We start from the raw sequence: 113,696 nt of genomic DNA on the forward strand, positions 1-113,696 counted from the left end.
CAACTGACAACATGATGCTCCTTTGTTGAAGTCGAATATCGAGCCCTTGCATTTGCAATGGTCGATTTGTGTTGGCTAAAGTCTCTCTATGATATTAGTCTACTCTTCAGATGACCTCCAATTAATCATGCTCTGTGTTGTTCTTCTTGCAAGGATGAGACACATTGAAGTTGATTGCCACTTCGTCCATGACCCCAAGCTTGAGAGCTCTTTAGGTTCTTTTCCTCAATCAACTTGCCGATGTTTTCACTAAAGGATCACCTATCAACCAATTTCCTTCATTACACGACAAATTGAACATACCAACAGTATTTATTTGGTTGGAAATACTGTTCTTCACGCAGGGACGGAATCACATCGAAGTTGATTGTCACTTCGTTCCTGACCGCCATATTTGAGAGCTCTTCGGGTTCTTTTCATCAACAGTGCCAATCAACTTAAATGAATGTTGTCTGCAGTACACTCAGATTGAGAGAGATTGATAACTCACCACATGGAGTGTCATCATTTACTACGACTCCTCACCAATCTAGCATATTATCTCCTCTAATTCATGATAACAACGAATCCGTCCGAGGAAATCACTTCTAGGGGTGCAAGTTGGGTCAGGTTGGGTTGAGCTTTTGCTAAAAAGTGAACTAGAATCAACCTAAGCCCTGTGGGAGATCAATTTACACCCATGATTAAAACTATTATCATTTTCATTAAGTTTTGTAAATTAAAGTAAAAATGTTAATAAAGGTACGTGTAGATTTCTAGTCATAGCAAGTCTCACTTAAGTTTCATTTTCTAGTAACTTACACCTAACCTCTTCAATTTGTCGTGTCAAATTCACCAAACTTAACTTAGGGAGATTTCCGTAATTTCACACAAGTCAATGCACGTCGCTAAAACGCACCTTGTGGCGAAACCTTGGGGTCTTGTCCCCACCCACCCTCCAGTACACAGGTGGAGAGAGAGAGAGAGAGAGATTGTTGTCCTGTCTTGAAGTCTCGTGCATGCATTTTGATGCATTTGCATGCCCACGCATCCCTTCTCCCCAACCAGATCGATTTTCCGATACAAATATCCGAAACCCAACTGGTAAAAGTCTCCCTGTATCGGATCCTTGAATTACTTTGGTGTAATTCCCACCAGGTAATGAAAGTTTGCAAGACAGAGGAAAACAGAACATGGGTTTTCTTCTCAGGGTTTGAAAATGAAAGAAAAAACCCAATAAAAAGGTTCCATCTCAAAATAATCAAACAGTAATCTCTCCTTCTCTCTCTCTCTCTCTATATGACTTTTCATTTGTTTGTGTTTTGGGTTTTTATTTTTTGGATTTGGATAATGAGTGTAATGGGTTTTATTTTGTTTGTTTGATTTGTAGGTTTGAGAGAGATTAATTCATTAATGGCTTCTAAAGTTTGCATGAATGTTAAATGCGGTGCCGCGTCAGCAACAGAATGGAGAAAGGGTTGGGGTTTACGATCTGGTGGATTTGCGAATCTCTGCGATCAGTGCGGGTAATTCTTTTGTTTTTGTGTTGAAATTCAATTCAAATTATTTGTTTTTTTTGTCTTATTAATTTTGAGTGTTTTACGTGGGTTTTTGTTTCTTATTAATATTTAGGTGGTGATTTGTTTGTTTGTTCTCTTATTCATTTCCGATTTATTTGGGATGTGGTTTTTAGTTGTTATGCTTTTTTTGTATTCCTCGCACTTTTGTGGGCTTATGTTTAGAGATTCAGTTTTTATATACTTTCCATTTTTCATTTTTCTATTTATGGCATGTTAGTTTAAATTTAGTTCGTAATTTTTCATGTTTGTATTTATTGGGTCATTAGAGGTGGTGATATGGTTTCTAATTTTTTTCCTTTTATTGTCATGTATCATCATTATTTTTTTGCAGGTTATGGGTTTTCATCTTCTTGTTTGTTGAAGTAGTGACTAGGGGTTTTCTCCTTTTTGAGACATGGTTTCAATTTACCAAATTTTGCTTGATTTAAAGGGTATAATCCAGTGAGTCCTATTTGTATTTATTTTCTTGGTTATGAGTTTGCTGAATTCTAAAACTTTAGGGGCAGAATATACTACACATTCTATGATAGTTTGACTTCTCTAGAGAAAGGACAAATTCTCTCAAGAACAATTCATGAACGGATTGCTAGTAATTATGCGCAAAAGATACCATTAAAAAAAAAAATTATGCGCAAAAGATAGACATGGGACTAGGCACATTTCAGAAGAAGATGTATCAAATGTAGGACTTATTGAACAAGTATTGTTAGAAGGAAGTGAGCAAGGTTTTAAATTTTGGTTTCGGTTAGCACGGAAACGGAAACAATTCGGTTTTGATTGGAAATTTGGGTGGAAATCTTGTAAAATCAAGGAAACATCTCGGAACATATGCAAATGATGTAATTTTCAGATGAAACTCTGAGAAATGTTAGAATAAGAACAAATACATACTTAGAGTCCATCACATAAGCAAAATAACTATCCATAATGGCCTAATCACATCGAACACCTAGTGACGTGTTATTGCGCATGCCTGGAACAATAAAGTTGATAAAAAAAAATATAATGAAGTATAAGAAAATACATCGACCAATCATCCGTCCAAGGACCCCAACTCTATGTCAATACTGCATAGAGTTACAAGATGGTATTTGTTCCATGCCGATCTGACATCCAATGCATAAGATACATTTACTTAGTTGTTCAATCCAATGATGTTGCGTGCCAAATATCATTCTCTACTAATGAAATGAAATGAAATGCAAAGTACAATGGCTTACCGAAAAAACATTTTTCCTTTTTGTGCTTCGTCAAAGACTCGTCATTTGTATGATGCTAAGGGTTTGAAATTTGAAATTCCTGTGACCTCACATTGAAATGAAAAGTGGGCCCACCTTCGATTCAATTATGATGGACCCACAAAGCATTTTGACAAGGGTAAAAAATCTTAAATGTCTTTGTACCTCTGCAATTGGTATTGACACCACTATATGTATCATTTACATTCGAATGTCAATTTATTTATAAATACAACAAGTCAAAAGTTGAAAAACAGGGCCAAAACTAAAAAGATTAAACTGAAAAATAGGGCCTTAGAAAAAATAAATCTAAGAAACACATTTTAAGGAAAAAATTCCAAAATTGTAGGGTTTTCCTTCCAACAATGGTTTTTGAGAAAAAAATTCTTAAGGTCTTAGGGTTTTCCGAAAAAAAAATTCTATGGAAAAGCAGTAAAAGTTTTGTCTTCTCTAAAATTTTCCAAAAAATCCTAACAAGGCCATAGTAAAGAGTAAAAACTATTGAAAAATTCTAGTAAATATTTTCCATAGAAAAGGTTTTCCGTGGAAAAAACGAATGACATCTTTTCATTTTTTTGTCGGAACATCTTTAGACTGTTAGGTCGGAAAAAACTATAGAAAAATAGTTTTATACACGGTAAATCGGAACATTTTTCGTTTTTTTGTCGTTTTGACCATTTCGGTCGAATTTCAGTCGAAATTTAGTCGAATTTCGGTCGAAATTTTGGCCGAAATAATGAAGTGGAACGAATCCATTGAGATTTTGTTTCAGTGGAGATGAAAACATAAACTAATGGGGGACCATCGAAGATGCCGTGAAGAATGAAGGAATTAAGAAGATGTGGCCCAAATACGGCTTATTTTCATGCTATGGCCAGTGCCAGAAGACGGAGAAATAGGATCGAGTCTTTGGTTGACAATGGAATCAGAGTGTCAGGGAAGGATGAGGTTACTAGAGTGATCTTGGATTTTTATTCGTCCCTGTACTCGTCTGAGGGTATCTTGAGACCTCTTACAGAAGATCTGGAGTTTAGTGGGCTGAGTATGGCTCAGAGGGTTGCATTAGAGAGACCCTTTGAAGAAGAGGAGGTTGAAAAAGGTGTTTTCTCTATTAGTAAGGATAAGGCCCCTGGTCCTGATGGTTTTTGTTTAGCTTTCTTCCAATCCTGTTGGTCGTATGTAAAAGGGGATATCTTGAAATTTTTTGAGGAGTTCTATCATGGGTTGGCATTGGATAAAGGCACTGGGGCTACTTTCATTGCCCTTATCCCTAAGGTTCCTGGTGCCTCTAAAATTTCGGAGTACCGTCCAATAAGCTTAGTGGGATGTTTATACAAAGTTTTGGCAAAGGTTCTAGCGGATAGGTTAAAGAGGGTGCTTCCATCCATTATCTCAGATTGCCAAAGTGCTTTTGTGGCTAATAGGCAGATTCTTGACTGCTCATTAGTTGCGAATGAGGCCATTGACTTTTATCTTAGAAATGGCATGGGAGGTTTTATGTGCAAATTGGATATGGAGAAGGTTTATGATAGGGTGGAATGGGATTGCTTAGATTACTTGCTTGGAAGAATGGGGTTTGGAAGTAAATGGAGAGAATGGATGAGGGGTTGTGTCTCTTCGGCTTGGTTTTCCATTCTGATTAATGGGTCCCCTAAAGGATTTTTTAAGTCATCTTGAGGACTTAGGCAGGGTGACCCCTTATCCCCTTTTCTTTTTATCATCGTGGCGGAGACTCTTAGCAGATTGATGAATAAAGGGAGTGGGTTGGGCTTATTCAATGGTTTTAAGATTGGAAGCCAGCAGGTAGAAGTATCTCATCTTCAATTTGCTGATGATACGCTCCTGTTTTGTGAACCCAACATGATCCAAGCGATGAATTTAAAATCTTCCCTTAGATGTTATGAGTTGATTACGGGGCAGAGATCCAATTTTCATAAATCTAGATTATATACCCTAAACATCCCGCAGAATGAGGCGCTTGAATTGGCTAAGACTCTGGGTTGTCAGCTTGATCAATTGCCTTCCTCATACCTGGGACTCCCATTGGGGGTGGGGAGACCAAAAAAATCTTTGTGGGATCCTGTTGTAGAGAGAATTGAAAGGAGGTTGGAATCATGGAAAAGAAATCTTGTTTCTAGAGGGGGAAGGCTTGTGTTGGTTAAGGCGGTGTTGGCCAATATTCCCATATATTTTTTGTCTTTGTTTAAATGCTCGGTCAGTGTTGTATCGCGTATTGAACAAATCCAACGTAGATTTTTATGGGGAGGCAATGAAAGGAAAAAGGGTATTTCTTTGGTCAGTTGGAAGAGTGTGTGCTTACCTGTTAAGAATGGTGGTTTGGGTATTAGGAGAGTGAAAGAATTTAATCATGCCTTGTTAGGAAAATGGTTATGGAGGTTCGGGGAGGAAAATTCTCAGCTGTGGGTTAGGGTAATTGGGAGTAAATATGGGTGCAAGCTGGGAAAGTGGGAATCTAAAAACCATTTCAAGAAACAAGGTTTGACTGTGTGGCGTGACATTTTGAAAATGTCATTTGCTTTTCTTTTGAGGGTTAGATTTAGAGTGTATTCGGGGGATCGAATACAATTTTGGAGGGATGTGTGGTGTGCTGATGAGCCTCTTATGAGTTTATTCCCAAATTTATATCGTGTAGCCGCTGAGAAAGAGAGTTTTGTTTCTGAATGCTTTGCTCGAGATGGGGGTAGTTTAGTTTGGTCCCCTAGGTTTAGAAGGATCTTCTTTGATCGGGAGCTAGAGTCGGTTGCCCATTTTCTTAAACTTTTAGATGGTTGCTACATTAAGAGAAGCGGTATGGATAAAAGAGTATGGACTGCGGAATCGTCTGGTTTTTTCTCTGTCAAATCTTTCTATTTCAGCTTGTTGCCTTGCAGTGTATCCTCCATTTCAGCCGAGGTATGGAAATTTCATTGCCCGCCTAGAGTTGGTTTCTTCGGATGGGCGGTATGTCGTGATCGGATTCAAACGATTAACTTCCTCCGGAAGCGCGGTATGATGCTTGTTGACCATTGCCCCCTCTGCTTGAAAGATGGTGAATCTGTGGATCATCTCTTCATGCATTGCTCCTTTACGCGTCAGGTATGGATTTTGATATTTCTGAGATTTGGCATATGTTGGATTTTTCCATTTTCTATTCCAGAGTTGATTCTTCTTTGGACCTTTGTGCCATGGAAGAAGAAGGGCAAAGTATTGTGAAATTTGTGTCTTCTTGCAACATGGTGGGTGATATGGAAAGAGAGAAACTCCCGTGTCTTTGAAGGGGTTGCAAAATCTCCGTATTGGATATATATGAAAATTATTGCGCTCACTATTTCATGAGCGAGAAGTTTACCCGCTTTCCGTTTTGTATCGGCCTTTGACTTATGGGAGGGTTGGAGGATTGTTTGCTTTAGTAGGAAGATCCGGCATCCGATTGTTCAGAGATGGGAGGCTCCGCCTATTGAAATGTTCAAAATTAACTTTGATGGGTCGAGTATTGGGAACCCGGGCCCGGCCGGTGTTGGTGGGTTGTGTCGGGATGCTTGTGGTGAAGTTATTTGGGCTTTTGCCGGCCCTCTTGGAGTTTGTGATGCCTCGGAGGCCGAGGTGAGGGCGGTTTATCATGGCATAAAAAGGCTTGAGAGAGATAGCATGGATATCACTATTGTGGAGGGAGATTCTTTGAATGTGATTAAATGGTTGAAGGGGTTGGTGTCGCCTCCTTGGAGATTTTCTTCTATTTTTGATGAAATAGATGATTTAATTGCGGGCTCATCTATTGTTTTCAATCATGTTCGGCGATCTGCTAATGGGGAGGCGGTCTCCTTGGCTAGAAGTGGGGTTAGGGGGTTGGAGTTGGAGTGGTTTGACTTCCTTCCTCCCTGAGATTTGTCTTTCTTGTTATTGTTGTTTTATTTTCTTGTAATTTTGGTTGAGGCCCACCTCGGTCCCCTTCCTTTTTAATGAATTCATCTTGCCATTTAAAAAAAAAAAAAGAAGATGTGGCCCATCGATGATGTTAAAAGTGTTTTATTTGGTTTTTAGAGTGTTATTTAAGCCTTTTTAAGTGATAGGGACTACTAGAGTCTTTTTCCATCAAAATCACTGAGGCTCTTTGAGTTGTATGTGTTTTAAATAGGCCCCACACATGTATTTCGAGAATTTTAAGTGGGGAGAGTTTTTTAGGCATTAGAGGGTATTTTTGTCCAAACATGTTAGGTTTTTTAGGGTTTGTTGGGGGCAAGGTTTTAAATTTCGGTTTTGGTAGATAGGGACTGAAACCGAAATGACCAAATTTCGGCCGAAATCAAACCCAAGCGGCTAGCTTTTAAGGACTTGGGCACCCTCCCCTTAATGGCTAGCTTTTAAGGGTGAGTTCTACCTAGGTCCCAACAAGTGGTATCAGAGATAGGGCGGTGTACCCTCGAGGATGGAGAAAATCCCTCGGGGAAGATGCCGGTAACCCTGGTGTACCCTCAAGGTCAGAGAAAATCCCTCGGGCAAGATCTTGTAGTTCCCAGTTGCTCCCGTGTGGAGGGATGAGATTCTCCACATTGCTTCTGCGTGGAGGGGGAGATTGTTGGGGGTTCCATGCAAAAACAAAGGATCCCACATCGAAAAGTTAATGGATGTGGATGGGCTTATAAGGACTTGGGCACCCTCCACGCTACGGCTAGCTTTTAAGGATGAGTTCTACCTGTCCCCACTCCCGCCCCCGCCCTCGCACCTGCTTCGTGCTTCTAAGCTGGCAGCCAAGAGAGACAGATCGTAGAGAATGCGTATTGAAAATTAAGCTATTAGTAAGATCACTGTTAAATAGTGGTTTTTAGTTTCATGACTCGATGATATCTGGACATGATGTCAGTCTTTTGTTTTCGTAAGGATTGATTTGCAAAGTAGTTACCATCCGACTCACACGAAGCTAGGGGATGAATGGAAAACCGCCTTCAAAATGAAAGATGAATTTCCGAGTGGTCAATGATGCTCTTAGGTCTTATTAATGCGCCTAATACATTTATGCACATGATGATCCAAGTCTTTCGTCCATTCATAGGCTACTTCCTTGTGGTATATTTAGACGAGATTCTCATCTATAGTAAGATGGAAAAGCAGCACCTTTCACATATCCGGTAAGTAATGAGAGTTTTGCAATGAGAGATGCTATATGTAAATCTGAGGAAATGTTCATCATTAGCTCTATTGTTGTTTTTCTTAGATTCTCCGTCCCAATCAAAGGAATTGAAGCAGATCCAGATAAGGTGAAGATGATACTTGACTATTAATTCCGAAGAATATTCATGAAGTCGGAAGCTTTCAATGACTAGCAACTTTTTATATGAGGCTTATCATAAATTTCAGCACTATCATGGCTCCGATTACTAACTGCAGAAGAAAGGATAATTCTTATGAACTATGACATCCAGTAAAGGCGTAGGAAATCACGAAACGGATGGCCAAAACACCAGTCCTAGCGTAAGAATTGGAAGGGTTTTGAGTAGGGGTGGCAATTAAACCCGCTAAAAAGGGGATCCGCCCCGCCCCGTCCCGCTCTGAATAGGGCGGAGATTCCCCGATTTAAGCGGGGACGGGGATGGGGATTGCTCCCTCCCCGCCCCACGAGCAATCCCCATACAAAATTGAATTTTTCGCTAATAAATTTGGGTAGCCGCACTTATCATAGAACAATTTTTTTTTGTTATTCCTAAATTTTCCCTAATATCTTTATCGAATGCATTTTTAGTAGAATTTTCCACTAAAAAATCCATTAAACGCGTTTCCCAGTGGTGTGCGGGGCGGGGACGGGGATCCCCCTCCATCACCGAAGCAGGGACGGGGAAAATTCCGAGGCGCGAACGGGGACGGGGAATGCAACATCCGGCCCGCCCTGCCTCGTTGCCACCCCTAATTTTGAGCCAAGAGGGTCATCTTGTGGCATTTTTCAGTGAAAGTTGAACAAGGCAAAGCAGGTATACTTGATGCCTGCTAAGGAGTTCTGATGTTGTTTGTGTGGTGTTTGATTCTTTTCTTTTCTAAAGTGCTCTCAATTCTGCATGAAATGCCTTAAATATTTCAGAAACTCAACATTTTGCTTCTTAATGTGTAGATACATAATCCAATGTTAGTAGCAATACTGCTGAAATTAATACGTCATATTTTATAAGGAAACATTTTTATAAGTTGCACGTAGCCTTTCTAAATGTCGATGTTGAAATCTTGAAAACTTGACATGCCAGTCAAGTCCTGCATGCATGTATTCAGCATTCTACAGGGAAAAATTGTATTTGACACTAGTTCTTTTTCATGAAAAATGTTGAATAAAGAATAAGGCAAGTCATTTACAAAAGGAAAGTTTATTGTTTATTATCAAGAGTGGATGAAGCAAGAAACTTTGTTTTTTTTATCATCCATAAAGCACTTGAAGGATCGAATAGGAGATTCTATTGCCTTCTTATAATTTTAACTCCTATCATGTATTTTAACTCCTATAATTTTTACTCCAGGTCTGCATATGAGCAATTAATTTTCTGTGACACTTTTCACTTCAATGATTCTGGTTGGAGGAAATGCAATTCTTGTGACAAGGTAAACTCGTCACAACACAATTTCTGATCTGATTTTTTTTTAGTATTTTTTCTGTTTTTTTGTCCATTAGATTTAATCGAAACTGGTATGGCAGAGGCTGCATTGTGGATGCATCGCTTCAAAATCTTCAATTGAGCTACTTGATTGTGGGGGTGTAGCATGTGTTTGCTGTGTTAAGATATCAGAATTTTCTTCGGTAAGCTGGATGTTTCTTAAAGCCACAGCTCCACACTAAAAACACTGGGTTGAATTAGTTGTGGATTCAGCTTATTTTGAAACACTATTTGAGTGTTCAAGTATTGATTTAGGTATTCATATAAGCCTGTTTCCACCTCACATCTGTAACATAGAGCGTGTTTCCATGATGCTTATGAGTTCCCTATCTTCAATTTACAGCACCATTATAGTTTGTAATAATGGGCCTTTGGTGTTTTCTCTATCTATAACAATGATTCTATTTTAATGATTTTCTGTCATTTTCAAGATCTTTTAAAAATGATTTGTTACTTAGTTTCCAGTTTAGAAGAAAACTTAATACTCCTTTTTTTTTGTCTTAGAAAAAAAAAAACTTGAGTTGTCTGCTGTGATTTTTATGAGTTCTGTTCACACCACACCATAGTTTCAAAATTCTCCCGCATCATTGTGGACTCCCCTGAGTCGACTCCCATTTAGCTTGGCCGCGTTCTGGCCCGAGTTCGCATTTTGCCCTACAAAGTTAGTCAAAATTCCTTTGACTCTCCCGAGCTATGATTGCGTCAACCGAGTACTTGACCGCATCATGCCTAGTCAACTAGGATTTGCTTTGTCTGCGTTTCGACCCGCATCCACATTTTAAAACATTAGTTCACACATGTAGCCTTTTGTAGACATTTTTTTCGCAAATATTCTATAGTGATCATATCTCTGTTGAATTGTCAGCTAAGTCATATTGGTTCTTTTCATGCATTTTTTTGATTGTTTTTAGGCATACTCAAGAATGCATTTTCTGTCAAGCTCATATGTTTCTGAATCCTCTGAAAATTCTACATGCAGATCCCAGGTGATATCCGCCAAGAATCTACTTTGCAATCTTATCAAATGGTCCTTGGTCTAAGTGCAAAAAGTTTAAAAGATGAGAAAATAAGTGAACTCAGTACAACAAAAGTAGGTAATGTTGGTGAACGACGATCCACTTCTGTCGACAGTAGAACAGATGATGATGCCGCTGAGGCTAATGGACGGAACAACATGTTTCTAACTCCGAACAATAAGATGAATGAATCTCTTGAGCATATCAAAAGAGAGCAAATTGTGCCACCTGTAGGTGTAGGAATGGGATTTCCAAATGTAAAGCAAGCACCTGGTTCAACTTCTCACGCCGTGAAACATGTTGATGGTAAAGAAATTGTGGCAGATAAAGAGATATATGAATCTCTGGCTCATGCATGCTTGAGTATCACCTTAGGGACTTCTAACCCGGGCAACCTTTCTGAAGGTAGGGAACAGAGCAAAGTACTATCTTCTTTTCAACAAGGGCAAAGGTCCCGGCATCTATTGCCGAAGCCCCTCAAAACTAGCCCTAGCACAGGTTCTGAGACATCTAAGGACACACTTCCACAGATACGCATTGCAAGGCCACCTGGTGAAGGTAGGGGGCGGAACCAGTTGCTTCCTCGTTATTGGCCTAGGATTACAGACCAGGAACTACAGCAAATATCTGGAGAGTATCCATGATTGTTTTAGTTTTTCTATCAAGTTACTTGCTGTCAAATTTATTTGATATTGTACTACCCTTTTGACTTATGGGACCTACTATAATTTACAAGTGTCTTTTCTTTTTCCCAAATATTATGATACCCTTGACTCTTCTTCAAGCTCAAACTCTACGATTGTGCCATTATTTGAGAAGGTTCTGAGTGCCAGTGATGCAGGTCGAATTGGCCGTTTGGTTCTGCCTAAAGCATGCGCTGAAGTAAGGTTTCCATGTTTTTTTCCCTAAAAAAAAAAGTCCATTTTTTTTTAAGAGGTGAAAAAAGTTTCCATGTTTTTCATGTATCTGTCTCTGATGAATTTCAGTTCTTTATTTAAATTTCATGCTATTCAGTGGTCAATTAAATACAGTTTCCATTTAGCTTAACTGAATGAATGATATAGAAACTTGAGATGAAATAAACTTGATATGTAAGATGTAATATGTTAAAAGACTCAATCTTCAATTACAATATTGTCACGAGAAATAAAACCCACTTTACCTTTAAAAAAGATGCCAGATAATGGAAGGTAAAATGCCGTGACGGCATCTTAATACAGACATACACAAATTTTCCTTATTGACATTTAAGTCTACCCCATTTTATTGCTGATCTTTACCCACAACAAATGGTTATCTCCTGCTATAAGGCCATATCTTGTGGGATTTTGTCTATAATAAGTAGGGTGGTGGTGGTGGTCACATAAACTCTACATTTTGCTTCCCCATTGACAATAATAGTTCAAAAGTTTTCTGAGCAGGGATAGTGTGATGTTGTCTTTGTTCTGTTGTATATCTGTTTAACTTGGAGACTATTTGCAGGCATATTTTCCTCCAATTTCCCAACCAGAAGGTCTTCCGTTAAAGATTCAAGATGCAAAGGGCAAGGACTGGGTTTTTCAGTTCAGATTTTGGCCTAATAACAACAGCAGAATGTACGTCCTAGAGGGTGTAACACCATGCATACAATCTATGCAATTACAAGCTGGTGATACAGGTGATTTGCTTGCTTTCCTCATCTGGGCTATTGTATTTAATCTCATCGTTTATTTGAAAGAAGTATATGCCTTTGTGAAAGATGTCACATTTGATCATATTATTTGAAACAGGAAATCTACAGTTCAAATCCATCTAGTGCATCTTGAATAATGCACAGAATTTTGTAGGGGCAAATAAATTTTAAATATAAATCATTTCAAAAAAATAAAAAAATAAATTTTTTTTAGTATAAGCTGTGGCTCGATTCCTTTGCAAGAAGTTTAAGTATTTACGAAATATAGGTTCTTTTCTGGTCCATCAAATCTTCACTTCAAATTCATCTTGTGCATCCTGAATAATGCACAGAATTTTTTAGGGGTAAATAAATCTTTAATATAACCTGTGGATTGATTCCTTTGCAAGAAGTTTGAGTATTTTGTGTTAGACGTAGTGGTGTAATTACATACCCATTCTGGGGGTATTTTTGTCAATGTACCGGTAACCCTTGGTACCTTGGTGGTCTAACTCTCTCATCTCTTTCTTCTCCATCTCCTCTCTCTTCTCTTTCATACATAATATATATATATATATATATATATATATATATATATATATATATAGAGAGAGAGAGAGAGAGAGAGAGAGAGAGAGAGAGAGAGAGAGAGAGAGAGAATAGAGTTCCTAAGGTGTCACCTCATATAGCTTATATGAGGTGGCGCTTAAAAACATAAGGGGCCCACTTTGTTTGGATGATCCAAAGCATTCATATGATAGGCCCTCACATAGATAGGGTGTGCCCAAAAAATCAACTTCATAGGATCATCCGAACCCTTCCATTTGTGGAGGTTGAAATGGATGGGTATAAACCTCCATAAATCTGCCCATTTTTAACCTCCATAAATGGAAGGGTTAGGATGATCCTATGGACCTGATTTTTTGTAGGCACCATATCCATCTAAGGGCCTTTCAAATGAGTGGTTTCGATCACCCAAAAAATGTGGGACCCTTATGTTTTGTGAGCGCCACCTCATATAAGCTATATGAGGTGACACCTTAGGAACTCTATTCTCATATATATATATATATATATATATATATATATATATATATATATATATATATATATATATATATATATATATTATGAGAGGAAGAGAACTCTAACTGTCTCATCTCTTTCTTCTCCATCTCTTCTCTCTCTTCTCATTCATTCATTCATGGGGATTAGGATCCTGCGAACATGGTATCAGAGCTTCAGGATCTGACCTCATATCTCTTGGTGGAGCTGCCACACCCCCCATCATTCTCTATCGCATCAATCCCTCTTGGTGGAGCCGTTGCACCCCCATCCTTCTCTCATTTTGTCGCCACCCCTCCCACACCAAATCTGTCACCGACTCACCGCCCCAACCCCACACCCCATATCTGTTTTTCCCCTCACCCCTAACGCCCCTACCTCTGCCGCCCAACCCCATACCCCAAATCTGTTACCGCCTTACCTGATGTAGAACCGGGAAGGGAAATAGAAGAAAGAGGAGGAAGAGAAGAAGAAGAGGATGAATAGAGGAGAAAAAGAAGAAGAGAAGAGGAGAAGAATAGGGGGAGAAGAGAACTAGAAGTAGTAGAAGAGAAGAATTAGAGGGGAGAAAACTCAATCAATATTATTCATCAAAACTTAAAAATCCCTAATACATGTGGCATATTTATAGGCAATTGAAATAAAATTCCATGGAAAATAAATAAAAGCCCTAAATCTAAATAACATGGAAAATAAAATTCTAATGGGCAAATATGTCACTTATTGGCCTACTATATGCATCAGTTAGACATATCATATCAGTGTAATTACATACCTAGTTTTGGGGTATTTTTGTCATTGTACATGAACCCTATATATATATATATATATGAGAGGGAGAGACGGCTAACTCTCTCATCTCTTCTTCTCCATCTCTCTTCTCTTCTCTTTTTTCTTTCATGAATGGAGATTAGGATTCCACAAACAGAGTGTAAAAGTTATCGACTTTGAGCAATTGAAGAAGCACTACTCAACTTGCAAAGATTTCTGCACTCTTTATGATGATCTTAATGACGGAAAGAGTGACGACACAGAGAGTTATTCCATCCATGATGGGTATCTCTTCAAGGATACTTGTCTTTGCCTACTCATCCATGATGGCATTGTGTTGCTGGACACTTTGGGCGAGATAAGACCATTGCGATTGTCGAGGATCGTTTCTATTGGCCCAGTTTGAAGAATGATGTCGCTAGTTACCCAGTTAGCTAAGGGATGAAAACAGAATACGGGGTTATACACGCCACTACCTGTCCCACATGAGCCATGGCAAGACTTTAGTATGGACTTTGTCCTCAGCTCGTCTTTATGACCAGAGGCCATAATTCCATATACACAGTAGTGGACTGTTTTTTTAAAATGACTCATTTCATACCATGTAGCAAGACTTTAGATGCCGTGGACAGAACCCGGTTCGTTTTTAAAGAGGTAGTTTGTCTTCATGGCGTACCCAAGACGATCGTCTCTGATCATGATGTGAAGTTCACTAGTTATTTTTGGCACATGTTATGGAAGATGCTCAACACAAAGCTACAATTTTTGTTAGCCTTCCCCAGACAGAGGGACAAACTGAAGTCGTCAACTGTAGTTTGGGTGACTTTCTGAGATTCCTAGTCAGTGATCATGTGGCAAGATTGGATTTGATTCTACCAATGGCAGATTTTGCCTACAATTCTTCTGCTAATAGATCCACTGGGCAAAGTCCTTTTGAAGTCGTCATGGGAATACAACAAGTCATCCAATCGATCTAATTCCCCTGCCGCCAGAAGCACGAATGAGTTTGGAAGCCGAGCATTTTGCTAGTCATATGCGTAAGCTTCATGATGAAGTACGTAAGAAAATAATTCTAAGCAATGAGTCGTACAAGACGAGCATACATGTATTGTCGATTAGTTGAATTTCAGAAAAAAGTAGATTTAGTCATGGTGCGATTACGACCAAAAAGCTACCCTAGAGGCACTTATAAGAAGTTGAATTCTAGAAGCACTAGGCCATATAAAGTTCTTAAGAAGGACCAGTTCTGATGCTTATGTTTTAGATCTTCCACAATATTTGGCTATCTCTTCGATTTTCAATGTGGAGGACCTCACGGCATATCATGGTCACCATGTTGATGCACAGACCGCACCACCTGTTCATGACTGCCGACAGCTCCAAAGATTCAAGACATCATTGAAGACATACTAGATGAGCAAATCATTTTGACGACTCGTGGTGGATGTCAGAAGTTCTTAGTCAAGTGGAGAAGTCGAACATTATCAGATTGTACCTGGATCTCGGTCGAAGAATTTCATAGTCTCCACCCTGATCTCTACGATGATTTCGATGCCGTTAACTCTACGGGGTCGAGTTCTTCTCAGCTGGGAGAGATGATGGGAGTCAAAAGGCTCTAAAGACTTACTGGAGGAGATTAAAAATAACTTGAGGGTCATGTTCTAGAAAGATCTTGTATGTTTGGAACGAAGATGAATGCAAAGGAACTTTATGTTGAAGTAGGGGTGTCATTATCAAGCTTACTAAATATAGTAAGTTCGTCCTTACTAATATAGTAATCTTGTATTTACGTAAATATGTAAGTTTGGTTTTACTAAAAATAGTAAACATGGGTTGCTAAAACTAGTAGGAGTTTTAATTATTGTTGAGTTGTTATTTAGTCAGAATAGGACTGGAAGTTCTAGTCATTATCATAATAAAATTAGAACTTTAGTCACAATAGGACTAGGAGTTCTAGTCATTATAGATTTATAGGATTAACAGTCCTTTTTTCCTCTAAATATGCAGGCCTATGACCCTTTTCCATTTTTGTTTTTTGAGGAATAACATTCAAGTTGCACACTCCAAGGCTTGGAATATCTTAGCCTAGGAGAAAACTCCCTTGAAGGTGTATCTCTCTCTCTCTCTCTCCTTTTTTTATTTTATTTGCTTATTCTTTATTTCCTGCAAACCTGCAATTAGTCTCCTGTAACCTGCAGACATTTTAAATTCATTTCCCTTTTGAACCCGCAATCTTCCTTTACCCATGACCAGTCCTTGAAACCCTCTTTCCTGGATTGTTCCTACCTACTATTTGACCCAAACCCTGAATTGGCTAATTCCAGTTGGCTGTCCTACGTCAATTATAGTCTGTCTCCTTGAAGAATTTGGCTTGAGAATAAAATTTTCATCACTTCCAGTTGTCGGTCTTGGGTATTCTTTGCAGCAAATTGTGCATTTCGAGTTGTCTGACGTTCCCAACATGTTGCTACCTTATTTGTGGGAAATGATAAACACGCCCTGTTTCATCACTTGGGACACCCAGCTACCTTTGCAGTCATAGATACACTGTAGCTGGGCGTCCCAAGTAATGAAAATTTATCATTTCCCCTTATTTGTCTCTGCTGTAATATGTAATCTTTTTCGTGAGAGTCGAGTCATGCTCTATACGTAGGACTGGCATACGTCAATGGACTATTTGAATATGTTATATTGCATAATTATTTCACTTATATATTTTGAAATGAAACCATAATCCCATGGTTTTTCATAATGGCGGTGAGTGGAATTTTTCTCATCAAGATCTGAATCACATTTTGAGATATTTGATTATTGATTTGGCATATTTAAATATTCTTTTGTTCAAATTTTGGAGAGGAGAACAAGATGTCCAGTTGTCTTGCTATGATATTTTGAGTTTTTCAGTATCTATTGAGAAATATGTATATTTTTAATTGATCTGCATATTTGTGAACCTTTGGGTTTCTCTTAGGTAAAATTTGTTAGAGGAATGCTAAACTCAGGGGCGCCCTTGCAAAAATGGGTTGAAAGGGCGCCCCCATTGGCTGCACGTCACCAACATGCATTTATGATGGCTGCAGGTCAAAGAGTATTAAATGCACTTTGGTGACTTATAGCCTTAGGGGGCGCCCTTTCAGCCTATTTTTGCAAGGGTGCCCTTGAGTTTAGCATACCGCAATTTGTTAATTATCAATTAAATGAAAAAAATCTGCTCCAAAATTTGAACTGTTGTTCTTTTCTCCTCCCACTTCTCTTCTTTTAAAGGGGATAGAATATAGATCTTACATAATTGCATTAGCTGATTGGTTAGCTGGGGCAAATATATGGGAAGAAGGTTAGAGATGGTTGGATGCTTTTAAACTTCGACTAGCAGGATGGTCGATTCAAACTAACCCAATGTGAAAATGCGAGTGTTTTGTTGTGTTTAATTCATTTTGACCGAAATGTTACTGAGTCATTATAGAAATTACACGACCTAGGTGGACTTGACTGGTCAAATCAAAATCGAGTAGATTTTTCTCAGCAAGAAAGAGGTAAGTGCTTTCCTTTTCAAAAAAAGAAAGAAAGAGGTAAGTGCTTAAATTTTGTTTTTATTGTTAAATATATGCATCATTGTGTAAATGCATCAACAAAAACATGTATAGGTGCATTTTCACACTCATTTGTTTGAACATCTGTGGTTTGAATATTTTGGGGTTTGCAAATTGGGCAAAGTATGATTCATGCATCTTTTCGATCTTTTATATTGGAAGTTTTTGGCCAAAGAGTTTGGGCTTTTTTTAGTCTAGGATAGCTATAGTCTTTTCTTTTCTCTATTCATTCATGTCATGTAGGAGGATTTATGTGTTGAGGGGCATTCAATGTAAATAAGACCCCAAGAGAGGGCAATAGCATGTAGTTAGTGATTTTAGAGTGTTTACATGATGCAAACAAGCAAGAAAGGGAAAAGATAGTTGGTCCAGAAAGTAAATGTGGGAGCTGCCACCTCATCAGCTGCTTGCTGCCACCGGACCTAGCAGCAGATGGGCCGGGCCTGAATTCTGACTGGACCAGACTCTTCTTTGCGCTGCTCCCACGCACGTAGACTTAAATGTGGGAGATGCCTCCTTATCAGCTGCTTGCTGCCACATCAGCATGAGGGCTAAGAACCAGCTGGCTTTCTAGAATCTTCAGCTCCAGCCTATAAAAAGGAAAGAGGCCTGCTGAGATGGGAGATTTTTTAGAATGAATTAGAGAAAGGTTTCAGACATGGGGCTTCTTGGAGGAGTTTGAGGAGTTTTCTACTCCAGGTTACAGTTCCTATCTTCCCTTATTCTTTCATCTTGCTAATCCAAGATTTACGTTTTTGTCTTGTTTGATTCTTTTTTTTTTTTGAAGTTTAGTCTTGTTTGATTCTGCTTGGAAACTTTTTCCGCAACTGCTTCTAAGGCTCATTATCAATTCTATCTCTGTCAGTACAGTTTCCATTCCTTGTCCTATGCTTAGAATTTATTGTATCTTTTAAATTTCTGCCAGTACCTAGAACTGTTTTTCCCCTTTCTGATTTTAATTTCTGTTGCTCTGTGGAACTGGAATCCCGAAAGATTACACAGTTTCTATTCGAGGTGGAGATGTTAGTGCTGAAAATACTTCCTGATTCTTATTTGCGCTGTTTGGATACATGAATTTTATAATCCTGGATTGTAAAATCAAGCTAAAATCTTGATTTTACATGCTAAAACCTAGATTTTATAAGCCAAAACCTGGATTTTATAATCTAAAAGTTGGATTTTACAATCCTAGATGATCAGAATTTAGCATATAAGATCCAGGTTTTAGCTTGTAAAATCGGGGATTTTATGATCCTAGATTATAAAATCCCCGTATCCAAACGGTTTCATTGAGTTTAAACATTGATTTTAGCTTATCTTTTTCACTGTTTACAAAGCCAAGTTTCTATAACCTAAAGTGCTCTAACAATGAGTCCCACATGTTGAATATATATCTGATCTTTGAATCAGATCTGGAATTTTGTAATCTGAACGCCGATGGAAGTCACAGTCCTTTCCTAACCTATTGCCATAACTACATGGCTGGCGACCTCTGCCCTACCATTTGACCGAAATTCGTCAGATCCTCTTTCTAAATTTCTTCGGAAATAGCCTCTCATTTAGATTCCTCGGATTTGAAGGAGTTTTATGGATTTGTGTTAGATCCACTGATCTAAGGCATATAACTTTGAGTTCTTGAACTTAATAATGGCTTTCTATCTAAAGTTTTAATCTTTAGTCCATATGCATTAGGAATTCCTTTATTAATTGAGATTTAACGATTACTAAATGTTGTTTGGTCCAAGAACAAATCCAACTGCTTCTCCTCCAGTGCATGCAAGCTTCCTCTGATCCTGATGCACATCAGATTAGCTCTTCCATTTTGAAGTTATTTATTTAATTTATTTTTGTTACAAAATGCTGTAGAATAGGGAATATAATTATATATTACTGATATTTGACACAAGACCATCTAAAAATACATATTAAACTATGAATATTTGATCTATGAAGAGAAGTTGCGCAATCTAGATATTGATATGATTCATTGATTTGATGCGTACTCATTTTCTTTATTGTCCATATTCCTTGCTACTTCTTGCCTCAATATATATTAATTATGGTGTGTTTGTGACTTTTATGTTTTTGTTTATTTTCTTATTTGCTTTATCATTTTCTAGGTTGATTTAATAGTTATTTATAATTTCTGTTGCTCAAATTTTCCATGATAACTATTTTTTTAATTTTAATTTATTTAATAAAAATTACTGAATCCACAAATCCTACAATTTTGGGTTTGCTAAATTTGACACCTCGATTTGGATTCCACCATGCATGCCCATCTCAATGTAACTCAGCTTTTCTCTAGATCTCTTGCTTGTCATTTATGTATATGCTATGTTTTTTTAATCAATAAAGTGAAAAATATCTATTATTTTCATAAGAAAGCCATCCATGTTTTCTGACTGTTAGCTCTGAACTTTTCATGTCTTTTCAACATTTTGCGTACTGCACTATTTCAGTAGTTCATGCCATGTTAATGGTTGTATTGTACCACTCATTGAGTTAATTTTGCTTGTCATCAATTAAGGTTGTTTATCTAAAGTCTATTAGATATTATTTACTTCTAGAAACCATTGGTTTACTTTTAATCGCCTTTAAGGCAACTAAAGCTGGTACTCAATTTTTTTCCTCCTGTTTTGTAGTAACATTCAGCCGAATGGATCCCGAAGGAAAACTTGTTATGGGATTTCGAAAGGCATCAAACTCTCAGCCTACGCAGGTAGCTAACTTCTTAGGCATCTTCTTTAACAACCGATAATTCTGCATTTACACAATTGGGAACCATGTAATCATACATTTTTGTTAAATGGACATTTTAACATTTAATTAATATATCCAAGCTTGATTTTCTGGTGAGTATTTGCACACTTTATCACATACTGATGCCTGTGAATCTTGAACATAAGCAAAATTTTTCTTCCTGACATTGATTTATATGTTTTGTAATCGATGTTTGAAGCAGGATAATCAAGTTCCTCCCACTGCTAATGTTGCATTTGCCAAAGAACCTTTTTTTTCTGGTGTTATTGAGAACCTACCCATTATAAGTGGTTACTCTGGCCTTCTTCAATCGCTAAAGGGAAGTGCGGATCCTCACTTAAGTGCTTTGTCCGAACATCTGACATCAACAGAGGGGGATATTAACTGGATTAAACCTGAGAAACATAGAGGCAGGCCAAATGAGGGGCTGCTATTGCCACCTATGCTTGGTCCCGAGAAGAGAAAAAGTCGTAATATTGGTTCGAAAAGCAAGAGGCTGCACATAGATAATGAGGATGCTTTGGAGCTGAAAATTACATGGGAAGAGGCACAGGACTTGCTTAGGCCGCCTCCAAGTAGCAAACCTAGTATTGTTGTGATTGATGACCATGTATTTGAAGAATATGAAGTAAGTATTATTCCTCTGCTTTTCTTATTTGGTATTTCTGTATGCTGTTGTAAGTTTCGATAGTGTCTTGTACACTTGCTATTGTACTATTGGAATGCCCTATTTATTTTCTTTTGTTCACGTGTCACGGCTAAATTATGATCTGTGCATGTATTTTGTGGTCTGACCAAAAATACCTCAAGTAGTGTAATTGGAAAATGCATGCTCCTATCTGATTCTTCATTAAAGCATACATTTAGTATTATGCAAGGTTTTAAATTTCAGTTTTGGCATGAATTTCTGTCCTAACTGAAACCGAAAATTCCACTGAAATCCCGAAATTTGGTAGAAAGGTGTGAAATGTCGGTAATTTAGGATGAAATTATGTAAACAAATAAAAAATAATATTTTAACTAAAATTTCGCCCATTTCGGTTTCGGACTTGGTACTATCCTCTGTTTTCCTGCAATTAGTAACAAGGATTTTTTTTTTTTTTGGGGGGGGTGTGAATCAAGTCCAAGCGGATGTATCATACAAGCAATTGGGACAGTCATTGGACTGTGTACTGGGACAAGGCCGAGCTTTATTTTTTCCTTTTTTACTATTATTTATGCAGTAAAGGTCCTGAAATCGGTATCACACTCTCCACACTCAAATAGGCAGTAAATTCTCATTTGTGATATAGATTATCGGATCCAGAGCTTTACCACAGATATCTGAATTACTTAAGGTTTAAGATGAAGCTTTTGTTCGATTTTTTTTGCTATTATTGTTTGGTTTTCTCATAAAATGCATGCTTTTCAAGGTTTGGTTTTCTGGTGAATTACATAAGGGACATGATGACTTCACCAAATCCTCTGCTTCCTGGTTTTCTCTGGCAGTCTGTTCAGGCCATGATGGCAACTAAAAATGAATAGGCTCCTGAAATGCATTGTTTTAGAGGTGTAGTTGTAGATGATGGAGTTTTATTCTGTTCTTAAAGTGGAGATTTCATACAACGTGGTAGTGGTTGTCATGTCTGCTTCTTTTACTTGAATTTTCCATGGGAACTTTTTTTTGGGTGAGGTTTGGTGAAGGAAACTGAGACATTTGGGGTGCGTTCTTTAACCATCTTTGAGAGTGATTTTTCATTTTTTTAGCCTTAAAAAAATCAGAATGGTGTTCTTTTGCAATTTCAACCACTCTTCTAAGAATTAATCCTAATTTTTAGGCATTATTTTATGGAGCGAAAGTTTCTCGCTCCAGAGAATCTGGCACTATTGCACCATCTCCCTCTCACTATACTCTCAACTTTTTAGCGCAAACAGGTCCACTCTCCAACTTTTTAGGGCGAAACCGTGTTTCCAACGTCACCAAAATTGAGAATTTGTAAAAGTTAAAAAAACACAATCCTAATCTGGAAGGACTCTAGAGGATAGAAATTAATCCTAATTTTTTGAATGGATATCTAGAGACTGGTTAAAGAACGCACCCTTGGAGTTCCTAAAATGGATTCTACTCTTGCGTTCGTTGCATTCTTTCGCAAGACACCACATGTTCTTTCTCACCTACGGTTGCCTGATTTGTGATGGCCATAACCGTCCTCTTCAACTGCTACTACTTCTGTGATCCACATCCTTATACTCTTCCCCACTGCTTTGGTCCATCATGGACAACCTGACACTAACCACAGCTTTAGAAGCTTTGTCAATAGTGGATATTGGTGCCACTCACCATATAATTGATGGTGTAGGCAACATACCCTCCCTTCTTTCATATTTCGGCTCATTATGTATTACCATGGGAAATCAATCTTCCCATCATTCGTGTCAGTAGTCTCTTTTTGTTCGTCTTTAGGTTCCTTTTAGGCCGGAAACTTTTTCCTGTTTCCAATTTCTTCCCAATTTATCTGCTACATGATCATTACCCCTTTTTTGTTAGTGTAAAGCTTTGCAATTAGGGAAGCTCCTGGCTAGGGATACAATTTTTAGCAACCTCTATTTCTTGACAGATTCTTCATCTTCATCGCCTTCATAATCTTCTTTTGACATTGTGGTCTTTATGAAGCAGTCTCTATCTTCTACTTGCAGCTGCCCCTCTCTTCTTCGTAAGGTATATGGGCTGAAGCAGCCTCCACGAGCCTGGTTTGGTAGATTCAACGAGCCCATTCGGTGGTTTGGTATGAGGCAGTGTGTAGTCGACCACTCGGTATTGAATGCCTATTATAATGTTGGCTATATCCTCTTGATTGTGTATGTGGATGACATTGTGATCACTGGAGATGATGACACAAGTATACAAGACGTTCCTTCAGATGGAGTTTTGCACCAAAGATCTAGGACGTCTTTGGTATTTTTTGGGTATAGAGGTGGCATATTCTCGAGCTGGTCTTTCCTTGTCAGAGAGAAATTACGTTTTGGACATGTTAGAGGAGATGGGCTCCTTAGGAACAAAACCGGATGATGTTCCTATGGATCCCAACATGAAGCTTTATCCAGATCAGGGGGAGTTGCTGGAGGACCCTAGAAGATATATGAGGCTTATTGGTAAATTGATTTATTTGAATATGACTTGTATTGATATATTATAAGCAATGTAAGTAGTTACTCAATTTATGAGTTATTGTACTTCGCACTAGGGAGCAGCCCTGCAGACAGTGAAGTACTTGAAAAATGCTCCTAGAAAAAGCTTGATCTTTAGGAAACACAATCATTTGAGATTAGAAGAGTTTATAGATGCAGATTGGGCAGGATCTCGAGCAGATAAGAGATCAACTACAGATCAACTACAGGTTGCTATACCTTTGTTGGCAGAAATCTAGTGTCTCGAGGGAGTAAGAAATAAGATGTAGTGAATAGATTGAGCGCAAAGGTAGAGTATCGAGCTATGGCTCATACGTGTGGAGAACTGGTTGAGGTCCCTTTTGATGCAGATTGGTATTCCTTCTTCATCTTTAGGATCTTTGCATTATGACAATCGGGCAACACTTCATATCGCTTCCAATATAGTGTTCCATGAGAGAACGAAGCATATTGAAGTAGATCGTCACTTCATTCGTGAGAAGCTTGAAAGAGTAGAAATTAGTACCATCTTCACTCGATCTGGAGATCAATTGGCAGATGTATTTACTAAACCATTGGGGAAGTCCAAATTGAGAGATATTTGTAACAAGCAAGGGTTGTATGATGTATACACTCCAGCTTCAGGAGGAATGTTGGAAGGGTATTTTGGTCTTTACATATGTAACCCTAGTAGTCACAGACATATATCATATTATGTTAGAGGTCGTTGATTGACTCTCACTTTCTCCCTCTCTTCTCTTCCACTTCATCTTCTTCCATGGAAACTAGATTACATCGAATAGTTAAGAATAAGCACAAATACACACATAGAAACCATCATATAACCATACAATAATCAATAATGGTTTTAGGGGTGAAAATTGGGTCGAGTATACTCGGCTAGGGCTATATATTAATAAAGCCCACTTATAAAATTTTAAACCCAAGCCTTGACCGAACACCCTGCGCACTCAAGAGGCTCTACCCAAACCCAACCCATGTCAGAATTCAAAAGTTCATTCGTGTTCCCAACCAGCCTAGTCAAGCCAAGCTGTCTTTTCAGTGCAGATAAAAAATACTGCAATCCATTTACATTAGGTCTTGCATTCAACATCAACAGCACACAAGACTTGTGTGCTCCAGGTTGAAATTCTCATCCTCAAATTTCAGTCCATTACCCCTTGCAAAATCCCCATCATTGCGGATTATGAAGTAGAAGATAGAGGCCTTGTAGTGTGAGGGCTTTATGGATCCTTTGATACCTTTTTCACTAGTGCAGAGGCTTCGATAATCGAATGATTTAACTACTTTTAGTGCGATGTGGGTACCCAAATGTCCAAAATATGGGTACCTAAATAAGCAAATATGGGTATCCGAATGATTTAATTATGATTCAATACAGGTATCCAGACCAGCTGGTTTTCGATAACTATAGTGTTCAGGCAATGGAAAAGGTGGGATCAGATACCGGATCGATGAATTTAGCTGTGGTAATCGAAGGTTGTGATCAAATACCATCGAGTGTTGAGTGGGTTTTTGCAGGGTTCTCGCTGCGAATGATATTTCCACCTTCCTTGGGTTGTGCAAGCAAACCAATAGAAGGAAATTTTAGTCATTAAAAAAAATAGAAACTAGATTAAATAAGAAAATGGGGTGGATAGCTATATTTAGGGATGTGATTATTATCTCTCTTTGCTTGAATATATACGAATGTTTACAATTGATATTTCTCAATAATCATACACTGGACAGATCTTTCTGCTTGTCCGGGTTTCTTGGGTGATGACTTGTGTGAAAATATTGGAGTGTAATAGGAAGATGAAGAAGAAAATTAATATTCTATTCATGTTACAAGGAGCTAAATGCCTTGACTTCTAATTGAAATTATTATTCTATTTTATTTTTGTTGATTGCAGTACATAGCTCCACAGTCCACCAAAAATTCATGAATCTACAGAAATTCTGAAATTGTACCATGTGGGATGGCCTTGCGTTAATCATGATTATATGTTAGTGTGGTTTTTTTTACTGTGGCCCATCTACAGTAGGGCCCACCATAAATAGACTTCCCAGATCATCTTACTTGCATCCATGCTAAGGTCTTGGTTGGTTATTAACACACAGTTATTTGTGATTGACCCAAGACAGCCTCTGTCGTGTATATATAGTTCTATGGCATGGCACCAAGATAAAGCTTGATCTGTTGACTTTACTGAGAATCTTTTGTTCTTTTTTATTTTTGTGGATATACCGAGTTCAATGTTGAGTTTGATTTTACAGGTCCTTGCATTATTATCTTAGTGGTTTGTATTCATATCTGGTCCTTTGTTGCCTCATACTTCCTGATTGTGATCGTCTTATGAATAATATTGGTGGCCTTGCGTACGAGTTACGACGACTGTTGTTAGAAACAGAAAACCGAACCATGATGCCAGCAAAAGTCTCTTGAAGTTTTGCATCATGATAAGATTTTCTTGGCTACAAAAATTATATATATATATATATATCAGTTTGGTTATGATGCTTTAACCACTTGATATAGAACTTCTTGAAACACATAAAATTGTAGGCAAGACACGCGAAATACTTCATGTAGTTGCCCCAAACACTGCAAAATCATCATTTAAAGCCTGGTGCATATAACTCCATTATCGAGATTGTAAGAGACAGTTGCATGTGCTTTTATTTTTCTCTTATGAGTTCAGAATCTCAATGCCATGTAACTCCAAGGGGCCTAATCCATCTTCCTTCTTTGTTATTGTGATTTCCTTTGTACAATATTCGGACTTTGCATTCGTTTTTCCTTCAATTAAGTTCCTTAAGGTCTTTGAAAAACACTAACCACCAGCATGATTTTGATGCATTTTGAAGTTGCTAATCTTTTTAGATTTGATGAGCTCCAAGATATATGGATTACTTAGAGAGAAAATTTGGTGTGAGAAGTTTATCTTACAGATCTATGCTGTTGCTTTCTTACAGGAACCTCCAGTTTTTGGAAAGAAAACTATGTTCACGGCCCGACCATCTGGGTAAGAATATATATGCATATCTGTATGGAAAATTCTAAATTCTTAGCTTGACATACATTAACACTTCTTTAAAAGCATGTTTTGCAAATATATTGGTTATGGGTATGATTTGTGGAGGTTTTGAAATGGATGGCTAGAAATTATGCTCCTATAGATCGAATCGTTAGGGTTATGGTATGGAGATGGTTTCTTAGGAACACCCTATCTATGTGAGGTCCTATAGAATGAATGGGTAGGATGAGTTACACAACATGGGAGATGGAGTTTTATAGTGGCTTGCTCAGGCTGCGCGATACCTCAGAAACCTCGCCCCCTATATATATATGTATATATGTTGAGGAAGAGAATGAGAGAAAGAAATTGTGAGTTAGGGAGTCTCCCCTTTACTCATGTATTTATATATAATGAGATGTACAAAAGACGGAATGTCCATAGGCATAGGCATATACATACACTAACACTCCCCCTCAAGCTGGAATGTATATGTCGAACATTCCTAGCTTGCTACATTATCACTCAATTTAGCTTTGTTCAATGGCTTGGTAAACATATCCGCTAATTGGTCCACCGATCTAGTGAACACTGTGCATATTTCTCCTTTTTGAATCCGGTGCCGAATGAAGTGGCAATCAACCTCGATATGTTTAGTTGTCTCATGAAAGACTAGATTTGTGGGAATGTGAATCATTGACTTGTTGTCGCAATATAACTGAGTAGGAGATGATGGGAGAAACCGATCTCTGACAAGAGAGAACGTAACCAAATGAGCTCTCCACTTGTGTGTGCCATAGCTCTATACTCTGCCTCTGCACTAAATTTGGAGATATCATCTTGTTTATTACTCCGCCATGACACAAGGTTACCTCCCACAAATGTGCAGTATCCTGTGGTAGATCTCCTATCAGCTGGAGATCCTGCCCAATCTGCATCTGTGTACCCTTCTATCTTTTGATGCCCATGTTTCTTGAATAGCAACCCTCTACCTGGAGCACTTTTTAAATACCGAAGAATCGGAAGAACTGTTGCCCAGTGTGAAGTACGAGGTGAACTCATATGTTGGCTGACAGCACCAACAACAAAGAAGATATCTGGGCGTGTGACTGTAAGGTAGATAAGTTTACCAACTGGGTAGATAAGTTTACCAACTGGCCTCCTGTATCTGCCTGGGTCATCTAACAAGGCTCCCTCTTCAGTTAGTAACTTCACATTTGCGTCCATGGGAACTGAGGCAGGTTTCACTCGAAGACAACTTGTCTCCTCAAGTAGGTCTAAGACATATTTCATCTGTGAGAGAGAAATCCCCTTTGTCGAATATGCAACTTCAATACCCAAGAAGTATCTAAGACGACACAAATCCTTGGTAGAGAACTCATTTTGCAAGAATGTCTTCAATTTATGGATCCCAGCTGTATCACTGCCAGTGATGATGGTGCCATCGAAATGGTTTGTGAGCAGCTGCTCAGATAAGCTTACCTGAGCAGAGCTCACAAACGCGGGGGGGGTTGCACATTATTTGGATGATCCAAAGCATTCATTTGATAGGCCCTCATATAGATAGGGTGTGCCCAAAAAATCAGCTCCACGGGATCATCACAACCCTACGATTTGTGGAGTTAAAAATGGATGTGTAGAAACCTTCACATATTTGTCCATATTTTGCCTCCACAGTTTGAAGGGTTAGGATGATCCCATGGAGCTATTTTTTGGGCACACCCTATCTATATGAGGGCCTATCAAATGAATACTTTGGATCATCCAAATAATGTGGCCCCCCTATGTTTGTAAGCTCTACTCAGATAAGCTTATATGAGTGTGTGTCTCACTAGGGTAGCATGTACAATGTCTAAAATACCCCTAATCGGGTATGTAATGGCACCACCTTGTCTAATAGTATATAGGGAAATGCAAATATAATTATTATTGCATTTTCTTTATATATATATATATATATATTTATATTTATATTTATATATGCACATATCTCTTTTATGGTGGCATTTTACTAGTGAGACATTCATTATGCTTGACAATTATAGGGTGTCATTATCCAACAATTGGATAGAGTATATTTCATGCTTTTCATATGAAAATATTCTCCATTGGAATTTTTGTTACAATTGATGTTGTGAACTTCCTATTTGAAGCTTCCCTACTATATGTCATATTAAATTCTATTTATGCTTCATGGTTTGTTTAGAATGGCCTCAAAAGGTTAAAAAGGGAAGCTACAATTGTTCCGGTTTCATTAGATGCTATGCTCAAATTCACCTTTCAAGATATGGTGGCATTTTATTAAGAAAACATCCGTTATTGTTTGAAAAATCTGCTGCTCCATGAGCTGAATATTTGGAAAGAGTATATTGCACACTATTTAAATGAACATATATTCATTGAATTTTTTCTAACAATATATCCTTTGAACTTTTTGAAGTTTCCAACCTTCTCGACTATATATTGTATTAAATTTTATTAACGATTTAGAATGTGACTAGAATGACCACAACTTGAAAATTAACTTCTACTCCCAACCGACTTTATATACTACTTTATATCGAGAGCTTGTTTGTATGAGCAGAGTTGCAGAAACTACTATGGTTTTGTAGTTTGAATCTATTGTGCTTGCTCGCATTCACTTAATCACACATGATTTATCATGAAACTTTTAATAGTATTTCCCCTCAAATATGGTATCTAAATGAGTAATGAAAGGTGAATAGTTCTTACTGTTTGTTCTCTTTTCGAGTATGTAAGAACGCTTATATGTTCACCTAATACTGGATTAGATGAACTTGGTTTTCCAGGGAACAGGATCAATGGGCTCAATGTGATAATTGCCATAGATGGCGCAGGTTGCCTGTAGATGTTCTTCTTCCACCAAAGTGGACGTGTGCAGATAATAGATCGGACCCAATGCGGTTAGTATTAAAATTTTTACTTCAACATGGTATTATCAAATTTACTTTTGATCCATAATAGATGGAAAGAGATTTCGTATTTTTTGTGAAAAACATTGATAACTAGACTTTCGGAAGACAAAACATATTGAGTATTCATTCATGATGAGCATGCATGAACATAGTTGAAGTAGTTTAAACCATTACTACCGTTTTCAAAAAACACGAGTCACATGAATAAATAAATGAAGAGTATTCTTAGAACCAAGCTTGTTTGGTTTGCTTAAAAAGTTCGGAGAAATGTGAAAATGAATCTTTTTTCCCACAATTTGCACATTTTCTGGTATCTTGTAACGCTTGGAAAAGAAAAAGTTGATGGAATTTTTTTCCAGGTGAAAAATAGATTTTTTTTCTAATTCTCTCATTTTCTTCTCCATGAATCACTGCCATTCCATGAATCACTACCATTCTTTCCATGAGTGGGACAGTCTCCCACCTACCCAAAGTTGACAGCTCTCTCCCCTCTGGCACATATTCCCGCCCCCTAGCTAGTAGCTATTTCAAATTCCTCCAAAGCTTCCTGCTCTGCAAACTCTAACAAGAATCCTGGGGATGGAAATCTCCCCACGACTATTGAAGTAGAGGACTGACCCAAGATCAGCCAAACGATCCTAAGGAAAATGGAGTCATCTCTTTGCCCAACCTCAAGAGTCAGATATATCAACTGAGTTGGAATTCATGGAACCAGTCATCTCTTCTGAGGGAGAATCAAGAGCCAAATTCTTCAGTGGAGATATTTCGGAAACAACAGACATATGGAAGTATAGTTTGGTTGGTTATTTCACGGGAAGATGACCATATTTTGTTGCTCTAAAGGAGTTCCTCCTGCAAAAATGGAAAACCAAAGGAGAGTTCCAACTCTTTGCTCTACATGGAGGCTTCTTTCTTTTCAAATTCTCAAATGACGAAGACTTTTCTCATGTGTTGGAGGCCCCTACTCTTACCTATGGTGGTAGAGTCCTCATTCTCAAACGGTTGAAACCTGGCACGGAACTGGAAAGACTAAAGCTTACCTCTATCCCTATATGGGTTCGCTTCCCTGGGCTTCACCTTGAGTTCTGATCAGCAAAAGGGCTCAGTAAACTTGCATGTCATAGGCAAGCCAATGTACATGGACTCTCAAACTGCCGAGGCATCTAAATTGAGTGATGCAAGAGTTTGTGTGGAGGTGAGTGCTGGGAAGATTCTCCCAGAGGTTATTCATGCTGATACTCTGACGGGAACTTACTCTCAGCAAGTGGAATATGATTGGAAACCAAGCTCTTGCCAAAGCTGTGTAGATTTCAGTCACTCTACTGATAGATGTCCTCTGAAGGAAAGTACTCAAAGAAGGTTTCATGCTCCCCCAAAACAGATCTGGAAGGGAAAAAAACAAGATAGCAGCAAAGAGGAAGAAGTTCTTCTGAAGGAAAATGTAAAACTGAATGAGGAACCCCCGAAAACTTATCCAAAAGTTTCTCAAATCCCCTCAGCCCTCCTAGCATTGTCTAATCCATTCAGCTTACTGGATATGCCTGAACCTGAAGGTCCAATCCTAGTTGAGGATTCCATTGCCGCCGCGCAAAGCTTAAAGAAAGGAAAGTCTGCCGAAATTGATCGGGACGATGTATCCTTAACTCCTCAGAGCAATGTCTTGAAAACAATGGGAGGATGACTCAGCCCATTACAAACCCCCCAGTAAGGGAATGCATAAGTATTGTACACCAGCCCATCAATTTGATTCCCGATGGAACCTTTTCTTTAAATCCTGATGAAATCAGGGAGTTGAAAGGAGCAGAGGACCTCGATGAGGCAAGGAGCGATGATACTGAAAACTGATTTTCTGATGAAGAAGCAGAGAATGAAGAGAAGAAACAAGGAGATGGTGAAGAAGATCACCTCCAACAGAAGAAAAAAGAAATCCCCCATCAAAGGATTTCTAAACCCTCAAAGGTTGAGAAGTTGAGGAAGAGCATGAGAGCAAGGAAATTTAGCTAGAAGATGAAAGAAGTCTTTGATCACTAGGGGCTAAAATGGGGCCCGGCTCTAGAGTTCACGTGTATTCTCTCTTGTTGTGCTTGTTTTAAGTTTTGATATCAAGGGTATCATGTCCTTGTTTGTTCTGCCTCCTTCCTTAGCCATTGTTCAAAGGATTGGGGCATCGTCTTCTTCCTTTTATTGTCATATCTTTCTTTAATCAATATGCTGGTAGGGGTCCGCCTAACCCCAGTTTACCGATTAAAAAAAAAAACATTTCCTATTTTATTATTTTGTCACGTAAATATCATTACAGGTTTTTGATTAACTATTTCTTGTCATGGTTTTATGACATATCTCCAGGTCTTCGTGTTCTGCACCAGATGAAATGAGACTGGAAACTCTTTTAAGGTTGCATTTAGGTATGCAGCCTCTAAGTTTCCTTTTAACATTTACATATTCATATTGCAGTATTAGTTCAGAAGTCATCACACAATAGAAACACCATGGCTGATACTACATCTTTGTTTGAACATGTTTTTTTTAATCATTGGGTATCGTACTAGCTTTTTATGTTTCATGCTCGACATGTGTTGAATATACTCTACACTCCAAATCAGATAATGAAAACCTGTGCTTTTCCTCTCGTAATTGCTTTTCCTCTCATAATTCCTCGTATGTTTTCAGATAATGAAAACATTTGTTGGATATACTCTACATATGTAATCTAAGTCATGATGGTTTGTTAGTGCCTGTTGTTTTACCCTTTTGCATTTGTATTTACGCATGCAGATTTCCACACATACATATACAGACCCATTATATATACCAGCAGGCAGTGCTGACATGGTTATTGGTACAAAGCTTAATTTATTATATGGTTTGTTTTTGGTATACTTGTGTATATACTGACTGTTGTATTCTCAATGCTTTTATATTTATCTAGATGTTTTTTTATGTATTTTATACTTAAATGAAGTGATGTTTGAATCGGGGAAGGAGGTCAGTGCTCTTTGGTTGCTGAAACGATGGGACTGACCTGGCATAATACCTCCGAGGGTCAGTTGATCACACCAGCCTAAAGCTTGGGAGGTCCCTAAGTTGTCCTCCCGTGGAAGACTGAAGCTGTGGTTCCTTTATTATTGGTTCTTTTATTTTAATATAATTCAAGGACGGTGATATTTTCAACCCTAAAAGCAACAACTCCACCCCTTACAGATTTAAAATAGTACCCATAGTACTCAAGTATTTAAAATTATAAATGCAAATATGCCACAATAACAAAAAAAACATGATACTTAATTTGAAGATATTAACTTATCTTTGAAACATGACAGTGATTTTGACCAATTGAAGTATTCATGAAGGCATGAAGTATACTGTATGAGTATCTTTTGTATCGTTGTGTACACGTCGTGTTGGGTCTTCACAAACATCGGGTAATCACAGGACACCATACCTTACACTTTGTGTCTAGCAGACTAACACCGACAATATATACGTACAGTCGTACACACATTTATTGCTCTATTGAACAGATATGCCCACATGTTTAAATGCATGTATGTGCATATGTATGTACACATTTTGATGGTTCCCACAAGCATATATGTAGAGGCATGTACATGGTTATGCATAGCATCTGAATACAAGTCAGCGTATATGTCTACTTAACAATACTCCCTCATGCCCACTTGTGTAGCAGATTTGAAAAGACGAAAAACTGCCAGAAATTACAAACCAGTTCCAGAGCCTGAACCATCTGGTCTTGACGCTCTCGCCTTAGCTGCAGTCGGAGATGATGGGAACTCTGCCCCACCAACCATTGCAACCACCACAAAACACCCTCGTCACCGCCCCGGTTGCATGTGTATCGTGTGCATTCAACCTCCTAGTGGCAAGGGTCCCAAACACAAGCCCACGTGCACCTGCAACGTCTGCTTGACTGTGAAGCGCCGCTTCAAAACCCTCATGATGCGGAAGAGGAAACGCCAGTTAGAGAAGGAAGCTGAAACTTCCCATAAAAAACAAGAATGGACTAAAGATGAAGTTGAAATGGACAATGATTCGAGACGGGTGCTGTCTCAAGACCCATTGGAATGCAATACCATGCAGGTGAATGACTCAGAGCCTGGTCCTAGCAAAGTTCTGAAGGAATGGGTCGACACTAGCAAGAGCCCGATAGACTTGAATTGCCACCCTGAGCACGAAGAAGACCCGAATGGTGGATCATCGCGAATGAGTATGATGAGTCTTCTTCAGGAGGCAACCCTTCCTTTGGAGACATATCTGAAACAAAACGGGCTTACGAGCTTGCTATGCAAGCAGCAGGCGAGCTCGAGCCCCTGCACATTGCCACAGGCTACTGGAGAGAGCGAGGCAAGGCTGCTGGATGAGAGCAATGTTGTTTCTACCATACAAGAGCCAGATAGCGTTGGTGATGAAGGGTTTGGTGTACCCGATGAAGCCCGAAATGATCCCGAGTGAGTTTCCTTTCTTCTTGCTTTTAACTTTAAATATGGGTTTGTCAGTTTTTTTTAAATTTGAGACTTTTTGTGTTTGAATATTTGTTCATGGATGTGTGCATTCAGAACTAAATCATATACATGCATTCAATAGAAGTCTCCATGTTCTTTTTATGAAAATTATTATGGATGGCCAAAGACAGGACCTTGGTGTGAAGTTTCAGAATCTTCTGTAGAATGTTGTTTGTGTAAATTAGAGATGCAATGGCAGCAGAGGCCTTGATTCAAAGATTGAGTAGGCCCCACTATAGATGGTTACCTCAATTCTCGGACGATGCTAGCCATCCTATCAATGGCAAATGGTTCCCATTCAACCGTTGATATCAAATGCCTAAAATTATGCAATTGCTGTGAATTTTAAACAGGGGCCCATATATGGTGGAACCCATCAACTTGTGGGGTTCAGGTTCTAAACATGATAAATTATATAATAAAAAAAAAGCCATTTAAACTCCCAAAATGCCAATTTTCTTATGTTATAAATCGACTCAGCGCATCAGATCGTTGTTCATCTGGTTCTATTACATGTAGGGAATTGGATTTTCTTCCAATTAGAAAATCAAGAGCCCGTGCTTTATTGGCATGCGATTATCTGTTCCTAACAGGGGTTTTCTGTTTGTTTTTCGATCAATAATCATCGATGAAAAGGAGGGTTGTTCTTATAGAAAAGCAGAGCTAGTTATGGTCTTCCTGTAATTTGGGCTTGGGGCCACTCATTATTGACTGCTACATCGAACATGTAGTTAGTTAAAACCCAGCTGAAATACAAAGAACTTGGACATTTCTGTCCAAAAACTGCCTCTTCACAGCTGGTTTAACTGAGGGGCATTCCTGTCCTCTCAGCTGTACCTGGTAGTATAAGACCTAATGAAATTTGGAATTTGAAGAGACTTTTCAATCTGAGATTTTAATTTGGGTTTTTTCTAGAATTTTCAAGAAATCTGTTGCCAGTAGCAGGGATAGCAGCTGATAATTCAGGAACAACTATTGCAAGTATCATTGGTTTTTTGTACTTTCGTCTACCTTCTTCCTTGTTGTAAGCAAGGCAAACTTTCTATTCAGTGTCATTTTCATTTCGTCCACCTGGATTGGAGTTTTAGCATTGAATTACTATCCTATTGCTTGCAATTTCTATATTGAAAATTATTAAGGCCCAAGCATCACAGAAGTTTTCTCTATTCTAGTATCATTAGTAGATAACATACATGACATAAATTTGTGTAAATTGCTGTTCTAATTAAGTAATGTTGGAATAGCCTATATGTTTCTACTGAGAATTTGCATCTAGTTGAAATTCCTTGTGTAGAAAATCGACGGACAAAGGTTCAATCAAAGTCCGCGATCAAAAGCAAGATAAAACAAAACACAATGGCAACCCACAAAGAACACACACGATTTACGTAGTTCGGCACAAAGGCCTACATCCACGGGGGATCCAGAGAAATATTCCACTAATTAAGAATTAAAGATTACAATAGGCTTTTCAATCGATCCAGCACTTGATCGATTCCCAAATCCTTCCCTTGCAACTCTTTACATAACCCCTTATTGACTACCTCGCTTGTTGAAAATGCAAGAGAATACAAAGCTTTCTCTTTCCTCTCTTCAACGTGAGATATCCGACGCAGTCGAAGAACTACGAGAACCCCTTTGAGGATGCCTTCACCAAGCTCTTTCCTATCTCTCCTTCCAAAAGGAGATACAAAATATATGGTTTTTTCTTCTTTTCTTTTTCCCCTTTTCCTCCATTTCTTTCGAGGTAAACATGGATGTAAAATTTGTTTTATGTTGTAAAAATGAACATGGAACAAATTTTATGTCCATTTTTACATCGAAATAAACAAAGCCTTTTCCAAAGAGGCACAAAACCCTAAAATGGTGGCCCCCACCCATGCTATGATGGGGTGTAAAATGTTGGGCTCCACACTATCAAAACAATGTGTTTTAAAGAAGAGGTTTTCCATTAAAAAAATTTCTTAGAAAAAAAAGGGGATGAAAGGTGGAAAGAAACATGCTTAGTATATATTATAGATAGATAGATAGATCATAGATGGATAGATTATAGATTGATAATTGCAATCATAGTACAGAAATTACATATGTCTAGAGAAAAACCCTAGACCCAGTCATAAAAACAGAAAGCAACACTCCTCACATATATGACTACCCTTTAGCAAACATCCTTACGTAGACTCATCCCATATATGACTACCCTTCAGCAAACATCCTTACTTAGGCGATAAGATGGAATTGCCTTGAGATGGTTGGCTCTACCTACTATTAAACTGAACATCTCGCTCATCTCGCTTGGCTTCACCCCATCGGGCAGTTCCCAGTCGAAGCAATGCACCAGCTGAGATATAGTAAGTCACGCCACAACGAGCCCCTGCAAGATGCCGGGGCAACTCCGGCGCCCCGTCCCAAACGGTAGGAACGAGCAATCGCTCCCCCTCATGTCGACATTGTTTCCGATGAACCTCTCGGGGTTGAATTCTTCTGGGTTGGCCCATGCGGTGGGGTCCCGTGAGATGGCCCATGCGTTGATGATCACCCGGCTCTTCTTGGGAATGTGGAAGCCGTCGATCATGATGTCCTCCATTGCCTCGTGGGGGATGAGTAGTGGGACCACATGGTGCAGCCTCATGCTTTCTTTGAGGACCACGTCGAAGTAGTCAAGGTTGCGCAGGTCAGGCTCTTCTACCATCCGGTCCATGCCCACTACTCTGGCTAGCTCTTCTTAGACCTTTTTCATTACTCCAGGGTTCTTGATGAGCTCACAGAGGGCCCATTCTATTGTTGCTGCCGCAGTATGTACACTAGCAGCGAGCATGTCCTGCAAAAGAGGAAACGTTCTTACGTGCCTTCTGTGTTGAAGTATAAATGTTTCTTTGAATTGATCACATGTAGCCCCTCTTTTTTGGCTTGGGCCTTGGCCGGTGGTACACATGTCACATTTTTTATTCTTGTATGTTTTAGATGTTGAGGACATTCTTAACAGCCTCGTTCAAAACGGCGTTCTTAAAACCCACTTTCTCTCTATTTGTTGTCAGTTTTGCTTTGATGATTTCAAGATATCGGCTTAGGGATTTGTAAATCAAAATTAATGTTCTTGGTGTCAGGGTCAAAGGTAAAAAAGTGGAATAAGAGCTTGAACTAAGAAGCCTATCTAAATCTAGGGGTGCAACTCTGGTCGGGTTGGGTCGGGTTCTGGCCAACCCAACCCGACCCAAGGAACCCATTTTTCCAACCCGAACTTGACCCCACCCGATTTCCAACTCGATGAGGTTCAACCCGACTCGACCTGACCAGAGGAACCCTTAATTTTTTTCCAACCCGAACCCGACCCGACACTACTTCAATCCGACCCTACCCGAGTTTTTAAGCCTAAAAAATTATAAAAAATGTAGGGTTACACTCGGGTTGGGTTGCCAAACCCTCAACCCGAACCCGACCCGTCCTGTTTTCAGGTTGAACCTGACCCGAGTTGCACCCCTATCTAAATCTGTTTTTAATAGTTATAGTCTTATGACAAATGTTGCTGATTTGGACTCACAAGTACAGGTGCAACTCCAGCATGCATGGATCCGGTTGAGGCCAACCATAGCCCAACCTGAGATAGCATTCCCTAAACCCGAACCCAACCCAATCCGAGACTTGGGTCGAGGATGGTCACCCCTATCCCAACCCAACCCAACCTATTTCAACCTGCCTTTAAATCTCTCTACCCTAACCCACCTAAGTCAGGTTGGGTTCGGGTTAGCCTAGGCAAAAAACAAAAATATAGAAAAACACAACCATAATATTTTGAAAGTCACGATAAAATTAGTTGACGAAGGTCGGGTTCGAGTAGAGTTGGGTTGCCCAAACCCTTAAACCAAACAAAATTAAATCGGTTAACACAACCCAACCTGAGGAAATTCCAGCCCAAGCTGAGCCAAAATCGTGTTGTACCTGACCCAAGTTGCACCCCTACTCACATGGCTCTCCATAACAATCGTGATGTTGCCAGAGAGATCTAATTTACAAACCTTTCTATGTGGTGTAACTTTTATGAACCTGCATAGAGCATGTTTTGGCTTTTGTGAAAACCGGATTTTAGAGAATGTTTGATTATAGTAAAGAGTAATCCAGATCGGCTCATAGATGGTTAATGATCAATGAGGTTTTAGCTGGGAGCACCTTAGCCACATGTTGACGTTGGAAGGGGTATAATAATCGGTTTATAATATGTGTGAGCCCATTGTAAGCCCAATAAGGTTAGTAAGCCTATTTGAGGAAAACGAGTCCATAATGGGTGGACTCTAGGATTTTCTTTTGAATTATTATAAATATGAGATTGGTCCCTGCTCTCACACATAAGGTTGCTATTTATTCCCATTGGAATACACATAATGAAGTGGAGAGTAGAAGGCCCCCTTCTTCGTTTTGCAGAGGATCAGAATCATCTCCGGATCGTTAAATCATAATTGCCAATGGATCAAAAGTCATGGACGGAGGTATTTACGCTAAATCTCATGTATTTAGTTTCTTGAATCATATGCTTATGGTTAAATCTCATGTATTTAGTTTCTTGAATCATATGCTTATGGTTTCGATTCGATCACACGATCTTAGTTTTACATCGGGATCCTGTGAGCTTTTATTTGTTGTAAGTAAAGGAAAATTTAAACTAGAAATAGAAGAGGAATAAGGTAGAGCCTAAATACGAATTCACAAGTCAGTAGAAACTGTTCTTTTTCTCTTTGCCATCGATAGGATTTAGCAATTTGTGTGAATTTTGTTTCAGGCCATTACCTATGTTGGAAGCAACAAAACCCAAATACACATCTTGGGTCCCACCTCTTTCCACCAATGAGAGCAGACAGATGACCAAAACTCAAAGTTTATTGTGTTTCCTTACCAGGAGGATCCCTTTGATGCAGCTGTATTCTACTTGAAATTCACTGTTCTTGGACTCCATGAAAGCCAGCATTGCGTCAACGAAGTCCCTCGGAGCCCCTTTCCCTTTCCTGTTAATGTGTTCATCGATTATTTTTTTGAAGAAATCATCGTAAACCTTGCTGAGCTTCTTCATCCTTGTCCCCAACCCTTGAAGATCCAATGCACTCACAAATGGTATGTAATCACCCACATTGAAAGGCCCCTCTAATTTCATGGTCTCATCAACCACAGCTTTAAATCCCCTGCCATCCAAGCTCTGGTCCATGTACTTCCTTCCAAACAACATCCGGCATGATATGTCGAGGATCAGCTGTCCCACCTGAGAAACAATGAACCGGAAGTGATAACCCTCTTGATTATTAGATTACAACACTAATATCTCAGTACTCTAAGGCCATATGTTGGCAGTCATGAAAGTTTTTTCCACATAATATTGGATTATCAAGAGAGGGCATGAGTGAGGAGAGGCTGAGAAGTTGCTTAAAAAATAGGAAAAAGAAAAACTTTATTCAAAATATAGTTTTATTTTCCCCCAGTTCATATCATCCCCTCAATCATGCCCTCTCAAATCTCTCCCTGTCCCACTCCCTTTACCCCTCTCTCAAGTCTAACAGCTTAAGCTTTTGGGGTAATTGGTTGTTTCACAGAGTAATCCAAAGAAACCGTACAAAACTTAATACCATCAGGGTAAGGTCGGCGACATCATGCGTCCCTTTCAGCGATCGCACCAAGAGACCCAACTCTTCTCTCCGCAAGGATTTGAACGAGTCGATCTTGGTATTGCTAAGCATTTCCAAGGTGCAGAATTTACGAGAATTGCGCCAGTAAGGTCCGTATTCCCAGAATCCAAGCCCCTTTCGCTCGTAGAAGAGATACTTTCCTACCTCGGTGATGGGCCGAGTTGGGAAGACCGAGTCGTGAGTCTTGAGAAATTGTATGGCAGCTCGAGGGGTTGAGACGACAATGGTGGGGACGAAGCCCAACTGCATGTGCATGATGGGTCCGTATTGTTGGGCTAGCTGTTGAAGGCTACGATGAGGGAGGTCACCCAACATGTGGAGATTACCTAAGATTGGTAGCCGTCGCGGGGCAGGAGGAAGAGGGGCCTTTCCTCTCCTTCTCACGGCACGAAGGAAATATGTGAAGGATAAGATTCCTACTACTAGTAGGAGAAGAGAAGGCCACTGGAACATTGTATCCATATTTTTACAACCCACCAAAGCAAAACTATACACTGCAGACATTTTTTCTTTCTTCCATGTTTCCTCTTTTGTACTGTCAATTGAAGAGTGGAAGAAGCCTATTTATAGGGCAGTCTCCACTGTGGACATAGTTTTCGTTGATGTAGAATAGAGAAAGAAAATGAACCATTCCATTTTATTTTCAGCACGTTTTATTAATGTTCTCACTCACTCATTCCTTTTCTTCAACCAATTGAAGTGTGGAGGAAGCCTATTCAAAGGGCAGGGCATGGTTAGGCATCCCTAGTATTCACTTCATGTGATTTTTTGGGTTTGAGGTTTGGCCGCATGCCCCTACCCGTATGTTTTCCCTCTATTATTAATAAAATTCAAGGTGCCAACTCAACTCAGGTCACTAGATAAATTCTAGGTTATAAAAAGCCCAACAACACATGGCTACCCTTTGGGATGAAGTAACCCGCTACGATGGCGTCACAACTTGATACATGGGGGAGGTTAAAGGGGACAATCGGGTGGAGCCGAAATGCTTCCCTAATACATGCCTTGACATAATTCAACTGCGAAAAATCGGATTCTTGAACGAGTCTCTCCTTTCCCACCACTCTATCCAATTCGTCAATTGCTTTTTGAAGAATTTCAGGTTGATTCACCATCTCTGCCATTGCCCATTCAACTGCATTTGCTGGGTTGTCCACTGATGCATAGATCAAATCCTGCAATTTTAGAATTAAATAGACGAAAAATGGTTATGGATTGCCCCTTCTTATTTAAGCCCTGTTCAATTTAGATTGTGACAATCGATTGTGATCCCACAGCCCATAATTGAGTCCAATAATCCGTTTAGGACCCACAATCAGTTGTCACAATCTAATACGAGCAGGACCTTAGTTTTTCTGCTTCCTGAAGAAAAAAAGCTGGTTTTGTTCTATCTATTTTCAAATTGAGCTGCATAATTTAAAAGGTTAGTCACAACAAAAATAAAAGGGAGATGATATTTTCACTCCCCTTGCATTACACATGTGCTCCCCTTATAACGTGATTTGACTTGACGTGAAAAGTGGCAACTTTAACGCTTTTCGACATCAAATCACGTTATCATCGCTTACATTTGAGATGAAATACCCTCCACACTTATTTAAAAGTTCATAGGTACTGATACATGGTGAATATATCTTAATCATCACCAACATCATCGTCATCATCAAGGGCGCATTATATAATCCTGCTTGTTTTAGATGTTGCCAATATATTTTCAGCAGAAAACCAATCCATGTCAAATTGGGTATTTGGTTTGTTTGCAGGGTGGAATTGATTTTGTACCCAATTAGATTCTACATATCCCAGCAAAATATGCATTTTTGATGGAATTTTGGATCAATTTAAGTCCAACATCAATTCTACAATTGCGAATCAATTGCCCAATTTTGCCACGAATCGGTTTGGGCTCAGAATCCATTATCAAAATCCAAAACAAGGGAAATCAAAATCCAAAACAAAATGACCTTAAAGTGTTAGAAACCGTCCAGAAGAGAATGGAAAGGGGCGAAATAAATATAGAAAGGTTGGAGGAAATGAATGTAGGATGTAAGAGGGAGAAAATGGAATGATTGTTGGAAGGGTGTGAGATGGATGGAGGATGGTGAGGAGAGGAGGAAGAGATGTAATGTATTAAAGGAGGGAGGAGAGGAGAGAAAGGAAAGGAGAGACGGTATAGAGTTTTGTCACCTTTTTCAAATTTAGCTTATTCTCAATCATAGGTTTAGAGTCCGTTTTATATTTAGGTCTTTTTAAAATTTAAGACTCTATGCTCACTCGCCGTTGTTTGGTTTTAACATAGAGCCCCGGACAACTTTTCTAGTTTAAGTATACAAAGACAGCTCACCTGAGGTGAGAAGTAAGCCACGTATCGCAACATATCCAACATTGCCAATTCCTACTAGGGCCTGAATGGCCTATTCACAAAAGTCAATGCATTGTGGCTCTCTTTGAATGAGACACTCACCTCACATTTTCAAATTGCATATTACAAAAATGTAACGGTTCAATGTCAACTTTAATGATTCAGTTTTCAAATATAGTAACAAATGTTCATAGCCCATTTGCTGATTAGTGCCATATTTAGATGAGATTAAAGCAGAAAAGATGATTAGGGAAGTGATAATCTTACCGCGGTTAATGCCTTCAGCTCTTCGATAGTTAACAATGGGTTCCCTTCACCATTCTTAACCGATATTAAGACGTCGAGGAGGTCCTTCGGCTCCTTTTTGAGGCTCCAATCATCACTAACCCTCCATTGCCTAATACGTTCGTCAATAATTGGATCATGATACTTATTAATGACCTTGACAGCTTTCCTCATGATCCTCTCATGGCCATTTAAATCAAACCATCTCAGGCAAGGAATGTAGTCGGAGACGCAGAAGGCATAGAGAAGAGATAGAACAGTAAAGATAGCCTCGACGTATTCTTCTTCTTCGAAGCCTGGGCCTCCATCCGCCCGACCCTCTCCAAAGTACCTCCTTCCGAACATCAACTCCCTAATGACATTGCCACTGTATTGTCTAGTGGCAACTCTAAGATTGACAATGGTACCACCCGTAAGGTTCCTACATTGGTCATAGATGTACTGAACAAGGTTGTCTGCTTCCTCGATTCTTTTACCAAGGAGCCACCGGAGTCTCACTGGAGATAAAAGCTCCGATACCACCACCCTTCTCATCTTCTTCCATTGATCTCCCCAAGGTGTGTCGACGATGGCTAAGAAACCCCTGCTCGCATACTCAGTGCCCATGGTCAGTGGCCTAGATGCGAAGAGTGCATCATGTTTCTTTAAGAACTCACACGCAATCTCGGGGCAATTGACAGGAATCACATGAACGTTGCCCAATCGGATAGATGCGATATCGGTGTTCATCTCCTCCATGAGGTGAAAGATCCATCGGAAAACTGGCTTGTTCATGAGCATCTCCGGAAGGTTTCCAACAATCGGCCATGGTGATGGGCCCGGGGGCAGTTGGGGCCCTTTCTTGTTCTTAACCCTTTTGTTGGATTGGAAAAATTGGATGAGAAAGAAGATGAAGGATGGAAACAAGATGAATGCATAGGTGGGCCATAGGGGGACCCCAGTTAGGCCATTAGGGGCTACATCGGCGGCCACGGTCCGCCGACATAAGTTGAGGAAGGAGGAGGTGGTGATGGTATTGGTGTTTTTCATGGATAATGGTGGTTGTGTAGTCTGTATTGATAAGGTATAGGCGTAGAGAAGTAGTGGGGGATTGCTCTAGGTAAGAAGATGGCATTGTATGTTGCTTTAAATATAAGAAAAATGTGTTGTGGATGAGGACAAATTTGTGACAGGTATGTCAAATCAGTAACGGAAGTGAGAATTAAAGACGAATTCCTTGTTTAAAAATACTAGTCGTTCACCTTTTGTTCATGCTTCGTACCCTTCTTTGTTGTTCTTCGTTGATTCTTAATAACAAAATTAAAATACATAATCGAGAGAAGAAGAGAAGAAGCTTTTCTTGGAGGAACACCACAAATTTCTTGATTTCTTCATTCATTTCATTCAAAATAACTAATTAAAAACCAGCCCTTTACATAGACTAATTTCAAACTTCCAATCAAACCACACAAAACACGTTTTTTTTTTTAATTTAAAACTTCTAATCAAACCCATCTTCCCATGACTTGATAATAACCAATGAACAACAGTAAGAATAAACAAACAAAATGACTCTCATACGTTTTCTAGATGACTAAAAGATGGACTTGGCTCAGGTGGGCCCTACTAGTTTGCATTAATAACCGTGACCATCTTTGCAAGTTGTTTGAAGCACTTAAAGATAGTAAATGAAAAAGATGGGCTGCAACGAGGCAACGACTGAAAATAAATGGATAGCTATGTCAAGTCTAATGGCCCACATTTTTGGGGTGATCCGAACCGGTCATTTGATAGGCCCTGACATAGATACAGGGTGCCCAAAAAATCAGCTCCATAGGATAATCCCAACCCTTCGCACTGTGGAGGTGAAAGAGGGGAAATTGGACGGGTAAGTGGGCAAATTTATACCCGCCCATTTTCCCCTCTTTCACCTCCATAGTATATTCATTCGGATTTGAGTGTATCTGATTGAATTTATCAAAAAATAATTTCAATTCATTTTTTTGTTATTTTCTTGTGGAAAATTTTAAAGCATCTCCCAAAGCTATTTTCTACCTATTTTGAAATATCTTATAAATTGAACCATTATAGAAAATATAATTGAAAAATGTTCTAATGAAATATTTCGAAAAATAATTAAAAAAAAACAGTTTTTAAATGGTTTTTACACACATGTATTTTTACTTAAAATTTTATTTCCAATCACTAGGCCAATTCATTGTTACCAAGATATTCATCATCACTTGAGCAAACTCTTGATATCATGTTATGTTCATGGTTTTAAATTTCGACCGAAATCCAAAATTTCGGATTGAAATTTCGGATTTCGGTGGGGACCGAAACCCAAATACGCCGAAATTCATTATGTCGCCATTTACCAAATTTCGGTCCAAAATTTCGATTATATGCATTTTTTAATTAAAAAAAAAGTGTTACAAAATTTCGGAATTTCGGTCCGGAATTTCGAACCAAATTACCAAATTTCGGACCGAAATTTCGGTTTTCGGTGGGGTCCGAAACGGTTACCGAAACCGAAAATTTAAACCATGGTTATGTTAGAACAAAATGAGCTCCGATCACCACAAATATCAGGAAACACCGTGAAAATGATGAAATGGTGGTCATTTTCACTTTCGTCTTTATTTTCTAAATGCGAGTTGTGTTTTGGAAAGTGTTTTCCTAAAAAGAATGAAATGAACACCTTCGTGGGGCCTATGTTGTAGACTCAAGCACTTAAAGCCGATGAAAATAACCAAATTGTGGTAATTTTCACTTTCGATTTTATTTTCCAAATAGAGTTGCGTTTTCGGAGAGTGTTTTCCTAAAAAAGAATGGAATCAAACTTCGTGGGGCCTATGTTACACACTCAAACACTCAGAGCCCCGACCCGCATGACCCAACTCATATGGGTGTGCTGTGAGTCTTTGACTTTCTTAAATATGTGACTTTCTTAAATATCTGTTGAATAACATAGAAAATTATTTTCCAATATATTGAGACAATTGTTTTCATTGAGGGGATAGTGTCTGTTATGTGAAAATAATGTCCTTAAAATTATATACTTGATAACATAAATTTTGAGATTTTTGATGTGAAGATTGTTTTGTTTTTTTCTTACAATCTTTAAAATTAGTCACTATCCTACGCTAAAAAATGAAAACCCGACCTGCCCAACCCGAGAAACTATCTTGGGTATGGTCGGCAGGGGCAGAGCCACATATAGCGGAACAAAATTTGGCCGCGCAACGTTGCGCAGGAACTTCCTGCGCAACGCCCTAAAATAAAGAGGAAACAGGTGTGGGCCCCGATCCGAGGATGGTGAGGAAACGAGTCCCTACATCCTCAAAGATCTCCACATAAAAGGAGAGCTCTACCAAGGAACTCTCGAAACGGATGTCACCCTCATGGCATAGTACGAGTGGCGATAAATGAGATACCTCTTGATCCAATGATAAATCCCTAAACCAAGAGGTACCTAAAATAAACTTAGAGTCGCCATCCATGCATAGGCCATGGAACCCCAAAATCAAATCCTCTGTGCAATGGATAACCAGAAATATATATGGGCTCGTGCCTGATTACGAATGGAGAAGATCCGAAGAGCACCCCCAATTCGTCCGAGTGCAAGCACTTGGTCTCTTATGCCATTTATTATTAACCTCGAAGAGTTTTGGGCAAAAATCATGTGAAATGGGAACAATCATCAGGAGTCGTCTATCTAAGTATGCATTTCCTGAGAATAGAAATAATAAGCATACAAAAAATAAATGAAAAAGGTTTCACCTAAACATTGCTAGGTTATGAGTGACATACCTAATTGGTGTCTAAGTTCTGATGGACAAACACATGCATGCTACAGCTAAAGGTATAAAGTCTGAATATGAAAATAAGAAAACATAACAAAATACACAACAATGACAACACAACAAATCCTAGGACTCTAAACGATTTAACCTGAGTCCTTGGATGATTTGATGTTCATCCAAAAAAGCCTACGTATCCCCGCTTCCACAAGAATCAGACTCACGTAGTTCTTCGCACCTATTCTAAACTATGATGCCTAAGACACCTAGACCTCTATCCTAGACTCGATCTAAAAGACCGGACTAGTTATTAAAGTTTCTTGTGCGATTATTTAAATTCTAGTAAATTGTGGATTTTAGGACACCCTATATGCCCTAACTAAATGCAGGTTAGCCCTAAGCTAATGCAGGTGGTTCCTATAACCTATGTGTAACTAGGCTATATTTCCTAAGAAAAACAAAAGGCGGACTAGCGCATCCTATTTTAGTCATCAGTCGGTGATGTGGATCGCCAACTGACCGGACGGAGGCGTTCCTATAACTCTAGGATAAACCCCTAGCTCTAAAACAAGCACACGACAAATCAAAGAAGAAGAAAAACCTAACTCTAAAAACTCTCTATCTAGGACAAAGTCCTAACTCTATAGGAAGATCTTTTTGAAAATAAGGTTTTAAAGTCGTTCGAATGTTTTTTTAAAGATTTATAAAATTTATTTACAAAGTTTGGCTGGACTTGGAATGATGATCCCAAGCTGTACTACGTACCTCATGAAAGAGGATCAAGCCAACGTAGTACGAAACGAACTCTCTCTAAAACTTTAAAGCATTTCAAATGACTTAAGGCTTTTGATATTTTTAATTGCTTTTGAATTTTAAAATATTTCGATGTTTTTGGGATTTTAAAGCTTTTCCAATATTTTTGGATTTTTAAAATGTTTCAAGTGTTTTTGGATTTTAAATTTCCGATTTCACCCTTTTGGTCAAAGACCTAAGGGAACACACAAAGCAACACCCTGGGCCAAACCCTAGGGCTAACAGGGGAAACCCCTAAGCCAGGAAAACTAGTGTCCCAATAACACCGGAAATAATCTAAGATCTCAAGCAATCAAAGCTCCATTAGACTGAGATAATCCCTAACAAAGAAGAGTGACGACAATACTAAGGAGAAACTCCTAATTAATAACACTATCAAAAGCGAAGGTAGATGAGTCAAAGAATCTAATAATATCAGCAAAAGAACAAACGAGTCAAAAACTCTTTAATAATATCACTAAAAGGACAAATGAGTCAAAGACTCTCTAAGAATATTGCTAAAGAAGACAACTGAGTCAAAGACTCCCTAATAAGAACAAATGAGTCAAATACTCTCTAATAATACTGCTAAACAAGACAAATGAGTGAAAGACCCTCTAATAAGGACCAAATGAGTCCAAGACTCTCTAATAAAATCGCTAAACGGACAAATGAGTCAAAGGCTCTCTAATAACTCTACCAAAAGGGAAAATGAGTCAAAGACTCTCTAATAATGCCTCCAAAAGGATGAATGAGTCAAAGACTCGCTCCAGAAGAAGGGGGACTCTAACATGAGGTTGGATAAACCTCCTAAAAGGGGAACTCCCTAAATGAGACAAGGCTTGTCTCCAAATAGGGGCTCTACCAATGAGGCAAGGCATGCCTCCTATGAGCACTCTCCACTAAGACCAAAGTAAATTCCCTAAGGAAAGGCTCTAATGACAAGGCTTGTCTCCTTAAGAGAATTGCCTAATGAGACGGAGTGTGTTTCCTATTGGGGCTCCAGATGACTCTCTCATTGCCCCTGCAATGAGGAAGAGAAGCTACCATCTAATGGTTTCTAAAAGACTGTGCATGCACAACATTTGATTCATGTCCTTACCTTTTCCTGATATAAAATTATAGAAGAGTACATTCAAATGAGAGTCCCTAATTAATGAACGGATGGTAGCAAAAGCTAGAATTAATATCTATTCGTGAATTCACATCATCAGTAAACTAAGGTAGGACAGATGTCCGTCCTCTACAGCTAGCTTAGAGAAAATGACCCTACAAAATATATATCTTGACAATCATACAACCCTTATTATTAACAACCATCAAAGGTCATAAGAAAACTAAGAAGTCAATTCGAATGAGAAGAAGAAATTGGTTTTTAACAGTTGTTCACATTCATCACTCTTCTTTTTTTTTTTTCTAAAAAATCTTGATTAAAACGAACATAAACAAAGTATACTATTTATCATAAAAGAATAACATTGAACCAGCATAATACCACAAGGGACTGTCACCTGATTCCAATTAGAGGTCCTACTTCTCCACAACATTATTATCAAATTATTAGAATGCAAATGATCCAATCATATCATTCATTAGATTAGCCCAATGAAAATCACAGCTAACCCATCTCAACTTTCCATACCCTGAAACTTTATCATCATCTAATCAGCACTAAGCTATCTATAAGTGTTAAACAAGATAGCAGCAGACATGAGCACATGCTATACCAACTTTAAGGCCAGATAGTATCACACAGCAAGAGATGAGTGACTTTGATATCTTAATATAAGCTTTGTTATTTTATTTTATTTTTAAAAATGAAAACGTTTCATGTGAGTCCCACTGAAATCTTCATCATGCTATATGGGACAGGATAAACAGATCCATTGTTTCTAATCAAAATCCGGGCACTATTGATCAGCACAAAAACACCATGCCCAGATTTTCATTTAGGCTTCTTTAAAGCATACAGACTTTGTAAAAAAAAAGAAATTCAACCAAAGATACTATTAACCCCAAAGGGAGAAATAAAACCGAACTTATGTAGTCATTAAAAGGTGACTGTCTCATATTCAAGAAATCATAACATCATTGTCATCATAGCTTTAAACTGATACTTTAGTATGAACTATGAAAATCATGAGCTAAACAATGCATGCATTTGAGATAATCATCATTTTCAACAGAATAAAAAAGTTACCAGTTCATTTTGGTACTTAATGAAATAATCTCTTCTATCTAAAGTTCTACACTCAGATATAAATTTGAGTGGTGAAACTTGACCCCTTTCGCTTCAGGCATATGATTAAAACCCAATATTACTAACAGTACTTTCAAAACAAACAACTTCAATCATGTAACCTCCATTATATGCCCCAACTTTGTTAATCAACATGACATAGCCAATACTTGCATGATCAGTCCACAAAGAAAAGTAGTATTTCAACTATAAATTGGAAATTCTGTATAATGATGACAAATGCACACAAGGAAGAACAACAAAACGCAAGATGAGCATTTTAAAGAGAATCGACATTTAAATATAAGAAAAATGTGTCGTGGATGAGGACAAATTTGTGACAGGTATGTCGAATCAGTAACGGAAGTGAGAATTAAAGACGAATTCCTTGTTTAAATATACTAGTCGTTCACCTTTTGTTCATGCTTCGTACCCTTCTTTGTTGTTCTTCGTTGATTCTTAATAACCAAAATTAAAATACATAATCGAGAGAAGAATAGAAGAAGCTTTTCTTGGAGGAACACCACAAATTTCTTGATTTCTTCATTCATTTCATTCAAAATAACTAATTAAAAACCAGCCCTTTACATAGACTAATTTCAAACTTCCAATCAAAGCACACAAAACACGTTTTTTTTTTTTAAATTTAAAACTTCTAATCAAACCCATCTTCCCATGACTTGATAATAACCAATGAATTAACAACGGTAAGAATAAACAAACAAAATGACTCTCATACGTTTTCTAGATGACTAAAAGATGGAGTTGGCTCAGGTGGGCCCTACTAGTTTGCATTAATAACCGTGACCATCTTTGCAAGTTGTTTGAAGCACTTAAAGATAGTAAATAAAAAAGATGGGCTGCAACGAGGCAACGACTGAAAATAAATGGATAGCTATGTCAAGTCTAATGGGCAACATATTAATCAACATAGTATGATTAAATATATGATATATATGTTGTTGAAAGAAGAAAATATAAAAATTTATGAGGAAATTTATTGGATGAATCCATTGTGGGTCCTACCATGAATTGGCCATAGCTCCAAAAAATGAACCAATGTTTGTTCAATTAATAACCCAGTCAAGGTAAGGGGTTGCTAATCTAATGGTTGGGTCTAATTGCTCAACTCTTAACTGATTATTTTACTAGGAAAATTATCTTGTGGACCGATGGGAGGGCCCAACAATGAGAATGTGCCATGTCTGCGAAACATCTACATTTTCCCCATAAACCTAGAGGCTGGCTTATGTCCCTTGTGATGTTGTGGTCAGAACCCATTTGTTCGGTCCCTGATCAGTCTTACTCTCAGTTTCTCTAGCATTACTCATTATAATCGGCCTTTGGATTGGTGGATAAAGATTGCAGGCAGATGTGTGATCAATAATTCACTCGATGACACCCAAATTGACTACACTCCCTTGGGTGATAAACAATTATTGCAGGGTTGGCAAGAGAAACAGAAATAAATGTACCCTTTAACATTGTGTGTAGATCCATCAATCCACGTCCCCTTCTCATGTGAGGACTTTAAGCCAAAAAAATAAATAAAATTGAAGTGATCTTGTTTTTAGTAGTTGATTCTCAGTAAGTTTAGAAATGGAGTCTCTGTAGATTTACAAATTTAGTAGTTAGATGTTAGTGGGAGAAGGGAGTTTGGATTTTTTTTTTTAATACAAGCAAAGGTGTCAGAACTTTGCTACGTTCCATGGTTTCTCACAGAGGATGAGAAAATCAAGCAACCTGCATGACGATAGAGATGTTCAATGCTCTCCAAGCCGCAGTTAACTAAATAGCGGAGCAATTGGCACGGCTGAATTCCCTTTAGCGCGAGCAACCCTATATTACTATAGTGAAGAACAACTCGACAATATCTTCCACTCAGGCATGCCAAAACCCGCGTTCTGCTAGTAATGGCTAATTATCGCAACTACGATATTAAGGTGGATTTGCCCGAGTTCAATGGTCAACTCCACATTGAAGATTTTCTTAATGGATTGTGGTGGTTGACAAAATTTTCAACTACATAAAAAAGCCTGAGGAGAAGAAAACAAAATTCATAGCTATCAAGCTTAAGGGAGGAGCTTCCTCATGGTAGGAGGAACTCCAACCCTCTCGTAAAAGGATTGAAAAGAAACCATTTGGAACATAGGTACGGAAGCGTCAAATCCTTCGTGAGAGTTTTTACCCATTGATTATGATAAGGTACTCTTCCAATAGTACGAAAATTGTGGATAGGTAACAGATTAGTGCGACAATTTAAAGAAGAGTTCTACTGGCTATTTTCCAAACAATGAAATTTCGAAGACCGAGACATGATGAGCAGCATGCTGCATCGGAGGTCTTTATCAAGTAGTCTATGATCATATAACTCTCCACCCGGTTTGGACACTATCTGAGGTAGTGAAGATGGCAGAACAAGTTGAGATCATGCTCAACCAGTCCACCTCTCCTAGAGGACTCCTTGTGGGATTCGTGGCTTGATTGAGCTAACACAGGTAGCAATTCTAGTAAAGAAAGGGAAGGTGATTCTGAATCCTCCTTTTGGGATGAACAAGCCTGCCCAAGCGTTCTCGACGTGAGGAAGAGACGTGGAGATGTTATTTCTACTTGTACTTCAACAATGACTTTTGTTCCAAGACTTGATTTGTACCATTCACAGTTCGAGTAGCAGATCATATTCTAATACAAGTGCAACCAATTGGGCCACAAATCCAACCGGTATCCCCAAGGTAGCTGACATAACTACCAATCTAACCATTGGTAATGAGCATGAAGAGGATGATTTGAAGCACTGTGATGAAGAGGAACACAATACAAAAGAAGATCTTATCCCTTCTAGTTATGCTCCTGAGCGATCTCTAGTGATTCGACGCACGATTTTCATACTAAAAGTAGAGGAGTTTACGCGGCATAACCATCTCTTCATGTACAGGTGCAAGTTAAAGAAAGAATCTGCAACATTATTGATGGAGGTAGAATGGAGAACCTCGTGTTAAAGTACATGGTGGAAAAACTCAAGTTAATACACAGAAGTACCTTGCCCCCTATGCTTGGATATTTCAAAACAGAATCTATAGAGGGTTAGGATCAACCCTCAAACATTCAGATCGGAGGGTTAGAATCGACCTATGGAAATGATTTTTGGGGCACAACCTATTTAGGCTGTGGCCCATCTAATGGACGGTTTGGATAATCCTACGGTGCGGGCCATACAGTTCTTTTAATAAAGTGAGGAGTGTGATCATCAAAATACAATAGTGCTGATGACGTTATATATATGGGGAAAGTGATTGTGAGCGGCCCCTCATATAAGCTTATATGAGGTGACCGCTAAAAACATGGTGGGCCCACATTTTTGGGGTGATCCAAACCGGTCATTTGATAGGCCCTGACATAGATAGGGGGTGCCCAAAAAATCAGCTCCATAGGATCATCCCAACCCTTCGCACTGTGGAGGTGAAAGAGGGGAAATCGGATGGGTAAGTGGGCAAATTTATACCCGCCCATTTTCCCCTCTTTCACCTCCATAGTATATTCATTCGGATTTGAGTGTATCTGATTGAATTTATCAAAAAATAATTTCAAGTAATTTTTTTGTTATTTTCTTGTGGAAAATTTTAAAGCATCTCCCAAAGCTATTTTCTACCTATTTTGAAATATCTTATAAATTGAACCATTATAGAAAATATAATTGAAAAATGTTCTAATGAAATATTTCGAAAAAAAAAAAAAAAAACAGTTTTTAAGTGGTTTTTACACACATGTATTTTTACTTAAAATTTTATTTCCAATCACTAGGCCAATTCATTGTTACCAAGATATTCATCATCACTTGAGCAAACTCTTGATATCATGTTATGTTTATGGTTTTAAATTTCGACCGAAATCCAAAATTTCGGATCGAAATTTCAGATTTCGGTGGGGACCGAAACCCAAATACGCTGAAATTCATTATGTCGCCATTTACCAAATTTCGGTCCGAAATTTCGATTATATGCCCTTTTTAATTAAAAAAAAAGTGTTACAAAATTTTGGAATTTGGGTCCGAAATGTTGAAAATTCGGTCCGGAATTTCGAACCAAATTACCAAATTTCGGACCGAAATTTTGGTTTCCGGTGGGGTCCGAAACGGTTACCGAAACCGAAATTTTAAACCATGCTTATGTTAGAACAAAATGAGCTCCGATCACCACAAATATTAGGAAACACCGTGAAAATGATGAAATGGTGGTCATTTTCACTTTCGTCTTTATTTTCTAAATGCGAGTTGTGTTTTGGCAAGTGTTTTCCTAAAAAGAATGAAATGAACAGCTTCGTGGGGCCTATGTTGTAGACTCAAGCACTTAAAGCCGATGAAAATAACCAAATTGTGGTAATTTTCACTTTCGTTTTTATTTTCCAAATAGAGTTGCGTTTTCGGAGAGTGTTTTCCTAAAAAAGAATGGAATCAAACTTCATGGGGCCTATGTTACACACTCAAACACTCAGAGCCCCGACCCGCATGACCCAACTCATATGGGTGTGCTATGAGTCTTTGACTTTCTTAAATATGTGACTTTCTTAAATATCTGTTGAATAACATAGAAAATTATTTTCCAATATATTGAGACAATTGTTTTCATTGAGGGGATAATGTCTGTTATGTGAAAATAATGTCCTTGAAATTATATACTTGATAACATAAAATTTGAGATTTTTGATGTGAAGATTTGTTTTGTTTTTTCCTACAATCTTTAAAATTAGTCACTATCCTACGCTAAAAAATGAAAACCCGACCTGCCCAACCCGAGAAACTATCTTGGGTATGGTCGGCAGGGGCGGAGCCACATATAGCGGAGCAAAATTTGGCTGCGCAACGTTGCGCAGGAACTTCCTGCGCAACGCCCTAAAATAAAGAGGAAACAGGTGTGGGCCCCTATCCGAGGATGGTGAGGAAACGAGTCCCTACATCCTCAAAGATCTCCACATAAAAGGAGAACTCTACCAAGGAACTCTCGAAATGGATGCCACCCTCATGGCATAGCACGAGTGGCGATAAATGAGATACATCTTGATCCAAGGATAAATCCCTAAACCAAGATGTACCTAAAATAAACTCAGAGTCGCCATCCATGGATAGGTCATGGAACCCCAAAATCAAATCCTCTGTGCAATGGATAACCAGAAAAGATGATTAGGAAAGTGATAATCTTACCGCGGTTAATGCCTTGATCTCTTCTATAGTTAACAATGGGCCCCCTTCACCATTCTTAACCGATATTAGGACGTCGAGGAGGTCCTTCGGCTCCTTTTTGAGGCTCCAATCATCACTAACCCTCCATTGCCTAATACGTTCGTCAATAATTGGATCATGATACTTATTAATCACCTCGACAGCTTTCCTCACAATCCTCTCATGGCCATTTAAATCAAACCATCTCAGGCAAGGAATGTAGTCGGAGACGCAGAAGGCATAGAGAAGAGATAGAACAGTAAAGACAGCCTCGACGTATTCTTCTTCTTCGAAGCCTGGGCCTCCATCCGCCCGGCCCTCTCCAAAGTACCTCCTTCCGAACATCAACTTCCTAATGACATTGCCACTGTATTGTCTAGTGGCAACTCTAAGATTGGCAACTCATATGGGTGTAATGTGAGTTTCTTAAATATCTCTTGAATAATATAGCAAATTATTTTCAATATATTGATACAATTGTTTTCATTGAGGCGATCATGTATGTTATGTGAAAATAGTGTCCTCAAGTTTATACACTTGACGACATAAATTTAGAAAATTTTGGTGTGAAGATTTGTTTTTTTTTTCCTGCAACCTTTAAAATTAGCCACTATCCTACGTTAAAAACTAACCTGACCTGAGATAGTTCTCGGGTAGGGTAGGGTTTTGGAAAACCCGACCCGCCGGACCCGTGTTGCACCCCTAGTAAAAATAATGAAATCAAGGTCATTTTCAGTTTCGTCTTTATTTTCCTATCAAAGTTGCGTTTTGGGAAGTCTTTTCCTAAAAGAAGAATGAAATCAACACTTCATGGAGCCTATGTTGCATGCTCAACAGTTCGTATGGACGCCCGAAGAGGCATTGGAAAGGGAAAATAATACATGTGGCCGACAGGGAGATGGAAGGGAAAGAAAAGGATCGGCAATAATCGGAATAGAAAAATTTTCCGATTCCAAGGGCTGTTTTGCCGAAACAGGAATGGGCTTCTTCTTCGTCAAGGTGGTTGTAAGGGGAAATGATGACATCCCCTGCAACTGAAGTTTTTGGTTTTAATCCCTGCATATGAGAAATGGTGAAATCGCCAAAAAATAGGGCAAAAATTACTGAAAATCAGTGGTTTAAGACGTGGTTTCATGGTTCCAATATTGGACGATCACTTGTACTGCTTTTGCTCTATGATACTGTTCCCTACAACTGAAGTGGGTCCCAGGAATGCGCGATCCTCTTCAACTGAAGTGAGTTGAAAGCTAGCATAAAGAGCGATGAGATGAGAGAGGGAGAGAGGGAGAGAGGGAGAGATGGAGAGTTTATATGTTGGACGGCCGTGTATGTATGAATGGTGGGTGATCCAAACCATTCATTTGTCGAGCTCTATCATAGATATTTCGTGCCCAGAAAATCTTCTCCATACAATGGTCCTAACCCTTTGATTCGTAGAGGTTTAAAATGGATGAATCGGTATGGAATCTCCATGGATCATAGGGTTAGGATCATCCTGTGGTGATGATTTTCGGAAAATACTATGGGGCCCACATTATTTGGGTGATTGAAACTAGGGCTGCAACTCGAGCCGGGTAAAACCCGACCCGCATCGACCCGACCCGAAAATAGCCTGGGTCGGGTTCAGGTTTCATGGGTTTCGGGTCGAGCCGGGTTCAGCTTTCAAAAGCCCGCATGAATCTCGGGTCGAGCCGGGTTTGAAGGGGCCCGACCCGACCCGACCCGAGTTACATAAGTTATAGTATGTAAATTTTTTTCTATTGTTAGTTAAAAGTTAAAGGGATAATTACATTTACACCCCCTCTAGTTTCTGACACATCCACTTCCACCCCTATAGTTTAAAACATGACAAATACACCCCTGTAGTTTCAATTTGTTTAAGGTGGGCCCCCTCAGCTGAAGGTTCGTCCATAGATTGAAGGGTTAGGATGATCCGATGGAGCTGATTTTTTGGGCACACCCTATCTATGTCAAGACCCATCAAATGAACGCTTTGGATCACCCAAACAATGTGGGCCCACATTATTTGGATGATTTTTTGGTAGTGTTTGGATTCGGGTAGGGGCCCACATTATTTGGATGATCCAAAGCATTCATTTGATGGGTCCTGACATAGATATGGTGTGCCCAAAAAATCAGCTCAATCGGATCATCCTAACCCTTCAATCTATGGACGAACCTTCAGCTGAGGGGGCAAACCTTAAACAAATTGAAACTACAGGGGTGTATTTGTCATGTTTTAAACTATAGGGGTGGAAGTGGATGTGTCAGAAACTAGAGGGGGTGTAAATGTAATTATCCCAAAGTTAAAAGTGAAAACCCACGCACCCACTCTTACTGTATGTGAGTGTAATTTCTGCTTCTATGAGTTGAGTTGATTCAAGTGTTTGATTCAGCATTGTTTGATTGTAATTACAACATTGTTTGATTACAGCATTGTTTGATTCAAGTGTGATGTGAGTGTAATTACATCATTGTTTGATTCAAGTGTAATGTGAGTGTAATTTCTGCTTCTATGAGTTGAGTTGCCTTGCCAAACAAGAATTTTCCTTAAAAATTTGCGTCAACGTGAAAAAACCCGACCCGACCCGAACCGACCCGAGATTTATCATGGGTAGGGCCGGGTTTGGGAATCGTGGGTTTTCCGAAAAAAAACCCGACCCGACCCGACCCGAGATATTTCTCGGGTAGGGTTGGGTTCTCCAAAACCCGACCCGCCCGACCCGAGTTGCAGCCCTAATTGAAACCATTCATTTGTTGGGACCTAACATATATAGGTTGTGCCCAATAACTGTTCTCCATAGAACGGTCCTAACCCTCTGATTTTTAGAGGTTTAAAATGGACGACACAATATGAAAACCTCCATGGATCATAGGGTTATGATCATCTTGTGGTGAAGATTTTCCAAAAATACTATGAAGCCCACATTATTTTGGGTGATCCAAACCATTCATTTGTTGGGCCCTAACGTAGATAGGTTATGCCGAAAAAATCTTCACCGATTTGTAGAGATATAAAATGGACGGAGGATTAGGATCATTCTGGGGGAAGATTTTCTAGACAAACCATCTGTATGTCAATGGCCAACAAATTAATGGTTTGGATCACCCAAACAATGTGTGGGCCCACTGTACTTTTGTGTTCCATGCACAGCCGTCCACCATATAATTTCTCGGGAGATATGATGAGAGAGAAAATTTTACGCCTTTTTCACCCCCAATACATATGAGAAATAATTGTGGTAATAAAGACTCCCACATGTAGACCTGGACCTGCGGGTCCACCCAGCCTGCCCGTAATTTACATGTCTGGGTCACTAAATTAGTGTGACATCCATTGAAATTTAACCTGCTCCAACTTAACCCATCAAAACTGGGCCGGGCTTGGTAAACCCTGGGGTGCCCGTATAATGGGAATAAAACAGCAAAAAAAATATCCACGTAAAAAACCAACATTTCTTACTTAATTGCCCATATATTTCCTCTAATTAAACCCACTAAATAGTCAAAAACAGTAAAATACTTTTTTTTTAAAAAATTTAAGAGACCATCCTAGTCATTTGGACTAGGGGTGTAAACGAGCCAAGCCGAGGCTCGGCTCGTTAAGCTCAAAAGCTCGGCTCGGGCTCGAACCAGGCTCGCGAGCCTGACCGAGCTCGGGTTATATTCAGTTCACACCCCTCATCTTCCCTGGATAGCCCTATCTAGTGTAATTTGACTACTTTTTTTACACTATGGTGGGTGGTCCAAGTAACAAATGGGGTTCCAAAAATGAAGTGACATATTTTGCCTCCCCCTTTCACTCTATGGACAACCCTTTTAGTGTATATATTAATATGTAATATATATATTTAAATATATTAAATTCTTAACGAGCCGAGCTGAGTCGAGCCTGGCCTAAATCGGGCTCGGCTCGTTAAGGATTCGAGCCGAGCTTTTTTCGAGCCGAGCTCGAGCGAGCTTCCGAGCCCGAGCCAAAATTGACACCCTTAATTTTAGGGGTGGCAATGGTTCGGTTTGACCCTCAAACCGAACCGAACCGAAATTTGAATCGGTTTGGTTTTACCAAACCGAAACCGAACCAAAATCGAATTTTCGGTTCGGTTTCGGTTCGGTTCTGCCAATTTTACCACCCCTTACTCATAATTATTGGAGATATTCGGTTTCGGTTCGGTTTCATCCCCAAACCAAACCAAACAGAAATTTGAATCGGTTTGGTTTAACCAAACCAAAACTGAATTTTCGGTTCGGTGTCGGCTCGGTTCCGGTTCGGTTCGGCCAATTTTGCCACCCCTACTTAATTTGGACTGAAATAGACAAAAAAGAAAAAGAAAAAGTGGGTGACCCACGGGTTCAGCTAGCCCATATATAGGTGGGGTATGGGTTTACATAATAGTGACCTAAGATTCCAGGTCATTTGTGACCGGGCCCATACCACATGGACAGTACCTGGCCCACCCATTTGCCGTGTAAGAAGCCAATTTCCTTTTTCGATAATGGAACGGTCTTGGAATGAAAATTTTGGACCGTTTAGTTTTACTTTCAAGGTTTTGCCGGGTTATTTCTGGCATCCAGACACAGCCTTTTAAAGCCCCAATCTCCACAAAACGGAACGTAATCGCTCTCTTTCTTCCTCTCGTCTTTATTTTCCAAACAGAGTTGCGTTTTGGGAAGTGTTTTCCTAAAGACGAGAGAAATCAAAACGTTATGGGGCCTAGTTGCACACTCAAGCACTAACACCCCTCGAAATTTGTTTTTGAGCACCCTCGTGATTCTCGTGCTCACCGTCTCTCGTGCATCCCGTGTGCATTGTAATTCCCTCCACATATAATAGAGAGAGATGATGTTGGCACTAGCATATTTTAATAATTGCACAACCTCGGCTTGCCGGCTTGCCTTGTCTGTTTTATTTGGCTTTGAGAGCATTTTGAAACCATAATAACTTTGACAGGCACTACCATATTTTAATAACTGCACAAACTCAGCCTGTCTTGTCTTTCTTTTTTCTTTTTCTTTTTTGGCTTTGAGAGCTTTTTGGAACCGTAACATTGACAGCTCTTTAAATAATAAAAGACAAGATTATTTGGTGCAATTAATAAAACCTGGTAGTGTCAATATCAGTAGCCATGTCAAAATCATTCCCTTTAAATAGGCTTCTCCCTCTCTTCATTCCATATAAGAAGAGGAAGGAGGAAACAGAGAAGAAAAAAAATAGTGTGCGTGTAGAGTTTGTCTTTGCTTGGTTGTTAAACCATGGATACAATATTTCAGTGGCCCTCTCTTCTTCTCCTAGCTTTAGGGCTCTTATCCTTTACCTATCTTCTTCGTGCCATTAGAAGGAGAGGAAAGACCCCTCTTCCTCCGGGTCCTCGAGGGATACCATTGTTAGGCAATCTACTAATGTTGGGTGACCTCCCTCATCGTAACCTTCAAAAGCTAGCCCAACAATACGGGCCCATCATGTACATGCAGTTTGGTTTCGTTCCAACCGTGGTGGTCTCGACCTCTAAAGCAGGCATACAATTTCTCAAGACTCATGACTCAGTCTTCGCGACTCGACCTATTACTGAGTTTGGGAAGTACCTCTTCTATGATAGGAAGGGACTCGGTTTCTCTGAGTTTGGCCCATATTGGAGAAATGCAAGGAAATTTTGTACACTTGAATTGCTTAGTAATAGCAAAATTGAGTCCTTCAAATCTATGCGAGGAGAAGAGTTGGGTCTCTTGGTCCAATCTCTCAAAGAAAAGCATGATATCGTTGACCTTACTGCCAAGGTATTGAGTAATGAGTTAATGAGTTTTAGCACTTAGCCCTTGTTTATTTTGGATTTTGATAATAGCTAGATTGTGTAATTAGAACTGATTATTGGGATCAAAATTAGAGGTTAATTTGAGTCCAATAATCTGTTACTCAGAATCGGTTCTAAAATTCCAAAACAAAGAGCCTTAGGGCCTCTTTGGATTCCTCCTAAAGTTATTTGCATTTGATCTTAAATGGAAAATATGGTTAGTTGCATCCAATGGTTCTGATAGTTTTAGATGAAATAGTTAGGCTAGTGATATTGGCACTATCATGTTTTGATAAATGTACAAACTCAGCTTATCTTGTCTTTTTTTAGTGTCTTCTGAGAGCTTTTTGGGGAACCCTAATAACCTTTGACCGATGCTTAGCCACAATCATGTGTTTTACCAAACTTTTCCAGAAAAGTCCTGCAAACCAAAGTTATTTGCATAGATTCTTCTGTGCAAATGGTATAGTAAATGGCTTTCAAAGAGGCCCCCCTTAATGTCCCATGTGCAAGATTAGTCTAAAATAATCTTATATGCAAACAAGAACCAAATTTCATGGCCCATAAACTAATACAAATGTAAGATTTAGGCCCCCTTTTTGTTTGAATTTTGAGAACCGATTGTGAGTACAAAACTGATTATCGGACTCAAATTTATCTTAGAGAGTCGTAATCTAATAATAATCAAGAGGGTCATCACAATATTTCCATGTTTCATTGTTTTTCAGGTGTCACAATTGATTGTCGACATGTCATGCCGAATGCTATTTGGGAGGAAGTACATGGACGAGACCATAGATAAGAGGGGTTTCAAAGCTGTGGTTGATGAAACAATGAATTTGGCTGGATCATTCAATGTGGCGGATTATATACCTTTTGTGAGTGGATTGGATCTTCAAGGATTGGGGACTAGAATGAAGAAACTTAGCAAGGTTTATGATAATTTCTTTGAGAAGATCATTGATGAACACATTAAGACCAAGGGGAATGGGCCTCCGAGGGACTTTGTTGATGCAATGCTAGCATTTATGGAGTCAAAGAACAGTGAATTTCAAGTGGATCGCAACGAAATCAAAGGGATCCTCCTGGTGAGGAAACATATAACAACTTCCTCTTTTCTTTTCTTTTTTTCCTCTAGTTATGATTTTTACTTTTCCACCCCAGAAAAAGCACTGTATGGCCCACTTTAAGGGATGATCCAAACCGTTCATTTGTTGGGCCACAACGTAGATAGCTTGTGTGCCAAAATGTCATTACCATAGGATGATCCTAACCCTCTGATCTATAGAGGGACTGCACATTATGGAAACCTCTACGGAGAGGGCTAGAATCATGCTATGGAAATGATTTTTGGGGCACAACCAATTTGGGAAATGGGTTGTAGCCCAACAAATGAACGGTTCGGATCATCCCAAAAAGTTTGGAAGTATAGTGCTTTTTAAAATGAGAAAACGGTTCCTACACATATGTGTAGATAAGTTATCTACACACTAGCTTAAAATACAGTGGGGGCCACATTATTTGGGTGATCCAAACCATTCATTTTTAAGGCCCTCACATAGATAGGGTGTCCACAAAAAATCAGATCCGTAGGATCATCCTAACCATTCGAACTGTGGAGGCAAAAAATGGACTAATTTGTGAAGATTTAGAGACATCCATTTTACCTCCACAAATCGTAGGGTTGGGATGATCCTATGGATCTGATTTTTTGTAGACACCCTATCTATGTGAGGGCCTTTAAAATTGATGGCTTGGATCACCCAAACAATGTGGGCCCCCACTGTATTTTAAGCTAGTGTGTAGAGAACTCTCTACACATATGTGTAGGAACCGTTTTCTCTTTTAAAATATAGGTTACACCCTATAAAATCTCAGTAAGTGGGTGACTCCAAAATTGTTAAAAAAATAAAGTGAGGAGTAAAAACACAAAAATAAAATAAAAAGGGTAATGATATTCACACCCACTTTTCTCGTCATTTTACTACCTTTAATATCTCTTTTCCAAAAAAATGATTGCATATAATTAATATCATTTTCCACAGAATAAGAATATTAATAGGGAAGTGATATCAGCACAACCATGTTTTAATATTTGCACAAACCCAGCTTGTCTTTTATTTTTATTTACTTGGGAGTTGGGAGAGCTTTTTGGGAACTGTGGTAGCCTTTAACAGCTCTTTCAATAATAAAAGACAAGCTGCACTAGTGCAATTGTCAAAACATGGTCGTGCTGATATCATTGAGATTGACGAACTCAATTACTAGTGTTTCCTCCTTCGCAGGACATGCTCATTGGTGCTGTAGATACATCAGCAGCAACATCAGAGTGGGCCCTCTCTGAGCTCCTCCGAAACCCTAGCGTAATGCAAAAGCTCCAAAACGAGCTAGCCAAAGTAGTGGGCATGGACCGGATGGTGGAAGAGTCCGACCTACCTAGCCTAGACTACTTGGACCTGGTCCTCAAAGAAAGCATGAGGTTGCACCCAGTGGCCCCACTACTCGTCCCCCGTGAGGCCATGGAGGACATAACAATAGATGGGTACTTCATTCCTAGGAAGAGCAGAGTCATCATCAACGCGTGGGCCATATCGCGGGACCCCAATTCGTGGCCTAACCCTGAAGAATTCAACCCTGAGAGGTTCAAAGGCAATAATGCCGACATGCGGGGGAGCGATTGCCTGTTCCTCCCGTTTGGGGCGGGCCGCCGGAGTTGCCCCGGCATCTCTTTGGGGCTGTTGGTGGTGCGGCTCATTGTGGCGCAGCTGGTACATTGCTTCAGATGGGAGCTTCCGGGTGGGGTCAAGCCAAGTGAGTTGGACATGATGGAGAGGTTCAGTTTGGTGGTTCCTAGGGCCAATCATCTTACGGCGATTCCATCTTATCGCCTAAGTAAGGATGTTTGGTAAAAGGTTTTCATGCATGTGATCTTTGTTCTGCTAATTATGTTTATGAGTGTGGACGCTCTTTTTTTTTTGTGGTTTGATTTGAATTATGGTTTAAATAAATGTTAATTTAGTTTTTGCTTGTAGATATTGATGAGTGTCATTCCAAATCGATCAGTCTAACTAATAACTATCGTAGCAAGGAAAATAAAAGAGAAACAACTACAATTGATAGGGGTGCTCTCAAGTTGTTTGTGGGTACAAATGTACAATCAAATTAGGAAACTGATATTTTGAACGTTTTTAAAAACATTGGGACTAATCTCTATTAATTTTCTAGATTAACATGGAGAAATAGAAGGGGAAAAATGTAGTCCTCATGTAAGAGGAGACAAGCACTGGATTTGACTGGAATTACCTCGGAGAGTGAAGAGTAGTGGCAAGTAGTCTTTGGTTGTGCTAGAGAGAACGTAATGGAATAAGTACGGGGTGTCATTACCAATATAGGTAGAGGAGAGAGGGGGATGAGAAGAGAGAAAGAAAAAAAACACTATTCCCATGAAATTTCAAGCAAATTTCCACCTTTTTGTGTGAATTTTGGCTTGGGTATAATGTAAGGATGGGGCATGAAGGGAGTCTCCAATAAGGTAATGATATATATTTACATTCAAAAGAGGAATTTTTGCTTATGTGGCAACCAAATGGCAAGCAAAATCACCTGAAAAAGCGGGGATCCGCCCCGCCCCGCCCCGTTTGGGGAGGGGATTCCCCGATTTGAAAGGGGAAGGGGAAGGGGAAGGGGAATATAAAAATTCCCCGGTGCGGGGAGGGGAAGGGGAAGGGGATGGAGTTGTCTCCGCCCCGCCCCGTCCCGCCCCGCTAATCAATGCAATTTTTTTGTAAATTTTTAAGTGTTTTTTTTAAGGAAAACTACTATAAACTCTGTGGATCGGCTACAAGATTCCCCCAAACATAAACTTAGCTTGTCTTTTCCTTTTAATTAGCTTCTGAGAGCATTTTGGGAACTATAATAACCTTTTCACAGATGTTGAAATAATAAAGACAAGCTGAGAGCCTGAGACGCTGAGTGTATGCAATTATCAAAAAATCGTAGTGCCAACAGAATTTTAGGGTTGGATTGCAGGTTTTAATTTTCAACAAGAAAAATTTAGCTACTAGAAATTTGTTTCATGTCAGCACTAGACTGAATTGCAGTTAAAGAAATAAGTCATTTGTTGATTTTGTTCTCTTCTCCATTCTCATTTCTCATGCTCATCTGGGGGTTAACATGCTATACAGAATGAACTAATGAACATTATTTTGCGTGTGTGAGCGCCCACTTATGGACTTTTAAAGTTCATTGTGACTACTGAAATAGTTACTTTTTGCACATTGGCTGCCTGTTAATGAAGGTAATCCTGGTGCTCATTTCCTATTTATCATTCCATAATTTATGCAGAAAATTGCTGAAAGATGAGGTCCTGTTGTTATTTATGTTTGTTGTCTCATCCATGCATTTCTGATTTTGTCCATCTGTTTGTTGATCACATGAATAGAATCATAGCATTCATCACAATATTGTCTGTAATGGACGTAGAAGAAAGAAGCTTTGTTTGCTGGTTTGGTTGGGTTCCAAAGAGGGGGCGGGGCAGGGATTTTGTCCCCGAAGGATGCGGGGAGGGGAAGGGGAAGGGGAAGGGGATTAGATATTCCCCGCGGGGAGGGGAGGGGGATTCCCCACCATCCCCGCAGAGGGGAAGGGGAAGGGGAGGGGGGAAATTCCCCGCAGAGGGGAAGGGGAAGGGGACCCCAACATCCGGCCCCGACCCGCCCCGTTGCCACCCCTACCCATCTTTCTCTAGACTTGTGTAATTATCTTTTGCGAGTATGCATTAAGTGCACCGAGAGTTTAATATTTGTGGCTCAACTACTTACTATGTGGACCGTGTATTTGGAGAGAAAACATCATCGATGGCCTGTAACCCCCCAAACCTCCAAATCAGTTTTAATTATACTAGAGCCAAATAGAAAAGGCAAGTACAACTGATAAGGTTTCCTAACATTTGGCACCTTTACCTTTACAACTAAGAGCGGTCGAGTAAACTATCATTGTTAACATCGTTTGAGAAAGAAGGGCCTATATCTTTATCCGTCCCCGTCCAGTTGTGATTTGTTACAACCCTAGATTGATGCCCCTATTTTGGATGCATGAATTTTATAATCTGGATCATAAAATCTTGAATTTTAGAAGCTAAAACTTGGATTTTATAATCTGGATTGTAAAATCCTGAGTTTTACAAGTTAAAACCTGCTTTTTACAACCCTAGATTGAAAATCATTGTTTTAGCTTATAAAATCCAGAAATTTACAAACTTGAATTATAAAATCCATGTATCCAAATGGCACCAGAGTGTTTTGAACTATTTTACCATGAGACTTGTCTATTGTAAATTTTAGATTAAAGAGTAAAATTGGACTTTACGGCAAAAGCAAATATGTTGGAAATTTTAAATCAAAATCAATGTTTATTGTTTTATGAAAAGACTTTGTGATATTCTAGGATAGTTATAGTATGTTGAAAATGTAACAGTACCCTTGTATGTTTTCTAGAGCTCTTAATGTCTAAGCTTGAATTTAGAAGAGTCAATGAAGAGTTTCTACATGTAGGATACTTATAAGACTCATGGGGACTACAACACAAAGTGTTTAATATATTTTTAGAAAACTAGAATTAGTAGAATTCCCCATAAGGAAACAGGATCCTCTGAGAGAAAGACTGCCGGCAAATCCGATTCGATCGTGCACAAATTAACGGAAAAGTAAAACATTAAAACAAGCTATAAGATGAACACCAGGATCTTCCGTGAGTTGGCCAAGCCTACATCCATTTCATCTTTCCGATGTGGGATTATTGCTTTTGTGTGGAACCCCCAACAATATCCCCTTCCACGCGGAAGCAATATTGTGGACAATCTCCCATATCCATGCTGCGGCGGGATCCACGAGATCTTCTCTGAGGGAACTTCACCCTCCTCAAAGGTACACTGGGGTTGCCGAGATCTTCCCCAAAGGACTTTTCTTTTCCATCCCCTGAGGAAACACCAGGGTTACTATGCCCTAGGTCTAATGCCACTTGTTAGGACTAGGTGAGAACTCACCCTTGAAAGCCAGCGTTTAACCCATCCACATCCATTTCATCTTTCTGATGTGGGATATATGCTTTTGCGTGGAACCCCAACGTGAAGTCCAGTAGAATGTATAGTGGAGCACACTTCTTAGGATGATCCACACCGTTAATTTGATAGGCACAACATAAATAGGCTGTACCGTCCGATCTGTAGAGGTTTCTATAATGTACATCCGGTCCCTCTACAGATCAGAAGGTTAGGATCATCCTATAAAGATGATTTAGGTGTACGGCCTATTTACATTTTAGCCCATCAAATGAACGTTTTGGATATCCAAATTAGTGATTGTCTATTACACAGATCTAATAATTGGAATGAGAATAGAAAAACCACAAAAGCATATTTATTATCACTCATCCAATAGGGCTACAAAAATACTAGAAAGAGGCTTAAATTATAGGGAAATGATTTCCCCCCTTCATTGCACACTTAATAATCTTATTTTTTAGAGACGTAACTCTTTGATCCGATTCTCCAAGTTCATGTAAGAAGAGCCTCCTTTCTTTGTAGCTCTCTCTGCACTCTCCTTCCACTCCCTAGCCTTCTTCCCCATCTCCTTCCCCTTCTCTCCTTCCATCAACTCCCTAACAAGACAGTCCACTTGCTCCCTCTTGACCTCTTGGCTAACCTCCATTCCAATCCCCCACTCACCGCAAGTGAATCGGCAATTCATCGGTTGCTCCCCACAAAATGTCCAACAAATCATCGGCACCCTGCCACATGCTCTTTAGTAAAGAATTCCACCCACAATGCGTTAGAAACCCTCCAATTGAAGGGTGGGCAAGCACTTGCTCTTGTGGGCACCACTCCGGGAAGAAGCCCCTCCCTTCGAGCCCACAGCCCATAATTGAGTCCAATAATCCGTTTACGACCCACAATCAGTTGTCACAATCTAATACGAGCAGGACCTTAGTTTTTCTGCTTCCTGAAGAAAAAAAGCTGGTTTTGTTCTATCTATTTTCAAATTGAGCTGCATAATTTAAAAGGTTAGTCACAACAAAAATAAAAGGGAGATGATATTTTCACTCCCCTTGCATTACACATGTGCTCCTCTTATAACGTGATTTGACGTGAAAAGTGGGCAACTTTAACGCTTTTCGACATCAAATCACGTTATTGGGTGTTTGGGGGGTGAAAATATCATCGTTTACATTTGAGATGAAATACCCTCCACACTTATTTAAAAGTTCATAGGTACTGATACGTGGTGAATATATCTTAATCATCACCAACATCATCGTCATCATCAAGGGTGCATTATTTAATCCTGCTTGTTTTAGATGTTGCGAATATATTTTCAGCAGAAAACCAATTCATGTCAAATTGGGTATTTGGTTTGTTTGCAGGGTGGAATTGATTTTGCACCCAATTAGATTCTACATATCCCAGCAAAATATGCATTTTTGATGGAATTTTGGATCAATTTAAGTCCAAAATCAATTCTACAATTGCGAATCAATTGCCCAATTTTGCCACGAATCGGTTTGGGCTCAGAATCCATTATCAAAATCCAAAACAAGGGAAATCAAAATCCAAAACAAAATGACCTTAAAGTGTTAGAAGCCGTCCAAAAGAGAAGGGAAAGGGGCGAAATAAATATAGAAAGTAAGGAGGAAATGAATGTAGGATGTAAGAAGGGAGAAAAGTGAATCATTGTTGGAAGGGAGGAAGATTGTGAGCAGGGGTGGAGCCACATAGAGCATGAGGGGGGCCATGGCCCCCCCAATGACTTGGAAAACCTCTTTTGTGGTTTCTAAGCTAGTTTAGTGGCCATGGCCCCCCCAAATGACCAATGCAGGCAAGTATAAATTAGTTTGGCCCCCCAAGTGTAAATTCCTGGCTCCGCCCCTGATTGTGAGATGGACTGAGGATGGTGAGGAGAGGAGGAAGAGATGTAATGTATTAAAGGAGGGAGGAGAGAAGAGAAAGGAAAGGAGAGACGGTATAGAGTTTTCTCACCTTTTCCAAATTTAGCTTATTCTCAATCATAGGTTTAGAGTCCGTTTTATATGTAGGTCTTTTTAAAATTTAAGACTCTCTGCTCACTTGCCGTTGTTTGGTTTTAACATAGAGCCCCGGACAACTTTTCTAGTTTAAGTATACAAAGACAGCTCACCTGAGGTGAGAAGTAAGCCACGTATCGCAACATATCCAACATTGCCAATTCCTACTAGGGCCTGAATGGCCTATTCACAAAAGTCAATGCATTGTGGCTCTCTTTGAATGAGACACTCACCTCATATTACAAAAATGTAACGGTTCAATGTCAACTTTAATGATTCAGTTTTCAAATACAGTAACAAATGTTCATAGCCCATTTGCTGATTAGTGCCATATTTAGATGAGATTAAAGCAGAAAAGATGATTAGAGAAGTGATAATCTTACCGCAGTTAATGCCTTGATCTCTTCGATAGTTAACAATGGGTTCTCTTCACCATTCTTAACCGATATTAAGACGTCGAGGAGGTCCTTCGGCTCCTTTTTGAGGCTCCAATCATCATTAACCCTCCATTGCCTAATACGTTCGTCAATAATTGGATCATGATACTTATTAATGACCTCGATAGCTTTCCTCATGATCCTCTCATGGCCATTTAAATCAAACCATCTCAGGCAAGGAATGTAGTCGGAGACGCAGAAGGCATAGAGAAGAGATAGAACAGTAGCCTCGACGTATTCTTCTTCTTCGAAGCCTGGGCCTCCATCCGCCCGGCCCTCTCCAAAGTACCTCCTTCCGAACATCAACTTCCTAATGACATTGCCACTGTATTGTCTGGTGGCAACTCTAAGATTGACAATGCTACCACCCGTAAGGTTCCTACATTGGTCATAGATGTACCGAACAAGGTTGTCTGCTTCCTCGATTCTTTTATAAAGGAGCCACCGGAGTCTCACTGGAGATAAAAGCTCCGATACCACCACCCTTCTCATCTTCTTCCATTGATCTCCCCAAGGTGTGTCGACGATGGCTAAGAAACCCCGGCTCGCATACTCAGTGCCCATGGTCAGCGGCCTAGACACGAAGAGTGCATCATGTTTCTTTAAGAACTCACACGCAATCTTGGGGCAATTGACAGGAATCACATGAACGTTGCCCAATCGGATAGATGCGATATCGGTGTTCATCTCCTCCATGAGGTGAAAGATCCATCGGAAAACTGGCTTGTTCATGAGCATCTCCGGAAGGTTTCCAACAATCGGCCATGGTGACGGGCCCGGGGGCAGTTGGGGCCCTTTCTTGTTCTTAATCCTTTTGGATTGGAAAAATTGGATGAGAAAGAAGATGAAGGATGGAAACAAGATGAATGCATAGGTGGGCCATAGGGGGACCCCAGTTAGGCCATTAGGGGCTACATCGGCGGCCACGGTCCGCCGACATAAGTTGAGGAAGGAGGAGGTGGTGATGGTATTGGTGTTTTTCATGGATAATGGTGGTTGTGTAGTCTGTATTGATAAGGTATAGGCGTAGAGAAGTAGTGGGGGATTGCTCTAGGTAAGAAGATGGCATTGTATGTTGCTTTAAATATAAGAAAAATGTGTTGTGGATGAGGACAAATTTGTGACAGGTATGTCAAATCAGTAACGGAAGTGAGAATTAAAGACGAATTCCTTGTTTAAAAATACTAGTCGTTCACCTTTTGTTCATGCTTCGTACCCTTCTTTGTTGTTCTTCGTTGATTCTTAATAACAAAATTAAAATACATAATCGAGAGAAGAAAAGAAGAAGCTTTTCTTGGAGGAACACCACAAATTTCTTGATTTCTTCATTCATTTCATTCAAAATAACTAATTAAAAACCAGCCCTTTAAATAGACTAATTTCAAACTTCCAATCAAACCACACAAAACACGTTTTTTTTTTTAATTTAAAACTTCTAATCAAACCCATCTTCCCATGACTTGATAATAACCAATGAACAACGGTAAGAATAAACAAACAAAATGACTCTCATACGTTTTGTAGATGACTAAGAGATGGACTTGGCTTAGGTGGGCCCTACTAGTTTGCATTAATAACCGTGACCATCTTTGCAACTTGTTTGAAGCACTTACAGATAGTAAATGAAAAAGATGGGCTGCAACGAGCCAACGACTGAAAATAAATGGATAGCTATGTCAAGTCTAATCTAATGGTAGGGTCGAATTGCTCAACTCTCAACTGATTATTTTACTAGGAAAATTATCTTGTGGACCGATGGGAGAGCCCAACAATGAGAATGTGCCATGTCTGCGAAACATCTACATTTTCCTCAAAAACCTAGAGGCTGGCTTATGTCCCTTGTGATGTTGTGGTCAGAACCCATTTGTTCGGTCCCTGGTCAGTCTTACTCTCAGTTTCTCTAGCATTACTCATTATAATCGGCCTTTGGATTGGTGGATAAAGATTGCAGGCAGACGTGTGATCAATAATTCACTCAATGACACCCAAATTGACTACACTCCCTTGGGTGATAAACAATTGTTGCAGGGTTGGCAAGAGAAAGAGAAATAAATGTACCCTTTAACATTGTGTGTAGATCCATCAATCCACGTCTCCTTCTCATGTGAGGACTTTAAGCCAAAAAAAAATAAAAATTGAAGTGATCTTGTTTTTAGTAGTTGATTCTCAGTAAGTTTAGAAATGGAGTCTCTGTAGCTTTACAAATTTAGAAGTTAGATGTTAGTGGGAGAAGGGAGTTTGGATTTTTTTTTTAATACAAGCAAAGGTGTCAGAAGTTTGCTACGTTCCATGGTTTCTCAAAGAGGATGAGAAAATCAAGCAACCTGCATGATGATAGGGATGTTCAATGCTCTCCAAGCCGCAGTTAACTAAATAGAGGAGCAATTGGCACGGCTGAATTCCCTTTAGCGCAAGCAACCCTATATTACTATAGTGAAGAACAACTTGACAATATCTTCCACTCAGGCATGCCAATACCCGCGTTCTGCTAGTAATGGCTAATTATCGCAACTACGATATTAAGGTGGATTTGCCCGAGTTCAATGGTCAACTCCACATTGAAGATTTTCTCAATGGATTGTGGTGGTTGACAAAATTTTCAACTACATAAAAAAGCCTGAGGAGAAGAAAACAAAACGCATGGCTATCAAGCTTAAGGGAGGAGCTTCTTCATGGTACGAGGAACTCCAACTCTCTCGTAAAAGGATTGAAAAGAAACCATTCGGAACATAGGTACGGAAGCGTAAAATCCTTCGTGAGAGTTTTTAACCCATTGATTATGATAAGGTACTCTTCCAATAGTACGAAAATTGTGGATAAGGTAACAGATTAGTGCGACATTATAAAGAAGAGTTCTATTGGCTATTTTCCAAACAGTGAAATTTTGAAGACCGAGACACGACGAGCAGCATGCTGCATCGGAGGTCTTTATCAAGTAGTCTATGATCATATCACTCTCCACCCGGTTTGGACACTATCTGAGGCAGTGAAGATGGCAGAACAAGTTGAGATCATGCTCAACCAGTCCACCTCTCCTAGAGGACTCCTTGTGGGATTCGTGGCTCGATTGAGCTAACACAGGTAGCAATTCTAGTAAAGAAAGGGAAGGTGATTCTGAATCCTCCTTTTGGGATGAACAAGCCTGCCCAAGCGTTCTCGGCGTGAGGAAGAGACGTGGAGATGTTATTTCTACTTGTACTTCAACAATACAAGTGCAACCAATTGGGCCACAAATCCAACCGATATCCCCAAGGTAGCTGACATAACTACAATCTAACCATTGGTAATGAGCATGAAGAGGATGATTTGAAGCACTGTGATGAAGAGGAACACAATACAAAAGAAGATCTTATCCCTTCTAGTTATGCTCCTGAGCGATCTCTAGTGATACGACGCACGATTTTCATACTAAAAGTAGAGGAGTTTACGCAGCATAACCATCTCTTCATGTACAGGTGCAAGTTAAAGAAAGAATCTGCAACATTATTGATGGAGGTAGAATGGAGAACCTCGTGTTAAAGTACATGGTGGAAAAACTCAAGTTAATACACAGAAGTACCTTGCCCCCTATGCTTGGATATTTCAAAACGGAATCTATAGAGGGTTAGGATCAACCCTCAAACATTCAGATCGGAGGGTTAGAATCGACCTATGGAAATGATTTTTGGGGCACAACCTATTTAGGCTGTGACCCATCTAATGGACGGTTTGGATAATCCTATGGTGCGGGCCATACAGTTCTTTTAATAAAGTGAGGAGTGTGATCATCAAAATACAATAGTGTTGATGACGTTATGTATATGTAGGGGTGTAAACGGATCGAATTCAGAGCGGATATGGCTATATCCGAATTCGATTACAGTATACACTATCCGAATTCGGATTCGGATTCGGATTCGACGGATATTTAATATCTATTACCGAATTCTTATTCGTCGGATATTGTTCGAATTCGGATATTATCCGTATCCGTTAATCCGGTAAATTCGAACATTTTATTGCAGCACTTTATCTTTTTTCTCCTACTTACTCGAATGAATTTTCCAAACCCTAAAACTAGACATCTACATTCTCTTCACAAAATTAACTCTCAAACCCTAAAATATATGAGATCCTCTTCTTCCTTTTAAAACAAAGGCAGAGAGAGAGAGAGAGAGGGAGGCGATGGGGATGGATGATAGTGTTGGTAGTGGTCTTTGGGTTTTTCCTTTTTTTTTGTATATGATGGAATGGGTTTGGGTTATTTTGATGGAATGGGTTTGGGCTATTTTTGTTTTTATTTTATTTTTTCTAAAAAGAATATTCACTTTTCTTATAGAAACAAAAGATAGTGTGTCATTACTAAAAATAAATATTAATGATATTATTAATAATAAATAAAAAGGATTTACTTCTCGGATTCGGATGTTAAACGGATCGGATATACCATTTACCAGATTCGCATCCGCTAAGAGCCGGATATCTCATAAACGGATTCGGATAATATCCGCTTGAAACGGATTCGGATAATATTCGCTTGAAACGGATTCGGATGCGGACGGTAATCGAATTTCCGAATATCCATTTACACCCCTATGTATATGGGGAAAGTGATTGTGAGCGGCCCCTCATATAAGCTTATATGAGGTGACTGCTAAAAACATGGTGGGCCCACATTTTTGGGGTGATCCGAACTGGTCATTTGATAGGCCCTGACATAGATAGGGGGTGCCCAAAAAATCAGCTCCATAGGATCATCCCAACCCTTCGCACTGTGGAGGTGAAAGAGGGGAAATTGGACGGGTAAGTGGGCAAATTTATACCCGCCCATTTTCCCCTCTTTCACCTCCATAGTATATTCATTCGGATTTGAGTGTATCTGATTGAATATATCAAAAAATAATTTCAAGTCATTTTTTGTTATTTTCTTGTGGAAAATTTTAAAGCATCTCCCAAAGCTATTTTCTACGTATTTTGAAATATATTATAAATTGAACCATTATAGAAAATATAATTGAAAAATGTTATTCGAAAAATAATTTAAAAAAAAAAGTTTTTAAATGGTTTTTACGCACATGTATTTTTACTTAAAATTTTATTTCCAATCACTAGGCCAATTCATTGTTACCAAGATATTCATCATCACTTGAGCAAACTCTTGATATCATGTTATGTTCATGGTTTTAAATTTCGACCGAAATCCAAAATTTCGGATACCGAAACCCAAATACGCCGAAATTCATTATGTCGCCATTTACCAAATTTCGGTCTGAAATTTCGATTATATGCCTTTTTTAATTAAAAAAAAAGTGTTACAAAATTTCGGAATTTCGGTCCGAAATGTTGAAAATTCGGTTCAGAATTTTGAACCAAATTTCGGACCGAAATTTCGGTTTTCGGTGGGGTCCGAAACGGTTACCGAGACCGAAATTTTAAACCATGGTTATGTTAGAACAAAATGAGCTCCGATCACCACAAATATCAAGAAACACCGTGAAAATGATGAAATGGTGGTCATTTTCACTTTCGTCTTTATTTTCTATATGCGAGTTGTGTTTTGGCAAGTGTTTTCCTAAAAAGAATGAAATGAACACCTTCATGGGGCCTATGTTGTAGACTCAAGCACTTAAAGCCGATGAAAATAACCAAATTGTGGTAATTTTCACTTTCGTTTTTATTTTCCAAATAGAGTTGCGTTTTCGGAGAGTGTTTTCCTAAAAAAGAATGGAATCAAACTTCGTGGGGCCTATGTTACACACTCAAACACTCAGAGCCCCGACCCGCATGACCCAACTCATATGGGTGTGCTGTGAGTCTCTGACTTTCTTAAATATGTGACTTTCTTAAATATCTGTTGAATAACATAGAAAATTATTTTCCAATATATTGAGACAATTGTTTTCATTGAGGGGATAATGTATGTTATGTGAAAATAATGTCCTTAAAATTATATACTTGATAACGTAAATTTTGAGATTTTTGATGTGAAGATTTGTTTTGTTTTTTTCATACAATCTTTAAAATTAGTCACTATCCTACGCTAAAAAATGAAAACCCGACCTGCCCAACCCGAGAAACTATCTTGGGTATGGTCGGCAGGGGCGGAGCCACATATAGCGGAACAAAATTTGGTTGCGCAACGTTGCGCAGGAACTTCCTGCGCAACGCCCTAAAATAAAGAGGAAACAGGTGTGGACCCCGATCCTGGTTATAGTGAGGAAACTAGTCCCCCACCATCCTCTGGATCATCCACGTGAATGAGAGCTCTCACAAGGAACTCTCGAAACGGTTGCCACCCTCATAGCATAGCACGAGTGGCGATATATACTAGATACCTCTTGGTCCAAGGATAAATCCCCTAACCAAGACGCACCTAAAATAACTCAGAGTCGCCATCCATGGATAGGCCATGGAACCCCAAAATCAAATCCTCTGTGCAATGGATAACCAGAAATATATATGGGCTCGTGCCTGATTACGAATGGAGAAGGTCCGAAGAGCACCCCCAATTCGTCCGAGTGCAAGCACTGGGTCTCTTATGCCATTTTCATTAACTCCAAAGAAGTTTAGGTAAAAATCATGTGAAGTGGGAACAAATATCCCCGAGTGAACATCATCTACCTAATCATGCATGACTCGGGGATGAAATAATAAGCACACATAAAGTAAGATAAAAGATGTGTCATCTAATGACAACTAGGTTGTGAGTGACATTCCTAACTGGTGTTTAAGTTCTGGTGGACGAACACATGCATGATACCGCTAAAGTATAAGTCTGTACAGGAAGGGAAATCTAAAATTAGCAGTTGATCATGAATAGTAAATGAAATAAGGAACAAACAAAAATGCCAGGCAAATAATAGAAGAATGAAATAAAACCTATGGCGTACACATAGCGCCTATCTACATTGAGGTGAATACATAGCGCCTAATATAAAATCCTAATACATCTCATCTAGAAAGCAGTAAATGATAGATAGCAATTGCAATAATAAAAACCTATGGCGTGCACATAACGCCTATCTACAATGGGGCGAATACATAGCGCCTAATATAAAATCCTAACACATCTCATCTATAAAGCAGTAAATGACAGATAGCAATTGCAATAAAAGCAGTAAAGCGCTATAGTTAAGAAGGTAAACCTGCGCAATGAGCAAACATCAGTAGATGATAGTAAAGGATAATAATCAGTAACCTAATAAAGATAGAGAATTACAGCTAAGCATGTAAGAGCTACAACTAAGCAAGTAGGTAAGCAAGGAAATGAACACACGCTATCATGATCCTATGCGAAAATCATCATCAATATGCAAACACAAGCCCTAAAGTACTATCAACAAAACCTAAGACTCTAATGCTTCGGCCCGAGTCTTTAGATGATCTGATATTCATCCAAAGAAGCCTACGTATCCCCGCCTCCACGAGAATCAAGGCAACGTAGTTCTTCGCACATATTCTAAGCTATGATGCTTAAGACATCTAGACCTCTATCCTAGACTCGACCTAAAAGACCGGACTAGTTATTAAAGCTTCTTGTACGATTATTTAAATTCTAGTGGATTGTGGACTTTAGGACACCCTATATGCCCTAACAAATGCGAGTTAGCCCTAAGCTAATGCAGGTGGTTCCTACAACCTATGTGTAACTAGGCTGCGTGTCCTAAGGAAGACAATATGATCACTAACGCATCCTATTCTAGTCATCAGTCGGCGATGTGGATCGCCAACTGACCGGACGGAGGCGCTCCTATAACTCTAGGACAAACTCATAACTCTAAAGAAAGCACACAACAAACAAACAAACAAACAACCTAAAAAGGAGAAACTCCTAACTCTAAAACTCTCTATCTAGGAGAAACTCCTAACTCTAGAGGAAGAGCTTTTCTAAATCAAGGTTTAAAAAATGTTTATTCAAAAAAGGTTTAAAAAGCTATTTACAAAAGTTTGGCTGGACTTGGGATATAGATCCCAAGCTGCACTATGTACCTCGTGGAAGCGGATCAAGCCAATGTAGTTCGAAACGAACTCTCCTAATACGCTATAAAACTCAACACTTTAGCTGATATAAGGTTTTTTAATGTTTTTTGAATATTTTTGATATTTTTAAAGTTTTCAAATGTTTTTGAGTTTTAAATTTCTAATGTTTTTTGGATTTTAAAGCTTTTCCAATGCTCTGGACCTTTAAATGCTTTCAATCTTAAAGGGAACATGCAAGCACAACCACAAACTAGGGCAAAGCCCTAAATCCAAAGGGGAAACCCCAAACAAGCAACTAACGCCTCAAAGAGACGATCCACAACAAGTAACTGGTGCCCCAAGAACAATGAAAACGATCTAAGATCCCTAGCAGGTAAAAGCATCTTAAAGGATAAACTCCTATCTAATAGACGAACCAAAAGGCTACGGGGCAAATTCCTAACATATAGGATAACCAACTCTAAATGGGAAGCCAATGACTCAAAGACTCTCTATTGCTCTATAAGGGAGGGCAAATGAGTCAAAGACTCGCTCTAGAAAGGAGGGCTCTAACATGAGGCTAGGTAAGCCTTCTAAAGGGAAAACTCTCTAAATGAGATAAGACTTGTCTCCAAAAAAGGAAAAACATTCTAATGAGACAAAATGTGTCCCCTAAAATGAGACTCATGGAATTTGGAAGGTTTGGACATGATTCGGAACTGATCCTAGAAGTTTAGATGTCTATGTTGACATATAGCATGGTCTCCACTCATTTAGCATAAAAAAAAACATTGAAAGTACTTTACACAACATGCAATTTTCGCAAATAAGACTCTAAAATATAAAATAAATCATGAAAATTGATCAATATATGATTTGTGACTTGCTAGTATTCTCATCATGTCTCAATACAAGCATTAGAATCAATATATGCTCAAAACAATCTAAAAAAAAAAAAAAAAGATGAAATTTCCACTCAACATGTAATTTTCACCAGAAAGGGTAAAAAAATGCTAAACAATTCATGAAAATGATTCAATATATGATTTAAAACTTGCTATCAAGCTCAAGACATCCAAAACAATCATTAAAATTGAATAGAGCTCAAGTTGTCGGTGGTTTTCAAGAAACGGCACAGTTATGACATATAGTGTGAAAAATGCAACTTTGCACTGACTTTTGGACCCCTCAAACATCAAAACCATAAAAAACTCTACTGAACAAAATTGTAGATCTTAGTATAAGAGACATTCTCTCAGTTGACAACTTCGCTTGGATCTGGCCAGAAGTGGCCGGAAAATGGCCCCTTACGATCCATCGCCATTAAAAGACATATTAGTGTTTTAACTGAAAGTTCGGGCTTAGTTTTGAAACTCAAAACATCGCTTCTAGAAAAATTCGCCCAAGGAAAAAGTATTAGAAATTCTTGTGAAGAACATTTTACCCTTCTACGGCTTCGGACGAAACAGACCTGAAATAGCCTAAAATGGCCACCAAGCAGCTGTTGCAGAAATGACATTGTTTTCAGAAAAACTGAAGCTTGTAAGTAGTTTTTGACATATTAAAAAGCCTTTGTGGAAATATTTGCTCAATAAGACAGTTTTAGGAAATATTATAGCGAACACTTTTTCAGTTGACAATTTCGAACAATTCCGAGCAGTAGCAGCTCAAAAGTTACTCGACACGATAATTTCTAAAAAACTGAATAAAAACATCATTATGAACTGAAAACTTTAAACGGGCATAACTCTCTCGTCTTTTAGCCAAATTTGGGCCGCCATATGTCGAACTGACCTGCTCGACGAGATCTACAAGATTGAGAGGTTTGAATTTGAAAGTTTTAAGCATTTGAGGTTGAAAAGGGGGATATTCAAAACAGGACAGCAACATGGACTAGTATTCGTGCTGAAACAGGGGACAATAACATGCACATATTATGCTAAAACAGTGAGCTGACCTATGGACAGAACTTTGTGTAAAACAGGGGGCATAAACTGTCCACAGAATTGTGCCAAAACAGGGGGCAACCACATGGACTAGTACTGTGCTAAACAGGGATAGATTTGGTGGACAGAACGTGTGCTAAACAGGGACATATTTGTGATACAGAAAACATAACTGAAATGTAGATGGATAAGCTGGTTTTGTAATACAAACACAGGGCTAAAATGTGGGGCTGAACTTAGTGCGAAACAGGGGATGATTCAAATAGGGGCTGAAACAGGGGCTGATTCAAATAGGGGTTGAAACAGGGGCTGGTTCAGCAAGGACTGAAATAGGGGCCATAACAACTTCATTAAATATCCAACAAAAAGAAACAATTCTTAAACGATTGTACCGGTTATTTTTTTAACATGAATAACTCCAGTGCATTGTATCATTTAGTCAAGATATATTTCTTTTGAAAATATTCTAACAATACCAAGAAAAGTGGAGTGATTTTACACACAAACCAGGTTTAGTAATGCTGTCATCTGCTAGGGATCATTACAATTAAAAACCCATGTAAATATAATTAATAGAGAAGACACTTTGATTACATTAGCATGGTGATATGGTTATGCTTTTCAGTAAACTTTCAGCAACAAAGAGACTCCCTAAGACCATGTATGATGAAAATTACCTATTAGACTAAGCAAATGAAGCAATAGAGGTTGTTTCTTTCAAGACATTTATACATACAATCCAACCAGTAAAAAAAAAATCACAGCATACAATAAATAAATGAATACTTTCAGATGTCAACAAAATATTTTTACTAAGACAGTGTAAAGAAAAACAACTGATTTTTATACCTACAGGTTTGCCTGATCATTCATGGTCCAAACACATCAAACACATCCCTCTAAAAACCGAATCTCAAGAAAATAACTCATGCTTAATTTTATCCAAAACTAAAAGACTAGCAACAAAGATTTACAGTGTAGTAATTAATCAAAGCATAACTTATTACAATCTTTCAACAAAACATCTATCATACACAAAAATCCTATAAACTGAAAAACAAAAATGATCACCGAAAATTGAACAAAATCAATTAAAATATCTTACCTCGAGAATTTACCTCTGAAATTTTGATCGAAGCTTGAATAAACAACAACAATAGAAATGACTCAGATTTGAAGCTCGCATGCTAGGGAGAACTTGACTGAAAATCAAATTTCACCAAATTTTAGCTCCGCTTGCTCAAAAGTTGATGTTTTTTTTTTTAGAGATCTTATAGAGATCTCTTTCTCTGCTGATTTCTTTCCAAGGATAAGATGAGAACAAATTAGAAAGTGATGATCGTGGAGATGAAGGTCTTGACCAGATTTAATGGTGACTTGCCGGAGTCTATGAAGTTTTATCGAAATTAGGGTTTGAACTCAAAGAAATGAAGTAAGTCTAAGGTTTCTTAAGCTGAAATTAAGGTAAAAGAAAGAGGAAATAACAAATCTACTAGTGCAAAAAAAGAAAAAGAAAAGACAACTAGCTGGAATTCTTGGCCGGAATCTGACCGGAATCTGGCGGGATTTGACGGAGAAGACGAAGGTTTAGGGTTTGGGAATCCTAGATCTATTTTCTCTCTCTCTAAAAAAAATCTAATAACCCTCCTTTTTTTTGCAAATGAGAGGGTTAGCCTCTATTTATAGAAATCCTCCATAATTTTCACCCCCCATAAATTGTCTTGGACAATCCCCATGTATGTTATTAGCACTTAGTTTTGGTTGTATAGGGTGGCCCACAGAAAAAATGTTAAATGAAAAACTAACGAATAAATTTGTGTCCCCTTTAAGTTACATAGAGACACCATTTTCTGCAAATCGCTCACGTTTTATTTTCACCAGGCCACCTCTTGGTCAGGATAATGCACACCCCTTCCGCGACACTAAATTTACACAACATTACCTACCCTTCTCGTTTGCTATGCAAACCGCGACGGATTTTTCTGAAATTTTAGAGGGACCTAAATGGGACCCTGACCTATGCTAGGACTGATTTTGGGACATCAAATTCACCTATTTAAAGGATTTTTTAACAAAAACAATGGTTTATGGTTCGGTCAAAATGGGGTGTCTACAACAGGTGTGGGCCCCGATCCGAGGATGGTGAGGAAACGAGTCCCTACATCCTCAAAGATCTCCACATAAAAGGAGAGCCCTACCAAGGAACTCTGGAAACGGATGCTACCCTCATGGATAGCACGAGTGGCGATAAATGAGATACCTCTTGATCCAAAGGATAAATCCCTAAACCAAGAGGTACTTAAAATAAACTCAGAGTCGTCATCCATGGATAGGCCATGGAACCCCAAAATCAAATCTTCTGTGCAATGGATAACCAGAAATATATATGGGCTCGTGCCTGATTACGAATTGAGAAGGTCCGAAGAGCACCCCCAATTCGTCCGAGTGCAAGCACATGGTCTCTTATGCCATTTATTATTAACCTCGAAGAGTTTTGGGCAAAAATCAAGTGAAATGGGAATAATCCTCAGGAGTCGTCTACCTAAGCATGGATTTCCTGAGAATAGAAATAATAAGCATACAAAAAATAAATGAAAAAGGTGTCACCAAAACATTGCTAGGTTATGAGTGACATACTTAACTGGTGTCTAAGTTCTGATGGACAAACACATGCATGCTACAGCTAAAGGTAGTTCCTATAACCTATGTGTAACTAGGCTATATTTTCTAAGGAAAATAAAAGACGGACTAGCACATCATATTCTAGTCATTAGTCGGCGATGTGGATTGCCAACTGAGCGGACGGAGGCGTTCCTATAACTCTAGGACAAACCTCTAACTCTAAAACAAGCACACAACAAATCAAAGAAGAAGAAAACCCTAACTCTAAAAACTCTCTATCTAGAACAAAGTCCTAACTCTAAAGAAAGATCTTTTTGAAAATAAGGTTTTAAAGTCGTTCGAATGATTTTTTTAAAGATTTACAAAATTTATTTACAAAGTTTGGCTGGACTTGGGATGATGATCCCAAGCTGCACTACGTAACTCATGAAAGAGGATCAAGCCAACGTAGTTCGAAACGAACTCTCTCTAAAACTTTAAAGCATTTCAAATGACTTAAGGCTTTTGATATTTTTAACTGCTTTTGAATTTTAAAATATTTTGAGTTTTTGGGATTTTAAAGCTTTTCCAATATTTTTGGATTTTTAAAATGTTTCAAGTGTTTTTGGATTTTAAATTTCCGATTTCACCCTTTTGGTCAAAGACCTAAGGGAACACACAAAGCAACACCCTGGGCCAAACCCTAGGGCTAACAGGGGAAACCCTTAAACCAGGAAAACTAGCGTCCCAATAACACCGGAAATAATCTAAGATCTCAAGCAATCAAAGCTCCATTAGACTGAGATAATCCCTAACAAAGAAAAGCGACGACAACACTTAGGAGAAACTCCTAATTAATAACACTATCAAAAGCGAAGGTAGATGTAGACACCCCATTTTGACCGAACCCCTTTTTGCACTTGATTTGATTAAAACCCAAGTAAATCTATGATCTGGTGACCCAAATTCGTCCCTAGGGTAGGTTAGAGACCCATTTAGGTCCCTCTAAAATTTTGTGGAAATCCGTCGCGGTTTGCCTAGCAAACGAGCATAGTTTGTGAGATAGTGTAAACATAGTGTAGAAAGAGGGGAGTGGTTCATCCAGTTAGAAGGTGTTCTACTTAGACTAATTTTGCAGTAAAGGGTTGTCCCAGGTAGCTTAGAAGGGCTGAATTTTTTGAAATTTTCATTAAGCCATTTTCCTTTGGACCACCAATTTTAAGCCAAGCCAAGTTAAAATATCCTATTTTGAGGGTGTCTTAGCAAGTTGAGGGGCAATTAATTAAGGCAAATTCCTATAAAGGAGGTTAGAGTCTCATTTTTTCTAATTTTAGAGTTATTAGCAAACCCTAGCAGAGCTTTAGAAAGAAAAACCCAAATTCTTTTTCTCCCCAATTGAAACCCTAACCCTTCGTATCTTCTTTTCCGGTCAATTCTGCGAGATCTCCGGCCAGATTCCGGCAAGTTTTGATCATTTCTCGTTGCTTTTCTCTTTACAGGTCATTAGATCTCTTCATTCTCATACTCTTTGTACTTGAAACCCTAGTTTTGCACTTTTCCTCTTTAAAACCCTAATTCAATTAGAGAGAGAAAGAGAGAGAGAGAGAGACAGAGAGAGTGAGGGAACTAGTGAGAGGAAGTAGATATAGCTTTCTTCTCCGGCAAGCTTCGTCGGATTCCGGCCAAAATTTATCCATCGCTGGTGATTCTCCGGCAAGTCTCTTTCCCATCGGTGCATCCGAGCTTCGGCAAAGATTTCGGCTACACCTTTTGCAACCATCTAATCTTCATCATCATCATTCAGAGGATTTCATTGAGGTATTTATCTAAAGAGAGCTTAATTCAGCAGTTTATACCTTTATTTTTATCAGGTAAATGTGCGCTAATGATAAATATTTCTGTTGTATGTGTTTGATAGTTTCGATTATACAATTTTTTTATATTTCACAGTACTGTAATGAGATGATCATTGTTAGTGTCCATCAAATTTTTTAAGATGACGGTTTTCTTTTGTTGCCGGATTGTTTTGGTGAAAGAGTAATGCTCTGTACATAATTAGCGGCATGAAAAATTGATGAGTAGTGCTTTGGATCTAACTGTTTTGTGGAGATAGACGTGTGATGCATTGTTTTTATGAGAATTAGTGTATGATACTTTAGGTTTAATTATTTTCAAGGAAATAAAGAAAAATGCTTTAGATTCAGTTGAATCATATGGAAAATAGATGACATGTCGCCTTAAAGCCATATCTTTTGAACGAACTTGTGTCTCTTATTCTTGTTGAAATTTTTTATTTCTTTTGGATTAGTATAAAAATCTGTATTAGGCTAGTAATACTCTTAATTATCATGTAGTGAGGACAACGTTGCTTTATGATTTGGCATTAGTATGAGTCATTTTATTTTTACTAGGTGCTGGCTTTATCAGTAGGTGAATAGTGGAATCCCTCAATCATCACTTAAATTGATCTGCACATTTCCTTTGCATGATTGAAATTAGTTTATACATTTTTTTTACCTACTGTAACGTGATGAATGTTTCAAAATTTGGTTGGTTAAAAGAGTTCACTCTTACTATCTTGTGATGGCTGAAATTAGAGGAAATTTTGAACATAGTTTGAAATGTAATCCACTTTATCTAAACATATTGTGAGCAATTGGAATTAATGTCCTCCTGATGCAATTCATTTAAGCTTTCACCCCTTTGTTGGCTCCTTAGTTTGAATTTACCTAAAATCTGTAATTCCCGCCACAAGCTTCTGCACAGTTTTTAAACCACGTTTTTGGGTTAGTAAATGATAGAATTAGGGAAAATGATAAACTACAAAGTTTTAGATCTTTTTGAGATATTTCCAACAAGTACTTCTGGTTGAAATTTGGATTAGCGGTTTAAAAGTTGTGGCCGTTTTAGTATGCTGTGTCTGTTAGTCCTAGGCTAGTTAATGACAAAATCAGGTTTTGACAGAATCATGGTCAGTTTGTATGCCCTGTTTTGAGGTTTTCTTTAGAACTGTTTGGAAATGGCAATGATGTTTCACGATTTATTTTTTAACGAATGACAAAATGATTTTTAGTGGCATAGGGTCAAGTTTTATCCATGGCAAAGCTCATTATGTTGTGACTTTACTAGCCTAGCATAATCTGTGTGCGTGTTTGAGTCAGGTTCAATTTCACTAAAATCCCTGTTCCTTTGATTGCTAAAGAGTGGATAAGTTACTGCATTTCTCAAAAGCATAGATAAATTAGTCGCTTAATTGATAAACCTGTTGCGCAATTGATTCACCAGTTGCTTTACAATAATATAGCTGATTTCATTCTTTTAAATGGTATACCTCCAATCTGCTTGACATCTAAATCATTGAGGATATGTCAAAGCAAGTAGTGCTATTATTGAAGCAAAATGGTGTTGATATTGATATTGACATTAATACCTTTTGATAAATACCCAAGACCAGTTTGTGTTCCTTGTAGGATTTTCTTTTATTGAGTGAATTTTGATCAACTTTAGAAAAAACAAGTTAGCTTTAATGTAGCCATCAAGATAGTGTTGGTCATACTTTCTAGTCTGTGTGATTGTTAAAGATGGGATAATGGAGAAGGATTTCTTTGCAGTGCTGATGGATTGCTTTCTTAGCCTAAGTACAGGGAAAGTCAATGTATAGACTGTCAATAGTAGTTGGGTTTATCCTTTTAGAATTGCTGTGTTGAAATTGTTTATGTTGACAGTATACCTATTTTGAAGTTTGGTTAGTGATTTTGACGTATATTTGAGAATTAAATGATTTAAAAAGAAGAGGAAATTTATCAGGAAATTAAGATGATGATAAGGGTAAGGAAAAATGAAGTATTATTTATGATTTTAGGCCTCAATAAATAGACAATGTTTCTATCTTATAAAAGTAGCTGCTCTTGTTGATTACTTTTGAGAGTTTATATGCTAATGTCTATAATAAGCAGATAAATAGGTAAGGAATTCTTTAGTTTTACATTTAATTAATACTGGGTATGTAAATTTTTTTTATCCTGTTGCATTTATTTTAGGAAAATCTTGTTAGTAATTTCAAGCAAATGATGATACCTGTAATAGTGTTTGGTTGATTGTGTTTGTGTTGATCCTTAGAAGCTCATATGTTCTGATATATTAGGGATTAGTTAAATATCATTAGATTATTTTTATTTTAACTTTTTTTTTTAAGGAAATTATGATTGTATAATTCTTTTTCACAAGAAATAGGAAGGATACCTTGCTGTTATATAATTGTGTTGTTAGGTTTTTCCTTTCTTCATCACTAGGGCGATGAAGACGATAGCCCAAGCCCATCTTTAGGGGATTTGCTTAGTCCTAGTAGCACTCCCCTCTGTTGTTTAGTAGGTTTACCTAGCCTTTTATATGTTTTAATATTTTTTAGAATCCTTCACATTGCAAGGGCGATGAAGGAGTCATCCCAAGCCCTCTTTTAGGAGGACTTGTTTAAGTCTTGTAGCATTCCTTTCTCTTCATTTTAGAAGACTTTCTAAGTCTTTTAGATATTCTCTTTAGACATGTTTCATCTGATTGATGTTTCATTTGTTTGTGATCATGCTAGTTTACTTGTTTGTGACCACGCTGGTGTACCTGTTTGTGAGCACACTAGTTTACTTGTTTGTGAATCACCCTTGTGTACTTGTTTAGTGTCTTTATTTCGAAATATTTTCCGAAATACGTTGGCTTGATCCCTTTCAACAGGGTACGTAGTGCAGCTTGGGATTCATATCCCAAGTCCAGCAAAACCTTTAAAAATAAACATTTCAAACTTTCAAAAAATACAAAAACTCTTCAAAACCTTTTCAAAAAGATCTTCCCCTAGAGTTAGGAGTCTGTCCTAGCTGTTTGGAGTGTTTTAGAGGTAGGAGGCTGTCCTGATATGTATTGATATATTGTGTCTTGACGTGTGAGTGTCCCTAGAGTTAGGAGGCCTCGAGTCGATCGGTTAGACATTTAGTCAAACTGATGGCTAGACTAGGAAGCATATAGTAAGCCCATGGTTTTCATTAGGTTGTACGGCCTAGATACACATAGGATGTAGGGCCCACCTGCATTAGTTTAAGGCTAACCAACTTGCATTAGTTAGGGCATATAGAGAGTTCTAAAAATTACAATTCACCTGAACTTAAGCAATCGTGCAAAAAGCTTTAAAAATCAGTTGAGTCTAGTGGATCGAGTCTAGGATAGCGGTTCTAGATGGTTAGGCATCGTAGTTAGAATAGGTCATCGAACTACGTTGACTCTGATTCTTCCCGAGGCCGGGATACGTAGAGCAGCTGGGATGGACGGCCATCTTGGTTCGAGTCAAGTCCTGCATTAGAGTTTTAGGATTTGTCTTGTCCAGTAATGTATAGAGTAATTTGTGTTGTGTGTTTTGCTGTATTTTCTTAATTTCTTGTACTGATCCTATACCTTTAGTTGTAGCTTGCATGTGTATGTCCACTAGAACTTAGACACCAGTTAGGCATGTCACTCACAACTTAGTTGTCATTAGGTAACACATCTTTTATCTTACTTTATGTATGCTTATTATTTCATCCCCGAGTCATGCATGATTAGGTAGACGTTCACTCGGGGATATTTTGTTCCCATTTCATATGATTTTACCCAAAATTCTTTGGATCTAATAATAAATGGCATAAGAGACCAAGTGCTTGCACTCGGACGAATTGGAGGTGCTCTTCAGACCTTCTCCATTCGTAATCAGGCACGAACCCATTCATTTCTGGTTATCCATGGTATACAGAGCATATTTTTTTAGGATCCATGGCCATATACCATGGATGGCGACTCTGAGTTTTGTTTGTTTCGAGAGATCCTTGGTAGAGCTCTCCTTCACGTGGATGAACCGAAAGGGCCGCTGGGGGAACTCGTTTCCTCGCAGTCTCCTTCGGATCGGGGTCCACAGTAGATGAGTCAAAGACTCTAATAATATCAGCAAAAGAACAAACGAGTCAAAAACTCTTTAATAATAACACTAAAAGGACAAATGAGTCAAAGACTCTCTAAGAATATTGCTAAAGAAGACAACTGAGTCAAAGACTCCCTAATAAGCACAAATGAGTCAAAGACTCTCTAATAATACTGCTAAACAAGACAAATGAGTGAAAGACCCTCTAATAAGGACCAAATGAGTCCAAGACTCTCTAATAAAATCGCTAAACAGACAAATGAGTCAAAGACTCTCTAATAACTCTACCAAAAGGGGAAATGAGTCAAAGACTCTCTAATAATGCCTCCAAAAGGATGAACGAGTCAAAGACTCGCTCCAGAAGAAGGGGGACTCTAACATGATGTTGGGTAAACCTCCTAAAAGGGGAACTCCCTAAATGAGACAAGGCTTGTCTCCAAATAGGGGCTCTACCAATGAGGCAAGGCCTGCCTCCTATGAGCACTCTCCACTAAGACCAAAGTAAATTCCCTAAGGAAAGGCTCTAATGACAAGGCTTGTCTCCTTAAGAGAATTGCCTAATGAGACAGAGTGTGTCTCCTATTGGGGCTCCAGATGACTCTCTCATTGCCTTTGCAATGAGGAAGAGAAACTACCATCTAATGGTTTCTAAAAGACTAGAGAAGTCTCTAAATAAAAGAGGGGAAACTCTACTAGGACTGAGCAAGTCCCCTACAGATGGGCTTGGGCTAACGCCTTCATCGCCCTCCTCTACTAAATTTGGATACCTAGATTCTATTTCCATTCAATTCTACCACACTATTCACCCAATGATATTATGCTCAACATATAAAGAAAACTGGTTCAAATACAGTACCAAATTCACTTATTTAAACTATGCATGCACAACATTTGATTCATGTCCTTACCTTTTCCTGATATAAAATTATTGAAGAGTACATTTAGACGAGAGTCCCTAATCAATGAACATGATGGTAGCAAAAGCTAGAAATAATATCTATTCGTGAATTCACATCATCAGTAAACTAAGGTAGGACAAATGTCTGTCCTCTACAGCTAGCTTAGAGAAAATGACCCTACAAAATATAATTCTTGACAATCATACAACCCTTATTATTAACAACCATCAAAGGTCATAAGAAAACTAAGAAGTCAATTCGAATGAGAAGAAGAAATTGGTTTTTAACAGTTGTTCACATTCATCACTCTTCTTTTTTTTTTTCTAAAAAATCTTGATTAAAATGAACATAAACAAAGTATAATATTTATCATAAAAGAATAACATTGAACCAGCATAATACCACAAGGGATTGTCACCTGATTCCAATTAGAGGTCCTATTTCTCCACAACATTATTATCAAATTATTAGAATGCAAATGATCCAATCATATCATTCATTAGATTAGCCCAATGAAAATCACAGCTAACCCATCTCAACTTTCCATACCCTGAAACTTTATCATCATCTAATCAGCACTAAGCTATCTATAAGTGTTAAACAAGATAGCAGCAGACATGAGCACATGCTATACCACCTTTAAGGCCAGATAGTATCACACAGCAAGAGATGAGTGACTTTGATATCTTAATATAAGCTTTGTTATTTTATTTTATTTTTAAAAATGAAAACATTTCATGTGAGTCCCACTAAAATCTTCATCATGCTATATGAGACAGGATAAACAGATCCATTGTTTCTAATCAAAATCTGGGCACTATTGATCAGCACAAAAACACCATGCCCAGATTTTCATTTAGGCTTCTTTAAAGCATACAGACTTTGTTAAAAAAAAGAAATTCAACCAAAGATACTATTAACCCCAAAGGGAGAAATAAAACCGAACTTATGCACTCATTAAAAGGTGACTGTCTCATATTCAAGAAATCATAATATCATTGTCATCATAGCTTTAAACTGATACTTTAGTATGAACTATGAAAATCATGAGCTAAACAATGCATGCATTTGAGATAATCATCATTTTCAACAGAATAAAAAAGTTACCAGTTCATTTTAATACTTAATGAAATAATCTCTTCTATCTAAAGTTCTACACTCAGATATAAATTTGAGTGGTGAAACTTAACCCCTTTCGCTTCAAGCATATGATTAAAACCTAATATTACTAACAGTACTTTCAAAACAAACAACTTCAATCATGTAACCTCCATTATATGCCCCAACTTTGTTAATCAACATGACATAGCCAATACTTGCATTATCAGTCCACAAAGAACAATAGTATTTCAACTATAAATTGGAAATTCTATATAATGATGACAAATGCACACAAGGAAGAACAACAGAACGCAAGATGAGCATTTTATAGAGAATCAACATTTATAAACAACACCTATTACAAAATAGAGTTATTGTCAGATAATTTCATCATGTCATTGAAAAGATTTCCATACACTACATATGGGTTTCATATCATCCTGCTTAAAAGAAATCCCCTAAAGCAAATCATTAGCTTGTGCAACCACACTACATATGAATATATTTAATAAAGCTTTTATGGATGCCATCATATTCTTATACATAAGAATTATTACAATAAAATACAACAAATATATAAATCACTCCTTCCAATTGAGAGGTGCCAAACAGTGCATGTATCATAGGCTAATAAAAACATTGAGGACCTGGTCAAACCCATGCTTCAAAATAACATGTCATGAATCACAACTGAAAAGTTTAGAAGCATACAAGGGCAGTAGCTATACAATTTGTCTTAACCCAAATTCTTGGTTCAATTCCAGAAATTGCAACCATATATTTCATTTCATAACATTCTTTAACTGAAGCTGGACATAGCCTAAATGATGTACACATCAAGAACACAATCAACGTAACAGATATAGCTTATATAGTCCAACTGTACACCTCAAGATTCAACAAGATTACAACCTTATCTTCTTCACATTTTTTTTCATCCTCAGCCAAATACCATCTAGAAAACTCCTCTATTTATTTAAAATTTATTAACCATTTGCATACAAGACACTCTCTATTCGAAGTTTACTTTATATATTAATAAGATAGCAAATCAGATATAATTAAACTCTGAAATAGCCAAATGACTTTCAAGACAATGAAACACTTAATTGGAAAATTCATAAACTGAGTGAAAATAATGAGAATAATTCAATGTTTTGATCTCTACACTGACTACACAAGTACAAAGAGACTCAAAATGGAGCCATTTGACTTCTGCCTTTTCTAGATTCTAAAAAAAATGAACGAATAGTTTTTAAATGATAACCCCCCAAAATCAAACCAACATTCTAGTCATGTATTCTCATTCAAGCAGCATAGAGATCAAAGCAAAGAAATTCCAGGGAGCTATTGTGAACGTAACTTATTCGTAACATGTACCAGATTAAGATGATTCATTATAAACGCCTTCAGTTATACATGAACAGACCCTAAATTTATAATTCAAAACTCAATTTTGCCCTTATTCATTTCTAAGACATGAAGTGTCAAAGACAATGTGAATCACTATGAACTATGAATTTTAAGAGCGACAGAATTATCCATGATTTAAATTTCTTCATTGAAAATGAAGCCTCCTAAGAACTAATCAAGTAGTATAAGGAAAATGGGTTAAATTCCTGCAAAGTACAATGAAGAAAACTTTAAGTTGCTATTTTCAAAAGCTTTTCTCTCATTTGGCTGCAACTGACATAGAATTTAAAGACACAATGGTAAGTGATAATCAAAATGAGGCTGCTAGTGTGAAATTCCAGAGATCAGACTACACAAGAGTATCCACATGAAAACGATCACTTCTAACCAAAGATACCTTTACAAAATATGCTTCAAAACAAGCAGGTTGATGTATGTATCAATATAAACACAAATTCAGACATATCCTTTTATATCCCAAACTAACTATGCAACCCTGGAACACATCCCAAATTTCATCAAGTCCTAAGGGATTATATTAGCGCATCTAAATCTTAACAACTGCAATGATCTTTCCTACACATTAATGTAGACACCCCATTTTGTTTTGTTTTAATCAACAAATAAATTAGTGTGTTAAATCCATGTGAGAACCCCCTCTATCATTGATTTATATGTTTTAGGTCATTAATATCTTGATCTGACTTTACGGATCATCAATCGGGACAAAATAAGCTAGGGTCACTTCATAGCCCGGACCCTGATTCCATTCCGAGACCCGATTTCCGTAAATCGTTAGATCAATGGCAGATCTTGACCTGGGTCTAACCATCCAAAACCACCTAACCTCTCCTCTCATCCTAACCATCCAAACCTCACCTAACCTCACCTAACCTCTCCTCTCATCCTAACCATCCAAACCTCACCTAACCTCACATAACCTCACCTAACCTTACCTAACCCCACCTAACCTTACCTAACCTCATCCTCTCATCCTAACCATCCAAAACCACCTAACCTCACCTAACCTCCTATCCCATTCTCCTATAAATACCCTCTCATCCCACCATCCAAAAAAAGAAGAAAAAGAACCCCTCTCTTAGAAAATTCATCCCTCTCCCTCATCTCTTCAAGGGTTCGGCCATCCTTGCCGGATCGGGTGATTTTATACGTTGGGTGATATATATCAAAAGCAGTCATTATCAAGCAAGGAATCATCTTCAAGGAATTACCATCAAAGAAAAATCAAACACAAAGTGGGTTTCCAAAGAGGTAGGCATTTATTTCAATTCTATGTAGGGTCTGTTTTCATGCATATCTTTTACTTTAAAAGAAAAACCATGTTAGGAAGCATGTAGGGTCTTTTTTCCCCCTGGTTAGCCTCTGGTTAGACCCTGGTTGCACCCAGGTTCGCTGCTGGTTGCACCCAGGTTCGATGCTGGTTGCACCCTGGTTCCCTACTGATTCGCACCCTGGTTCCCTGCTGGTTCGCACTCTGGTTCCCTACTAATTCGCACCCTGGTTCGCACCCTGGCCAGCCCCTGGTTGTACTCTGGTTCGTACCCTGGTTCACACCCTGGTTCCCCCTGGTTAGCCTCTGGTTAGACCCTGGTTGCACCCAGGTTCGTTGCTGGTTGCACCCAGGTTCGATACTGGTTCGCACCCTGGTTCCCTGCTGGTTCGCACTCTGGTTAGACCCTGGTTGCACCCAGGTTCGCTGCTGGTTGCACCCAGGTTCCCTGCTGGTTGCACCCTGGTTCCCCTGCTGGTTCGCACCCTGGTTCCCTGCTGGTTCGCACCCTGGTGCACCCTGGTCCGCACCCTGGTTTGTACCCTGCTTCCTCCTGGTTAAACCATGGCTAGTCTCGGGTTTGCTCCTAACTTAGACCCAACTCACTAAACCCCATACCCATAAGCCTTAAACCCTATAACCGAGTCACATCAACCCAAGCCATACCTTTGTCCACTCACTGAGGCACACCATTTATCCATAAATCTGGTTACATTAAATCTAACCCAGCCAGGCCACCTGCAGCTTAAGTCAAATCGCCCCAATACAATCCAACCAAGTGGGATCCCAACCCAGCTCAACTGAGTCAACTCTAGCCAACCTCCCTAGTCGAGTTGACCCAACTCTCTAGTCGAGTATGCTCAACCTCTTTAACCGATTGGACTCTCCCCTTAGTTGACTCAATCCAATTCCTTAATCAACCCATCCCAATGCAACCGAGTCGCATTCGACCAAGTGGCGGCCTTCCATGTCACAACCGAGTCATTCCCCTATTCTAATAATGCCCGTTTACACCTAATAGAACTTCCTCCCTTTTGCCTAACCAAGTCATATCCCAACACAATCTGAGTCGCATGTCTGAATCCATTTGGCCGAATCTCATAAGCCCGCCCATTTTGAATTCCCAAAATTCAAACCCTTGATGATTCCTATATGCTCAATTCTTTGATGCAAATTCCCAATTCCAAAATCCCATTGATAAATCAATGTTTCTGAATCTCAAGTCCAATGCTCAAATGCAAACCCGATTCCAGATACAAATACCAATTCTGTCTTCCAAAATCCAAGCAACCTCGCCAGTGGAATTACGTGTGGCTTGATCCCCATCACGGGGTACGTAGGCAATTTGGCACTCCCAAGTTCAGTCGCACCTTTCTCTATCTTTCCCATTCCCTCACACTATTCATCATCTCGATTCATCTCGTGTCTCTCGGAACCATTGGATTATGGTTTCCGTCGTAAGAACCCTTAGAGCCCAATTTAGGAACAATGGTGTCGTATCGTGTTGTGTCCTAAGTTTTAGGGAGTCCTAGAGTTAGGAGTCCAGCCTCATCACGGACGCTTGCTATGTATAGCAACCGTGCCATAGGTCAAGTTACACTAGTCACCCAATCTTTCCCTAGGACAAGCCTAGTAAACTAGGATGTAGGCAAACCTGCATTAGTCTAAGGGACCATTTGCATTTAGATGAGAATCATATAGCATCTTAGATGAAATCTTAAGATAATAAAATCCTCAACTTGAATTAAATAACTTCTCCTAAAACTGTTGAAACAGTCAATCCCGTCTAGGTCGGTGTCCTAGTTGAGTTAGGCATAAGTAGCTTAGCTTAGGTGCACCGAACTACGTCGACTCTGATCCCAGTGAGGCTTGGGTACGTAGGCAGCTTGGATGTCTGACGGCATACCACCCGCGAGTCGGCACCACAACAAATTGTGGTGTTTTATATATTAATTTTCTTGTAAATGCTTAATTAAATCACTTAGGATTTTCCATGAAATTAGAATTCTAGGAGAACTGTCACTTAGATTGAATCCAGACAAATTAATAAATCAAGATACACATCTAGGATTCACATTGAAATTAGATTCTAGGATGCATGTCACTTAGTTCGCACATTAACATAGAGTTGAATGAGCCATTTAAAATAAATTTAAAAGAGTTAGCTTTTGGAATCGAAGACCGATTATCGGGCAGGAATGGTGCATGTGGCGGATAACTCCCCATACCTTCCATTCTCGTAACCAGGTAGCGAGTCTAGATTTCTGGTTAATTACGGGTCCTAGATCCCACATCTAGGTGGCGACTCTGTCAGTCTCTTTCGTGTGGAATTCGGATTGCCTTAGTGATCCCAAGTTCACAGGAAAGATTAATTCAAATCAACATTAAAATGCACACGCCAATCGCGTGGATACGAGAGACCAAAAGAGAGAGAGAGCGGCGGCTCGCGCCCCACACCCCTCTCGCGGGATCCGGGTACCACAGTCTGGCGACTCTGCTGGGGATCACCTAACTTCATTAAAACTTCAAAAGATAATTCATTTGAATTTAATTTTAAATGGCTCATAAAAACTCTATACTTGTTAGATTAGTTTGTCTTGTTTTATTTTCTCATCACATTTTACTCAAACTTAATTTAACAAAACCTGAAGGCATCATAGATTGCGCAAACATATTGCACACACTTACATCACTTGCATCTAAACCATGCATCTCACGTGCACACACATCCTATTTTAGGAACCCGGAGTGTTATCTAGCATGGTTGACTGGGATTTCATCACCTGGTGCCTCTGTGCTAGAGAAGCATTCCACCCTTAGCCTAGTACCTTTATGGTACGTAAACGGATCCCTTGTTCACGTACTGATACGCCGGACACTGGTACAGTATATCGAACATGGATTCGCGCTAAGGGAACTCTTGGCCTTACCCCTAGATTAACCCACACATGCATGTAATATACGAACACATGTGCATCACGTGTGTGAGCCTAGTTTAGGATATCCTACCCATTGGTGTCTAGATTAGGCCGTGGTCCATCTTCCAATGGTCACGATCGGTCCTTAGATACACGAACAAAGTCATGAGTCGAGATTCTCTCTCCACTCCGATAGATTAGGATTAGGGTTGATGCCTTCAGGTAACACTGATAAAATGTGAAAAAAAAAAAAAAAAAAAAAAAAAATTTCCCTTTGAGTTAGGATATAAATCCCATAATTTTCAAAGATCTCATAGGATTAGTCATTCATGATCTATCCGTTGAAAGCAATCTTATGCTATCTCATCTAATCTTTTGATCGTGCGTCTTTCGTTCTTCTGTCATACGATTCGATCGTATCTTCATGCCATCCCCTAACTGGCAGATGCAGAATCTCACAATCTTTCGATTATGCGTTCTCATGATCTGATCATGCCTGGTCCAGATAATCCAATCTTGCTTGTACCCCTGGTCTGTTCCTCCTCTAGGGGCTACCTTTTTCAAGATTATTTTGCTAAGTCCTTCAGAGTTCACTCTCAGAATCATTGAGCTAGGGGCATTTCCCTATGCGAATCAGTCATCATTGTCCAAAATTGAAAGTATCAGCCATGATGATGTTCAGAACGAACCAGCCTTCGCCGAGCCTTCAACGCCAAACAGTTGCAGCAGTTAAAGTTTTAGTCACTTACTATTTTATGTTGAGTCAGTCATCATGGTCAGTATAATTGTTGAGTCCGGTCTTACAGTTAAAGGTCAATGCCTAGTCCAGGCAAGTTATCTTCTGTTTCTCTTTCTTATTTAGAGTTGTGAATCGTGAGCATGTTCAGGATAGGTCGTCTGATGTAATAGCTTTTCTTTAAATAAAATTTCAGTCAGTTCCAAAAAGTTCACTTGTGTCTGTTCTTAAGTGTGCTTCTGATCTTAAAATAAGACTCCCTCCTCAAATGAGGACAAAATTGACGAAACTCCACTTGAGTCACAGCAATTACTTGAACGAGAGGAGGAGCGCCAATCCCAACCTTTCAAAGATGAAATTGAAATGATAAACACTGGCACTGAAACTTTGATTCAGTGAATGCCGATTGAAAATACATTACCCTCTAAAGAGTGTGAAGAATTGATAAAATTATTTCAAGAATAAGAAGATTGTCTAGAAAAGCTACAACCGATACCAGGGGCAAGACATAGATGGAAAGCTCAAAGAAAATGAATGAAGTGAATATCATATGCTATGCAAGGGGCATGGAGTAGAAACAACTTTCATATTTCCAATCGATGACCTTGGTTCTCAAATTCATAACATGAAGCCATCAAATTCGAGATAAGAAGTTCAAGAGCAAGCATTGAAAAGTGATCATCAGATATCAAGAGTTACAAATCCATAGATGGAGGATGTCGAAGAACAAGTTTCGCTCTATGAAAGCCGAAAGCACGCATTAGAATCTTGAAAGAAGAAAATCCATTATCTTACCTGGAAATGCCGTCAAACTCCGTGAAAAAATAAAAAAAAGAAAAAAAAAGAAATAAATAATCAGTACCAGACAGACTCTAGTAACCTAGATCGATTCCCAATCTGAACATCGAAAGGCCTCCTTTGGCCGATTAAATCCCAAAATCAAAACCCAATGTCAAAAGAATACCGATTTGCAAACCCTTCGAGCCTAAATCAAATTTTCTTGAAAACCCATCAAACTTGGGGCATTCCCCCGAACTACGCGAGACCTGATCCCTATACTGGGGTACGTAGGCAACTCGGTTGAACCGAGTTCGGTCGATTCAAAAAGGAAAAGAAATTCAATCAAAGAGAGGGACAAGTTCCAAAAAAAGAGAAGTTAATTGTTCCAGAAAGAAAAGAAAAAAGAAAAAAAAATCAAACAATTTATCTTCAAACTAGGGGCATTCGCCCTGAACTACACACGACCTGATTCCTACCTTGGGATATGTAGGCGACCTGTTCACAGGTTCGGTCGAAATCTTTGTTGAGCCTTAAGCCATTCTTTGAAAAGCCCTATCCTACCTATAAAAGTCCTTCTGGTGTTCAGAACTAATGAGCTAGGTCCTGAGATACAATAAAAAAATGAAATGATGATGAATAAGAAAAATAACGGAGTTTGAAGATCTGCTAGACTGAAAACCTGAAAGGGCGGTCTAGGCAAAATTTAAGATCATTCCCCTGCTAAGTTGAAAACCCGAAAGGGCGGCTTAGGCAAAAGCTAAGGGGATAGCCTGCTAGATCGAAAACCTAGAAAGGTGGTTCAGGCAAAAGTTAAGGCTAGCGCGGTCCGCCAAGTTAAAAACCATGAAGAGGTGACTTGGTCACGGTAAGAGAATCAGTATAAGAAGGCAACAGCCGGTATCAAGACTGAAGATCAACTGAAGTTCAAGCAAATTCAAGTGATATCCTCAAAACTGGGGGCATTGAAGCTAAGCAATCTTAGGGGTCGTAATTAAATTCTTGAGGCATTACTGTTTCGAGGAAGAAGTCCGGTGTTTACCAATTGAAAAACTATTCCTTGAAAGGATAGACTTACCAAACAAAACATTAACTAAGTCAGAAGCATCACTATGTTTGTCAGTATAGTCAGTCAATCTTTATTATTCTAAGTTCACTCCTTCAGGGCTGCTCAATCCTTTGAGTAGTGCCTTTCATCTAAGTTTTCTCTTTAGAAAGAGTCAATTGTCGTTCCTATGTCCAAATGATGTAACTGTCTTGGTGAAGGAGGCCAGGCCTAGGCAGCTCCCTGCAATTATACCTGAAAGAGCTCGAGAATTTAGTCAAACAACTTCATTTCAAAGAAGATCAGCTCAGAAAAATTCAGAAGTAGAAACATCAGAAAGCCCAGCTTCCGTAAAAAGATCATACCCCAGGAAGGCACCTTAAGCTTGGAAGAACCTCAGATGCAATGGTGGTTGAGCCAATTTCTCAGAAAGATGAACCATTCAAATTCATAATTCCCTTCCGGTTAGTTATCCTGGTCAAGAAATGTTTATCTAAACACCTGTCAAGAAGCAGATCCCGCTTTTCCATGTTAATATCCAAGAGAGTCGTTGTTCTAAATTACCAATCTCAAATGTCTTGTTCAAGGTTTCAGTTATCAAAATCCCCAGAAGACAAGACCAGCAGTCTCTTTGAGAAAAATCTTGTTGAAGTTTCATGAAAATGTTCCTAATCCATTCTTGCTAGTAATGGTTCTTCGTTCCAAAGGTTTGCCGTTTCATCATTCGTCAAAGTCCTAGTTTCCAACATCTTTGTCGGGCACGATCCATAATATCCCCGATTTCATTGAGTTCAAAAAAATAAAAAATTCATCAAATCCAATCTTACGTCAAATTCAAGTTCATGGAAAATCTCTAAATTCTTCGAGCCCGTTTGTGAACGGTACCTCTTTTCTCGAGCCCATTTGCAAATGGCCTCGTCTTCTCCTTGAGCCCGTTTGTGAACGGTGCCTCATCTCTCGAGTCCATTTGTGAATGGTTTCGTCTTCTCCTTGAGCCCATTTGTGAACGGTGCCTCATTTTCTGAGTTCATTTATGAATGGTCTCATGTCCTCCTTGAGCCCGTTTGTGGACGGTGCCTCATTTCTCGAATCCATTTGTGAATGGTCTTGTCTTCTCCTTGAGCCCGTTTGTGAACGGTGCCTCTTTTCTCGAATCCATTTGTGAATGGTATCTTCCTCCTTGAGCCCGTTTGTGAACGGTGCCTCATTTCTCGAGTCCATTTGTGAATGGTCTTGTCTTCTCCTTGAGCCCGTTTGTGAACGGTGCCTCTTTTCTCGAGTCCATTTGTGAATGGTTTTCTATCCTCCTTGAGGCCGTTTGTGAACGGTGCCTCATTATCCAAGTCCATTTGGGAATGCTTCTTATCCTCGTTGAACCCGCTTGTGAGCGGCGTCTCATCTCCTTCTAAAAACTGTTTGAGAGCGATCTTTGTCCTTTCCCTTCAGAATCCATTCGAAAATGATATCTCATTCTCTAATTGCCCGTTTGTGAACGGCGCCGCATCGAGTTTTTATTATTATTCAAGTTCTAGGGTTTCATCTAAGGTTTTGCATTATGTTAAGGTGCGTTGTATCTAGAGGGTCCTTTGTCGATTAAAACTACGCAAAATGGTTCTGTCATTTTTAACTTTGGTATTCAATGACTACGTCATCTCTACCAAAGAGGGGCATCTGTAGACACCCCATTTTGTTTTGTTTTAATCAACAAATAAATTAGTGTGTTAAATCCATGTGAGAACCCCCTCTATCATTGATTTATATGTTTTAGGTCATTAATATCTTGATCTGACTTTACGGATCATCAATCGGGACAAAATAAGCTAGGGTCACTTCATAGCCCGGACCCTGATTCCATTCCGAGACCCGATTTCCGTAAATCGTTAGATCAATGGCAGATCTTGACCTGGGTCTAACCATCCAAAACCACCTAACCTCTCCTCTCATCCTAACCATCCAAACCTCACCTAACCTCACCTAACCTCTCCTCTCATCCTAACCATCCAAACCTCACCTAACCTCACATAACCTCACCTAACCTTACCTAACCCCACCTAACCTTACCTAACCTCATCCTCTCATCCTAACCATCCAAAACCACCTAACCTCACCTAACCTCCTATCCCATTCTCCTATAAATACCCTCTCATCCCACCATCCAAAAAAAGAAGAAAAAGAACCCCTCTCTTAGAAAATTCATCCCTCTCCCTCATCTCTTCAAGGGTTCGGCCATCCTTGCCGGATCGGGTGATTTTATACGTTGGGTGATATATATCAAAAGCAGTCATTATCAAGCAAGGAATCATCTTCAAGGAATTACCATCAAAGAAAAATCAAACACAAAGTGGGTTTCCAAAGAGGTAGGCATTTATTTCAATTCTATGTAGGGTCTGTTTTCATGCATATCTTTTACTTTAAAAGAAAAACCATGTTAGGAAGCATGTAGGGTCTTTTTTCCCCCTGGTTAGCCTCTGGTTAGACCCTGGTTGCACCCAGGTTCGCTGCTGGTTGCACCCAGGTTCGATGCTGGTTGCACCCTGGTTCCCTACTGATTCGCACCCTGGTTCCCTGCTGGTTCGCACTCTGGTTCCCTACTAATTCGCACCCTGGTTCGCACCCTGGCCAGCCCCTGGTTGTACTCTGGTTCGTACCCTGGTTCACACCCTGGTTCCCCCTGGTTAGCCTCTGGTTAGACCCTGGTTGCACCCAGGTTCGTTGCTGGTTGCACCCAGGTTCGATACTGGTTCGCACCCTGGTTCCCTGCTGGTTCGCACTCTGGTTAGACCCTGGTTGCACCCAGGTTCGCTGCTGGTTGCACCCAGGTTCCCTGCTGGTTGCACCCTGGTTCCCCTGCTGGTTCGCACCCTGGTTCCCTGCTGGTTCGCACCCTGGTGCACCCTGGTCCGCACCCTGGTTTGTACCCTGCTTCCTCCTGGTTAAACCATGGCTAGTCTCGGGTTTGCTCCTAACTTAGACCCAACTCACTAAACCCCATACCCATAAGCCTTAAACCCTATAACCGAGTCACATCAACCCAAGCCATACCTTTGTCCACTCACTGAGGCACACCATTTATCCATAAATCTGGTTACATTAAATCTAACCCAGCCAGGCCACCTGCAGCTTAAGTCAAATCGCCCCAATACAATCCAACCAAGTGGGATCCCAACCCAGCTCAACTGAGTCAACTCTAGCCAACCTCCCTAGTCGAGTTGACCCAACTCTCTAGTCGAGTATGCTCAACCTCTTTAACCGATTGGACTCTCCCCTTAGTTGACTCAATCCAATTCCTTAATCAACCCATCCCAATGCAACCGAGTCGCATTCGACCAAGTGGCGGCCTTCCATGTCACAACCGAGTCATTCCCCTATTCTAATAATGCCCGTTTACACCTAATAGAACTTCCTCCCTTTTGCCTAACCAAGTCATATCCCAACACAATCTGAGTCGCATGTCTGAATCCATTTGGCCGAATCTCATAAGCCCGCCCATTTTGAATTCCCAAAATTCAAACCCTTGATGATTCCTATATGCTCAATTCTTTGATGCAAATTCCCAATTCCAAAATCCCATTGATAAATCAATGTTTCTGAATCTCAAGTCCAATGCTCAAATGCAAACCCGATTCCAGATACAAATACCAATTCTGTCTTCCAAAATCCAAGCAACCTCGCCAGTGGAATTACGTGTGGCTTGATCCCCATCACGGGGTACGTAGGCAATTTGGCACTCCCAAGTTCAGTCGCACCTTTCTCTATCTTTCCCATTCCCTCACACTATTCATCATCTCGATTCATCTCGTGTCTCTCGGAACCATTGGATTATGGTTTCCGTCGTAAGAACCCTTAGAGCCCAATTTAGGAACAATGGTGTCGTATCGTGTTGTGTCCTAAGTTTTAGGGAGTCCTAGAGTTAGGAGTCCAGCCTCATCACGGACGCTTGCTATGTATAGCAACCGTGCCATAGGTCAAGTTACACTAGTCACCCAATCTTTCCCTAGGACAAGCCTAGTAAACTAGGATGTAGGCAAACCTGCATTAGTCTAAGGGACCATTTGCATTTAGATGAGAATCATATAGCATCTTAGATGAAATCTTAAGATAATAAAATCCTCAACTTGAATTAAATAACTTCTCCTAAAACTGTTGAAACAGTCAATCCCGTCTAGGTCGGTGTCCTAGTTGAGTTAGGCATAAGTAGCTTAGCTTAGGTGCACCGAACTACGTCGACTCTGATCCCAGTGAGGCTTGGGTACGTAGGCAGCTTGGATGTCTGACGGCATACCACCCGCGAGTCGGCACCACAACAAATTGTGGTGTTTTATATATTAATTTTCTTGTAAATGCTTAATTAAATCACTTAGGATTTTCCATGAAATTAGAATTCTAGGAGAACTGTCACTTAGATTGAATCCAGACAAATTAATAAATCAAGATACACATCTAGGATTCACATTGAAATTAGATTCTAGGATGCATGTCACTTAGTTCGCACATTAACATAGAGTTGAATGAGCCATTTAAAATAAATTTAAAAGAGTTAGCTTTTGGAATCGAAGACCGATTATCGGGCAGGAATGGTGCATGTGGCGGATAACTCCCCATACCTTCCATTCTCGTAACCAGGTAGCGAGTCTAGATTTCTGGTTAATTACGGGTCCTAGATCCCACATCTAGGTGGCGACTCTGTCAGTCTCTTTCGTGTGGAATTCGGATTGCCTTAGTGATCCCAAGTTCACAGGAAAGATTAATTCAAATCAACATTAAAATGCACACGCCAATCGCGTGGATACGAGAGACCAAAAGAGAGAGAGAGCGGCGGCTCGCGCCCCACACCCCTCTCGCGGGATCCGGGTACCACAATTAATAATTAAATCCTCCAAACAAATTTGGGATATGTTCCAGGGTTGAGAGATCAACACCTTTTAGAACTAATACAAGCACGAATCAAAGAAATTATAATGAAAATATACCTTTTCTATGAGTCCCTATGGAATTCCGATCTCCTTCTTTCTTTCTTTTTCTTTTCTCTTTTTTTTAGCAGCTAATGGTGATAACAACAACTCTAGTGCAGAATACTCACTCTTGCCTCGATCGATACTATTTCCCTCACAAGCAACCAAATCAGAGATAAAATGGTTGGATCTAAGGCAAGTCTGAGCTAGGGTTTGTGAAAGTGTGTAAAACAGCAGATCGAATTTTTAACAAGTGGTTAAAAGGAAGATAGAGGTAACAGATGATCGGAGAACGACCAGATCTGGCCGGAAAAAATGGTAGCTGGAGATGAGAAAAGAAGAATCCGGCCAAGAATCAACCAAAATCCGTCGGGAACTAAATCGGAGAAGGAGAGAATGAGAATTTGGGGATTTAGGGTTTGGGTGGTGGGAAATGAGGGTAGAAGGAGATGTGGATTGAGGTAATTGGTGAAGAAATGAAGGGGACGAGAAGGTAGGGTCGGATTTTGAGACAACAGCCGGATTCCGGCAAGGAGCTTGCCGGAAGAGATGGTCGGACGGATCTCTCTCCCTCTCTCTCTCTCTCTCTCTCAGCGAAAACCAAGAATGAGCTCCCTCATTTTTTTTTTCGCTGTGACTTTTATACCCAAAATGAGTATCAATACTGGCACTACCCAAATGATGAGCGCACCAAAATTGATGGGGGCACAAACAGGCTGCGACAAAAATGGGCTAATTCACTCCCCTTTTTATGAGAAATGATATATTTGCCTCCTTTTTTCCATGGACACCCCTTTCTGGTTTATTATTCTAACTCTTGCATGCTAAGGGCACTTCCTAACTTGACTAATTCATCCATCTTCTGCCGGATTTCAACAAAATTTGGGTAATTTCATCATTCAATTTTGCAAACTCCGCCGGATTTCAATGGAATTTTGCAGGGACCTCGGTAGAACCCTAACCCATCTTAGGATAGAATTTGGGGTCTTAATTCACGGATTGGATGGTGTTTTGCACAAACATTGCGAACTAGGGCTCGGTCAAAATGGGGTGTCTACAACAGGGGGATTGGAAATATGAAACATGGGGTGTGAAAATATCAGAACCATGGAATTGATATTGCCACACCCCCTGCTTTTAGTGTATTTTAATACGTTGCGCAGGAACCTCCTGTGCAACGTTGCATAGCCAAGTTTTTTTCCATATAGCATGGGGGCGGCCATGGCCCCCTCAAAGAGTTGAAAAATCCCTTTTATAAGTACAACACAAAATTAAAAAGGTTTTCGAATATTGGGTTTTCCTATAAAATATTAGATGTGACACGACCTTACCCAAGATAATTCTCGCGTAGGGAAGGGTTTTGGAAAACCCGACCCGAGTTGCACCCCTAGTAAAAATAATGAAATCGCGGTCATGTTCACTTTCGTCTTTATTTTCATATCAAAGTTGCATTTTAGGAAGTCTTTTCCTAAAAAAAAAAAGGAACGAAATCAACACTTAGTGGGGCCTATGCTGCATACTCAAGCATACACGTAGGGCTACAACAGGGTCGGGTTTTTCAAAACCCTAGCCCAACCCTAGATCCCATTATCTCGGCCCTGACCCGCCCTGACCCTGATTTAGGGCCGACAAACCTCAACCCATTGTCCCCCCTACATGGCTCAACGCGGCCCTGGCCCGCCCTTGTTGGCCTTGATTGGGCCGAGCCGGGCCGGGCTGGGCTGGCCCTGATTGACCCTAGTGCAAATACCTGTAAGAGTGCCAAAAATAAAGCAACCATATATCATATAGAACAAAATGATCAATAAACAGAGAAAAGGAACAAATAAGACAAAATGAATTCAACAACATGATGGGCAGCAGAGACAATTAATAATAATATAAAGAAACATCAATCCAAGATAATAATAAACATTAGCAAAAGAAACATACACATATGGTTCAATTCTATAATAGAAAACTTCGGGTCAGCCCGACCCAGCCCGACCCTGAGTTAGGGCCTAAAAAATGAACCTTGACCTGTCCTCAGGGTTGGAAAATCTAGCCTAGACCCAGCTCGGGCTCAGGGCGGGTCAGGGCTGACAGGGTCAGACTTGCACCCCTACATACAAGGTTCATATGGACGCCCGAAGAGGAATTGGAAAGGGAAAATAAATGTGGCCGACAGGGAGATGAAAGGGAGTAAAGGATTGGGAATAATTGGAATGGAAAATTTTTCCAATTCCAAAGGCTGTTTGGCCGAAACCGGAAAGGGCTTATTATTCGTGAAGCTGGTTGTAAGGGGAAATGGTGAAATCCCCTGATTGACCCTAGTGCAAATACCTGTAAGAGTGCCAAAAATAAAGCAACCATATATCATATAGAACAAAATGATCAATAAACAGAGAAAGGGAACAAATAAGACAAAATGAATTCAACAACATGATGGGCAGCAGAGACAATTAATAATAATATAAAGAAACATCAATCCAAGATAATAATAAACATTAGCAAAAGAAACATACACATATGGTTCAATTCTATAATAGAAAACTTCGGGTCAGCCCGACCCAGCCCGACCCTGAGTTAGGGCCTAAAAAATGAACCCTGACCTGTCCTCAGGGTTGGAAAATCTAGCCTAGACCCAGCTCGGGCTCAGGGCGGGTCAGGGCTGACAGGGCCAAACTTGCACCCCTACATACAAGGTTCATATGGATGCCCGAAGAGGAATTGGAAAGGGAAAATAAATGTGGCCGACAGGGAGATGAAAGGGAGTAAAGGATTGGGAATAATTGGAATGGAAAAATTTTCCAATTCCAAAGGCTGTTTGGCCGAAACCGGAAAGGGCTTATTATTCGTGAAGCTGGTTGTAAGGGGAAATGGTGAAATCCCCTGCAACCCAAGTTTTTGGTTTTGATCCCTCCAAGTGAGAAATGTTGAAATCGCCAAAAATTGAGGCAAAAACTACCGAAAATCGGCGGACGTGGTTTTATGGTTCCAAGATTACACGACCACTTGTACTAGTTTTGCTCTATGCTACGGTTCCCTACAATTGAAGTGGGTTTCAGGAATGTGTTCAACTGAAGTGAGTTGAAAGCTTGCATAAAGAGAGAAGAGATGAGAGAGGGAGAGATGGAGAATTTATATGTTCTCCCAAAAATACAATAGGGCCTGCATTATTTGGGTGATCCAAACCATTCATTTGTTGGGCCCTAACATAGATAGGTTGTGCCCAGAAAATCTTCTTGATGCAATGGTCCTAACCTTCTGATTTGTAGAGGTTTGAAATCGAAGACACAGTACGGAAATCTCCATGGATCATTGGGTTAGGATCATTAAACACCTTGTTGCAGTTCCGTCAGTCCTTTAAGTATCCTAAAAAACATCATAGGAATTCCCCATTGAATCTTTGATTATCTAGCCTAGACATTAAGGACTCTAGTAAACATAAAAGACTTATATTTTCTACACACAATAACTACCCTAGAAGTTTACAAAGACTACTTTCCACAAAACCATACACACTCGATTTTGATTTACAATTTCCAACATTTATAGGAGCATAAAATTACGTTAAAGTTAAAGGTGCGGGACTAAACTCTACTAAAAATCTCTAAAAGCAAACGAATAAAGTGTAAAACCAGGAAAATTTTAAATATTTTTATTTCTGATCATACATTAGTATATTCATTTGGATTTGAGTGTATCTGATCGAATTTATTAAAAGATAATTTCAAGTCATTTTTGTGTTATTTTCTTGTGGAATTTTTAAAACGTCTCCCAAATTTGTGTTTTGCCTATTTTGAAATATCTTATAAATTGAACCATTTTGGAAAATATAATTAAAAAATGTTCTAATGAAATATTTTTTTAAATAATTCAAAAAATCAGTTTTTAAATGATTTTTAAACACATAATTTTTTTCTTAAAAATTTATTTCCAATTACTAGACCAATTCTTTTTTACCAAGATATACATCATCACTTGAGCAAACTCTTGATATTTAGTTATGTTAGAACAAAATGAGCCCCCATCACCACAAATTCCAGAAAACACCGCAAAAATGACGAAATGGTGGTCATTTTCACTTTCGTCTTTATTTTCTAAACGCGAGTTGCGTTTTCGCAAATGTTTTCCTAAAAAGAATGAAATGAACTCCTTCGTGGGGCCTATGCTGTAGACTCAAGCACTTAAAGCTCCAATCCACATAAAATCCAAAAAACGGCGAAAATAACCAAATTGTGGTCATTTTCACTTCCGTTTTTATTTTCCAAATGGAGTTACATTTTCGGAGAGTGTTTTTCTAAAAAAGGATGGAATCAAGACTTCGTGGGGCCTATGTTGCACACTCAAGCACTTAGAGCCCCAATACACTCAAAATGCAAAGAAATTAAACAGTGTAAAATTTAGGGCTGCAACTTGGGTCAGGTTTTACCCGACCAGCATTACCCGACTCTATGCTACTGTTCCCTACAACTGAAGTGGGTCCCAGGAATGCGCGATCCCCTTCAACTGAAGTGAGTTGAAAGCTAGCATAAAGAGCAATGAGATGAGAGAGGGAGAGAGGGATGTAAGTGTTCATGATAAAAGGAACACGGGCAACAGATCTTTGGCGGTCCAACTTTGAGAAAATCACAATTAACCATATGGATTGAAATTGAAACAGTAAAGGGAACATACCGAAAGCTGAATATCGTTTTGCTATCACTGGAAGGATTCCATTCCGGTATTTCTCCTCACTCCACAACAGACGGTGATGGGGACCGACTTCCTCTCTATTTTTGTCGTGGATTGCCAAGAGAAGGATGTAGAAATTGTTGTGTGCAAGTAGGGACCGGATGAGAGAATAAATATACATTTATGGGAAGAGACACAACTCCTCATCACGCTGGTTCCCTCTCCAAAAGTCTCTTACATTTACACCCCTTCTTTTATGGATTTTCACTTAATGCCTTTTCACAAAACCAACTAACAAAATGATCTAGGCCGTTGATCTTGCACATGCCACATCCACCGTTAGGATAATTTCCTAACATTCTCCCACTTGGCCAGCAAGATCTTTGAGCCAAACATAAGGATCATATCTTTAAGTTAGTTAGACAATAAACACAACATTCCGTTCAGCAAAAATTACTAACAATAAACCATGTAACCATTGGGTCACCAACTCTACCCAATAGCCTACCCCACGATTATATCATTAGTAATACTTACCAACATGAATGTAAACGCATGCATGCATAAGATGTAAATATGGTCCAAAACAGTCTACAGACATTCTACCTCTTACTCACAATCCATTTACGAAATGTGCACAAAATGGAGCGGTAGAAAATAATATATATCAGAATCATAAAATAAAATGTGATCACAACAGTGTATCTCAATACCTAATGCAGACTCCCACTGCCATAGGCTATCAAAAGTGTCAACCAACCTTATGCGCGCTACATGCTCTCTGAAGAGCTTTGGTGACAAGTCCTCAGTCAAAGGATCCGCCAACATAAGTGCGGTGCTTATGTAATCTTCAGATACACACTGATTCTGAACTTCCTCACGACAATATGTCAATACATTGACCCCATTACTTGATTTGTCGTTCTTGGAATTGTAAAACCACAGCGGAATTATCATAATACATTCTCAGTAACTTGTCGTCTATCAACAAAATAAAACCCTGAGACAAAATTCCGCGACTTCAAGGCATAGTACAAGGCCTTGAAGTACACAATAAACTCCGTACCCAAGGTGGAAGCAACTGAGTGTCAATTTGACATTCTTCCACGATTTAGGACTTTCTGCAAAATATACTAGAGCAGAACTCTAGGTGTTCCGACAACAGTCGGAATTAGATTAACACACTAAGGTTATCTCATTTACTTTATGTGAGCATTAAACCTTTAGTCCCTTACAGACAATATATAACCTTTTGGCAAATTTCCAATGATCCATACATAAATAACATTGGTACTTTCTAAATTTGCCCACCATATAGGTTATACACAGATAGGTGCAGATTTAAACATTCAATAGACCCCAATTGCGGAACTATTATGGAACCTCTTTATCTGCTCCTATAATGAATCGATCCTGGGACCTTGGAACTGACTGAATATATCACCCTTAACTATAGGAACACTACAAATTGAGTAATTTATCCATGTTCAATACTTAGGACTTTACCAAGATAGGCTTTCTGCAATCTCAGCAATCCTCGAGTCCCAACTAGGCGAATCTAAACTCCTATTATGTAGGATGCTTCACCTGAATTCTTTTGTATGAATATCATTGAACATGGTTAAGTACTACTAGCAAGTAGTATACCATCAACACATAATACGAGAAAAATAATATTACTCCTCTGACCTTAAGATATATCCATTATCCTGTGACAATTCCTTAAAACTTAACATAGAGAGTACTTGATGAAACTTTATGTACAATTGTCGGGAAGTCTGCTCTAAACCTTAAGCAGAATCTCTAAGTCTACAGACTATGTGCCTCTTTCCTTAACCTCAAGGATTGTTCGGTAGTCGTCACCACCAAAACATCTATAATGTGGGTTGTTAACTTATATGTGTCTTTTAATGTTCCAATGAGCATTGGTACCACCTTCTCTTGGATCACCAGTACCGGTACCACAATCTGGTTCTCCTTAAAGGTGATTTTACTAAAGACACTACACTCCCACTAAGGTCACCATCCTTTAGAAGTCTTGGCACATTTAATCCCGACAATATATGTACTATGGGTCAATCAACAGAACCTAAAACCCTTAAATACTTTAAGTTAATCTATGAAATTGCAACTTATGGTCATAGAGCTTAATCACTATATTCGTGGGTTATAAATTTTTGCCTCATATAAACAACCCAAAGTTGCATGTTTCCCAATTTCAGCTTCCTTATGACCCATAAATCTTAAAGGGTCTTAGGCACAACCTTACTTGGATCACAAAATACATGGGTGTTTTAAGAGTTTTAACCCACAATCTTAGGCAACAGAGAGTTGCATAAATGACCCTTATTATTTTGATCGTTTATGTCAAGTTAATTCTCGACTCTTACCTTATAGATCACAAACAAAGATAGGGCCTCCTACTTTTGATTAGAGAGACACATTTAAATATGGCTAGAAAATTTAACCAAAAGGGTAACACCTTCCGCCACCAACTGTCAGAGTCCAAAGATCCAAGATGTCATTGTGAATGACCTTTAGTAGATCAATACTCTTGGTGACACCCTAAACCGATTAATCTTTGTATATTTCTCCTTCAATTTACCCTGTATCATTGTTTAAATCGGTAAAATCAAGTGAATCTAGAATTCTTCTTTTACCCAACTATCCTCAGATATGTGGTTAAAAAACTTAAGCCACTGATTGGATAAATTCTTGTTCACGCGATTTCATTTATTTCTAACAATACTGATTATCTCATTCTAATGCAAGGTGGGCCAAGTCTGACCTTGAGAGAAGTGCAATCCAAGTCAATAAGGATTGCCCTGAAGAGAACCAAAATCACTAAATGGGAAATGAAAAACTAGAGACAATCCATTATACTTCCAGACCTTGATTTATAGCCAAAGGAATCAAGTTTTTCTAGAATAAGGTTTCAAGTTCATATGAAACCAAAATTTCATAAAAGAGTGGCGAGTAATAATGGCTTCAGCAGCCACATTTATTCTATTCCCGATATAATGGTATACTCTCCTCTACTAAGCACCTAACTCGCACCAAGACCTCACATAGAATTCTAAATGTGAATAGTAATGCCTTAATCTATTCACAAATCTTTTTCCGGAGTACTTACGAAATAGAAATCATAATATACAAAGATATGGTATTAATTCCAGGCCATATCGAACTTAAGGGATCCATACTTTATGTGTCATTTATTATTCAAGATAATGGCACTTGATACCAAGTTCACTCTCTTTAATTGATAATGCTAAGACTAGTCTATATCTTCAGGACTCTAATGTTGCCATTTAAAATAACCAAGAGGTGTGTCGAAAGTGAGCACAACCAAGGTTCTGAATCTAAAGCCTTTCAAAGTGTGCTCAAAACTACAACTTTGGTAAATATACTTTAAGGTTATCAAAACACATCATAAGGGTATTTGCAAGTGCTTCCAATGATCCTCTAAAAAATTCACTAACTACATTTAAGAACCCCTTTACATTTTCGAGTCTTAAAAACATCTCGAATTGCATAAAAAAAGGAGGTCTACCATTACTACTAGAGTGATACTAACATTGAACTCCCACTATTCATAAGCATCTTTTAGATGTGGGTTTAGTGAGCCTGTCATTCAATGATACATAGTTTAGCCTTTTGTAGTCTTGAATTATGCAGATCTATTCCATCACTTGCTAAGGTTTCTGACCCACTAAAGTACTCAACATAATCGGTATCTAGAAAAGACACTAAGATACCAACAACTTCAATGTCACAGACACAGACTTGCAGTTCCAAACATGCTCACTTCTTATAACACCTATTCAGTCCACAAATGGAGTTTAATTAACTCAATCCACGATTTTAATCAATCCAACTAAAAAGAATGACTAAAATGTATAAAATCATGATGATACATAAGTGTGCTTCTAATTAGATACCATATGTGCCATCATGGGCCGTCCGTCGGGCCGTGCCATGATGCAGAATTGGTTTCTACTTTAGAAAACACAATACCATGATTATGAAGAGACACCGGTGTATCACCGTGGGTCGTCCGTTGGGCCGTACCACGGCACACAATTGGTTCTCACATACAATACTCAGTCAATCTATCTTAAGGGAAAATTAGTTAGATTGCCCAGAATCACAAAAAAACACAAAAATGTGACCCCGACGAAACATCAGACGTGTCATTGTGGGTCGTCCGTTGGGCCGTGCCACAACACACAAACGATTTTCAATTCAGGAAATCACAATACTGTGATTCTAGCGAGACACCAGGAGTGTCACCTGGGGCCGTCCGTTGGGCCGTGCCACAGCACACAATTGGCTCTCCCATGAGACCAACTAGGGCCAGATAACCCTATACTTGAGGCGCACATCACCGTTGGGCAGAAGCATAACCCCAAACCAGGTTACCCAGGCCTGGCCCTCTCACATCGCCTATTTGTGCAAAACAACAGTCATCCGTTGGGCTAAGTGTTGCTCTTGGACAAATAGTCGCAATTGAAAGTGGTTCATAGTCCATAAATGTGTCATTGTATGCGACGCGATTCTCAAAATTAACCACTTAACCTTAAGCGATTTCGTTTCCCAGTCGGAATCGCAGTTCTTTGTTCATTCATTTAGTGACCAATCATAATAAGCTATAGTTCAATTTCAACTAAAAATAATGAACAACGTAATAAACTTGTGTATACAAAACCAACTTTCAAGTTCCATGATCAAACATAATTCAATATTTTAGGTTTTGAAAATACACACTATCAGTTTATTTTAACCATAAGCTTGGGTTTTAAGCATATCTTGCATGAACTAATGTGCATTCAAGTTAAAAGTTTAGTGCCATATATGATTTCAACTAATCATTTTAACCCTTAAGTTATATGCAAAACATAAAGCATATAAACAACATATAGGGGTTCTTAAGTTAAGAATTAGAAACCAAATGTGTTCATTGACTGAGTTTTAATCATTAAACAACATCAAAACTTTACATAACTGGGTCTCCATGGCATTTAGTTAATTCTTTAAGAGTTTGAAATCAAAATTAAACTCAAGGCCCACTTTAAAAAACCCAAAAGTTATAAAATTACACTGAAATTTTAAAATCCAGACTCCGAACACCAAAACAGACCTTGGAAACGGGTTCAGAATGGTCTAAAACCATAGGAATGATCTAACCCAAGTCCAAAACCCCAAAATATTTGACTTAAAATCAAACTTACAAAACCAAAAGTCTTGATTTTACACTGTAACTATATCATACAGTGCTTAAATACAAAAAATGACCTCAAAAATAGGTCCAGAACGGTCTGTAACCTTAGGAACCAATCTAATCCGAGCCCAAAATGCCAAAACTTTTGACTCAAAGCCAAATTTATAAAGTCAAAAGTGTTAAAAATACACTATAAGTATATTATACAGTGATCAAATGGCAAAATGGATAGCAAAAATGGCTTCAAAGGGTTGCAAAACGTTCGGAACCAGTTTTACTTGGGCTAAAACCCTAAAATATTTAACTCAAAAACCAACTTGAAAAATCAAAAGTTTTTGAATTTACACTATACCTGTATGATACAGATACCAAATGCCAAAAATGACCCAAAAAATGGATTCAGAAGGGTGCAAAACCTCCAGAACCACTATAATTTGGCCAAAAATCTCACAAAAATGGGTCAAACCGAGTCAAACACAGATTTGGGCCATTTGGGCCTATGGGCCGGTTCAAGTCAGGTTGGGCCAAGCGGTCTGGTGGGCTTAGAGGGTCTACTGAGCCCTTTTTAATTGAAAAACCCGTCGTGGATCCTTGATGGGCCCGCGCGGCCCGGTTCGGCCCGCCAAGCCAGACACTATTCATCATCTTCTTCCTTAACATAGTGAAAATTCCAGCAAAATCCGAAAAAACACTCCTCATCACGCTATCACTGGAAGGATTCCATTCCGGTATTTCTCCTCACTCCACAACAGACGGTGATGGGGACCGACTTCCTCTCTCTTTTTGCCGTGGATTGCCAAGAGAAGGATGTAGAAATTGTTATGTGCAAGTAGGGACCGGATGAGAGAATAAATATACATTTATGGGAAGAGACACAACTCCTCATCACGCTGGTTCCCTCCCCAAAAGTCTCTTACATTTACACCCCTTCTTTTATGGATTTTCACTTAATGCCTTTTCACAAAACCAACTAACAAAATGATCTAGGCCGTTGATCTTGCACATGCCACATCCACCGTTAGGATAATTTCCTAACATTCTCCCACTTGGCCAGCAAGATCTTTGAGCCAAACATAAGGATCATATCTTTAAGTTAGTTAGACAATAAACACAACATTCCGTTCAGCAAAAATTACTAACAATAGACGGTGATGGGGATTCCAGGCCGTTGATCTTGCACATGCCACATCCACCGTTAAGATAATTTCCTAACAAGGGAGAGATGGAGAGATGGAGAGTTTATATGTTGGACGGCCGTGTATGTATGAATGGTTTGGGTGATGAAGAAAATTTTACGCCTTTTTCACCCCCAATACATATGAGAAATAATTGTGGTAATAAAGACTCCCACATGTGGATCTGGTAATAAAGACTACCACATATTACTAAAACACGATAATGAAACGGTCTTGGAATGAAAATTTTGGACCGTTTAGTTTTACTTTCAAGGTTTTGCCGGGTTATTTCTGGCATCCAGACAGAGCCTTTTAAAGCCCCAATCTCCACAAAACGGAACGTAATCGCTCTCATTCTTCCTATCCTCTTTATTTTCCAAACAGAGTTGCGTTTTGGGAAGTGTTTTCCTAAAGACGAGAGAAATCAAAACGTTATGGGTTCTAGTTGCACACTCAAGCACTAACACCCCTCGAAATTTTTTTTTGAGCACCCTCGTGATTCTCTTGCTCACCGTCTCTCGTGCATCCCGTGTGCATG

The 113,696-nt window shown here is 39.1% G+C and overlaps 2 protein-coding genes and 4 pseudogenes across 8 annotated transcripts; 2 read left to right on the plus strand and 4 right to left on the minus strand.

The window, feature by feature from the left end:
- Positions 1-937: 937 nt before the first annotated feature.
- On the plus strand, positions 938-34,053 carry LOC143849081 (HSI2-like 1). 6 transcript variants are annotated; one of them, XM_077358133.1, is made up of 13 exons: positions 938-1,247; positions 1,370-1,505; positions 9,295-9,376; positions 9,471-9,572; positions 10,409-11,079; positions 11,231-11,327; positions 11,928-12,102; positions 20,168-20,244; positions 20,485-20,913; positions 26,412-26,461; positions 29,263-29,376; positions 31,735-31,793; positions 33,074-34,053. In XM_077358133.1, exons 2-13 carry the CDS (start codon positions 1,393-1,395, stop codon positions 33,856-33,858), a joined length of 2,754 nt encoding a protein of 917 aa, XP_077214248.1. In that variant the 5' UTR covers positions 938-1,247; positions 1,370-1,392; the 3' UTR covers positions 33,859-34,053. The 6 variants fall into 6 exon arrangements, with proteins under 6 accessions (XP_077214248.1, XP_077214242.1, XP_077214245.1 ...); XM_077358127.1 differs by having other exon boundaries at positions 941-1,083; XM_077358130.1 differs by having other exon boundaries at positions 941-1,083; positions 33,077-34,053.
- Positions 34,054-35,938: 1,885 nt separating this feature from the next.
- Positions 35,939-40,089, minus strand: LOC143849093 (cytochrome P450 71AU50-like; annotated as a pseudogene).
- Positions 40,090-40,449: 360 nt separating this feature from the next.
- LOC143847927 (tryptophan N-monooxygenase CYP79A68 pseudogene) lies at positions 40,450-43,294 on the minus strand (annotated as a pseudogene). Its single transcript, XR_013235257.1, has 2 exons — positions 42,207-43,294; positions 40,450-40,752 (listed from the first exon to the last, which is right to left on the minus strand). The product of XR_013235257.1 is annotated as a tryptophan N-monooxygenase CYP79A68 pseudogene (transcript).
- Positions 43,295-54,213: 10,919 nt separating this feature from the next.
- Positions 54,214-54,597, minus strand: LOC143847928 (tryptophan N-monooxygenase CYP79A68 pseudogene; annotated as a pseudogene).
- Positions 54,598-59,418: 4,821 nt separating this feature from the next.
- On the plus strand, positions 59,419-63,072 carry LOC143848129 (cytochrome P450 71AU50-like). The gene is made up of 3 exons (XM_077356961.1): positions 59,419-60,027; positions 60,770-61,129; positions 62,327-63,072. Exons 1-3 carry the CDS (start codon positions 59,506-59,508, stop codon positions 62,948-62,950), a joined length of 1,506 nt encoding a protein of 501 aa, XP_077213076.1. The 5' UTR covers positions 59,419-59,505; the 3' UTR covers positions 62,951-63,072.
- Positions 63,073-66,559: 3,487 nt separating this feature from the next.
- LOC143847929 (tryptophan N-monooxygenase CYP79A68 pseudogene) lies at positions 66,560-69,538 on the minus strand (annotated as a pseudogene).
- Positions 69,539-113,696: the final 44,158 nt, after the last annotated feature.

Source organism: Tasmannia lanceolata, unplaced genomic scaffold (assembly GCF_043159265.1).
Source record: "Tasmannia lanceolata isolate RefF3 unplaced genomic scaffold, GAP_Taslan_0.1 ptg000016l, whole genome shotgun sequence".
NCBI lineage: Eukaryota > Viridiplantae > Streptophyta > Magnoliopsida > Canellales > Winteraceae > Tasmannia > Tasmannia lanceolata.

Excerpts from the sequence above, each read along its gene's own strand:
- LOC143848129 (XM_077356961.1), top strand. The coding sequence starts at position 59,506 with ATGGATACAATATTTCAGTGGCCCTCTCTTCTTCTCCTAGCTTTAGGG. Across the intron at positions 60,028-60,769 it reads TCGTTGACCTTACTGCCAAG|GTGTCACAATTGATTGTCGA; the intron begins GTATTGAGTAAT and ends ATTGTTTTTCAG. Across the intron at positions 61,130-62,326 it reads AAATCAAAGGGATCCTCCTG|GACATGCTCATTGGTGCTGT; the intron begins GTGAGGAAACAT and ends CCTCCTTCGCAG.
- LOC143849081 (XM_077358127.1), top strand. The coding sequence starts at position 999 with ATGCATTTTGATGCATTTGCATGCCCACGCATCCCTTCTCCCCAACCA. Across the intron at positions 9,573-10,408 it reads AGATATCAGAATTTTCTTCG|ATCCCAGGTGATATCCGCCA; the intron begins GTAAGCTGGATG and ends TTCTACATGCAG. Across the intron at positions 12,103-20,167 it reads ATTACAAGCTGGTGATACAG|TAACATTCAGCCGAATGGAT; the intron begins GTGATTTGCTTG and ends CCTGTTTTGTAG.